The sequence below is a fragment of the Falco biarmicus genome, chromosome 1, assembly GCF_023638135.1.
Source record: "Falco biarmicus isolate bFalBia1 chromosome 1, bFalBia1.pri, whole genome shotgun sequence".
Taxonomy (NCBI): Eukaryota; Metazoa; Chordata; class Aves; order Falconiformes; family Falconidae; genus Falco; species Falco biarmicus.
Genome location: NC_079288.1, coordinates 126893932 through 127010181, shown reverse-complemented (window position 1 = coordinate 127010181; position 116250 = coordinate 126893932). Strand labels below are relative to the sequence as shown.

Here is a 116250-nt window from a genome sequence, read left to right as displayed (position 1 = left end):
TGTCTCTGTAGGTGGCTGGCAGTGAAACATCCCGTGTCTTTATCTTGAACACATCCATCCATATATATATATGTTGTTCTCAGCCATATTAATTAAGAAAGGTGACTGTTCTTATTTGATTATGTAGTAAAATGCCAAGAAGGACATCCGTGGTTTTGAAAGCTGATGTTTACACCTAACACAGGCAACTGTGCTGGAGTAAATAACAGCTTTGTAACAGAGGTGGTTGGCGTGAACACTGTCGCGGCAAAAAGTCTTTCTTTTAAAGGTATGTAAGATGACACACATTTACAGGAGAAAAGGGCAATAAACAAAATTAACCTTAGGGAAATAATCAACTTTCCAATTGCCTGATTTAATTTTGACTCGTTATTCTGCTGCCAAGAGGGGTTGCAAATTTTCTGCATTTGCAGGTGGATGTGCTGGGAAGAGGGTGCAGGACACAATGGCTCATTTGCTTTTCCCTTCATTAGCACCTGCAAAGGGAGATGTCAGCCCAAGTACAGCAGCTGTGGCACACTCTGGATATCCTTCAGCTCCTTTCCCCAGTACCACCCCCCAGACCCACAGAGCCTGGTGTCATCTACTGTGTTCTGCTCGTTGCCTTTCGGGAAGCAGCATTAATGTTGGCCCACTTTATTTACTAGAACAGATGCACTGTAGGTGTACATCTGGCCCACTGAGACACACTCAGGTCTGTGCTTGGATTACATGCATAACAGAACATTAGTGAACTCATTTACAACTAGCATTTTTGTTATTCATAGTCACACATTTGAAATGCCATGCAGACATGCCCTACCAGACAAGTATGATTCCTAATCCTATTGCTTTGCTGAAAAATTATAAACCAAAGAAACGCCCAAACCAATACAAAGTATCCCAAATTCACAGAAAACCAGACAAAATGAAGCAGAATTGATGCTTTTTTCCATTACATGGAAGAAGTATTTCTTAATATGGTTTGAAACACGTTGGGTTTTGAAAATATACTTTCAACCTGATGAAGCTAACCTCTGTCACAATTTCATTAAGATAAATTGGCTAACCTGCGCCCCAGGCCCCTAGCAAACACTGCCAAAGAACACTGTCCAGAAACCTGAGAGGAATCAGAGTTACTGGGTGATAAGGAGATATCAATGTTATGCACTCCCAGACCACACTGTGTGGGGAAAGCTACTTCTGTGACACTAGTACAGGGGTCCTCAAACTACGGCCCGTGGCTGGATATGGCCCCCCAGGGTCCTCAATCCAGCCCCTGGTATTTACAGACCCCCCTGCCGGAGGTTGTGGGGAAACTAAGCAGCCACAGATGACTGCCTGCCACTTCATCTGCGCGCCAGCCCCCTAGTTAAAAAGTTTGAGGACCGGACCGCTGCACTAGTACCACCGCATTGCTGCCTCCCCAGTCTTTGATGTACTCAACCTGACAAGAGCCTGCAATTATTAGATTTGTTTTTAAGATTAGGAAACAAATGAAATGCAGAAAGATTTGTTCTCCTTGCTAGCCATCGTTTGGTCTTGTGTTCAAATTAAAATATCAGCCTCTCCTAGTGTCAGGAGGCTCAATGCGATGGTATGCAGATAGCCTGAATCCCGCCTAGCCCCGTATGCCTCGTGTTTCCTCTTGGCTGATCCCGGGTAGCTGCCCCCACGCATCACTTCAGCCTCCTGCATCTCCCCGCAGTCACCTGTCAGGAACCACTAGCTCCCTCCATTGCCTAGGTGTAGGGATGGGGGTGAAATTAAGGACTGGGACTACAGGCTTTCATTTCAAATAACAAGCCTTACAAGTTAAGAGAAAAATCTGAAAACTGGAAATAAAGGTTGAAAAACACGCAGGGCAAATAAACCTTACTCTCAACATCATGATTTTTTTTTATTTTAATCTTCTTTTTCAAGTTACTGTCTGCTTTTTCTGGAGTCCAAAATTCTTAGTGCAGTGGCTGTAACAATCTATGGGTAAAAGTCTTTGGAGAGAGGGTTCTGATTTTTTTTTTGTATATGTATTGGCAGCGTGTAGTGCAGTGGATCTGGGTCCCCCTGAACACTGGCAATAGGGCAGTGGGTTTGGATGGGACCCAATATAGCTGCAGCACTGCAGGCTCTGTCAGAGGCAGAGGTTTCCCTTCACTTGATTTGGTCTACCCTTCATGTGTTACCTGGGAAGATACCCTGATACTCAAACCGGTGACCCCCAGACATCATCTTCCATAAAAGAGCTCAGTAGAGAGAGCAGAAAAATGAGATCGGCAAGCCTTCCCATAGGAAACACTGTGAATAGGCTGTCTCTCAGAAACTCATAATAGCAGCATCATTTACAGGCTTAAGACAACAATTAAATGTGCTAAGAGGCTGATCCTTCCTATTAAATAGTTTAAAAAGAGTAGGGTACTGACTAATCCAAAGAAAACACTTTGCATGTAAAACCTGAAGGCTGGTGAAAAAAACCCCCACAACAAATAGCATGGCAGAATGACAGAAGGAAAACCACAGTAAATACAACAGGAGCTGCAGTAGCAGAAGAAAAAAGATCTATAAAAACTCCAGCTTTGTGGTTGGACTGTAACAACCATAGTGCCCACATACCTATGGCCATGGGGTGTACATGTACCTGTCCTCAAGCCTGAGGCTGAACTCAGCATTTGACTAAGCCACAGAGAGCTGTGCAGGCTTAAGCAGTCCCCAAGCAGCTGTTCCAGGTCACTCCTTTATCTTGCAGCAGCATCCCTCTGTTCTGCCAACACAAATGTTTCATAAAACTCCTGATGAACCAGGACCGGCAAATGGTCAGACATAGTATGGGGGTTTACTCCCTCTGGAAAAAAGAGATTTTATATCTAGCTGAAAAAAAAATATGTGAATCAATAGGAGGTTTTTGTTTCAAACTGTATGTGTATTTTCATCATGCTTGTTGTCCTTCCTTTCCCGCGTGGCACTGCTTGCCCAGATCAGAAGAGCCCAAGCAGCAGCCCATACAGCAGCATCTGCTCCACAACAGCACATTTCGCAGCAATACAGCTACCTTAACCCCGATTCATTTCACTGCTGGGATCTGGGTGTGCATTGAGGGAGAGTAAAGTAGAGAGGGTTAAAACCGATACTAAATACTTTAGATAGGATTGATATTATTTACAATTAGTCACCTGATTATGTAGACTTTATAGTCAAAGGGACAAACCAGGCACCCCCTAAAAGCAGTTATCCTGCTCTGCACTGGTGAGATAAGACAGCAAGGATGATGTGTGCTCCAACAGAAGCTTCTTCTCTTTCTCTACTGACTATGAAAGTTGTCTAGATGATTAGCTCAAATTTATAAAATTAGCTTCCAAGTGGCTAAATAAAAAGTTTCCCTGCAAGAAACACCCCTAAACAGAAAAGGACATCAAAACACCTTCTTACATAAAGCAGATAAGAGTTTTTTGCAAAACATTTAAAAATTGTGATTTAACAATCCGCTTTCTGAGTACATACAGCCACAGTTCTAAAAATCTGCTGATCATTTCAGGAACTGACTGTTCTTTCAAGCATATCAAATGCAGTCAGTTAGAAAATCTAGTATTCCACTAGAGAAAAAAAATGCTGTTATTAATCTGCTGCATCTATTTCATATGTTTTCTGTTGACTGCCTCCATTTGCAAGACAGACTGCTGCAATTTGTGTCATGTTGGTCAGGAAATAATGCAACACAAACAAACTAGCAAACAGCAGAAAGCTTTACCACTGGTCAGACTCCCCTGTCCATGCTGTTTCTCCATCCTCCAATAACCAGACCACACTCCTCCTCATCTCTACTTTACCCAGAAGCTCATCTCCCACCCTCCTCGGCGCTATTTAACCATTTTGCGGATGAGCTACAGCTGCACATCATCAAAGCAAGGCCACCGCTGCATATTATCAATGTCAATCAACCCCACTACCCTCATTCCCCTACATGAGACCACATTTACTTGCTTTAGGCTTTACTTTTTGTGCATATGCCGTACTTCCTTAGATATTTATTTTTTTTGGCCAGTTTACTTGATAAGCACAGCCAAAATTGCCCAATGCCACCATGACAAAAATCTTAACAGTTTCTTTCCTGTTGCCTAATGGAGTAAAAATGCAACAGGTATAAATCATATTTATATCTTAAAGAGCTTAAAGGGTAGTTTGAATGTTTTTTTTCTCTTACTGAAACTGAAAATCCAGAAATCAGTAAATAAAGGATAGTTACACCAATGGTTTGCACACGACTGGAACAAGCTACAGGGAAAAATATTTTCCCATACCTACTTTTCCTGAAATACTAATAATAAAATCAATGGCACTGTATAGTAATTAGACCTGGGACTTCTGCAGATGAGGTCTGAACCTTAGGAGCTGGAGCAAAAGGTCTGCTGTCTGAGAACATTAGCAAAATTACATTCTCTGTGGGCCAGACACAGTGGGGATGTATAATTTGCTAAACAGTCAGTTGGAAATGCATTGGCATAGATAATAAACTTCTTGACAGTGAGACCTTATGCAGAGTCATATTTTTGTGCTGTAACATGCTACATACAATGTTAGGTGACCAGAAGAAGCCAGCTTTGCTGCCCCTGAAGTTAGACTTTCAACAACATCAGTACGTGGCTGTGTTTGGTTTACAGCAGGAAAACATTAAACAAAGATTAAGAAGTGGTCTAGTCAGAAATAAACAAAATAGTAATATGGATAATAGCTCATTTCTTATACTAAAATAGGGAGCAGGAAGTCAGTGACAGTTTCCACAAATTTTTATCAGAGACCTATAGCTTTCATGAGTAACATCAGACAGTTCTGATATGTGATACATGGGGCAATTTCATATGGCTTGATAAGTGTAAACAAGTCCTGAGGTGCTTGAATATTTTTTTTCATTAATGAACTACTATTTTTTTTTTTTTAAGCTGTAACTGTATTGAATGGACTACGTAGATAGAAATTTATTTCTAGGGCTATAAAGGACTTGCTATGTGACACTGGGCAAACAATTATATCTCTAGATTTGAGATGTCCTGCCTGAATGGGAGGAATGATAAATTCATATTTTAAAATTTTAAGATCATGAGGGTCATCACAACAGCTAAGCTGATCTTATGAATACTACAGCTTTCTAGTTTCATTCTATACCATGCCTCTACTCTGTCCTCAAATTGTGCTTTAGGCTAATGCAGAGAGGCACCAGCCTCATGCTTTCTGATAAGGCAATGAAACATCCACTCTTCCCATCATAAGTTGTTCCAGTAATCACTTATTTATTGTTTTTTTATATTTTACATGTATATAATACTTATTTATATTGATTTATACTTCACCTATATTCAGGTTCTAGCAACTTCTTGTATCCTAAGAACAAAATTAACTCTATCCCAACCAAAATCAGGACAGTGCTAAAGATCTTTTTTCTTGGGGAGAAGTGTAGCTTCTCCTTCTGAAAGGAATTCGTAATCCAGACACTTCTCACTCTCTTTTTTTTTTTTTGTCAATTGAAGAGATTAAACTTTATAAACATTTCAGGATGATACATTTGCTAGAAGCTGTGACTTTTTACTTCACCCACTCCCATTCCTTATTATTTTTGTAGTGCAAAAAGACACCTTACACACCCTGCAGCATGTTGACTATAAGATTAACCTGACATTCAATCCCTGCTTTTATTGTCTTTATCACTGATGAGTCATAGTAAAATGATTACAGAAAGTACTCACAGGTTTGTTGGAACAAAGTCGAGAGGCACATTCTCTACTACTGAAAACCATCTCAGTTGTTACTTCAACCAGCTGAAGTGGGTGAATGTTGTGGTCAAAATACTCAGCTGCTGGGAAGTTTCAGGGAACCTCTTTCAAGTATGTCTTTCATTTAATCTATTTCACACACTGTATTTCATAACATAACATCATTGCATCAATTAACATACTACAGTAGGCAAGATTTTTTTTCAGACTTACACCAAAACACTTTCTTATCATTCTACTATGGTTAATTGATTACAAAATAACCTTTCCCTTTAATTAGTAACCCAAATATCCTAGCTATAACAGAACTCTAACAAGCTGATTTTTCTTTTCTGATCCAGACATTTTGTCACTTTAACTTTCTTGAGAAAAATAATTTCTACTTAACAATATAGCTGCAAATATGAATTATGTGTATCAAGCTTTACTTAGTACATTTCCTGAAAGCCAAAAAAGCTGTCACCAGCATCAACATATCACTATTTCAATTTACCAAGAGAAAAGCAACAATCCTGGCAATGCAAAGACCTCTTCACCAATGTCTGAGTTCTTTCCTAATCTAAATACTACATTGAAGCACAGAAAGTCATAGAAGCGTAACTGTAAACCTGCTGATGCTTTATAGTCCTCCTTAACCCCCCAACCCTGCTGGAGTGCCACACATGTTCCATCTGACCATAATTCTACTAATTTTTCCTGTTTATGCCTAGTTTCTACTCAGTCTTCCTGGAAAACAGAGATGCTTGAAAGTAAACTAGATGGAAGGCACAAGCACATGGGCTGTGGGATATAACTGAACCAAAGCCAAACTGAACTGAAGCCAAAAAGAGATGATTAACATTTCAAAGAAGAGGAGAAAAATCATTTAATATTCGATGTCCTTTTGGTTTGGATTGCTGGTGTTCACAGTCTCACAATATCACCTTAAAATAAGTGGCACAAAGATAATTTACTGGGAGATGACTGATTTTGATCTGGGAATGTACAGCATGACAAATTGCATCAGTGCAAAAGTAATTGCTCTTTAATTACAATGTCAAAAATTATACAGTCCCACGGCAGAAATATACCAGTCTGCATTTCTAAAATTTTCACTCTTTTCATTGACATTATGTTCAGTTATCTCACAAAAGGTTACTGTGGCCAAGGCTTGGCATGATAAAAGTTTGATGTAGTAAATTAAAAATGGATAGGAAATAATTTATATATCTCCTCCTGTACTATTTTCAGCAGCGGATGAGTTGTACTAGATGGCAGCAAAAGTAGGAAGTGCCTGGACTGTCTCCTGAGCTGATAGGCACCGGCCGGTCAATAAACCCATGGCAGAGCCCATTGCAAAATGTCCCTAGCCAGAGATAAGAATGTTGTTATTACTATGACCTGAATTTGGTTAAATCTCTACTTAGTATTGACAAGGATATTCCAGCTGATCATTACTGAGGCAGAACCCAGCCTTTTGCGCTGCTTTGTCCCCAGTTTGGTGCCCACCAGCGAACAGTCCAGCCCCGCTGCGGTGGATGGAGCAGCACCCTCAGTGCAGTAACTGTGCCACAGCAGCCCAGCCCATGGCACACATGCAGCAGGGACACCGTTTCCAAAAGTCGTGCTGGCAGTGCAACACTACCCAGAGAAGGAGAATGTTAGCCATTCCTTGGGCCTCCTCAGACCTGAGAAAGGAAAACCACTGCAGGAAAAAATCCCCTGGGAGCTGGATGGGAGCTCTGTTTCCAGAAAGCCAACATTTCCCAAAAATAAAAAGCTGGAGGAGGAACGAAGAAATATGATGCGTCATGGGCAGTGGTGAAATTTTCTTCCTGGTGTGTGATTAGCAAGATTTTTGGTTACCCCTAAGAATACATAAGCCTTAGAAAAGGTCAGTGCTTGGAAAAAAGTAGGTAATCCCTCGAAGGTTTCACTGTGTATGCTGCAGTCAAAACGGCAGCCAGAGAAGGGTGGGCTTAGCTTCTCTGACTGCTTTCTCATTCAGCACACAGCAATGCTCTCCAAACACCCACATTTTTGTGATGTTCAGCAGATGCAGGGAATTCAAATACAAATCCAGTGTTTAAATGAAATAATACAAATTTATTGGTAATATTCATGTATTACTAATTATGATGCCAGAATAGCATAACAAAAATATAAAGAGCTTGTATTATTGTAATTATAATTTTCCCTGTCTCAGCACAGGCCTCAACAAAACTACGGCTCTTGTTACCAACTGAAACAGAACAAACTGTTCCCTATAGAAAACATTGTTTCTTGGGATGCTTCTGCCTGTAAAATTCACCAGATAGCCCTGGGTAAAGGCTCTTTTCCAGCAAATACTACCAGCTATTTTCTGGCAATACTACTGAGGAAGTAAAGGCTGAGTAATGTTAGATTTTCACCTGTCAGCTTCAGCTTTAACTTTTTAACTTTCTGCAGACGGGATCAACATCAGCAGGTTCTGTGGACAATATGCTGCTTGTAAACCATGGGGTTATTTTATGTGTTTTGGATAAGTCATTTGTGGACATAACACAGGCATAACAGAAACTCAGTCTGTGACCTGCAGGCCCTTGGACAACAGCACACATCAAAGGCATGTGTCTAAGTTGCACGTAGCAGGGGTAAGATCAGCATCAGTGTCACAGATCCCTAGAGCTGGTGCAGACTTGTCACTGCTCTCTCTGTTTCCTCTAATAAAACCACTGTACTTGACTCTGGTTGCAGATGGCATGTGAAATGACATCAGTATGTCCAGAATTTATTAACATACAATGTGTGTGCTGCTTTCTTTTGGCTCTGTGTAAACTACTACATGTCCAGAATCCTAGGTAAATACCTGAAATCCTCAGAGAAGTCCAGGACAACACTTCCTGATGAAAAAAAGAGATGAAGTCCGGCCAAGGCCAAGCACATTGCTCTTAAAGTTTATTTCCCCAGAGGAAAAAATGTGTTGCAAAGCTGCAACACGTTCCTCTTTCCCCCTGGCTTCATAGTACTTATTATAACAGGTTTCTGCTCTGTTACTGGCAAACACGGTCTTCACCATCGCCATGCAGCCCTTGTGGTTGAGAATGACTGTGCAGGGTTGCTGGTGAGCTAAACCCAACCCATACCTTCTGCAACACTGCTCAGCATGACCATTACTGTTGCTCTGCAGCTGCTTATTTCTCACCTTATTCCTGTCCAAGGTCTTGACGCTGCTGATGCACAATGCCAACAGCTTTCCTCATCAGGGTACTCTGCACTGCTGCTTGTAACTAAGCACTGCTGAGATCTGGTTAGTACACTACACGCAGTCAAACACATCCCTTCTGTATCCTGAGGCACTTGACCTTTCTTCATTACCAGATGATATATAATGGATGAATAATGAATAATTGTAGGCTTTTGAATAAACTGAAGTTATAGGCATGACTGTTTGAATATTTCATTCCACATTTGGTCCACCTCTTCATAACAATGGCCATTAAAGAAAATGTCTAGCAGCATTACAGTTATATTATTACTGCCCTTTGAGCTTCCAAAATTTTGGGCAAAGGCTGATTTTTTCCTTTGTGCACCTTTCTGATAACTGTGGAGTATTCCAACAGCATTTTACCTGAGTTCATGTTTTCCCTACAGTGGCAAGCATGAGTGAAGTTCAGCTACAAGGCATATGAGGGGGATTCACCTCCATCTATGGGAGCTTCCTTGGAGCGTGCTCTTTTGTCTCTAAGGCAGGATGGATACTGCAAACCTGCTCAGCTGTCAGCATGGTCTAGAAATCTAAAGCAAAGGTGGGGGCCAAGGAAGTTATTTCTTTAGTGCAACATACAGATTTAAGTGATTTAAACGTGGATGTAGACGACATGAAGACATTAAACTTTTCAAATTGTACAGAAAATGGGAGTCACTGCATGTGCATTTTAAAAGTCTGCACACAATGGTGACTGGGATTGCCAGCTTGTTTCATTTGCTACATCCATTGTTCATAGCTTATGAAATCCTGTCCACAAAAGAGGCACATGGATTTCCTCATGGTTGAAAAAGGATGTTTTTTGAATTCTTTTTCCAAGCTAAATCTCACCTGACAGCTCACCGGTAATGATGCCTTCATCAGACAGACTTCAGTGCATACTAGCATCGCAGTGTGAGGTCTCCTCAAATCTTGGGGAAGCAAGCTGGTTTCTGGAAAGAGCAAAGAAAGCATTGCTTATGTGTGCTGTTTGTTGCCAGACAGATCCATATCCAATGTGTAATAAATCAACTTGGTAGAAGATGAACACTGGTAATTATTTTTCTACAATGATTTTCAAATGAGATTTCTTTAATACCACCAGTCTGGAGCTCCTGAGGCCCCTGAACAGTCTGCACCGCAATGCCCTGCTTAGATTTGGCCCACTATTCACTGTTCCCTGTGCATCAGCAGTATGTGTGTTTGGTGATTTAGTACCACATGACAACATGGCACACAGTAGAAAGAGCACTACACATCCTCCCTCAGAGCTCTGAAGCTTAATTCAGCTACCTCTAACTCATCAGCTGATGGATCAAATCCAAAGACTCCCAGATTCCATGGAAGTATCTTTTCTTACGACATTCAGAGGTCAAGTTTTAGATCCTGTTGATTGACTTCTGAGGACCAGAGGCATTTGGAAACACTTATCATCCCAAATAAAGGACAGAAAATAGGACCATAAGATTGTCTAGTCGCAAAGACATTTCTGACAAAGAGCACTTATTTGTAGTCTCTTGCACACCTGCAATTGGTAGATAAAATCTGAAGTGGTTATTACAAGTGACGATGACATATATGCAAATGTATGGAACATGATTATTTTTTGTTTAGCATGTTCTAAGAAAGTAAATCTTCCTGCGATATGTAGCAGAACCTATTTCAGCTCTAGACAAATCATGAAAGGCAATTAGAACCTCCAAGGACAACACCACATACGTGATGTGATGGCTTCACCTGCTTTCCAGGGTTTTGATCTTGTCCGTTGCTTATATCACATCCTGAAGAGCTTACAACTTTCTCAAAACTTGTAGTTCTGTAATCAGAAGACATTAAAAAGAGGATATTGGTCAGTTCTCTTGAGTCTGCTTTCCTCCCTGCTTCCCCAATGAAAGCTCCCAAATGGTTCCCATTGTCCAAACTTGAGCAATAGGGAAGTTTCTATTGTTCCTGCAGCAATGCCCGTTTTCTCTTTCTCCTCTCATCATGCTATTTGAATTCATAAAGACAGAGCCTCTACCTTTCTCTAAAATTTCCTGGCACAATTATTGCCAGGAAAAGTAAGTGTGCTATTTATCTCAGCAGAACAAAGCTAGCGACTGTACAAATACTATTCTGCATTAATTCCATGAGCTGTCTGGGTGAAGAGCTGAGAGCAACTCCTTGTGTCACACAACTATCTAACAAGACAATGTTAGGAAGTCAGTGCTTTGTGCTGCATGGTTCAGCAATCCTCTTGAACTGGGTATTTCACGTAAATGTAAGGGAGAAAGGTATACTAAAAATCAATCATGATTTGATACCCCGTTATCAAAGTAGATGTACTGCCTAGAAGCACTGCTGAGTATGATGGTAGCCACCATGAGGAGACTTGATCTGCATATTTTTAGAAACTGAAGAACTTTCATATCTGTTAGGTCAGATACATCACCTCTGGCTATCGGAGGGGTCATATTGACTGAAGTGTTTGCTGAACTCGTGCGGCATTTGTGTCTTGTATTCATGAAGAAGCCTAAAAGACGTGGCCTAAAAGACATGACCTAAAGGAGTGTGGAAAGAGAGAGCTGTTGGTAGACATCGCTTGTGCCTTCGCTGCTTTCTCCTTCAGTCTGGTTTTCAGTTGTTCAATTAATTCTATTTGCAAGCAGTTAATTATTTGGCTGCTTCTGACTTACTGGTCAATAGTGAATTACAATAGCTATTTCAAAGAGTAAAATTAATCCTAATAGCAGGGTATAAGCCAAATTTACTTCTGAGTAATACTTACGTGAGTCTAGAGGAGCTCCATTAGTATTGAATAGACATATGTCCCTGAAAACAGTGTTCTTGTGTAAAGGGGTGCATCTCAGGGGGAAACCACTGGGCCTCTCAGGTAATACAAATACAAAGCTTTCAAATGCAGAGAAGCCAAATTCAACATTCATTTGGCAAGAGAGAGGAAAGGTGATATGAAGACTGGTGCTCTGTAGGGAGGTGAGTTAGTTTTCATCTCTAAATAAATCTCGCCCTGCTTCCAAAGACTGCGCCCAATATACTAACAGAAATGTCAGCCATACTCTTGCCAGAACTGTCTCCAGCAGGAAGCATGGGGCAAATTCAGATGAGCCATGCAGGCATGATCTGGTATCATCAGCTCCTAATAACAGCCTAAATTCAGGCATTAAGGTAACCTTTGTGCTGCAATGCTAGAGGGAAAAAAAAAAAAAAAAAAAAAAAAAAGCCTACAATTTTTAAGGGGAAGGGCTCAAACAGCCAACGAGCACCTGCCAGTTCAGGAGTTTGTCATGACTCATCAAACCTCACTAAACCTGCTCTAATACACTTCTGCTTTGGGTTTGGTTTTTTTTTGTTTTTCATTCGTCCCTGACTTGTACTTAATCTGTTCTTCTTGGAGAGGAAGGAGACATAAATTTGTGTGATGTGCTTCTGGAATGATCCTGGTTTGTGTATGTCTTCTTCTGTTCTTTCATCACCACAAAAGCCTGTAAAACAAGTTGGTACTTGAAAATCCACTTGAAGATAAGGGGTAGGCTCACAATGTCAAGGAAGATATATAAAAGGTAGCAAAGGCATCCAGCTAAACATTGCCAGCTTTTGAAAAGGCAAACCCCACCGGAATGCTTGGCAATATACTCCAGCTGGATGAGGAAAACCTACATACTCAGGTTCTGAGAAGAGTTTTTAATACCATGACTGGGCTTTGTTCTACTTTTGGTAGTAAAATTATTGTACATTAAAATAGGTCTTTCCTCTTTTTTCTTCTGCATAACATAGCAACAGTCTATTCTTCAAAGCCTTTTAATTGTGGGGACATAATTTTTTTTAATGAGCCTTCCTTATACTCTGAATAAAATACACTGAAATAAAAGTAGACGTAAATTACCAGTGTCTGTTTTCTGTGAATTATATTTTTAATCATCGCTAAGCATCACAGCTACAGAATTTAATGGGATTATTTCTTAGTATTTCTTTTACGTGTACATTTTCTCTCCTTTCAGTTTGAAAAAGAAGTCAACTTTACAAATGTAATTTCTATTAATGCTGCTCCCATTTCATTGCCTGGAACCTCTCCCTCCTTTTTACCAATTTGAAACACTCCAAAGTTATGGGTCACCCTTATGAGGTTAGGTTAGAATGCAATTAAGGGAGTAAATAAGTAGGGGTCTCTTTGTATTTGGTATTTGGCTTTTGAACTGCTGATGTGGAGGGTTTTTTTAAGCCTTACTCATACTGGGGAGGCCAAGATACTTTTTCATAGGATTCATAGGATTTCATAGGATAGCATAAAAGAAACATCAAGCACAAGGATGTTAAAGATAAAAACGCTGGATGCGAAGACTTTGATTCTAGTTGTTAACATTAACTCTGCCTCTGAAATCAGTGTTTTCCTGCTTTTGTTTTTACAGCCTCACTTCTAATTTTTCTTTCACCTTCTCTCTAAATTACAGTTGGAAATTGCCCTAACAACTGGTCTTCCTTCAGTCTTGGGGGACTTCAGTAAATACTTTTCCAGCCTCCTGCTGAAGTAAAATCCGGCACACTGAAATATCTGTGCGGGCAGAGCACAAAGCGGTTCAAGATGGTGAAGAAAGCTGCATCTGATTGAAATTCTGAGAAGAGTTTGGGCAGCAGAGTGTAATTACCTAGCTGGACATTGGCCAGGACTTCATCAGCTAACATCTTCACTCTTACAATGGTAGTGACCTGAGAGCTCTAATGACCCTGTACAACCAGCAACCTGATCATTAACCCAAGCAGAGTGTTGTTAACCCAAACACCCCATCTGCAGCAGCACATGCAGACCCTAATTCTTTGCATGAGGATTTTTTTGGAGACAAGATTTCATCTAAAATCACACACAAACCAGCATCCTCAATGTCCCAACTTTTCTCTATCCACAAACTGACCTCTTTAGCTCACTTCTGTGTCATTTGCACATGTAAATGAGGAATACAGTCTATGAGATCAACACTTAACTAGAGTCCTCCCTATAGGACAGTAAGGACTATAGGCTGCTGCACATATAGCATAAAAACCATGTTCGTGCCTGCAGGCACAAGAGGCAAGATACAAAATTCCCCGGAAGCTTGCACTGCAGGGAGGAACTGCAGCTATCCTTTGGAGAGCCCTTTGGAACAAGGAGTAGGAACAGAGCTGCCACGGCGCATACATCTGTAGGGATTCAGCTGCTGTGGAGCAGCCCAACAGCAGTCTTAAGATTTTCCAGGGAATCATACCACCTCTAGAGTGACTCTAGAAACCGCAGCACCTTCAGGCAACAGATGTAAAGGTATCTTGCATTATTTAAATAAAATTCTATTATCTAAGCACATTCATTACATATAATTTGTGCATGTATTATGGATATATAGAATACATTCCTGTTACAGTTTATATTGTAATTCCTGGATTTTAAGATTCATTTTAACATCAAACGTTCTGGCTGACTGGAACAACTCTCCTCTTCCTTGGCATACCCAAAGCACCACAGAGTGCTCATATGTGCACACTCGCAGACAGTTTTGAACATGTTGCAGGCTCTCATTACATAACAAAGTCCCTTTGATGTGTCTCTTTGTTGCTTGGAAATCAGTGTGAGACTTCCATGGTCCACTGAAAGCTTCAGATTAATTAAGAATACCCTTTCTACATGGGGCCTGGTATGATTAGTGAGTGAGGCGGTCAGGAAGCAACAACTTGGTGGGAAAGTCCTCACAGTTCTTCCACCTACTCATTATCATTTCTTTGTCTTAGGCCAGCTATTTCCAGTGGGATCAATAAGCAATTTTGAATGAAGTTCTAGCTGTTGAGTAAAACATGTACTTTACATAGATAGGAGCATGTTTCTGGAGAAATCTATAAGAATACTCATTAAAGAGATAAGCTGGGCCCTAATGCATCCTTTTCTGCTAATATTAACTTTATAAGCAGGTAAAAATCTTTGTGACGTGGCCAGTGCCCTCTCTTTATGTGTGACCCTGTAGAGTCTCACTGCAGTAATGTCAATGGAAGGAGCAAGCGAGGCACCTGGATACCCTTTAGAAACCTCTAGGGGTTCGGTGACCGCTAGTTCTAACCCTGCTAGGGTTCTTGCACTCTGCCTTCTCTCTGGCTCTTTGAAGAGAGATGATGACTGCAGCTGGGGTTCAAAGTCCCCCTGCTCTTTCAAGGGAGGGAGCAGAAAGAAGCTCAAAGATGTTAGAACACAGTAATACCTACAGCGGTCTTGAGATCCATAGGATATGTTATACCATTTATGGTGCTGACAAGCAGAAGCCATGCATCCTCCAGCCAGGGATGGGATGATACTACCACCCTAGTGACAAGTTTGCAAGGAACCTCTGCAGGCTGGAACCTGCTGAATTTCTCATATTGAAGCTGGATTTTTCCATTTGATCAATTCCCAGTGTTGTATAACTCTTGGAAATAGCCTAAAGGAACAAAAAATGTACTATATTGAAATGGAATGAAAACCAGGCAAAGGCACAGGTGAGGTGAAGCAGCTCCCAACAAGTATTGAGCTGCCTTGCTCAGGGCAGCATCAGAAAAAAAAATAAGGTAAAGGTGGGTAAGGGAGTGGAATTTATTATCTAGGTTCAGCTACGTCTAAATGGATTGAGCACGGCAGTATAAAATATGTCTTGTCTGAACACTCGCTCTCCACTACGGTTGGCCAAACTCAGGTGAGGTGATATGGGGCGGTAGGTACTCATTGGCCCCCTCGGGGGAGGAGGAGGGTGAGGCACTCCTGGAAGCAGGAAGGTTGAGTCACTCAACTCTATTCTCCTACAAGTAGTCATGCAACAAAGGAGATTAGATAAGTAATCTGGACTGTTGCTAAAGTGGTAAATGAATAAACGAGGTTGCAAAAGGAATGGAAACTCATTCAAAGGAATTTGTGTGTGAAAGTGAGTTGAAAACACACTACAGAAAATGACAGAAGAATAAAACTTCACAGTTAAAGGAGCTGAAATTTTAGAGATTTTTAAAGTAGTACTGCATTAGCAGAGCTATTTGCTGGGTTTTAGCAATGTCGCTCCATTTCCTAGTGAATACAAAGATACATGTAAAATTTTCTAGATAAGACTGTCATATATTAGGAGATAACTAGAAAACCTCTCATCTTCCAAATTTTTCTCTCCTCTTTTTAAAAAAATCCATTTTTTTACTCTCCAAAGTTTGGAGAGTTTGTGGAGTGTGTGAAGGTTGGGTCCATCTAAAAAGATCATCCATAGCCCAAAGCAGTTACCAAATGTATCTTTATTCCATATTGCAAGAGCAGGGAAACTCCCTGAAACTTCTTTATCTCTGAAGCTACAATGAATTTCTTATCTTCAAAAGCCCCATCCTTCTTTCTAAGTAAATATTCAAACTATAATAGCCAGAGTATCTGGAGAAACAAACTGTATTGCCTACAAAGTAAGCTACTTTTTCCCAAGAATATTCCTAATAATTTTAAAATAGCTAGAAGTTAGCTGGATATTTTCAAGAACACACATGTAGTTCTTGTGCAGAATGATCTAATCACAAGGCACAAGAAGGAGACCACTGGAAATTTGAAAATCTCTATTTGGTTCCTGATTCAGATACTGCTTTTTTCTCCATGACTGTCAAGGTCATCTGGTCTTTCTATACCTAATTTCCCCAGGTGTAAAAAGGGGCTGGTTTTTCCATAACTCAGGTTGATGCTAAGAAAGCTGAGATCCTTATGTTTTCAAAATGGTGGGACAGAGGACTTGGGCTGCACAGAAATAATTTGTTATTGTTTCCCTGCACTGTGCTCCTGCTTGCCCTGCTATAGAAAGTGTTAGAAAAGTCACTACCACCATTATTCCAAGTTAAGCCAACGTGACTTTCTGACAACTGGTGCACCTGGGGAAAAGAGGCACAGGACAGACCTCAGCTGTGACCTGTCTCATAATGACCACAGATACTAAGACGAAGAATGCCAGGAAATGTTTTATTTATCCTAACCAGCTTGACTCCAGAAATACCAAAGTTATGCTGACCTAACTGGCTCTGTAAATGCCCAGAAAGAAAAATTGCTGTCAAGTAATTTTTTTGTAGATATAGGACAGAAACACAAGGTTTCATAAATGCAATGACAACTTAGATGCACTTAGCTGTACACATGTAGTCTGTGCAGTTATGGAAAGAGCTGTTAATGAAGTTAGACTCCAGAGGTATTTGCCTCAGACCCTGTATTCTGAAATGTGCCCTTCTGAAGAACAGCCAAAACTATGTACTCATGGAAGTTAAAAATCCCATTGTTTAGCTGAGATAGTTTTGAGATCGGCACTCTCACATTAGTCCACCTTCCAAAAAAAGGCTGCTCAGAGATCTCCACACTGTTCTTGCAGGATACCGGCTCAACGGTGTGCATCGCAGGTGAAATGCACCCAGGAACTGTTGAGATTGAGCATGTTTTCGTCCTGCAAAGAGCCATGCATGAAGAGAAAAGTCAGTGCTGAAAAAAACCCCAAGATGATGAGGCAGCAGAAATATAATGCATCCCTGGAAAGGAGCATGCAGCTCTAACATGTGGATCCAGGTGCTGACAGTCCTGCACATGGAGATGTAACTCCCAACTCTGGAATCCCAGGCTGGAATTTGTTCTGGGATATGTAACTGGTTGGGTGTTCCTGGCTGGCCGGCAGCCACAAGGAGAGCTATGCCCTGTGGCAACTCACACTCCAGGCAACAAAGTACTTAACATAGTACTTGTGAGGGTAACAGCAGCTAAGGGTAGCTAGGATTGGACATTTTCCAAAACATCTGGAGCAACTGAGCCTTTTAAACCAGGCCTGCCCAGTGCTCTGGTTGTGATCTGGGACTACAATACAGGTGTCTGTATACAAGATTAGATACTAATAATTAATTGCTACATTGATTGCTTGAGCCAAATGTGCACTGCTTATCCTTCCTCTGCATCTTTTGACTGTCTTATCTCGGTGACCTCCTAATGCCAAGTGGTATAGGCCAACACAGAAGGTGTCTAGCAGCTGGAACTCACTTGCACTTTCAGTATTTATCTATCTGCCTTAACAGCCGGGAGCTGGCAGCTTGGCACCCTGCTTCCACCCTGCTTGGCATCAGAATGGCTGTGTTTTCCAGCTTCCACAGGAGTTAGTGCTGATGCCCCTTTTTTCTGGAGTGGGCATTAGTCCAACAGAATTTACTCTGTGCAGCCTGGTGACTCCCAGTGTTTCCATAGGGCGTGCAGAGGCTGGAACTTCAGAAAGAAGAATCTCCTTCTTTTTTGCCATTCGGACTTGGTAAAATACAGCTGAATCCTTCTCAAACACAGTTTGCCGGACTAATAGCTACATCCCACACTGAGGATTTTATTAGTCACATAGAGTTCACAATATTGTAAGTAGAAAAAAAAAGTAAACAAATATCATATGAAGTACTTATGAGAGCTGTCAGAATACTATACTCTTTAAAATACTGTGGCTAATGCCTGAGCTGGCACCATACCTTCTTACTGACTCTGCCAAAATAATTTCAACCCTGTGTAAGAAGACTTGACACTTACTAAAAGAAAAAAAAAAAAAAAGCTGTGTGTTTAGTAGCATATGTTCCTCTTATCGAGGACTTCCATCTACATTTAAGCATTTTTGCTAAGTTAATTCTTCATTGCAAATAAAATAATTATATTAAATAATGGCAAGGGCCTTTATTGCTGTACCAACAAGACAGACTAGTATTAAAATGCTCTCCCCAGACATACTCATTTAAATAAAAAGTGAGTATATGTGACAATGAAGGAAAAGAGAAGTGGCAGATGGTGAGTTACTCATAACTACCCATCTTAAGAATATCCTCTCAAATAACCTAACAATGAGATAATTGCAGAAGGGAACAGCCTATATTTTCGCAAGAAACAAGTATTAGTTTAATTTGCTAGAAATGCTCATGAAAGTTCAAGTTGCTCCAAGTGGGCGACTGTGCTAGAAGACCACCCTTCCTAACCCAGAGCCACTGGAAAAATATAACTTGTATATTCTATTTCTTCCAGCTGGAGTTTCAAAAACTATCAAAGGTCAATAGTCATTATTTAGCTTTACATTTTCTAAAATCTCTAGTCTTGTAGATTTTGGATTTTTTTATTTTAAAATACAGATGAAGTTTAATGAATAAAAAAGTATTTATTAGTGTTGTCCATACACAAAATAACAGGCAATAGAACTTCAAAGGAACATACAGGCAGTGGAGCACAAGTGCTTTAGCTGCTTGAGTAAGAGTCCAGTCTTGGGCCTATGTGCGAAATTTTACAAGTGTTTTTATCTCTGCATCTCTGTTTACCTGCCAGAAAATGATTATAATGTGCTTCATACTATAGGAGAAAAGAAAGAATGAAGTCTGCATACTTTTCTGACATCCTTTGATGAAATTGGAAAACTGAAGTTTTGCAAAATTATGGAAAAATCTGAAAATCTTGTTGCCCTTCATTATCACGATGATGAAAAAAATAAAGGTAATGTAATTCCCTGCCGAAATGTTGCTTGCACTGGCTGAGAAACCTGAAGCCTGCAAAGCTGTAGAAGTTTTTTAAAAACTGCTTTCTAAGCAACACTTTGGCTAGATCCTGTGAAAGTGTTAAGACAAAGGCTTAGCACTTACAGAAAAATCTAGTTAAAGAGAGAGAGAGGGAGAGAGATAGATAATATTTTGAATATATTTTGAAGTTTATTTTTCTTAATAATCTTTAGGTCAAAATTATTGTACATAACCAAGAAGTGCATAGTGCTAAATTCATTTTGGCTAGCACAGCTCAAAAAGGGGCGAGGAGACTACTTATACACTTCTCTGTAGAGTATGTAACATCCATTGGTAACATCTGTGTAGCAGTGTATGTGCAAATAAAATCAATAACATCTTCAACTATGTCGAGTGTAGTCTGCTGTGTATATACAAAACCAGAAAAATATATTCCTTTTTTTTCTTATATACACTATATAACATAAGAATAAAATCTGGAATAGCGTGCTTTAACTTGGATGAGACCGGACTTCGATGATACAGAGCTTTAGAAACACTTCCTCAGCATTTTTTGTCTTGGACCATTGTGATAAAAAAGTTGCAGAAAGAAAGCAAGCTTTCTGGACAGTATTCCTCAGCCACCTTTTTCTGATCAATATAATCTATATCTTCAACACAGTCTTGACGACTGTGTTCTAGCTTTTTTTCAGTCACTGAGGCAGCTGCTGGAGTCTGAACAACTTCTTTTGCATGATGAATTGTCCCTTCTGCAGGACCCACTGATGTTAGCAGGCTTGAGTGGGTCAGCTTGAGATGAGCACTTCGTGGGCCTTTCCTACATACTTTAGATTTTAGGACACTTTTGGGGTCTTGACAGATCTGCTTCTGCTTCCCGAGGGATCGGGAGACTTGTTTCCAGTAGGATTTCTGGTTTGCTGCGTACTGTGCACAGGTGGAAGGGTCTCCAGAGAATTCACACCAGAATTTGCTGTCCCCATGCTTGCACTCTATGTGCACAGCAGCAGCATTCGTGTCAGTCACTGCCCAGGTGCACTCAGCATTTTCTTTGGTTTTAAACTTGCCTTTAGGAGATGATTTTCCTCCTTTTGACTTCCGCCCTTTTTCACTGCCTTCGTTAGATTCAGTTTGTTTTTTCCCACTGTCTTCTATGCCTTGTCTTCCCTTTTTTCTTTCCTTCTGTCTTTCACAGTTGGCTAGTAGCATCTGGGCAACCAGAATCAACACACAAAGAAGTCCAAAGCTTTTGATCTTCATGGTCTCTGTTTTGCTTGTTATCTGCCTTCAAAACAAACAAACAAGCAAAAATGTAAAAATATTTTCGTTTAATGCTGGAATCCATTTGACAGTTGCAGTATTTCAGACATGGTACTGCACTGCTCTTTGATACCTTTTAAAATGATGTTGCCAGCCAAATCCTTTGTCCTTTGTGTGAATAATACCTGGTTTCTAGAACCATTATGTATTATCCTTGGGAACGGTAGATGGCTATCAAGTCCTTCTGATCCAATTAATGAACTATGCAATGTGGAACAGAAAAGAGTCACTCCCAGGACATGCTACTGCCCAGTGACTGAGTACCTTAATTAAAATCTCTTCTGCAGTCAAAGAAGGAATTTGAACTTGGGATTTGTCAATCTCAGATGGATATCTGAGTTTATAAGTTTACGAGTTATAAGTTCTAACAAGTAAGCAGTTATTCCCATGGTCTCCCATTTTCTAAATGGCATGTAAGAAATTTTGACTCTAGCCTCCAGCTATTTTTCAGAAATACACCAGACAGAAAGGAAACCATTTGGTTCAAGTTGAGCAAAATTATTTCTTAATTGCCTTAATTCGCTGGTCATGCCAGTATTTCAGTTTTCTGTTGAAAAGAAATATGAGAGTAGTCTTTCCAGAAACCAAAAAGTAACTATTGATGCATTCTTTGCTGCCTTGACTGCTAAACAAACAGAACTACCTTTCTGTTTTTGAAGACACCTGCAGTGTACTGCACTGTGTCTAAAGCTACCAAATTCAAGGGATAAATATGCAACTTCAGTTTTGATGTGTAGCTAGTTAGCAAATTATTGCCAAGCCACTCCCTGTGTCTGCACAGAGCACATTTATTTCAGTAGGTCTTTCTCGTTATGAAGCAGCTTTTAGGATCAGAGCATACCATAATAGTAAAGGGTTTAAAACTAGCATTTAGTTAATTAAATCCCTAAATGTATTTTTCAGATGTTCCCATCACAGCCATTTCTGTAGCCAGGTTTCCATGTTAGAAAGCAGAAATTCATGTGTAGGCACGCTAACAAGGAACCTATTTCAACATTAAACGACCTGCAAATATCTTTAGCTGCATAAACTTAGAATCTAGAATACACAGGTAGCAGGAGATGTGAGCAGGTTCTACTTTTGCATAGTTCTTACTTGACTTGCTTCAAGCCTTACACCATACACAGAGATTTTTATACTTGACTGGCTTCATGCCTTTTGCTCTGCAGAGATTTTTCACTCCATAAAACCCTCTTTAGAGAACATCATGTAGTATCTACAGATCTGTTGCAAATACAGCAACTAATAACACTAAAATGAATAATGATGTAACAGTAACCTGTTGCAAGTGGAACAGCGCGAAAGTAAGATAACTAAAAGACATACCTTGCATAGGGCTTGGGGACACCCAAACGCAACTCCTGCTGCAACTCGTCTCTTTCAAAAGAATCAGAGCCAGTTGTAAAAGCAGCGTGGTATTTATAAAGGCAGAGACACACCTTCAGGTCTCCAGCAAGACTATTACAACACAATAGGGTACTTCAGTGCCATGTTCATTTACACCTCTGACACACCTCCTTGGAAAAGCGCCAGTTCTCATTCTTAGCACAAAAAAACCCCAACCAACCACCCGAAAAACAACCAACCAAAGCCAGCTATGGTGGGGTGACAAGGTGTGTTTGTCTAAATTAGATACTACTTTAGCCAAGTCCTTCCCTCTTCACGAACAGCATTAAGAACTTTATTAGGTCATGAGCTTCTCTAAAAGAGCTTCTCCCAGCCATTGAGGGACATATCCTGCAACACCCTCAACAAGCTGCATTACCATTGTGTTTAGCAAAATTTGGGTAGTAGTATTCAGTGATTCTTTGGGAAACAAAAATAATTCCACAAAGCAATTTAAAGTTACCTTTTGAGCATTTCACTACCTCCTGTCATAAAAATGTATTGGAAAACATTTAAAAATCAAAATAACTAATAATTCTGCATGAAGGACAGCATTCATTCACATGTTTCTGAGCCCAAAGCTCCGACACAAGGTCAGGCTCCCTCAGAATCAGTGGCTGTGTGGGGTCTGAGAGCTCGGATCAGCTGCACAGCACTGCTCTACGCTCCGCCCTCTGCAGCTTTTGCATGCAGCTTTTGTGTATGTAAAGAAGTGGGGTACACTGTGAGATTTCATTACGGGACCACATCTAATGCATATTAACCAGAAAAAGATTATGACAGTGAAAGAACAAGCATTAGACAAATCCAAAAATGTGTTCAGAGTTGGGAATAATTGTCTCTTAAAGAATAGATAGAGCAGCTAGTGCCTTTGTAGCTCGGTTGCTTCAGGTGGTTTTACTGGAGAAAAGTAAGTGGGACATTTGTTATATATGCTTGGGAACTACTTAGAAGAATAAAAGGTGGGATGCAAGCAGAGATAAAGTAGAAAATGGTGTAAGATACAGGCTTTGACTCTTTCACATCAGACATAAATGGAATGAGACAAAGGGACAAAGCTATAGGCAAGGCATTGTCTGGTTTGGTTTGGTGATGACACGACTGCTAACTTTCTGTAAAAAAAGCAGAAGCCAAAAAAGAAAGAAAAAGTGTAATTCTGCAGTGAGTGCAGGACAGAAATGTGGGGAAAGGGATTCATTTACTTGAGATGCTAAGGGTCTGATCTGTGTGCCAGGACTATCTCCCAACCTGTGTATGTTCAGCTCCCTTTGATGCTTTCCAGTTGAGTTCAGCCACCAGATCTGCCTTGTGCACCTTCGATTGGAATGAGTTTGTATGAAGCTGTGTACAACAGTCCATTAAATGTGAAAGATTTTGGTTAGCACTGGCAAGGGCTAATGAATAGAGGTAAGGATGACTCAGGGATCAGAAAACCTTTCACGATGTGTCAGGTTGGATGGGAATGAGAGAAAGAAGACAATGTAAGAGATAATTAAGGGACTCTTGCTCAGGAATCCTAAACTAACACTACATAGTATGCACAGTATCATCTGGAGTATTAGTATTTAGCAAGGATCCTCAAACCTAAGCAGCTGCATTAGTGTGGCTATGTGCCCTACCTAATGAGTCTCTCAGCAGGGCTAATTACTTTGGGGACAGCATCAAGCCAAAGCAGCTACACTACCTCAGGTTCTGGCACTAAGTCAGGTATGGCTTTATCATGCCTCATTGCCTTGTGTACGCATACTATAAATTGGTCTTTGTGTGACAGATTAGGGGGTTCATTCAGGCATGTCACAAAAAACCCCAAACAACCAAAAACCCCAAAGCCACCAAACCACCACTGCACTCCTCCCTACTGTGTCTGAACAACGTCTACAAATAGGGAGGAGAGGAAGATTACAAAGTATGTAAAGAAACATGGGCAGTGGGACCAAGCACAAGGTTTACAGTCAGGAACTAAACATTCCTGTCCCAGCTCTGCCACAGAGTCTCGGAGGTATTCACCAGGAGATGCGAGATGTTCTTTACCTGCAAAGGGAATATCCTTGTAGATTATGTTGCAATGATTTTTTTTTGTTGGTGTTTACCAAATACCATATACTGGTGAAACTAACCACAATGCACTGAAAATATTTAAGCCCCCCACCATCTATCACTTCCAAAATTGCCTATTTTGACAACTTTGTCTAGCAAAATAGGTTTCAGTGCCAGCCTCAGTTCAGCTGCCCCATTGCCAATGGGACATAGCAACTTAGTCTTCCTACTTCATAAAAATGGGGGAGGATGGGGAGAGAAAAGGCTGCCCAAGAGATCTGCCTTTCTGCTGCTTTGATATTCCTTCCCTGAGGTCATGGCAGGCTGGACCCACATTAGCTCTTCCCATCTTGAGCATGCCGAAACTTCCGTAGAGAATTCTGCAGCTGAGTGCTTGTTGGCATGGGCAATTACATCTTTCAGATGATCTGTCTTGAGCCAGCTGGAACTCTTGCTTAACCTGCTTAGATGATTTCAAAATCCAAGTAAATCAAGATGTACTTACTTAGGTACATAAAATATAGTCACAGTCTATGGAAGTTGGCCTGGATACTCTGCAGTTTGTTGCTATGCCCCAAGAATATCTTTCTGTTCTGTTTTGCTTTAAGTAGACATGCACTGACTTTTTATGGATGCCTTTTACCTACCTGGGCATATGGTGCATATTCATACTGTACCCTAATAATCCTGCTGGGAGCTGCCTCATCAAGTGATCAGAACATTGGTTATCATCTTGAAGAGACAGTAAACAAAATTAAAGTAGGACCTCCATTTCTTAGGTGTTTAATTAGTACCTAACTGTCAACAAAAAAATGCTGCAAAAACTTTTAAAAATATAATTTCCAAGAAAGTTGAGGTTTTGGTGGGGTTTTTTTGCTGTTGTTGTTTTTTTATTTTTGTGATGCACATTTTAAAATATACCTTAGTCTTGCCCTTTGCTGAGCGAAAACACTGTTCACTTGTAAACTGCAGGCATAGTTTTGCTGCAGAACAAACAGTGCAAACTAATAATCGAAAGACAATTTGATCTATGCAACATATGGCAAACCTGAACAGCTAATTTGGCAAGGTCAAATTTATGGGGAGCTATTTCGTTATTAAAATAGAAAGGCACAGAAAACATTTGGAAACACTAGCAAATCAAAGTAATCACTGAGAATTACAAACATGGACACCCAAATCTCAATGTGAGTTGTGTATTGAAAATCTTAAGCCTTTTGACTGAAACTTGAGGCAGTTAATCAGCACTTGAAAATTTTCATTAGAACTGTTATAACTAAACCTAGCTGATGTCTTTCTGTTGTTCAAGCAAAGAGAGGAGAAGTTTTATCCTTATTGCTAACTATGATTCATTGATGTGGAAGAAGTGCAGTATTTTCTAAGTTAACACTAATTGCTGCTTATATTATCCACAGATATATATATATATATATATAAAATTATTATCATTTAAACTATTAGTTGCATTGGTGCATTATTTGCAAACTGCAGCTTGCTTGTGGTATCATCTATGTGACATTGTAAGGCTCCTGTTCATTTATAGTTTTTCCCACCCAGAATAAAAAGTTCATTTTATATACAAACAGTAAGAAGTTAATTTAATTTACAAGTAGAAATTCATCAGTTAGTTTCCTTGACCACCTACAAATACAGCTCCATGTAAGAATATCAGCAATTTGTCAGTCATATGCATAGACACCAAAACGATGTTCTCTGTGCAAATGCTCAGGCAGAGCAAATTAAAACAGATCCAGCATCAGTGAACAGCTGCATTTCAAATTAATGTCAATGAGTACCATCCTGACCCATTCAAGCAGTCATGATTATGGGGAGTGACCCACTGCAGCAGGTAATGTTCCAAGGATATAAAAGGAGGACTTGATCTTAATGGGACTCCAGGGACATGTGTAGAATCAGTCCCTCTGTCAAAACATTCCTCTTCGTTTAAACAGTTTGCACATAGGCTTCCTTGAAAACCATGTCACCTGGCACACCATACCTCACCAGTTCTCTGGAGTGAGTTTGCAAACATTGTTAAAGGAACAGGATCAGGTGTATGTACTATAAACCTCACTTTCTACTTTTCTATATACTTTCTACTATACTGTTACTAGAAGTGAATACATATTTGCTGCAAGACCTGAAGAAAGAATGATATTCAGCATTCTACATCTAGAGTTCCTTTAAAAATTACCAGTCTGAATAAATGGATGATGTCAAGCTGCAGGTACTTTCAGGGGCAGGGAGCAGAGGGGTTGTGAGTTTTTTTTTTCATTTGCTTTTAATGTGACTAGCATTCAAACAGGCAGTTTCAGTGCATAGATACACACTGTTAATGTGCAACTCTTACTACAATTAAAACAGACGAGCCTGTTCATGTACTGTTCACTAATGAAATATAATTATGTACAGGCTGTAGGTGTACAACATTTTGCTGAAAATACCTGCTGAAAGACTTAAGTATGTTAACAAATGTGGCAGCTATACCCTCACCTCCAAGTGCAATACTCTTTTTACTGTGGTGATCAGCTGTTCTCTGGCACCTCACTTCCATCCCTAGGTAAAAAAGCTTCAAGCAAGGAACTCATAACTTCATTTCCTTCTTGATTCTTTGAATCTGGTATCTACAAAAGACAATAAGCTGAGAGCCCTAAATGTTCAAGCCCTTTAATGTAACATTTTTAAAGTTGCCACAAGGGCAATGGCATCAATGCCAACTTTTCTGTATTCTAATTGCCTGTGCCAAAGACTTCAGAAGATATCCATAGCCTACTGATGTTTCTCTGGAAGAGGCTAGTTAATTTAAAATGCGCTGATGGTTTCAGTGCAATGAGATCTGTTCACTAACTATTTTACATTGAAACATAATAACTTGAAGAAAGGTTGAAGAAAACCCATCACTTAACAATAATTTTTAGTAACCTCTGACCTGGAATTAAATTCATATTAGTTAAATAAATATTATAAAAAAGCACCAGATTCTTTCTTTATTGAGTCTTTAACGTGTCCAATTATTTCACAAACTGGCCAAAACTGACAACTGAATTTGGCAGAACAGCATCCAAGTGAAAACCAATATCATGAAACCCAAATAAGAAAGCTAATTCAAACAAGTGTTAACTTTAAGTTAATCCCAGAACAACAGAACCCGTATGACTGCTGTACACTAATTATAAGCCAACAAAAAGAAGACCACCTTACAAGACTAAATGGTGAGGTTTCTTTATAGCAAACTGCAGTTCATGTTGAGGTTCCCATTTCCAGATGCTCAGACATTGCCATTAAGAAATAAATTCCTGAAACACTAGTAAATGAAGACTGCTCCTTCACACACCAGTTATCTGTGAGTGAAACTAACAGCTTAAAATTTTATCCATCATTTGTAGCCCTAGTATTACTGAATACCTGCCTCATCTATGAGCTCAGTAGTTTTTACGTGTAGTGTTATTCTTCATTTACTTGCCGCATTATGTTGGCAACATTTTGATTAAAATATCCTGATAATCATTTACTGCCAAGATGTAGTGTCTTTTCAGCAGGGGTTATAACCCTCTTGGCTCCCAGCCAGCCAGCAGCTGTTAATCTGTTACCTGGCTGCTTACTGAACACAAGAGTATTGCTTTATCTTGGTAGGCAAGGACAGCAGTGTTTTTAGAAAAATACAAGTGGTTTTAATTAACCAAAGGAGATCCAAGCCAGTGGTGGAGCATGACCATTAGGAATGTGTTTCTGAAATGATGAGGAAATTCCTCTTATTTCATTAGACAATACACAGGAAAATTCTGTGGACCACTTGTATAGAGGAGACAGAAAACTTTGATGCCAAATGGAGTTTACAGAGTGTTTTGCCTTGGCAGGAGGAGTCCTTTTGAATTCAAACAAGGACAGGAAAATTTGAGATGCCTCCTCTCTCTTAATCTTATTGTGAAAGTATGTTGAACCAACCTTAAAGAAAGTTTGCCTTGATTTTGAAAAAAATCAAGGACAAAGAAGTATAAATAATTGCCGTTGCTAATGAAACATGATTGCCGCCTTCTATACAGGATTGAATGCTGATACCACGATAAAGATAATTGTTACTATACAAGAGTTGGTGGAGATCTGAAGACTTTGCTCCCTACCTATTTGCATTAGATAATGCTACAGGATCACCAAACAAGAGATAGGATTTGATAGATTAAAAAAAAAAAATAAAATTTTTCCCCTTCTTCTTCAGGATTTAGCTCACACAGAATGCAAAGGCTATATTTTAAAAAGAGAAAAATTTCTTCCCAGAAAAAAAACCATGTAAAATAGAGGGATACTACACTGAAACGTGTGTTTCATACTGACTTTTCCAAAGTCAGGAAGAACTTCACCTCAAAATCTGAATTTTACATATTGTCATTTAATTTTGGTTATAATGGGAGTTATCACTTCTCTATCTCAATCACAGCTAAAAATTCTCTAAGCACAATCATTTCGTTGTCCTGTGGTTTTGTTTTAGCAGGCTGGCTGCTTGATCTGTTAGCACAGATTCACTATATTTAGAGCGTACTCAAGTTGTTTTGGCAGCCAGGGAAAACAACTATTAACTAATTGCCATCTTAGTCTGCTAAGACTTTCATAGCTTAGAGCAATTCAAGAGCCTGTCTGTCTGACCAGAAAAGCTTCAGAAATGCAGACAAAAAGATTGCTCTCTTTGGGAAAGATAAAATTATAAAATAATAGAAAGATGCCATTGTAAATTGCCGCCTGCTGTTAGACTGGAGTCTATTCAGGGTAACGGCAAGTCATATCTATGAGGAGGAATAATCTAACACATTACACAAAATCATCAAACACCTATTGCTAGAACACAAGGGACCGTTTTATGGGCACTGCTGTTTGCCATAAGCACTGAACACTCCAATCAAAATATTCTTTTGGCTGTCATGTCTCTTGCTAAAGCATTACAGTAAAAAATTCCCCACATGCTTATTCAGATGAATAGCTTAAAAAAGTCTTTGCATTAAGGCAATACTGGTGGAGTTACTACAGCTGGACGAGGGTAAGAAATGTGGTTCAGCCCTCTTCTAGTTCTAATCCACCTTCTCATAAAGGTAAGATTTTTTTTTCTTGGTGGGAATTCTAGATGACTGAGGCACTTGTATTTTTCTGATGTATACACAGTGGTCTCCACTGAATTACTTCCTTTACAGGCAGCAAAAACACTAATGGATCCTGCGTAAGTGAAGGTAACAAAGATCAGCTGAAGGTTCGGAACATTTCAAATATTGACTAGACTAGTGGTGAAATTCTTTCACACCTTGATGCAGTAGCAGAGTGATACAGGATGAACATGAACGGAGTTGAAGACAGAGTATGTACAGCCAGGATGTGGTGCATTAGAAAGACATTCTTTCCTAGCTGCTGGCCACTTTTTTTGGAGTTGTGTCTGGGCTTCTGTAAAACACATCTAATCTGAACTGATATAATCAACAGTTGTTTTTTTTTACAGAAGGTGCGGCAATTATCTTTTCTGCCTTTTATGTTAAAAAATCAAAGCAAATTACATTTCCTTTCTAGTTCACCTCTGATGTAGCTCTGGTCAGAATAGATGGACTTTCAAAAGTCTGGTTTTGATATCAGTGATATCTCTGGTCTTTGTCTGTTCTCAGGATCCTTTCCAGAAAGCTTAAAGCTGTACCAATAAATATACATGTGCATATATACACAGATTTATATACAATACAGTAAGCATTGAATAGTTTTCTCCCTTCCATTACAGTTCATTAATATTAGTCGGTTTATTTGTATATCTTTTTAAGTAAGGGGTGCATATATATGTGTGGAGAGAGAAGAATATATGTATCTACCCTGACTAAGAAAGTGTATTGTGTAAACTCTTGCGAGTTTATTAGTGCCTGGCAATTTTGTGGGTTTTAGCACTGGTTCCAAGCACAGCAAGACATTTCTAGCATCTGTTTTAGCATTCCATTCTATGGAATAAACATTCATTTCAAGTACGCTTTTTAAATATCGTGGGAAAATGGAAACAGGAACCAAGAAATTGTTCCAGGAAAAAGGAATAATGAACCAGGAATGGAAAACCAGGGACTTCATGGTGTAGGAGACTGGGCTGAGTCTGGCTGGGATGGAATTAATTTTTTATAGCAGCCCATATGGTGCTCTGTTTTAAATTAGTGACTAGAACAGTGCTAATAACACATGGATCTTTTAGCATCAAGGCTTTTTCTCTTTCTCACTCTGCCCCCTCTCCAGCAAGCATGCTGAGGGTGTGTAAGAGATTGGGAAGGGACACAGCCAGGACAGCTGACCCTGGCTGACCAAAGGGACCTAAGGGATATTCCATACCATACGGTGTTGCACACAGCAATAAAACAGGGTAATTTTTCTAAAGTAGCTATTGCTTGGAGACTGGCTGGGCATCAGCCTGCTTGTGAGAGGTGAAGAGTGAATGTCTGCACCACCTGGTGATTTTTCCCCCCCTCTTCCCTTCACTTATTAAGCTGTCTTTATCTCAACCCACTTTTTTTAACTCTTTTGCTCTTCCAGTTCTCTCCTCCATCCCACTGGGGAGGAGGAGCGAGTGGCTGGTGGGTGTTTCATTGCTGTTTGGACTCAGCCTACCACAAAGACTTCAATCCTGCAAATAACTAACAGAAATTTTTATTTCAGTGGATTCTAGTTGGAAAGAAACCAACACAGATTTCAGTCTGTGTGCAGAACTTCCCTTTTGCTAAAAGTACCAGTGGCTAAGCTATGCTGATACCGCCTTGGCTCCATGCTTCTAACCCACAACATTTATCACAGCAAACACAACAAGAACACACAGCCACAGTTGTGACAATTCCTTTGCTGATTTAGGTGACTACATTTGACAAAACTACTTCAGCTACATGGAAAAAGTGGCCTTGGGCCAACACAAGCTACGCCTCCACAAGTCATGTCAGCCACCATAGCCTGACTTACGCACTGCCAGGAAAGGCCACAATCTTGGGGTTATCCTTGAAACATAGTATAAGCATCCTTTAAATGCACTTGGGCTGTAAGGCTCAAGAGCTCACATGTTTCAGCTCACTTGCTGAAAGCTCATCAAGTCAGAAGAATTACTATAAAGGTCAGCATTTCATAGCTACTGTTTGGGCTGGTAGCTCTCAGCATTTTCACACATGACATAAGTCTCTGAAGGCACAGAGAAAGGGCAAAGGGAATGGACAAATCTTATCTGCCGTTTTCATTTTACTGAGATGAGCATGTTTAGGTATACAGTGACTAGAAACCATTAACAAAGAAAAAGGTTTCTTGACCCATCAAGTTGTAGTGCAACTCATTACGGTTGGCAAAAGCTGAAAGGACACACATCCCTCAGCATCTATGACAGATCTGGGGTTTGTTTAGTTAACCAAGAGTTAACCAAGAGTCAGTGTCTCTGACTATAGCGATCTTTCAAAACTTCATGTTTTTCTTGGACCATTTCTAACTCTACAGCTCCTCCATGTGGAGATGATTAACAAACAAGAAATTAATAATCCTAAACACTAGGTATTAATACTTTTTTAATGGGTTTGCAGAAGACAAGCAGTACTCTAAATATTTAGGACATTTTTTGAGATAATCAACACTGTTCAGCCTGAAACTCATTTTCTGAAAATGGGTGAAAAGCATTTCTGAATATGCAGTAATTCCATACATCAGAATGTCACTGCTAATGCTGCAGCATTGCAATTCCTATTCTAATTTTAATTACCCTTTTTCCTCTGTTATCACATGAATTACACTAACTTTTACTCATATTTAATTGTATTTATTCCTGTGTGCCTGTGTAGGAATATCACATCAATGTCCTACTTTATGCTATGAGGGAATTTGGGGATTTTCTTCTGTATGTTGGCAAAGAGGACCTAAATCCTGGTTAACTAACCTGATGGTTGAGAACAGGGCTGAAGGCTGTATCTAGTAAAGAACATCCTTCCCATAACCCCTTCTCATACTGCCTGTCCACAGCCTTCAGAATTGGAGTTCTAGATTATTTAATGCAATATTTAAAACAATTATTTGATAGTGAATATTATCTGCATGTTATGATGACACAATACAAATTATTTCATTAAAGACTAATAAGCACTAGGCTTGAGGAAACTGATAAGATAAGAAAAGAGCACCACCTGATACTCTGCAGGAATTTTGGAGAGTAGTTGCTGGCACTCACCATCCCCTCATACCCCTCCAGAAGGAACAAATGTGGCATGAAGAGAGACTCTCTCTCCTGCCCATTCTCACTGCTGAAATGGAAACGGCCAATGTTCTCAAAGGTTGTTCAGATAGCTTTCAGTCATCACAAGGATATCTGATGTATGCTTGTAATTAACAAAAAGTTCTCTTTTGACACTTTTTATTAAAGGCTTGGGGTTAAATAGGAAGTGGAAGAAAATATGGAAAGAAGAGAGACTTCAGGTGCTATTAGATTTGGCCTGCAAGCCACATTTTTAATGTATGTCCAGTGATCTGAATTCACATCCACTATTGATTAGTACCGGAGTGGTACACGTGGTAAAGCACTCTTTCCTGCTTTCTTTTAAAAAGTGTGTCCTTAAGCCAGGTCTCAGAATAGGTAGGGAGGGTTGTAGGATTCTTTCTGTTAGCTCTGCTCAGGTTTTGACCTCAGATCTAAAATAAATGGAGCTAGCTAATTCCTTTTGAGAACAGTATTTTATATTTTTTGACATATAGTTGAGCTCAGCAAGGAAACCTCAGTCCTTCCTTGTTTCAGCACCGCTAAAAGCCCAAAGCTTCTCTGAACTAGGATAAGCTCGCGACTGAAGTGTTCTCTGTAACCGCAATCTACAGTACAAAAAGGCTCGATTGGCTGCCCCACTGCCATGGTAGGGGGTGAGATGGGGTGCACCAGGCAGGCTTCTTTCACTCCAGCACTAGGTTGAAATCAAGAAGAAAAACAATAACATTTCGACAGCTCTGAAAGAACAAAAAAGATATTTTTGAAGACAAATAAAATTTATTAAATTAGCTCATAAAATAATTTCAAAACTATTATTTTAAAGATGGCAAAAAATTGACTACAAAGGGAAAAAGCAACCTTTTTCATTGCTGTCTCCTTGCCACGTAGACATTTGTAAATTTTAGTTTTGAATAATCAGTGAAATCTTGGCATTCTCAAGGGCCCTTTCCTGTTAACCCATCAATACGTACTGTGTTCCTCCAGCTACCTCAGAGCAGTTTCTTAATATTTGTACAAAGCTTGTTTTTATATAAAAACACAGACTAGGTTTTAAGTATTTTTGTTCCTCCCCTTATCAGCTCTTTCTCCCTTCTCTGAATCATTATATTTAAGGTAATGAACTAGAGAACCCAAGAGGAATGGTTTAAATAAAGTATAAACGTAACGAGACCAGAGGAACACTGTTGCATTCAGATGGGAGATTTACATTAAACTACCTGCCGGCACACGTAGGCAGGTCTGTATTCACTGGGCACACTATAGATATTAATCTGCACTTTGCAGCATGACAGATTTACAGTTGGAACAACTGAAGAGATGCAGACAAACAGATATGCAAGCCGATAAAATGGTAAACAGCAAGACCTGCGAAAGAGATGGAGTTTGCAGTGCAGAATTTCATTGTTGTATCTATATGCATAACCTACCGATTACAGCCGCAGTAAAACTGTGTACCAGGCTGGCTCTGTTTGAGAGCCCTCATTGCGTCTTCAAGGTCCAGAGCTGGGGCACGTGAGGGATAGACTTTGTTCCCATGTGTGTTCTCATCTAGTAGAATTACAAAAACATGTTACATTTTTGTTTCTGCTTAAGAACACATCTAGTACTGTTCAACATACTAGCTTCTGTCGAAACATCTGCTGTCAAAGGCATGACTCTGTTTCCTAATCTTTTAGAGGTGTGTAACAATACTTGTCTGTCAGAGAGATGCAAGAAAGTTACCTTGATATTTCTTTTTCTGGAAACATCCTGAAATCTACAAATAGAAGGCAATGTGGAAACAAAATGTATTACAATTTTAAACAATTTCTACGACTTAGAAACTAACTTCTAGGTGAGTTCAGTACTCTGTTGCATTCAGTTTTCCTTTCCAGGTCTACAGGTCTACTACACACTGGTAAGTGATGCGCTTACACAAAGCTGTTGTAGAAAGCACACTAGCAATTAAATCCTTCTATGTCTCTGTAAACAGCAAGAACTATTTTTGGTTTAGATAATGCAGGAGAAAACATAGACATGATGATGATGTGGAAAATTAATTACCTGAGGATTTCCTTTTCAGATGGATTTCTTCTTCTCCCTCAGGTATTTACAACATGCCTTTCTTCTCACAGATGCTGAAGACAGTTTTCTACATTGCTTTCTAGCCCTTGACAGCAGATTTTCTTTGCTCACATAAATTATGCTGGAGCTGCAAAGTAGTCACATGCAGTTCTTTGCTATTCAAGTTCAACTAATACATAGATATTTAGAAAGGGCCACAATATACCCTGAAGAATAATTTGTCTGGTGGTAAGGATTTAAGGTAAACTTTAATTTTGGATCTTGATTTTTTTGCAAGTCAGAAATACTTCAGACACAATCCTCCACAGAAATATGATTTATAATGAGGAAGAAAAAAAGTTTCCCTGTTCCCTGAAATACTGTGATTGATCTATTGCACTTGAAATGAAATATGTACCTGCCAAAGGACACTGCTGCCACTGCAATGAAATATGTAGTGTTCTATAAAAAGTTTTGTAGTTCCCTAAGCTGAAGGAAAAGTGTTTCTGATTTCTTTCAGTTGTTGACTCACCCTGAGCCAGGAAGATGTCCAGACACAATGTGATCAGCGTGAAGCAAAAGCAAAGGCTATCGAATTAACTCCAGCTATGTAAAAGATTTCAGGCCTGAGAAGGCAGGGGAAGCAGATGGCTACAGATGATGTTCCTCATTAGTACTACCCAGAGGCTCTCACCTCCTGTCTGGTGTATTGTGAAAAGCATCTCCTGTCATCCTGCACAGCTTACCTTCGTGGCAGATGCAATGTGGATTTCTACGGATGGGTTTTAACAACAAGTCTTGGAACATCTTCCTGATGAGAGAAAGTGATGTGAGTGAGTCATGGGTGACAACAGTACTTGAGGCAGGTCTTGTGGAAAGATGAAGATTTTGTCCTGAGGAACCACATCTCCATGGCCTGCTCCAGCATCCTCCCTTTGGGCAAAACCACTACCCCGTGGCCCAAGTTCACTAACATGACATGAAAGATACCGGTGCCTCCGCCGCTCTGGCCTCCAGCCCCCTGCAGGGTCCTGTCAGCCATACCTCTGCCGAGCGCCGCTGCTCCCAGCCAGACCCTGCTGAACAGCCAGGACACCTCCACCTGCCCGCAAACCTCCTCCTCAGCCCTGCCCAGGGCTCGGGAGCCACGGCCCCAGCCCAGCACCGCAACACGGCCCCACAGCCCGACAGCATGCAGCCCCCGGGGCCCGCACAGCTGCTTGCACCTGGTCCACGGGCAGCTCAACCAGGAGACCACCCTGCTCAAGGCCATGCAATTTTTTCCCCACAAAACCAGGCACGGCCCCAATGCTTGAGTTTCAGCTTCACGTGGGCCATCAGAGGCACAGAAGAGCCATGACTGTCTCCGGCAGTGCTTTCTGCCCGATGATGTGGAAACCCTACTCCACGTTTCCCTCCTGCTGCCTTCCCACACTGACCGGCTCTCCCACGTTATCACCAGGGCATTGGAGGCAAGTCTGTGGATTCCCACATTACATTTCTGGAGCACCTCAGTGCCTTGATGACAGCATGCCCACGGCCTGCGCCTGACTTGGAGCGAGGAGAGCGGAGGGGGGAGGCAGCAGGCAGCACTCCTGCCCGCCTGCCCTGGCAGGGTGAGCGGCAAGGCCCCAGTCAGGGCCCAGAGCCCACACGTCACCATTTCCCTCAGCTGGAAGTTTCCAGCCCTCTACAATTCCTAGCCAAATTAATTTCATTACAGCTGCATTTGTGGGGAGCCCTCCCCCCCCATTATATGGGTAAGACAAATAACAGGGCAACCAACTTCACCATTCGCACATTAATTTTTAACAGGCAGCACCAGCGACAGAGTAACGCCATTTTTTCACGTCTGCAGGCAGCTGACCTGAAAGGACACCTCTGTTTCCACTCCTGACTACAAGCATTGTGAGCCCGGAGGCAGCAGGAGCGCAGCACGGGATGGATGGATGGATGTACGGATGTACACCCATGGCAAGCAGCCAGTTATGCAAACAGTGTTATAACCTGCTGAGGAGAGGGAGATGGGGAGGCAAACACGAACTTCCACTCCAGATCAGGCATCAACTTCTTCTTGCTCCGTACAGCCCATAATATAGCTACTCTGGAAATTCAGCAGCTGGCCTCCTGCCTAACATGTAAGCAGTCAACTTTGTGTGCAAGATGTGAAAGAAAGATTCTCAGTATGTCTGTTACGGTGTCCACGAGGTAACACCAATGTCTTGTTGTCAGACTGACTGCATCTCTTCTACTTTGTTTTCTTATTTTTGCTTTTGTATACGTATCACATATTTTTTGTCATTGTAAAATGATCTGCGAATTCTGGGGACAGCAGTTCTGGTTTGTAAGGGGAAAAGCAGAGAGCCAAAAGAAATCTCCTGCGCTGCATCTGACTCCTCTTCAGAGAGGAAAGCAGAGATTAGGAAAATTAATAGCAAGAGAAACAAAAAAAGAAATCAACAACCATAAAGCTCCTGAAAAAGCAGGAATGGCAATGGGCAACTTGGGGAAATTTTAGTTTCCCCCTTGTTTTATTTTTGTGGAAGTTGTCTGTCCCTAAAATCCATGTCACAGCAACTATGACACCTATTGAAAAATCAAGAATGCAAAAAGTAAGACTGCAAGCCATGCCAGAACAACCAGGCAACACAGCTGAACAATTCCCTCAGAAAACACCGGAGTGCACTACTGCATAGCTGAGATGATTTACAGGTAGACAAGCAGCACTGTTTTTGAGGTGTGGATTTGCTCTACTTTAACACAAATAACCTGCACACTGCAAACAGCAATCTTCTTACTTTCAGATACTTCATTTTAAGACAGACAGACTTGATGTTCGGTGTTCCTTAGCACCTGAATCTCTTGTTGATTTTCTCTGCTGTCAAAACCAGACTAAATAGAAGCATGCACTAAAACCCAGGGGCACTAAACGTGAAGTTATCCAAGATGATGCATTCGACATAATGATGGGATCTGCCATCAGGACATACTTAAGAAATTAGTCTCTTTAGTTCGATTTGATACAGTTAGAATGGCCAATTCAAGAGCATTTTTTGCACTTTAAGGAGACACGAATGCAGAGGTGTTCATTATTAAATAACCTGAACTTCTAAGATTTCTTCTGTTTCCACTGTACATCACAGAATCATTCAGGACAGAAGGCACCTTGGGAGGTTTATAGACCAACCTCCTGCTCAAAGAAGGGTCACAGCAAATTCAGACTGTGTTGCATAAACTCTGTCCAGTTGGTCTTGAAAAGCTCCAAAGATGGGAGATTCCAGAGCTGCTCTGGGGAACCTGTTCCTCTTACAGTGAATGTTTTTCCTGACACCAAGTCAGAACCTTACCTGTATCATTTTCTGACCATGATCTATTTTTCTCCTATCAGACAGGTCAGGGAAGGGTCTAGGTCTGCATTCTCTATAGCTTGCTCATACATACTGGGGCGCAGCTATTAGGCCTCCCCTAAAACCTTCTCGAAGCTAAACAAGGCCCATTTCCTTCCTCTTTCCTCACAGGAGTGTGTTCCAGTCCTGACCATCTTGGTGGCTCTCCATCGACTTGCTCCAGCCTTTCTTGGATCTTACCTATGCGTGTTAAATACACGTTGTTTTATACACAGGTTCTCCAAACACATCACGTTGCTTTGCTTGGAAGATTATCTTGTCAAAGTAGCAAATACTCATGATGCTTCTGTGGGAACCTAAAGATGAGGGTCTTGAGGCAGGTGGACTACTTCACATTGCACCGAGTTAGCAGCAGAAGCAATGGGCCTGGATGTCAAGAGTCTCCCTGGCTGTAGGAACAAGACAAACATTTTTGCCGGCTGTTCCTCTGTCAAGAAAATAAAGACCAATTTCATCCCCACTGAAGCAGATTTCCTGAGGTGCTTACATACGTGGGGACTAACCTAAAATGAATGAATCAGCAGATTTCATGCATTCATAAGGTACACGAAAACTGCATTAAACTCACCACAAACACTTCTCCATTCATCCTTTCATTAATGAATAGCACTTCCATATGAACAAGATAACTGAAACATCACAACTGTATGTTTCTAGTCCTGAACACAATTAAACCAGCAACATAGCTGATATAATCACAGTGCTGTTACACTAGGGTGGGCCATTTCAGTTAGCATCCAATTTTTTAAACCTTTTGAAAGCAAGATCATTATAGTTAACTGACTTGTGAAGAGTGCATAGTGCTGCCTAATAAAATGCAATCCATGCCATGCATCACCTTGGTGCCACAATTATGTATTTATTTTTTTTTTTTAGATTTAGTGCTTAACTCTGTATTTTGGATCCTGGGTATTTTACAAAAAGCATTTCATGAAAGAGGGGCCTTTGGTGCAAGACTATTTGATTTCTGGTTTCAACAGTGAAGCTTCAAGTGATGATTCTAGACAACGCAGTCCCAAATACAGAGCCCTGTGCAGCAGAGCTCTGCTCTACTGAAATGAGATACGAGTTCCCTAGGAAACAGGGCACTAGCAAGTATACGTGGCATTTGTCCTCTACTAAGCAGAATCAGTGATAACCATATATATATATATAATATATTTGACTGTATCATCAAGAATTCTACAAAGGGTCAGACAACTGCTGCCTTCTGTGCTCAGTGCATTACATACAAGAGGGCATAAAGGGGAAATTTTTCTTTTGGTGAACTGATGAAATCTCCTCTTTTCTTCTGCTAGCAGTACAGCAGGTGAATGAATCTCCCAGACTCCTCTCAATGCAAGACACTGTCTCATTTTTGAGGTCATTTCTGTTATTGTGGATACTACTGCAAAATATTCACCCTGCAGTGTGGATTTTGGATCATACAGAAGAAGAGTTTCAAAACATTTAAAACACACCTCAAGAAAAATCTTAACATCCCTGTAACATTTCCAAATAGTTCCCAAACATCACTGTGATGCATTTTGCATGTTTGCAAATCAAAAAATTATATTCATTTCTATGACAGAAATAAGTAAATAGGTATTAGAACCATTTAGGTTGGAAGACTTTAAGATCGAGTCCAACTATTACAGCTGTACTACTACATTTTTTTACTCACAGCACAAGAGCACGGCAAGGGTAACAAGTTACAAATGAAGATTAACCACATTATATTTATGGCTGACAAAAATACAGACTTGCTTGAGCTTGCAGCTCATCAGCATTCAAGCTATTTTTCTGCCTTGTACACACAACCTTCTGCACTGATCCATGTTCATTACTTGCCTTTCCTTTCCATGTATTTTAAGAGGTTTGGGGACAGAAAATGATTTCAAGTTCTTTTGGTACAAGGCACAACATTTATCGATACGACAGTCACGGTCTGGAATTATGAAGTAAGAATTACTAATCTGTGAGTAAAGCTGGAGAAGTACTTAAGTGTAACAACACCTTGCAGAAACAAGCAAATACAGAGCACTACTAACTTCTGTGGTGCTAAGTTTTTCCAGTTATATCCCTGCTGCAAAGCTCACTTGGGAACAAAAGGGATAGTTGTTAAAAAATAATCTGAATATAAATGTGTTGTAATCTCTGACAACAGGCTATTAGGTTTTGCTTTGTGTTTTGATGAGACTTCTGCAAGTGCCCAAGTGCAGGTATGAGTGACTTTTCAGAATATTCACAAAACATTAATATTACCACTAACAGATCCTGCCACACTGAACTCTGCAGATGCATCACAGATGAACACTTCTAATCTGCTACGTTTAGAAATGTATTATTACATTACTCTTACTTCTCCCATCTCTTTTTCCCTGCTGGCTGAAACTTATCATTGTAATATAAGTGTAGTAACATAAAAAATATTAATATTAATGAAAACATGTTCACAGTGGGAAAGTAATAACTCAGACCTGTAATTTCTCCTCACATTCTACCAACAATCTCTTAAGAAATAAGTATCAAATACCATGATTTTATACAAGTAACACCATTTAAAGTTTTAAGAAAGCACATTGGGTATGTTTCAAAAAATCTTACTTTTATTGTTTGCACTAACTGCAGCATCATTTACAGTTCTTATCTCTAATAAATTGAAGTAGATCAGCACACAAAGACTTTTTCAAGGTCAGCACTCAAAGTGGAACCTTGGTTACATAAATGCTTACACCCTGGTGTGTAACAGACCTAGGAACAGTTAGTTCATCCTAACACTTTTAAGTATGATCACTCCAGTTTCATGCATTTTTCAGGGCTGTTAAAGTTTCATTTTAGGGGTGCAAAAAGAAAACAGCTGCAAGATTTATAGAGATGACTCATTTTTAAACCAAAATTCTTACATCTAAATTCTTAAACTACAGCGAGGACCCTCTTCAGCTATAAAAATTTTGCTCTGCAAAACAAAAAAGAAAAAAAAAATTAGTGACTTTGCTGTATTAAGCACAGGTAAGATCATTAGCTGCCTAAACACTTGCTGGCTTACAGAGCATATATTCCCATTTCTGTCAAAAGTTTGCCAGGTTTAGTCAGCAGCTCCTGGCTTTCTCACCAAGCCGAAACAGAGGTTGGTATAAAGCCAATCCTTCTGCAAGGGCTTTGCATTTTTAAATCCTGGCTGAAAACCTAAGACTTCCCAGACAACCACCTGCATGCGATCCCCTGTCGCCCCTACAAACCCGCAAACCAAGACAGTGCATTTGGTTTTACGCATTTCTGCCAACTGTTTATGAACTCAGTTTTTAAGTTAAAATGGTTAATTATTAACTAGTAGTTTTAATGAACCAACATTATCCTCTCAATTTCTGAATGTAATTTTAAATTGTTCCAGCTGTTGTATTTGTTATTGGATCTGACGCATTTCTTACTTATCTTACTTCACTGGCTTAAGTCCAGAAGTCAGCACAAAAGGGAAGGAATGACAGGAGGTGGAAAACAAGCCCAATTCAGTTAGAACTGAAACACCATAGGATTAATAACAGGTAGGACAAACACCTCTGTACGTATTAAAGACTTCACAGGAGGCTGTCAGGGAGTTCCAAACCAGCAGCTATCACTGGGAGTTTATGCCGTCCAGCTGCTTGGAAGCCACGGTACAGGCTTTGCCATGTTAGATTTTAGTAAGTGAGCCTAGAACCTCTCAGCCCACACCCCTGAGACCCCAAAGATCAAACTAAACCAAAACTACAACAGGATTACTCTTACATCTATTTTGCTGTGCTTCAGGATGGGAGTTTTACCTGAACCAAATCCTTAACCCCTGAAGAAGCCAATAATGTAGGAGCAGAAACCATGCAGGGATTCCCAGCAATGTTCCCGTGCCAGTTTCATTGCTTCTGTTTCAACTTCAGACCCTTGACCATGTTGGGCTGTTTTTATAAGAGGTAGTATTGGAGGTTTCCCTATTTTCTTAACAGAGCTTATTCCTGCTTCGCTCATAGAAGTGGAAGTTTCCTGGACTGATTTGTCCTGGTTCACTAGATCTTCCAGCTCCATGCCAGCAGCTACTTGCTTCATGAGAGCCTCTGGGTGAGCCTTTTGGCACATGGTGATCTTCAACACTTCCGTGGATTCACAAGCATGCGGGAGCTTTCTAAGTTCCATGGCAATCTGATTCCAGTAGATCTTTGGATTGTTTAGGAAAGCACGGCAGACTGACGGCTTGCCAGTGAATTCACACCAGTAGGACATGCCTTGGCTTTGACATTCAATTCTAAGTTTCATTTCCTCATCCCCACTCATGCTCATTGTGCAAACATCTTTGGTTTTAGTCCGAAAATTGATTTCTTCACCACTGCTTCTTCTGTTTGGCTTCAGCTTCTCTCCCAGTCCTCCCAAGCCACAGATCACTACCACAAAGAGAAGAGCGACACTCTTCATGGTGACAGGAGTTGACCAAGATCCTCGAGCAACACAATCCAAAAGAGTGAAAGCTGTTAAGTGGCTGCTCACAATTTAAAGGCTTGGTGCACAAAGAAGCCTCTTTCCAGTGCAACATGGGATATAAGGGTTTTTCTTAAATAAAAATCATAAATCACACTTCAGTAGGCAAGTGCCCACAATTTATAGCCTGAGACAGCGTCAAATAGCCTGTGAACTCTCAAGAAGGTAACAAGACAACTCTTGTAAACGCAGTTAAATACAGAACGATAGTTGTATAACGAAAAAGTGCATTCCTTTCCAGGATGAACATGTCATATTTGATTTTTAACAGATATTTTCCATTCTCCAGCTGCTTTATAGCTATCTTCATGCCAGAGCTTGTAAGACCATATTGAAGTAAAAAAGGATAGAAGTGCCAAAGCAATCTATGCAGCTACATCTGCATGATTATAAATGTGTCCTACTAATAAAGGCTGATTTGTGGAACATGTCTTCACCGTGAGGATGCAATTTTAATACTTCATTTTGTCAGCACATGACTTGCAGTGGAGACACATGGAAGAATCAACTGCACATTCTGTGAGCCATGAAAGATTTTTAGACTTGCAATATTTAAGCAAGATAAGGAATAAAGCATTAGCCAAATAAAGATATTCCAGGCCTAAACATAAACAAAACATTTGGAAGTTTTATCATCACTGTCATACCATGGAATATTTTCAGCCAACAGAGCAAGACTAGAGAACTAGCTTACCATGGGTCTCAGCAGCAGGGAAATAACTCTAGAGCATGCCAGAGATATCTGTGCTTTATCACCTTTCACTTTTTTTTTTTTAATACATATTTTCCTGTTCATAATAAATGAGCTGTAAAAATGCCATAAAACGAAGGCAAGAGAATAGAAATATTTTAGTGCAGAGTCCTGTACTTGCAGTTTCTGCTGCAGTAACTAAAAGCAGAGCTAAGGAAAATTGTGTTGACTCCCTTGGCATTTAGCGGGTCAGGAGATAAAACCCCTCCCATGCTGTTCCGAGCCATAGGACTTTTCTGGCTAATAAGACTCCACCATGCACTTCCTTCAAAGACCCGTATGCTACACTCAGCCTGACCTGAACAACTTCTGGAAGGCGCATTGTATTATTTAGGGGTATGCTTGAATAACTGCGAGGTGCTAGAAACCCTGGGGTTAAGAATGACCATTTATAATAGGACAGAACACCATTCTGTATGTCTGGCCACTCAACAAGTATCACTACAGAAAATACCAAGGCAAAACACATTCATTCCACACAGACAGTGAAGCTGAACAAACAAACAAACAAAAAAAAAATGCAGAAAATGCTTCTGTAATACTTGACAACAGAGACCCTTAGCTGCTGTGGCATCCCAGCTAGCCTGAGAGCCGCCTGCTTGAAGATGAAGCCACCTGGAATAGCCATTCTGGGTAGCCTGAACCTTGTTCTTCCAGTAAATGTCATGAAATTCCCCAGGACTAAATACCATTTGACAGAGAGAACACCACTGTTTTCTTTTCATCCCCTTGCTAAGGCTGTTTTAATAACATTTTTAGCAGAGGTCTCATTTCTAGCTTCTGCCATTTGTTCCTCCTGACTGTCTCTCTTTCAAAGCATAGTGGTGCGGCTCTCCAGTCAAGTCTTAGGAGAAACACTAATGGTACAAGCCTACTCAAGATTTACAATTCACTCTTCTGTTGTTTTCTGGTGCGTCTTCTCACCCATCATCCAGCCAGCCAGAATCTTGTTGCCCACCTCCTACTTCAATTTCAAGGATTTCAAATCCCTACTGCAAGCACTGAAAGACCTCCTAATATTCGGCAAACAAATGTGTTATTTACACTTGGTTATGCACAAAAGCACTGACAGTCCCTAGATTAGAAACTAAAGGCACTCATCTCTCCTGTTCTAACAATTGCTAAAGAATCCAAAGCTACTTAAAAGTCATTTTATACCAGTTTCAGACTCTTTTTCTGACACTTTTTAAAGTGTAATCGTGAAAACAAATCAGACTACAATGATAAGGACAAATGCCAAAGCTTGGACTCAAGAGCTCTGGTATATTTGTGTATCACAGTTAATATGTTATTGCCAAGCGCCTGTCTCACTTCCACCTGATGTTTGTACTCTGCCTGCCTGCCTATCAGATGAAACAACTCATAGTCTGTTTTATTAGTGGAAAACAATTGTCCTTTTACAAGTTAAGCCAGGATGCCAGCAGTGAACTCTGGGAGCTGAAGAGCTGCCAAGCATTTAATTCTGTTGTCAGTGCTACAAAAGCAGAGGCAAGCAGTGAGTCTTGAGCACTTACAGAGTATGTGGATATCCTCCACAACTCATCAGCTTGAATTCTACCACCTCTGCATAGACCACATTCTTTGTGGAAGTCAGAAGTGCCTCACCCAATATGCTTTCAGTCTCTTCTGCTCTAGTTCTTGGTCTCTTATCTTGCTTAAGTTAAAGTCATCAATAAAAGTCAAATATAGCAGAAATTTTTAATCAAGGTAAAAAAATTCATTTTCGTAAGATTTTAATTCAGTGCAACTCTTCTGAGACAGCTCTACACAACAAAACAATTGAGAATCAAACATCAGGTAGTTAAGCAAGTTCTTTTTTATTTAAATGAACTGGGAACATTTTCTCAAATTAAAAATTGAGACTTAAAAATCTGCAGTTCTGAACATTACATATACACATATGCTACATACTGTCAATTAGAAATGTTTCCATTTATGACCTAAAAATAAAAAAAAATTAAGGTTATTCCAGATTAAATACCGGTATCACTTTTCAGTGTTCCTTTAAAATTATATAAATGATTTACAGGATTGTCCCTACTTCAAGCCAATGAACCTTGTTGGAAACAAAGCTAACAATACTGATACATGAAGAGACACTTGTTTAGATCAATATACCCAGTTACTTTACCTGCTGAAATGTTTTACGCTACTAACAAATACTTTTGGCCTTGTTGATGAATTCTACTGTTAACTAATTCAGCAATGCAACTGTATGCCAAAATTCAAGGCAGTAACTCTAATAGTACAAATGTTAATTTCAATTCCTAAACGCATTTGAATTTCAGTATTGGTAACCATATTTTGGTATTATTTAGCAAAAAATAGTCTCGCTGCCCCCTGAAAGAGACAAAGCTTAATATTGACACTGTTAAGGACATTATAGAATTGAGTGTGAATGAGGAAAAGGAAGTCAGAGAATGTAAAGCATTCTAAAAATCACCAACATATGACACCTTTCATGCTCTTTTTGAGTACTATTGAACTGTAGGAAGCTTAGCTTTTTCACTATATTATGCATTATGCATTATGCACAGTCCCAACCCTCCCACCCAAAGTTTCAAAACAAACTTCTCCAAAAAGTCCCTTTTAGGTCTATACTGCAAAACCCACTAGATATTAAATAATTTAAAAAAAGGGAGAAAACAAAACTGCAACTGAACTTTTCAGACACAAAGAGACACTGTGGATCCCATTACACTTCAAATTTAGTCCAAAGTGGTCATTCAAGAGCACCAGATAGCAACACTGAACATGCTGGTAAATTCATTTGTGAAGAGTATCATACAATATTAAAATCTTAACTAAACACTTAAAAGTTTTAAGAAAAAAGTATATACAAAAGTCTCTGTATACAAAATGTATTTTTATGTAAACGTGTATGTACTTGTATTTAACACAAATCTACAATTTAAGAACTTGACTAACTGTCAGAGGATTGCTAGGGAAAGGCTGTTAATCTAATTAATTTGTATACTGTGATGTAAGGTAGAAAGCCCAGTGTAAAAAAAGTAAAAAACAAAAAACATTTTTATTCAAGCTTTGAACAGTGGTATTTGAGAGGCAGTGCCCTGATCGCAAAATATTCTATGCAGTAGTTTGTGGCATAACATTCGATAGTACATTTGGGATTTACAGTACAGGTGTCATAAAACAAGTGGCTCAGGATTTGGAAGATGAATGCAAATGCCAATACACTTGGAAGAATAACGATATATTCCTGTAGAAGAATCTTGAGCCTCATTTATGTAGCCTGTAAATAATCACACACACACACACACAAAAAAAAAAAAAATCAGGAAAATTTGATGAAGACAGAATTATAATACAATTTAAGCAGAATAAAGTAATAGATTTTCACATGAATATCAATATGGTTCAGTATTTTTTTTTATTTAAAACCTTACAGCACTAATTTTGCAGAAAGCAGAGCAGCCTTCTTCAAAACAGTAAAGTAGTAATATACTAGAACTGGCTTATTACTTACCCCTTAATGTTCCCAGCACGTGTTACCACTGTTCCATAGAGCTATAAAAAAAAAGAAAAAAAAAGGAAAAACAAAAAAACCACACAAACCAAAACAGTCATTTTCTTTTGCCCACAAATGGAACAGAAATATCGTGTCTAACTAAGGCTAGACAAGCTCAGCCGGCGCAAACTATTCTCAAACTTTTACCCATTTATTCAAGAATTTTTCAAAGAAGAGGAAAAAGATTCATGGTTTCCTCCACCAACCTTTCTGGTTATCTTTGTTTTATGATGGAAAGAAACACTTGGATTACCTATTCAACAGCACTTCTTAATGCAGCCTCCAATTTTGCTCTCACAAAAATGGTGGCTGCATTTGAGGTTATTTGTATCTTTGACGTATATATAAAAACATCTGTGTGAGATATTTATACAAATATAACTCACATAGTTCTCATACTTGTATTTATGTATCTTATATTTATAAAGATAGATATCTGCATCTCTTCCCAGCAAAATAACCCAGCTGATTTCAAAGGACAAAAAAGAAATCCCAACAACCCATGGGATTCTTTACACCTGCAAAAGTACAGGCGTACAGAGATCTATTCAAAGTCAGATCTCTCAAAGTATGTCTCAAAATAATTTGTAGGAAATGAGAAACAGCAAAGATAGCATAAAAGCGAAGAGTTTGTGATATGAAAATTAAACCCAAGACTATTGATATGGGAATCCCAGACTGAGAAATTCAATGCATATATAATTAGCAGGTTTTCACATTATTTCAGCACATCAGAAGACAGGATTGCTTCAAACCAAATACTTATATTTTATTATGGAAGCCCACTTTGAGTAACTTAAAACTTGGGAAGTCAGGACTGAACTAATGCACCTTTGTTCAAAAACTTATTTTATATTAGTAATTTTTAGCTTATTCAGGAACATTGTATAAAACTATTTGTCAATCACTGAAATATCAAAGAAAACATGCTATGAACCTCAAGTATTAACATCCGTATTAAAGATTCAAAGATCAGAAAGCAACTTCTAAGGCCTGAGCAATTATTAGTTTCTTCTTATGTGAAGTATCAAAAGTCTTTAAAACTGAGAGTCCTTAGATACACCAGTGGAGAGCACTTTTGAATTGAACGTGTTGTAGGTTAATTTAGGGAGTACCCTTACGCTGAAGAAGGGACCACGACAATCATGATCATAAATATCACTAAAAAAAAAAATCATTATATATAAATACTTCTTCAGAAGGAAATGTGGAGTCAAGATTTGGTCAGTAAATAATATTGTAAAATACAGTTCTAATAAATAATAATATACAAGTGATGCAGCCATAAATTCTGGCCAGACTTCCAAACTTCGGGCTCTCTTGGTATTTACACATTACTGAAAGAATGGTGGTATCTCACTTCTCTGCCAATACTCAACCTATACTTTCAATCATGAAGTTGCAAGTTAGGCACAGTGAGCTACAGATTTCAATCATAAAATAGATCCTTTCCTAAACTCTGATAATTTTTCAAACCCAAATATTGAAATTGTGGGATGTAAACGGGAAGTCTCACGACTATTTACAGCACAGAAATTGTAGAGACAGAAGAACCCAAATCTCCTCCTGTTTAAACTTAACTTGAATTTCTTGTCTTGTGATATTACACTAGTTCTGCCCATGCAGAATCACCCATTTTCTCTGTTCCTGTTTTCTGCTTAGCCTGGATCACCTGCTTTTTGCACAGGAAAAGCTCTTTTCCTCACCATCTAAAAAATAAAACAACTCACGAATGAGAATGGATCCCATTCCACCACTTTCAACTGCTGTCAGGGTATTTTAATATGTTTATCAGTTCAGGACCACCCACTGCACTAGATAAATACCTAATTACCTGGATTTTAAAATCAAATTTAGGGAATTGCTTTGTTAAGTTGCTGGAAATTACTACAATATCTGCTGTTATGCAAAGAATATTTGAGAAATACAAATCATATAGCATTTGCTATAGAGAGTAATCATGCAAAAAACATAAATGGAGAATAAAGTGGTTCACTTTAAGAACGCGTAGAGAATTGGATAGGTGATTAATATAGTAGATTAAGTATGGACACATGAAAGCATGCAGTTTCAGACTTGGTTTACCTTGTAAAAACAGGATTGTGTATACCATATAAATGCTCTTTATGATAACCATTATTACCATTTTCCGTACTGTAATAAAATAAATACACCAAGAAAATCCACGTTAACTATAAGATGCAGTATGTACAGTATGGCTTCTAAGACATGTATGTCGATGATGGTATTATATGCAAAGATAAACTGTGTCTGTACAATAGAATATAACTTTTCCTTTGTAACATTCAGGAGTTCTGACACAATTATAATTATACATTTTAAAATATTTTTTTATATTCTCCAAAAATTAATTATTTTGTTATTCTTGTTGAGTTGGATACTCTAATAGAGTCTGGCGAAACAGAACATGTTACCTCTTTTGAAGTAGCAAGTTACATTAAAAATATAAACCCTCCCTCCCAATATAATAATTTTAATAAATACCAGCAAAAATGTCTTATGTTTTCATGAGTATAGTTTTAACACTAAAAAACACAGAAAAGGAGGAGTAATTAACTGGACACCAATAAGCGAGTCATTTTAGCTGTACATGCCTGTTTCTGCTCTACTGACTTGTGAATGTGTAATGAAAAATGACCAGTGTGAAATTTGAGAAATGCAGTGCACAGGCTAACTAAACAATGAGTAAAACGAAGTAGAAGAGAACAGTAAAAACAAAACTGATTGGAAAATTTGTAAGAACAGTTATCATAAAGTAAAATGCCAAGTCCCTGAGACAGAGGAACTGCAATTGAAAAAGGAAAGACTGGTTAGGAATAACTAAGACAGTAAGAAAGCAAATAATTAATTCAAGGACATTGCAAAAGCAGGCATAGTTCACCTTAACAAGTTATTTAACAAAGCTAATTACTTGCACATTGGAAATGTATTTATATAAATGCTGCATACAAAGCCCTGAAGACCTCATTCTGAAATAAGTTTCTCAAAGTCAGAGCTAGAAATATCTGCACAGTCAGGGCAAGGCAAGGCAATCAAAGCCCCCTTTGCAGGCACCAACCCAAACCTGCAGCATTTCACAATAACATACAGTTCTAATCTGACAGCACAGAAGGTTTAAGGATTATGGTGCTTTCATGTGAGACACTAGAAAAAGCATTTCAATTCATTTGCTAATTGGCTTGCTTAGGACTATATACTTACTCATCATATACATCCTCTGTATCCATTCTACGATAGTATTTGGAGAGTTTCACAGCAAAAATTATGGCAGGAATTAAAAATATTGAAGAGCCTCCCAAACCAAACCAGAATGTATTCTGAAACAAAGCAAAATCCAGGCAAAAAAAGATCATAGAGAAAATGTATCAGAAAAGTGCTGAATCCTTGCTTGATATTCTAAGCATTGTTACTGGAAGAACACAGTAGAAATCAGTGGCTATCTGAGGCTCCTTATACCAGCGCGGAATAGGGCAAATTAAGCATTCTCCACTGTCAATGTGAACTAAATCAAGAACTCCACCGTCTTACAAATTTAACCAAACAGGAATATGTTCACGGTTTCCCAAAGTTACATAGCCCTACGAAGTTATTTCAATGTAGTCAGCCTTATGCTAGAAAGTGATTTGGTGTCTCAGCATTTAATTTACTAGCCGCATTATTTCTTTTTCCTTTCTTGATATTTTGAAGTATTTGGCAAGAACCACAAGAAAGACAAAATCTGAGTTTCCAGCACTTTCTCGAAGTACTTTTTAACTTACTAACTGCAGCCTGTTTGTGTAATTAATTTCATTATTGTACAGTTGAACTGAGTTATCACCAGATGTTAAAATGATGATTTTTCAAATTTGATTTGTATTGGCTGGAGGCATTTTGACTTATAAGTGACTCAGCTAAGTTCTATCATCAGGAAAACTATGGTACATCTGCCACCAGATGGTTAGTGGCTACACACAGGAGAACAGAAGCTGTGTAACATACCAGATAATCTGTAAGTACAACATGATTCTAGCAGATTAAGAGGTTTTCATGGTTAAGCATTACGAAGGTTAAGCATTTCATGGTCAAGCATTTTCAAGGTTAGAGTGCTTTGGCTTTGATTGTTACATGCATTTACTGTTGGTATGCTTAGGACCTGGATAAATGTATCACGAAGCTAAACAATAGCTAGAGGTTTTAGGGGGGTTCCAGGCACATGGTTTCTTATTCTATTTTTAACACATGCTGTCCTCTTTCCAAGCTACTCTGGCAAGATGAAAAAGCCAATTTTATGAAAAAAATGATGAAAAAGCCCTTATATACTGCTACCAGTCATGCTCGAGCCTCCACTGTACAGGAATGAATCAACATCTGTCACAAGTGATAAAACCTCATCTGGGTTTTCTAGATACCAGATAAATCTAGATATCCAGAAAGATACTTGAGATTTCCTTGGTATTTCTCACTCACTTTCTGCCCCCACCCTATTCCCATAAATTAGAAATGAGTACAGCTCAAACTTCAGTTCTTTATGCTTTTCCATTTTAAGGTGATTCAGAATCAAGCAAACCAAACCCCACCTTTTCCAAAATTTTTATTCCAAAGCAGTCGTACTGCATTTACTTTGCAATTCAAGTTGGAAGAAATTTACTAAGGAAACAATTTTACAGATTTCTTGCTAATAGAAGCCTAAGTTCAATGGGAACCTAAAAGAAGTCCAGCATTGTTGGACTTGATCCAGAATAGTTTTTCCTTGCGTAAGTCTGGACGTGATACTTTACTATCATACTCCATAATAATTAAAAGCAGATTAATGTTCAAAGATTGCCCCAATTTTGAATAACAGAAAATATTTCTTACCACAGAATCAGTTATATAGCTGCATAAAAAAATATCCACTGCTGTATCTATCACATTGGCAATAGGCTTGCATGCTGCTACCTCCATGGCAATCTGAAAGACAAATTAAAAAAAAAACAAAACCAAGAAACAGTTTAAGTACTTAACAGAATAAAATAAGAATCTCAAAACTTGCTTAGTTACAGATACTGTTACTAAATTGTTAACTCTCACCCTATCAAAATTAAAAATAAATTCCAGTGTTATCAACTGAACATCTTTACAAGATCAGCTTATGTTCTCAAAGACTGCAGCTGAACAGAGAAAAATAAACCAAGAAGTTAATGACATCAATTTGAACTAAGCAGGGTCAGGCTCAGTGCAGTATTAGCACAAATTATTTCAGGCTAGCCCTGGAAAAAACGGTACTATGTTCAATTTGCATTTTATCCCAATCACCACAATTCATCATTTCCATTCTACTTCAATCACAACAAAACTATTTCTAGAAGACAAGTTTCCTCTTCATAGTAAGTACAAATACCTTACAAACTGAAACTATAAAATATACCATCGAAGTAACATTTTTATTTTCGTTATTATTTAGCTTTTTTACATGTTTTTAAATGCAGCTTCTCCCAATGAAGTAAATGCACCTTACCGACTCCTTGACCCACTCAACGTATTGCTCAAAGTAGCCAACTATGGTATCCATGTACTTTTTTGTCTCCTAGGAACAGACAAAATAAGTGAACAAAAGTAAGTGAACCTCTATCTCCATGACATTATAAATTAATGTACTTTAATCAAATAAAGCTTACCTGGACAATAACTAGAGAAGCATTGTTATTTATGAGAAGCTGGGCAGCATTAACGGCACTAATGACATTTTTCACCTTAACCTGGAGAGGAAGAAATGGCGTTTAACACAAATAAATCCCTTCCAAGCTGTTACAATGGCTCTGCAGCCATTATTAGAAACTTATTCTCTTGATAAACCAGCGTCACTAACCTGAAAAAATACACAATTCCAGACAGAACGTGAGCCTGCCTAAGGATTCATGATCATTTGACTAAAATTCTCTCACTACTACGAAAGGAAGGTATCAGTGGCTACAAACAGCACCTTTTCCTGAAACCTTTGTAACTATACACTAGATCAGCTTTCTCTTCCATTCTCTTTCCTTTCCTGAAACGTAGAAATAGTTTCCATCCATGTATTTATATAAACTACAGACCCCCACAGTGCACAGGAAGGAAACAGTGGGCTATAAACTATCACAGCTCTTGATTACTAGAGTATGATTCTATACAGCTAGAATATGCTGCTAATCCATATCCCAAAGGATCAAGACACTTCTTCCATAAATGTACAACCCCATAAAGTCTCAGAAAGAATGCACACAAAGGAAAATGTAACATGCAGCCTCAAACTTTAGAGACATTTCTTAAACATACTAATGGGTCAAATATCATCCTCTTCTTACCAACACCTTATTTCATGACTTCTTACCTCCCCATCCAGATTCAAATCACAGATTTTTAGAAGAAATCTAGCCGGTCTGCTGCTGTGGATGGGTGAAAGCCATAATGGGAGAAACTGAGGTAGGTAGGGCCCACCAAGCTGTTTTTATTAATGACCAAGTGGTAGCTAGTGCGGCTGGATCCCTGCTGCCGGAGCCAAGGCAGGCCGATGGCACCAGGAAGCTTTGCTGCCACAAAAGTAACCAACCTAGTGCTTACTCTCCTGAGTCCAGCAAAGCACGGAGGCAGCTGGGCTCACAGTGGTGCCCGCACTACCTGCTGCTTCAGAGGTGAAACATGGGCTGCCCTGGGGAAGCCTCCACACAGCGAGGCCAATGCTGCGGAACCAGGGAGGTACAGAGCACAGTGCTAACAACACGGGCCCTGCTGGGAGCTGGACATTGGGCAAGAGGAGGTTAATGCTGTGAATCACCAAGCTCTCTCTTCTCCATTGTATTTTTGCATTTTGTTTCTTGATTGTCCCCCCTGAAGTTTTGCATTCAAGGAGTCTAGAAAAAACAACTATATTTTTAGGAAAATAAATAACACAGTATATGGAACTGTACTGAAGTCTATTTATCATGTGACAATTAAGTTTACAATTTATACTTCAAAAAATTTCCCAAACTTTTTTTTTTTTTTTTGCCTTTTTTTCCCCACCTCCTCTACAAAGAAAGGAAAACCAGGGTAGAAAAATCTGTGCAGAAGAGATATCTAAATCCCTGTTACTACCTCAAAACATTACAATCTCTTCCAATAACAGAACCGCAAGAACCAGAAAAAGCTGTACTGAAAATATATGCCCTGCATATGTGGCAGATGGATTTAAAATGCATAAAAATATTCCTGTTGCCAGAAAGAAAAGCTTACCGTAAGTTCAGATGATGTCCTCTTCAATAACCTGATGCTCTGATTTAAAGTGCTCTATTAAAAGGGGGGGGGGGGGGGGGGGAGAAGATTCAAGTCATCACTACAGGTAAAAGCCCACCTGTTTTAACATTATATGCATGATTCGTTCATCTATAAATTATTTTGCTTCTAATACAACATAGCACATTATATATAGTAACAACAGTTCTATTAAAACAAATTTATTGTGGTTTTAATAGCTGAATCAGTATTTCACTGACAGCACTTAGTCATGAATTGTGTACTGGAAGACTTCAGATTTAACTAAAGTTAGTAGCAATAAACTGAGCAGGATTTATTTAGAGGGAAGAGGGAACAGTTAAAATCAGAAGCAAGTGTTCAGAGAATTCTGTATTATGCAATTTCAGAAGGGAAAAAGCACTTACCCTAGCTTTAACATATTTCTTGACAGTCAGTTTTGTAAAAGAAAAAAAGATATGAGAATAATTAGGAGTTAATTAGGGAAGAACAGCATAGAATCAGAGTGGAAGAGAAGACTTACTGCTTTTCTACAAGAGGACTTTGATAGGGGCAGAAATACTGTACCAGATGCTAGGATAAAGTAAAGTCTTCATGTTACGAAGAGCAAAAAGCAACACCTAGCATGTATGAGATTCACAGCTCCATACTACACAGATTGGTGCCTGGCAAAATCAGGCAGAAGCACCCCTTTCACGTCTTCTATAGCATCAATAAAAGAGATTTTTCTTTGGCCCTAAATACTACTGCCAGGAGTTTCCAGTTCCAATACTGTTAGGTGATTGCTAACTCCCAAGAAATAGTGTGAAACTGGCAAATGCTCTTGTTACTGAAGACAAATGGGAAAAAAATAAAAACCAAAAAGGGATTTAGGACTAGAATTTTGCAAAGTTCTCCCCTGCTTCCTCTCTTATCCATATATAATCACAAATAGATACATAAAAAAATGGGAAAGAAAAGGGTCAATATTTTAGACAGTATTATATAGCAGTAGTATTACAAGGAGTAAAACTATTTATTACACACATACTTTAACCAGATTACTCTTCAGTGACAATGCAAATGCAACCTGTGCTTATATAATATTGAAAGTCCAGCTTTCTAAATTGTATTTAAGAGATTTAGAGATTCATACTTCTACAAATATGTTTTAACATTGCTTTAATATTTTACCATAGCTTGCTCTAGTGGAATGACTTGCTGGTTATGAATCATTCGAATGCTGTTTGCGTGTCCTTTTAAGGCATTTTCCAGTGCTCCTTTCGGCTGCAAAAAATGCAATTATGCAGTATTGTTCAGTAGTCTCAAAAGCCTTCCAACAAAGCAACAAACCAATGAAAGCTGTATATTATACTCATCCACTGCAGAACAGCTGATGCTAACAATGGGATATGGCAAATTGAATTTCTCAACACAAGGAGGGGAAAAATAGCCATATCAATAATTCAAACCTCAGCAACCAAGAGACAGATGTATTACACCGCTTTTCAGGCTATGACATTATCAGCACAGATTTCACCGAAGAGAGTTTTCACATGGTGCAATAAGTCATTTTAAATACAGAAGAGCAAGCACATTCACCTCTCGCTCATCACTTCTGCCAGTGGATCAACAGCCAGACTTCATCACAAGAACCGTGCAGCATGGTTCCCAGCTGGGATGAGCATCTCCCAGTCGTGGATGCTTGCTTTTGTTTTGGCCACTGCCAACACCACCCTGAAGCACCCTCTGCTTTGAGGGGCACAAAAGTTTAAATATTTTCAGCCAGTAACTTGGAAAGGCATCTAGGAAGGGTATTTGTCATTTTGGGGGCTCCTGCCCTTCAGTCAGAAGATATGAGTTTGTGCCCCAATTTCCATGCCTGAGTGCCTGTCTGGAGCTCATACTTGTTCCAAAATACTACAAAATTTGGTTTTACTCTCAACAATACATTCCTTTTCCATTTCCTTTTGGTGGCAAAATCACTTGGTTCCCTGCATACACACTGAATACACACTGCTAACTGCACTTTGGAAGTGTAATAACAACACACTTCAATGCTCAGAGATGTGCTTGCTTCCTGTGAAGTGTTCATGTAAGCAGTCAGCTGTGGGCACTAAGCGTCTTCAAGACATCTCCTGTACTGACAAGTTTAATTCACTTACCTAATGACACTTGGGGTTGGTATTGCACCCTCCTCCATACCCTGACCCCTTGGGTTGATGCGAGTTTTATTACACTCGCTACTTCCAGTGTAAAAACATAGGCTCCATTTTATGTAAGGTGCCAGAAAATGTAAACTATACACCCAAAGTTAGTTAATTCCAGAAGCTGTTAGTTTATTTCTTAATTGATTAGCCTTGTAAACTGCAAAAGCTATCACTAATAACAGGGTGGGATTATAAAATATCCTTGGAAACCACTATAAATTATGAAACAATCTAACTTTTGCAGTATGTCATATTCTTGTGGGTTGGACTTTTTTTTTTAGACATTTCATAGATTACACTAAATACCATCACAAAGAAGAAATAAACATGTACCCTTTGTGTTTGTGACAGCAAACACATTTAATATTGTATTTATCTTTGTCTTTTATATGGAGAAATTACTTTGCCTGATCTATTCTCAATTCTAATGCTTGCTTTAGATTCTATTACAAAAAATAATGAATAAAACAATCTATCAGCACAATATATTTTCCTTTGTGGAACTACATGGAATATACCTTTAAGAAGACATCTCAGAAGCAATTCTACGTAAGATGCGACACGTTTGAAGAACCTCAGCTTTCACTTAGAAAATAGCCCCAAAACAGCAGCAAAACACTCCCCCACCTGTATAGCCTTCAAAATAGCACAGTAAAAATTGAGAATGGAAGTGAAGCTACTGGTGTCTGTCCAAGTTAGCAGACAGCCTACACGAGTAAAGAGGAAATGTGCAGCTCACTCACAGTGCCTGGAGAAGATGTTAACTACAATACAAAAAAAAAAAAAAAAAATCATGAGCAGCCTAACCTTGACATGAATGCATGTGTGGCAGGAAAAAAACAACCCAAAACAACAAAACCCAACAGATGTAATCAAATTACGCAATAAGCTGCAGTAAACACATTAGGAGTCTCTGTTGGTGCCCTCCTCTCCCTGGAGTAGGGATGGATATCTGATAAATTCCAAACAGCATGGTCTCACTCTGCTGTCTGTGTCCCTTAGTGATCCAAGCAATTGTAGTACGTGTGCAGCATAACTCCTTCTCCTACATCACAATGCAGGGATCTGTCTTGAGCCAGTGCTCAATCTAGTATCCAAACGATGACTCATTTTGAAAAATAAACATAAAGTGACCTTGACATGCATTACAAACGTATCAACTGAATATTCACTATCTGTTACCACAGCTGTGTCATTCTGCAGATTCATTCGCAGGCAGTGTTGTAGCTATATCCTCCGACCATTGTCCATGTGTCCGCATTCAAAACGCTTTTCAGAGCAGACAGGATCTCTTTTGTGCACTCTCCCTCCACAATGGAGCCCCACTTCTCATTAGAGCCTTTATGCTGCCACAGTATTAATTTTATTGCTAATTGTCAAATCTGCTCACTAACTGAAAGAAAATTCATTCAAATAGTCTTTCCCATCATAATCTAACCAACTTTTCTTCCAATTGGGACCCTAAAATGTAGACAGCATAACAAGAAATACTCTAACAGAGTATTCCCCTCTTTTCTTAAGCAAACAGTGGAATTTTAAGAAATTACACTTCCAAAGAAAAATTGTAGAACAGTTAGCGTACAAAAATAAATAATTAGCAATATTTAAAATACAGCTCACACACAAGATTGTTCTTTAAAGTTTTTCGTTATGTGACAATCCATCTTGTATATAAGTACATATATAAGTACAAGAATTCTCTCATAGGAAGTCTAAATACTTGTCCATTTATTTATACTTATATAGTATATACAATAATACATAAAATGTATTGTTTATTAGTGAATTAAACTTACCAGCTGGTCTGCCCTTGCTTCTAAGTCATTAGCAAATGACAGAAGATCAACCTTGGTAACGCTTTTATTGATCTGAAACAAGATGTGAACAGTAGGGAAAGAAAAAGAGTATGTTGTTATTGTGTATACAATTTGCACTTAACCACACCACCTACTTTTTCAATCCTTTATTTCTTTAAATGTTTATTGACCTTAACTTCTGAAGTGCTTTTACTCCAAGTTTTGTGATTCTTCTGCCCTATCACACAAAAGCAGATTTTTTTCCATTTTGCCCGTTGTTAAAGAAACATTTCATTTTATGCTTTCTTCTGACTGTGTCTCTAGTTTATTAGTCTCACCTCTGTCAAATATGCTGCAAAGTTTATCCCTTCTATTCCTGAAGAGCTAAAATTCAGAAGATTCTCCTTTCCAATTTCATCCAGTAGAATGATTTTGCTGAGGTTAATCTGAATATGTTCAATTTTAAGTGCTACATCTTCTGTATACTGAGGGAAACAAAATAAAACACAAAAGTAGTTTGCACCCAGTGAATATTCTTCTATAGGTGTCCCCCCCCACTGCCAAAAATCTAGATTTTGCTGGCTCTTCACTTCCATGAAGAAGCAGGCATTCATTTTTGCTCACATCAGTTTAATTCAATTAACTTTAACAGAACCCACCAGGTAATGTTCCTACCTTCCCTGCAGTATCCACACAGTCTAGCCATGCCATGTTATAACCTACCTATGCATCTTTCATACCAATTAATTATTTGCCTGCCATTAAATTTTAAGCAGGCTACTCCAAATAGATGTTAGTCCCTCCTAAGAAGAGGCTGAGATAAAACAGAATTCTCTTTCCCCTCCAGGAAACGGTACCCTTACAAATTTTAAGTTGTACCCCTGGCCCTAATCAAGGAAACATAAAGAATTCAGTACCTTAGCTGTGGCCAGGACAGATGCTATCTGCTGTATTGGCTACAGGACTGGATGAGATTCCTCTAAGATGTCTAGTGACGACCAAAGATGACTTGCTTATTGTTACCCAAAGTACTCCTGCACCGCACCCAAATCTAAAATGTTACCTGTCCTGTAGAGGCCGCAAAACAATGGATGAGGAATCTGGAAACCCAACTTGCCTCCCAGCCTCCACCATTAGTCTGTTACTGAAACTCAGTTTTCCCCTCTTAATGAATCTTCCCTGTTAATTTCGTACATTATTTGGGACAGGAACCGTATCTATTAAATGTGGGTACACTGCCTGGCAGAAGAGAACACAGATCCCCTAGGGGCTGCTGTAATGAAGACCACTATTACAGGCAACCCCACAATTAGTACAGGCATGTAATAAAAATGCAGTCGTGTACTACTACAGCTTAATTGAAAAGATTTTATTTTATCCCAACACCTTCCCACTGAAACCAGAACCATTCTTAGGAGCATGGTGTATCATATCCTGGATCAACATAAATCTGACTGCAGGAAGAAGAGGTCACACCAAGAAAGGCATTTATATAAAAAACAAGACTCTCCATAAACACCACAAGCAGCCTTTGCAAGATGCTAGACTTGAACCTTCTATGCAATTTTCAAAATTAAAACCAACATTATTATCAGCACCCACAAAAAAAAAAGCACATCAGAAAATGTCCCATGGCCCACCAAGACTGGTAAAGAACACCATATTCGTAAATAGATTTCTTTCTTTCAAATTAGCTTGGAGAGTTCTTCCCTCCTTGCAGGGTATATTGTATATAAAAACAAAAATCCCCTAAAACAGAGACATGGTATACTGTGTTTAAGAGCAAACCCCTCTCCAGCCTTCAAAAATAATCATGCACTCATTCAAACTTTCTTTACTTACCATACTAACATTTAAAAATTCATTGATATTGAACAGTTGTTCTAGGTGAAGTGAAGTATAAATTCCTTTGTTTTCCTTGCAATCACTATAAAAATAAAAATACATATATTAGCCTAAAAACGACCTTAAGGACCAAGTATTATGAAAATGGTTAACAACATTTTCATATTCTAAGAAAATCAGCACTTTAAAAAATGTTCTGGCTATATTTTTTGATCATTCTACAAGAAAGCAAGTAATTAACAACTTCTGCTGGTCTCAAAGATGCAAAATGTTCTCTCAAGTAGTATTATTGCACCAAGACCACCTCTAATAACCCATATATAGGAGCAGAAAAATCAGAACATCTTCTGCAATGTGATTTTTGCATGTGCTTCAAATGAAGCACGGAGATACCACAAAAACAAAATGTATAAATTGAATTAAATCTTGAGCATTAACTTTAATACCTGTACACTTTTTCAAAAGTCAAGTTAATATTTGGATTTTTAAACAGGATGCCAGAAAGATAGTTTTTCCAGTGTTGATTTAGTAAGTAGGGAGTATCCAAAACCTAGGAGACAAAATTCCGTAACGTTACTATGATTCTGAGTTTTCAATTAATGAATTTATTCACATGCAAACTTTTGACACATACCTACATCTAAGCTTATTACCCACTAATGGAAATACAAGCAAAACAGTGAATTCAACTCTCCGGTGCAGAAGGCAAATATTAAAGCTCCATGTCACCAAGAAATGCTGAATCACAGAAATACTTATCTCCAAAGGAAGACAGACATGCAGTATTTACATCACAAAGGAAATTCAACCAATAAAGGATAAATGTCTCTATTTGGTGTATAAGGGCAAAGCAAACCCAGATCCAAACTCACTTGAAGTGTCCCATAAAATAAATATGCCACACAACTGACAAAACCATGGGGACTCATGGGGATTCTACTCATTATTTAATAGCTTGAATAACTTCACCTTGAATAAAGTTTTATCTTCAAAGGGCTCACAGACCAGTTTTTCTACATTTCCACCTGTGACAAAGGTGAGCACCACGACAATCATCAGCACCCAGGAGAAAAGAAAACTGAATCCAACACCACTGAAAAAGAAATAAGCTGAATAAGTTTTTGCTTTTTAAGAACAAAGTATATATACATGGGGCAAAAGTGAAGCCAACAGTTAGCAGTTGTAACAGAGATAAGAAAAACATAAAAAAATGGTTGAAAAACTTCTGTTTTCAAGGTACGTTCTTGCCCTCTGAAACATCTTACATGTTTCAGCCCTGTAGTCTTCAGCTAAAATGAATATAAAATGCTCACATTTGCATTATGCATGCAAACTCTTTTAAGCATTAAGTTTAAGAGCCACAAAAGCCTACAATTTTCTTTTTTAAATTCAACTCTCTAGCCTTGTGCTCTCAAATGAGTTTTAGACAGATTTCAGATGCAATTTTCTCTTGCACCCAGCAGAAATTATATTAAACCACTACTGGGAACTTCCAAGAGCATCCCCAAACCTGAAGTGCCAAACCAAAGGGCTCTGAGAAAATCAAGTGTTTCTTGTCCCTTGCATGTTTTTTTTTTTCTTTTCAGCAAATGCTCAAGTATACTAAAAAGCTATGAATTTCCTTTGTATTTGCAATTATCTGTTCCCAGTTTTTGCAGTTTCCAAATGGCCTTACTAAGAAATTCACTAGCTGTAATTTACTCACCTTAAAACAGCAGATTCAGAGGTTTTATCCTTCAGCTATGATACTTAACGAAAGAGCAACCAAAAATCCCCAAGTCCCTCAGCAGAAGTACATAAGAACAATACTTATTTTTGTTCTTTTTTTCAGCACATATACATAGGTAACAAACTAAATTCTTTCCATATCTATCCATCTATATGTCCTTCAAAATCAATAAAACCAACCTTCTACAGACACCAATAAGTGAAACTTACGCCATAAGAAAGTTTCCCCCAGTGTTGGAGATGCAGCCTCTGGTGGTTGGAGAAGCGTGTTTATCATAACCACAGGTGCCACACAGCAATCCAAGATAGTAAAAGACCAGAATGAGGACCACCATGCAGCACAGGATGAGACAACCCAGCCACCTAAAGAATAAAAACCAAAGTGCTTTGTTAATAGAATGTAAAGAACACACCAGAGACCTGCAGATTACTTCAGGCAATACCATATTCCCAACTGGCCCACTTGTGGTTTTGTTTGAGCAACACATGCTAGCAACGAAAAAATGCTTTTCCTACACTAGCATGTATTTTGGGCCGAACATGATCACTGTTGGATTATAAACAGCTGCTGCTGAAGAGCTGGGGAACAAACATCACAAGAACAAGGTGTTTCCAACCTCAGTTACTCCAGGTTGCTCCAAGCAAACTGACACAGAGGAGGCAGATGGTCAAACAGTAATTTATTCAAGAAGCAACTGAGAAATTTATGAATGTGGATTGGTCATGTAATTGTAATTAACTGTATATAAGGCTATTAAAACCTAAGGCTTTGCTTGTCTGCACTGGAATGCTTTCAATGTACGGAGCAGATAACAGAACTCCATCATGGGAAAGATCTTGGATAGGAATTGAACTTTCATTTTTATTAATTAAATCACATTTAATTATTTGTTACACAAGTACCAGTTCTATCTGCCCACGTATTTGGAGCACATCCATTTATTCATGTTTTATATCTCATTCTAGCCTTTCATCCTCTACCAATTCCCTCTGCTCTTCCTTTTCCCCTGTTATCACTTCTCCCAGCTTATATTTCTTAAGTTCCCTTTTCTTCTCTCTATACCTTTGTAGAGAGAAAGCAGGAACAAGAAAAATCAGAAAAGGGAATACCGTAATGAATACGCACAGCCAATAAAGAAAAACATTAATGCTGACAGGTACATTCATAAAAGAATACTTAGTAAGAACCACAGAAAATGCACCTGTAATCATGAAAGGGATGAACAGAAAGTAATTTGGACAGCCACAAGCTACTTGGTTTCATTTGTACTTGAAGTACTACTAGTTTAGGTTTGACAAGAATGGGTATTTCAGTGTCATGCAGATAAGATATTTTGCCACTTTTTTGAACCTAAATAAAAGATTAACATATACACACTGTAGCAGAATGAAGCAATATATTTATTTGACTAAATGCAATCTGAGCTTCAAAGAAAACATTGCTAAATTTGTCAAATTAGGCTCACTACAAAAAGTGCCAGATAAGGAATGGCCTAAAGGTAACATTAAAAGTAAGGTTCTTAAAGTTCAGACTTCTGCTTACTTTTATTAACCACTGTATTAAAGCCATTACCGCAGTTATTCTGTAACAGAGAAACTGATTATGACACAAAGATAGAAACAATTATCAAATTATAGGATCAATTGAAATGTCAAAATGTAGGGAGAGCATAGGATGAGCTTGAGGACTGAAATGACTAAATGTGGACAAAGTTAAATGGTATGAAAAGAAAAGCCTTATGCTTCAAAATATGAGATTATTGATCAATTATAGGCATCACACAAGCCCCAAATAGGAAGAATATGGTTACTTCAAGGTACATTCAACCCATGCATTCACAAGGAGAAGTAATACACCAGTAGGAACAAGCAAGGGTGCGCAAGGATTTACAAGGTGCAAAGCAGAATCCCTGCTACTCCTCCTCCGCGGTAGGAAGGGGGCAATAAAAAGGGATTCACTTCAAAGTCTCTCCAGTCACATGCTCTCAGCCACTTACCCTGCAACTCAGCAAAACCAAGACCTAAATAAGAAGTCACTCAGACACTGTGAAACAATCCATTCCTTTACACATTACGTCTTCAATGTCCACCTAGGTATATCCTTCCTGAAAAAGACCTGAAGACCTAGTGGAAACTACCTCTTGCTCTGAAGTGGAACAGCACCCAGTTGTTGATTAGCTGCAGTTTTGGCTTTTACCAAAACACCAGTAACAAACAATTGCCTTACAGCATATTTGTTTCACTGTGTTTATCATTAATAGTTTAATTACCTTTACAGAACATTAAAATATTAAAGTATTAACAACAGGTAGCACCTCACTACTGCCTTATTTCCTGTACATACCTGTAGAAATCATACTGCTCCACTACTGGAAAATAATCTTGAACATATGCTTCACTCTGTGTAAGATATATTGTCAAATCTGCTAAAATCTTCTGAACAGGGAGTGTTTTTGTGAAGGTAGTGATATTTGAACCAATTGATTCCAGCAAATTTTTGATATCTAAAAGAAAAAAAAACCATATTGCACCATTACAGATTCATAGAAGAAATTTATATTCCACATATGCATTATAAAATGGTAATAAGCCATTTGCCACATGTAACAAGCAAGCCATGAAGACAAGCGTGAGGAAGAGACAAGCAGGCAACGAAAACTTCAAAGTAACACAATGGCATTTTAAAACACACACTTTTAGCATTCAGTTTAATGATGAAAGATGTAGATGTCAAGCCAGAATTCTCTTTCCTTTTGTTATAAGGAATGTGTCACTTTCTATCTAGCCAGCTTATATGTTGCTTTTCATGCAATATTGCAAAAGGTAACACTAAGCAAGATAATTAGCCACTAAGTTTAAGAAGGAGAAGATGAATATCTATTTAAAACTCCATCCCTTGGGAATACAACACTGTGGAAGAAATTAGACTGCTTATATTGAGAATCTATACCAGTTATTTTCAATCTTATTAAAAAAGATCACTTAAATTCATTCCGATGAGTTAGCAACACTCTTCAGATAATGACCACTTAAAGCCATTTTTCCCCTCAAATTATGTACAAACATGCTATCTTATACTTACACACTACTTAGATACACGAAGACATGATTAGTTCACTTATTACACATCACCTATTTGTAAAATGCAGTTTCTGTTCACTCTTGCCCTTCTTTCAACTTGGAATATAGTTGAAACAGCAGGATGTATAACTATAGGCTGCTATTTGGTAGTAGGCAACACCTTCCTCTTTCTCAAACAAGAACTGAGCAAGTTTCTGGATGTTTGTTTTGTTGTTTACTTTTCTAAATTCAACCAGGTACCAAAACACTCGTCTTTTAAAAGTTTACAAATAAATGCATTTTTTTTTGCTGTAAACCTATTTTTTCATTTGCTTTGTAACTCAAACTCAGTTTTTATAAAAAAAAACCACCTTGACAACTTATAAATAGATTAATTAAGATGGCTTGTCTGTGTTCAGGCATATCAGCAGATACTGAAAATTGAGTAAATCTGCACTAGATATCCTAATGAAATGCATAACATCAATTTTAGAACACTGGCTCATTTTAGGGAAGTTCACACAGCATGCTATGCTTGTATACATACTGTGTTTCAATTTGCCTGGGAGGGAAAAAAAAAAAAAAAAAAAAAGAAAAACTTACAAGGAACAGCTGTTAATATAATGCAGAACGGGTCCACAGTGCAAGAACAAAAGTTAAAACAGGTTAGTATACATACACTATACTACATTTTATTCAAATGTCAGGTGTCCAGGTATTGTCAAAGAATAACAGTGTAAAGCCCAAGTAACAAAACAACTAAGATAGACGTTTAAATTATCCTTCAGGTGTATTTTTACCTCCCCTTTGCCATTCACTACATTTTAACACAGCAGCAGGCAGGTTCAGTTTTTAACATCACACTACTAAACACATCATAGGCACGTTGGTCAAGGAAAATTAGCTTTTCAACCAAATAAAGATAAAGTGTGCAGTTGTGATCCCAAAATTTCTCATTACTTGAGCAGTAAACCCCCTATCAAATAAAACTCCTCCATAAAATACCATATGGCCTATTTTTAGATTTAATTTTGTGTCTTCACTACTACACGGTTGCTTTCTATGAGTTTTTTTGTGGCACCAAATTAAAAAAAAATTGTTAACTTCTACATTGCCATTTTTAATTATCTTTAGCCCAGAAAATATACTATCAATAAAAGAAAACAAGATCATCAGTAAGTGATACAAAACCATCAATATTAAACAATCAAAGTGAAAACATCGTTTGTCCTCACCTGATAAAATGTTCCTGGTTTGATTCACCACTAAATCTGGAGTATCATTAAATGCTGCATAACCCTAAGAATAAAAGTTGAAAAAATTATAAGAAATTTCTATTGTCAAATTACTTGCATTTTTTTTCTTTTATAGAAGGAGTAACAGTATACACATGCTAAAATGTATGTGTCAATACTATGAAAAATATATTTTTATCACTGCACATTAGAAAAGGTCAAAGCAAAACAGGAACTCAAGTATATTTCAGATTCAGTTTGCTCTCTGGGATATTCCTTGAAAAAAAAATTTAGAAAATCTAGATTGAAATATACATGCATCAGTCACAATAATCTCAAACTTTATAGTACTGTTACCTGTCAGATCTAACTCACGTAAAACTGAGAATACACACGTGAAGACTCACTAAGTAGAAGGACTTACCGCATACTGAACACCTCCTCTCTGCAAGCCTGTGCCTTCCTAACCTGAAATGCATGTCACACAACCATGGAATCCAACTGCCACTAAAGACACTGCAACGCTTTCTTCAGTGAGAAGGGGAAAGCAAGGGTCTAAACCAGGGGAACCAAGCTCAGTAGCTCAACCGGACTGAAAGCAGCAGCCACTGCAGCAGGTGCTTGAAGTCTTACTTCTTGCAGGCATGGTCACTTCAGAAGCAGGCAGAGGTCTAACCTACACACAGCCTATGGTTTCAGAAAGCGCCTTCCATTCCTCACGAACATTTTCTGATTGCTAGATTTTTAAACTGCTCAAGCTAAGCCATTTTTTTTCTAGATGAAAATCATTGTGTTTTGTGGATAGTCTTGCAAGAATACTATTAGTAATTCCATTAGGTCCATTGCACCAGATTTAATAACAAATATACACATAAAGAATTTGAAAGGCATATTTCAAAATAGCTGGAATACAATAAAATTAATTAGGACAGCATGGATTTTTTCTTTAATTTGAACCAAAAGATATAGAACATGCTAGTGGATCCATATTTCTGCTTTTTTGTTTTTTAATGATTGTCTTTTCAGGCAGACAATTAGCAATACTTCTTAATCTGTAGTATCCTGGAGACAAAAAGCACTACATTCATACTTTCAAATATTAAATCTTGGCCAAACAATGGAATAAGGAGAGATACCCGCCATGAGGCAGGATGAGGTGGGAAAAAGACAATTCTGCTTGAAAAAGTCAAAGGAAAAAAACAAGTGATACACAAGTACCCCAGTTTAATTAACAGTTTACAAGCCTGCCAAGAAACATACCTTTTGAACCAGACTAGAAAGGTCTGTTTTTAGAACATCATTGACCTTCGCAAGCTGTGAACTCACTCCTGGCAACTAGGAAGCAAAAAGCATTCTTGAGTCACATCGAAGTAGTAGTCTTGCTAATTTACTAAATATTTCAAAGGCAGGAGAGAGGGTAAATAAACTGGAAAGATGTTTTGTAGTAGATTCTTTCTAGCAAACTTGTACAAAAGCAAAGCTTAATCTCAGCATTTTTGCAAGGGCAGATTACTTCACTGCCTGGGCACTGCAAGCACTTTAATGTAGCTGCTTGACACACATTTTATTCTTTCCTACACAGATGAAAACAGTGACTGGAATTACCCAGAAACACAATAAGGAAAGGTGACTTATCTCACAAGTGACAGCACTCACTGAGCCATTAAGTTGCAGAGATACTGCTGGGCTTATTCAAGGCAATCACACTGTAAGAATCTGAAAAATATTCTCTTACCCCACTAAAATTGGCATTGATGTTCAACTGATGTAATGAATTCCTGATGATATTGCAAGTGGAGGCAGCCTGAGCTGCAGAGCATGCAGAATCATTGAGGGTGTTGCTTAGATGCATTTTAACGTCTGTCAAGTTTGCATGAAGCCTCTCTGTTCCCTCCTGCAAAACCTCTACAGAGACACTCACATTTTCTAGTGCTTCCTTTGTTTCTCTGATGGCTGCAAAGATGTGAAGTTTAAAAAAAAAAAACAAAACACTTTAATTAGAAACCAGTCTATAGATACAGTTATGAAGAGAAAGAGCACATGTAAATGCTATGACATTCTCAACAACACTGATTTAAATAACCCTGCTTCCCCTCCAGAAAAACCCTCTAGCACAGAATATGTATTTATGGCGCACAAAAATACACAAGTTATGCCTTCCTACAAACAAATTAATGTGCTCAGGCTACTTTTATTGAGATTCTATCCATCTCCCAGATTATTCTTTTCTACCCTTTCCCTACCTCTCCTTACTCAAGTGGTTTCAGTAAAGAACTTTAACACTTGGTCATTAGGTATCAAAAGAAAGCCCATGTCCACAAAACTGTATTTTCAGTATTTTTTTATAATCCAACTCACAAATTATGTAGCTGCAAGAAAGGGAAAGAGACTATGTTGCATCAGTCAAGCATCATGAGTGCGCAATGCTGTCTGGCTTTAGGTTTCATCCCAATCACACCAAACAAACCACTGATCAGATGTTTAATAGACAAAAAACCCACACAGATACAACTAAAAATACACAAGTCACAAAAATAAAGTGCACTTCACACAACACAAGGTTTTATCATGTTTTTTTACCTTTGATAGCCCTTTCCACTTTGACTTCAAGACAAGTAAGAGAAATAAAGCAAAAAAGGAGAATGATGACGAGTGAATGAAAAAGAATTCATGGATAGAAAAACCAGAGTGACTCAAGTTCATGGGTGTCTTTCACTTTGTGCTATTAGCTGTACCTGATTTTCTCTATAAACAGTACCTAATTCCTTATACAGAAAATGTAATAAAAGAGTACTTTCTTTAAATGGAGACAGAACTAGGCATGAGCAATGCTTAACTCAAAGAGACTGAAGAAATGATGGTTAGCAAAGCTTGGGAGTGTACAGGATGAGGCCATTGTATGTCTAAGACTAACCTGCAAAGACCTATGGACAGCTCTTAAAGCACAGCTTTCCTAATCTCCCTTATATTCAATGGAAAGGAACAACAAGCTGGAGCAGGGAATTTGGATTTCATCTCTCTTCAATGATGCTGAAACTAGGTATCAACAATACCACATAAATCTTGGTTTAGTTTATAAATGTATTTATACATTTTAAAATATCTGAAGTCTTCAGTTTAAAAGAAACATTGAGGCACGTAGAAAAATGGTAAGTTGAACCATGTTACTGCATAAAGCCATCCCATACTGCGCACTAGAAAGATGATGCCTGTTTTACCACAGCAACAGAACATTAATACAATGATATGTACATCTTTACCTCCTGCCATTGTCAGAGCTGCATCAAGTGCAGGGCGTACTTCTTTTCCCAGCTGTTCTTGAACTCTATTTCCAAGCAAGGGTCCTACATCTATATGTGTGGACAGATAAAAATACCCATTACACACTAGTTCAATTTAAACAACCTCTTAGTATAGGCGCTGTCAGACTCTTAAGTTAAAGTATACCTATAAGATTAAAATTTCTCTAAGTCCTGACAGCGAGAACTTAATGACAGAAGATAACGCAGGTACACAGTTCTCCTTTAGCTAGCTATAGGCCTGTAAATTAAAGCAGTGAATCAAAATGTGACTGAGAACATTCACTAGCACATAACTATATAGGTAAAGACACAACACTTCTCCAAAATATGTGGTTTATTGCATTTACTACTTTTTTGGAAACAGGTATTTTTTTTCACCATCTATCTCAAAAGAGGTCTGGACAGCAATGTTGTGTCATACTCTTTCACTACACACTGTTTTCATAGTGCAAGAGAATCTAGAAAATGGATTATTTTCCTTTCTCCTGTTCCTCATGTACCCAGCAATGTCAAGGTCACCCACAGCCCAGACCTGTCAGCCATCTCCGCTGAAATCCCGTAAGCGTGTCAGGCACCTGTCTCTGGTCCCTGACCCCTCGTGCAGTGCACCTGGCACCCCTGCTCAGGGCTGGTTTCGCGCTTACCCTACAGCTATCCCCACCTCCAAACAGACAGACGCTGAGCAGAGTTCGGTGAAGCATTTTAATGTAACATATCCTTTAGGTAGTTTCTGGGTCCCCTCCATTTGCAGATCACGGTAAACAGCTTTTTGAGTGTTTTGTTCTTGATGAGATGGGAATACTGCATGCTACAGAAGCATCCATTACTGTCAACACTGCCAGGTCTGGCTTGGGATGAGAATTTTTATCAAGCAGAAAACACTTCTCAGCATTTCCTTAGGGTGGGCAAACTGAACTCATCTACACTTCTCTCCAAATTTATGGTACTGATTCCCTTAGAATGAATTTTTTTGCCCCCAGGTGTCACATACTTAATTCTGGTATTTCAAGAAAATAAAAGCTATCTTTATTTATTGATGAGCACTCTCATCACAAATCCAGTTCGTTTTCTGTTAACATATTAAATTAGCATTGAGAACAAGTAAATATTTAATTTGAAATTTCAGTTTGGAGCGCCTGGTAAGCTACAAGCTAGCACTTGAAATGCAGGTGTCAATTCATTATTATTATAGACTTAAAGATGACACACACCTTTTAGACAAGAGTGTTTCTGCCCAGAATTAAGTTGCAAGACTATTGTTGCTCCTTGTTTCACAAGAACATTCAATGTGCATTAGTAGCCTCACAGAGACAAGACATACTGACCCTGGGTCATGCCAAGCTGGCTGCATTGAGGACTACCTTAAAAATACATTTTAAACCTAGACAGAAGCATGGATTCTGGGTAAAATAAATCAGTTTAGGATAAGTGGCATGCTGCCACATTTGCATAGTTTGATCCCAGCAACAATCCTTGGTTTTTTGGTATTTCTGTATTTCACTTCAGTCTGAAATGCAGATCTGAACACATTTATCAACACCTGCTAAGAAGACATCTTGAATTATAATCTGCACTGTATTTGGTCAGCCCTTTCTGTTATCTGTTTTGGAAAGCAATGCTTAAATTAAAAACAAAAGTCAGTCATTTGGTTGTTTCTGTTTACTGAGATCTTTAAAAGGTAACGCCTCGCACTTTAACTGTGCTGAAGGGGAAAGGGCAGCTGTTGTATTTCAATTTTATCTCCTGCTCTTCAACTGCTCATTCTGAAATGGCAAATACGTTAAGCAGCTTTAGAAAGAAGATAAGCTTATACCTCAACTTCTAGCTGAGTAGAGGACAAAGGTGTAACAACAAAAATAAATACAGAGCTCTCTCACTCACTGGAACCATCAAAACAGCTAGCAGCTCTGTTCCTTGACATTTGGCTCCACATTAAAAACCAGGGAACAATATTCTGAAAAAGCCTTGAATATTAGTGGTTATTGAACTATAAAAAGGAAAATAAAATACTAGCCTGACTTATGGTATACAGTATTTAAGAAAATACTTCTATTTCAGGAAATAATATGCATTATACCAGCTCCAAGACATTTTATGTGAAATTAATTTCAGGTTTTAGTCTCATTTACCACTGACAACAGCACTTGTTTGAAAACCATATTCTCATAAAGAAAATTTCATTTTGCATTATGAGCTATTGACATCATCTTATTCAAGTCTTTAAATACACATTGCTAACCCTCTTTAAATCAAAGTACTTACTATTTAGGTCAGAGAGTGCTTTATCCTTAGTTGTGTTGTACTGGCTCACCAAGTAGTCAATTTGCTGAAAAGAAGATGATAAAATAACTATTAAAACAACTGGAAAAAAGTTATGCTTTTAAATAATGAGTCAAACTGCCTCTTTGAAGCAATCAAAACACTTGTGCAAACCCCCAAAATCCTGGCACTCTACTCAGTTAACTAAGTATTTAAAAAACTTCCTTGGCAGAACTGCATGTAATAAAAGATGTGTTTATTTGGGAAAACTACTTAACTAGAACATCACTGGAGTAAATGATTCCACTGAAAAGTGTTAAGTAGCAGGAACTCTGGCCTTATGAAGGCCTCAAGTCAGTCAGGCCAATAAGGTTTTGCACATCATCATCTCTGTTATTTGATTTTCTAGTGGCATTAGCTCCTCCTTCGTGAAGAGACATGCGCAAGACGACAGGGTGGTAATTTGGAAACGATTGACCACCAGACTGGCTTGTACCTGGGCAGCCCCTCAGAGCTTCTCTTTCGGAAAGGAGCTGGCTGCTCTCACTTAATGCAAATGGTTTTCCTTAACCCCAGGTAGGTTTGGCCCAGTCACAACCTGAGCTCTACCAAGACACCATTAAAACCTGGTTACCAGTGGATGCGGAGTTTGGACAAAAGGCTACCAAAGAGCCATCCCAAGTGGAAATCTTACCATACTAGTTTTGAAAAGACATTAACCACCTTTACTGATTTCTGCACATTTAAAATGGTGCATTACGAATCCTACCCCAACTGAGCTTAAGTAATGTAAAAGTTAACACACTTGACAAATGGGTTTCCGAGTTTAAATGTGACTCAAATGTGTACCAAAGCGTATCTGGCTTGCAGTCTCAAACTTTCTGTTGAGTAACGAAAAAAACCCGAACAGACAAAAAACCACCCTCAAACCAACATATTGATCATACAGCACTGGATGTAATTAAATGATAAAGTATGAGGCAGAGCTCATTTTTCTAAAAAAAAAAAAAGTGGAAAAAAAACCCCAAAACAACAAACCTGAGAATCGCTTACTAAAGGCAGCTGCAGGTATATTTTTTGTTTATTTCTTTTGTCTTCCTAGGCTAACCTAAGGACTAAAATGTTGCAGAGCTACAGGTTTTGCATTGTCTCCAGCAATGTCACAGACAAAAGGCGATTCTGTGTAACTAACAGTGTTATCGCTCAATACTCGGTCTGCAAATCTTCTATGACATGGACACTTAACATGTGACTTCTTTTTATAAATCCTCTTATATGCTGTATACCTCATACTGATGAGTCAAGGACACCAGTTAGGATTTCAGAGCTTTATAGCCAAATAGTTGTATTCTACAACTTTTTCAAGAAGCTGACATCCTTCTCCTATCCTCAAGAAATTCTTACAAACATGTGTGTATACATGATACGTACCTTCTCTGACAAAATTACTTAAAAGATATAACTGGTGACTGCATCATTAAGTAGCAAGTGTAAAAAGAAAAATAATGCTGCCTAGAAACTAAAAACCTGCTACCTAAGTGAGACTTTGAGGAACCCCTGGCACAAGTGTTCAAATCCTGACACTTAAATTCAGTAATTCAGGTGTTTATTAACTTTTTTAGCTAGTGTCTGTGGTTTTTTTATCTATTAAGATAGTTAGTTCTACATAACAGATTTTCTGTTCCGACATTTCTTGTCATCGCTCAATGTACTGCGAAGGGGAGTCTAGTGGTTTCTGAATGCAACTGGATTGCATCTTTCTGTGCCTGAGTCAGTTCCAAACTGACAAAAAGGCACTCTGCTTCAAGAAAGAAATTGTTGGCATGGTGTCCACTTCCTGCCACATATGTTCATCACTAGACTGTCACAACACCATGAGCAAATGACTAATTCTATAGGGAACAACTCCAGCTAGGGAAACATTTAAAGGCACCACCCAGATGTCTCCTGTTTGAGAACAGCCCAGAGTTACTGTGACTGTGATGCTACCACACTCACGGATCCCTCCTGTTTCCAATTTATCAGTCACATGGAAGTAAAACAGATTAATTAAATGTAATTAATTAAAATTAATGAAAGCCAAGGTAACAGGACTGTCGGGCTTTTTTTTCCCTCCTAATCCATTAAGAATTGACATTTGTACATGGCAAAGTTTAAAATCTTCCTTACTAGCACTTCCCCCCCCATGCAAAAAAGATACGTAGAGGGCTCCTTTCCAGACTCTAAGGAAAGCTTGAGAGTGGAAAGAAAAGAATCTTTCCTGTTTATTATGGCACAGTATGACCCTGGTTTAAAGAAAAAACAGTAAAAATACTTGTGGAAAAGAAGTTACTGTAGCTCAGTCCCAGAGCACATAACAAGTCCAAAATACAAGGAAACAGGAAAGAGAAACACAGAATCCACATTCTCATGAAAAACCTTCTTTCCCTTTTTTGTATGTATTCCTTTTAAAAACATATTTTTTCCAAATGATTCACCTTCTGCTAGCAACCTGCAGTAGTTCTGCAGAAGGAAGAGGGCCTACAAGCACCATCGCACCATACTCCAGGAGTACAGCTCAGAAGTTGCTCAAAGAATACTGATCCATCAGGATAACTCCCAAACGTTTACTGCTGTCTTACCTTGCATCATTTGTTCTACTTTGTGAGACTGACATATAAAGAATAAACAAAATACAAAAAAGTAATTTATGCCAAACAAACAACTATGTTCTGCAATATTTCTTTCTTACACTTCTTCCCTCCCACTCCCCATAAAGATAAAAATTCTTTACCGCTGGAGTGTCGTTAAGGAAAATTTTCAGATCTTTAAAGTTACTGTTAACCAGTTTCTTTGCTCCTCGGACTTGGTTAGTTAAATGCTGGTTGGCAGCATAAGCACAGAGCACTCCAACACTATAAAAAATACAGGTAATTATTATTGTAAACGACCATTCTGACATAAAATAGATACAAAAAATTACAGCTAAAAAAGGTCAACTTTATCACAATAAACACTTCCATAAATTCACACATTCTCTTTTTCTTTCTGCAAGTTCTCACTACTCATTCAAAAAACAGAAAGGAGAAAGCAATGTTAACCTGAAGTCTTCAGAAGTTACTAAAGCACAACTACTTATCCATTTGCATTGATACTGTCAGAAGATGTATATAGCCCAGGTAAATTGTACCAGACTTAGAAACGTTAGGCTTTTTTACAAGTATTATTAACCTTGACACAGCTACCAGCAAACGTGCATAAGTTAACAGTGAAAAGAAATATTTTACATTTGAAAATGTCAGCAACATTTACTGCTAATGGCCCAATTTATTTACATAATTACAAGGATCTTTTAAAAGCACACGAATAGTCCCTGTTAACACTAAAATAATATATAGGCATTTCCTGATACTAAGCCAAAAGGTAGCGAGTTAGACTTCCAGTCAGCACTGCTGCTGATTTTCTATTTGATCATACCCCACTGTAAAATTCTAATTACAATATGACAGATCTGCACAAACAGTAAGTAAAAAGGCAATTAGAAGTCCCGTGAGAGGCTTCAAAAGCTCTCTTAGCATATATCACCCTTACGTTTCTTTGTTTAGTTTAGATGTAAAATAGACTTAAACAGAAGGATGACAAGCACTTGACAAGCAGACTCCAATGACTAACTCTTCAATACAGTTTCTTGATGATGCTTATAGAAAGTGGTGGAAACTTCAGTAGATGACCTGATAAGAGAAACTGGTGAAGAAACTAGAACTGATAGGAGAATTAGACAACATGTACATTTTCACACAGACAATGGCTTCCACACTGGCCAGTTTTCTTTGCCAACAGACAAATGGCAACTTGCATCCATAACTGTGTGGCCAGCAGGACTAGGGAAGTGACTGTCCCTCTGTACTCAGCACTGGTGAGGCCGCACCTCGAATACTGTGTTCAGTTGTGGGCCCCTCACTGCAAGACAGACATGGAGGTGCTGGAAGGCGTCCAGAGGTGGGCAATGAAGCTGGTGAAGGGTCTAGAGAACAAGTCTTATGAGGAGCAGCTGAGGGAACTGGCGTCATTTAGCCTGAAGAAAAGGAGGCTCAGGGGGGACCTTCTCACTGTCTACAACCACCCAAAAGGAGGCTGTAGCAAGGTGGGGGTCAGTCTCTTCTCCCAAGTAACAAGTAATAGGATAAGAGAAAATGGCCTCAAGTTGTGCCAGGGGAGGTTTCGATTGGATATTAGGAAAAAATTCTTCCCTAAAAGGGCTGTGAAGCACTGGAACAGGCAGCCCAGGGAAGTGGTGGAGTCACCATCCTTGGAGGTATCTAAAAGACACGTAGACATGACACTTGGGGACGTGGTTTAGTGGTGGACTTGGTAAACGTTGGGTTTACGGTAGGACTGTATGATCTTAAAGGTCTTTCCCAATATAAACGATTCTATGATTCACTTTTTTTTGTAAACATCTCTTGGTCACAACAGCTAACCTTTCAGACAAATACCAGAAAAATCAAGTAAGCATTAGAGTGGTAGTAGCCTCAAAGGCAGCTCACTACAAACCCACTTGATGGGCTAAGCTAAGCACTAACCTTCCGCAGGTTTAACTGGCGGACAGCACAGATCCACTCAACACCGGCTCAATACAGCCTCAAAGGGCAAGCACCGCCCAGGGGCTGCAGCTGGGTGCATCACAAGCAGTTGCTGGATGGCACATTGGGTCAGTCCTGTACTGCGCATTACAGCACATCAGCTCAACACTGGAGAGGCAGGCAGTACCCTGAAAGGTCACTGTGGACATCCGCACAAAAGGGAGTCACTAACACCAATGGTATTGCGCTCCACCCAGACTGTCAAACTTCCTGAGTTGGGGTGTCAAGACAGCCTAAATACTATTTTTAAGTAAGACTTAGAGAAATACTGTAACGGGGTTCTGATGGGGCAAAATATACAGGGTAAGAATAATTCTTACTGCAAAAAAACGTGTGTTCAAAGGAAGCCATAATACAACCAGATAAATGAGAAATGGGATGGTGGAGAGCAAATGGGTACTTAAACCAACATGATTTGCATATCCTAGCAAGACAGAAGCGAACACCCTGATGATGCATGTCTCCTCTTATCAGTGATCCAAAACCAAACCTTCAACTTTATTTTGCTTTTCCTATTTTAGCCTTCCCAAACAACGTAAAGGCTTGTTCTCCTGGTAAAACTAGTCTCAAGTACAAGAATCTCTTCTGCCCTGACAAATACTCTCAGTAGGAAAATTCTGATTTCAGAGCATGATACAGAGAGATGGCAAGACTATATGCTACAGGTGCTGGTCTACTACAAATGCTTCAATAACATTTTTCTCAACATCCAAGAATATTCATAACAGGATAACAGAGTCTGACAAAGCGGTTGCTTCCCTAGCCAAAATTTCACAGCTATGTCTTCAAAACTGGCAATTAACTATCTTCCCAGAAGTCATTAATGAATGAAGGGACACCAAAATTTATCTTGCTATTTACTTAACTAACAGCAAATGACATAGTTGTATTTCCACTACAAAAAACATTTGAGCAGCCATTACCATCAGCTACCCCCCATGGGTAGCTCAGAATGCATAAAAATCCCAAACCATTTGATGATTCTAAAATGAAACCAGTTACTTTGCTTATCATAGACACATGCAATGTATTACTTCTTTTCACTCTACAGTGATGGTAATTGTGTTTTTTTTTAAATCAGAAGATGAACTATCTCAATTTTTCCTGATAAACAAGCATTTATATGTCACTATGAGGTTTGGAGTTTATCACGTCCTTGTTCTTTGGACAGCCAGCGTTTTTATGTCTTTTCAATATTATGCTTCCAGAGCAGAAAGGTCAACTGGAAGCTAACAAAACAGTACTTTGTAAGATATGAGCATGATAGTTTTTCTCTTCATCTCCTAAAGGGAAGGAGTGGGAGGAAACAAGATAGCAGAGATGCTGTAAGCAGACAAGGCACTCAGAACAATTGTGACTACATTCTGAATGTAACTAAACAAACACACAACATGAGAGAGGATAAAAATAAATCTATTTAACATGTAACTGAGGCTGGAGTCAACATTCAATAAAAGGCTACAAGGAGAAAGTCATAAAGCAGGAATGAAAAGGACATGCCTTTTCTACATTCTCTAACAGATTAGAGAATTGTTTAAACAGTCTCTTCAGGAATCAGATATTCCACCCTCAATTTCTTATCGGGTTTCACAGATATAAATGTTACTAATCCAGCTGCAGTGGGGGACCGAAGCTTCTCCTTTAGCTGTGTTTGCAAAAAATCCCAAGTCACAGAATAGAAAACTTGAACAGATTTACATATTGTAAGAATCTTACCTTCCTCACTACTAACTAACAAATTTAAGAAAATAACAGGCTAGAAACTTCTGTAACAACTTTTTCACCAGATGCCAAGTACCATTCCCTTCCTTCGGACTTGGCTTTCCCTAGCCTCATACATAACGACATCCACAACTTCACAAAACTTACAACACAACCTCTCTTGGAAGGACAGAAAACTGACTATGTGTTTTTCTATCCAATAGCCAGGACACCTTCTATCACCAGTATTAAATTTGGTACTGTGATGTATCAGGATATTTTTCTAAAGAAATCAAGTGTCCCTTCCTTGACTTTACAATTTAGAACTTAATGAAATCACATTTCTTTCCCAAAGAAAACATATGTTTGCCTAAGCTTGCAGATGACTAGGAAATCAGATTTAATAGCAGGTCTCTGATCCTGAATTCGAGTTAACCTTTGCAGAAAAGCACATAATTTTTTGATGATAAATTTGGAATATCAAAAAATCAAATTACTCAGCTATATATTTGATAGATTATTTCTACATCCTATGCCCTTTAGCAACAGAATCCTACTTTGTAGGACAACATTCATACAGAAAAACTGCAAATTACCAAAAACACCACATGTGTTCTTGGTTCAATCTACCAAAAGAAGTATTTCAAATGCATCAAACAAATGCACGTACTGGAAAATTACACACTGAAGGCCTATTTAAGATAAACAACAGTGTATGTAATCACAAGTCTTCTGAATGGTCTCTTGTACCTTTCCTTGAGGAAAGCATACTTCCCACATGCACCCCACCTTCAGAGAGCAGATCTAGGTAGAGTGGTTTGTGGTTTTTTTTTTTAATTAAAAAAAAAAAAAATCTGTCATCTTTAATTCCTTTACACATGATTCCAGTAAGCTTAGTATTGACTTCATCCTAATTACCAGAGGACCCTATCAATGGAAAAGTGAGAAGAAATGTTCCTTGAGATTAAAATCTACTAGCTGAAATCTTCTAAAATCTGTATTAACTGCATATATATGTCAGTGTGAACTTGCATGCTGACACACAGAAAAGCCATTCCCCACCCTTTACTAGAGTTTTCAAGAGATGTCACCTATATACACAATCTACTGCAACCTCCACATTCAGAGTCTTTCCCCTACTAATACTCTCTACTATGCATTTGACCTGTCCTGCCCAGCCAAGGAAATACAGTTTGAACCCATCTTTCCATACCAAGGACTGGAAAAAATAAAAAGTTTAATGAAAAAGAAATAATTCTCATGCTTCCTACTTTCAAAGTTCTGATCATTTGACTGTGTGAATCCCATAATGTCTGGCATTGCAAGGGAAAGGGACAGGAGGATGCAGAATGTACACTTAAATAGTAATCCTGAAGAAGTCCATCACCTAGAAAACCTTCCCATTCCCCCCATCAGCTGTCTGCATGTACCTTCCACTGGACAGCCTTAATTTAAAGCAAAGCTCCACTGGCAGAGGTGCAGGTTCGAGGCACTCTGACGGATGCGTGTCTTGCTAAATGCATCTCCTGAAGCAGCACACTAGTTGGGGTGAAGAAGTCTACAGCATTCCAGTCACCTGGCAAGGGTTTGGGGGGGACACTCCCAAAGGAGGCCCCTGATGCTCCACGACCTTTACCCAAAAAATGAGAGGATCCACCTTAACAATTTAATGTTGCATCTTGATGTAATCCTGTATTAGCAGAGATCATTCAAGTTTTTGTTCTTTTGGCTCTGTTTGCAAGTAGCCATAAGCATTTTACTTGAACAGGATGAACCTTTTGATTATTGTCATAGCATATGTATTCAGCTGTGGCACATTCCTTGAGAAGTGTGATTTTGGAAGAACAACTACAGGTAAATCTTCCACCTAATATGAAATTCTATGGCAACTTGGGGGAAAAAGTAGAGAATAGTCCACAAGGAGACAGCCTGCATACAATACAAGAAATAAACAGTTTTAAGTAAATCTCAGGCTTTCTCGGGGGGTTCTTTTGGGTTTTTTTGGGGGGTGGGTTGGGTTTTTTTTTTGTTTTTTGGGTTTTTTTTTGTTGGGGCAATGGCTACCTGTCCTTTTGTGTTTCAGCACAGCAGCAAGCAAGTTGACATAGGCTTAAATAGATCCAGGGCACATCATCTTCTCTTCTCTTGTGAAAGAACATCCAGGAAGGGCAGCAGAATCTGCTTTGTACGGAGACCCAAGCACTCAAGCCAAGCTGGCCTAAGTAATATTTGTCTCATAAAGTCCTATCTTGCCTTGCACAGCACTCACAGCGTTAGAGACTTAGCCAGCAAGTCATAGGAGATTATCTCCACCTGTGCAAACCTGCAGACAGAGCTCACGCCAACACCTCCCTTAAATTAAGCATCTGATACTCCTGATGTCTTACAAAAAAAGGATGAGTCCGAGGCAGACTCCCTAGGCATGGAAAGCATGTCAGTAGGGATCACTGACTTCCCAGTCATGATCTGCAAAGAATCATTTGCCAGTGCTGGGTATGCTTAATACCACAAGAATAGCTCGCAGCAAACGCGCAAGATAAAGAGACCAACTGGGCAGATGATCTCCCAGTTTCTCTGCTGACAGGCAACATTCCTCAGTCATTATTACCAGAACACAGCATCCTGCAACGTGGTGTAAAGATAGCTGGCAAGGTCTGTGAGCTACCTTCAGTTTTGGCATGCTGAGAGATAATTTAATAACTTACTTTCTTTAAGGCACCATTGTACTATGGAGAACTTTTGTCCTGTCATCATGGCAGGGATGCACCTACCACCTGCAGTACCATTTAACTTTCTGGTCTTCAGGATACTGAAGTGTCACATTTGTTAGTGATGCCTGGGAGAAAAGAGCATGTTCCCACACCAGATATCAGTGTGGCCCACATTTGAGCATAGGCAAGGTCTCAATTTGTCATGAAAAGCAGTAGTAAAAAGAAAAAAAAATATTCTAGGTTATAGTGAAGTGACAAAGTAAGTCCCACCTGACTGACACAGTATAGATCAAAAGACTTGATCTATAATCACAAAATAAGGATAGTAGGCAGGTGAAAATACGAAAAGGTTGAAGGAAAATAAAAAGCCTGAAAGCAATGTATTTTGAGAGCATCTACAGGGAAAAGTCTTGACAGTAGTCCTTTATCATCTGTTACACACCCAGCAGAGAACAAGAGTGTGCTCCTAACACCAGTAGCACCGAAGTGTCTCCAGACTCCAGGATTTCACAGTGAGTGCATGCAGGCTGTAAACAACACAGTGCCCACAAGAAAACCCATTATTCTGAACTAATATGAAAATCAGGGGGACAGCAAATACTGAAGGAGGTCACACAACTATTTTTCTCACTGCCGCTACACTATCAAGAACAAACTAGCATTTTGTACCTCAGGTTCTCTTATGGGACGGTAACTGAACATAGGACACTATATCCTATATTCCTAAGGCTAACAAAACCTTCTGCAGCTGCCATTTTGAGACTGGTGAAAACTTCATTTGCCAAAATCGAGCTTATTTTTTTTTTTGTTTCACACCTACATTCCTCTCAAGCAAGTACATAATGACCTGTGGATAGCAATGGTAGCAGCCTTTTTACAATGTAGTCACATTTTCTTTAATAATTCTGCACCTGTAGGCTAATACAGTAACATTATTTGTCACATGATACTGCAAAATTAGTGCTATACCAAGCTTCATATTGTTCTCTTTATTACACTTGCCTTATTATTAAAGAAGCAACAAAAAGAAATGTTGCAAAACAGCTCCTCTGACAGTCAGCATTTTTCTTCTGTCTTTGATGCATTTCCCCACCACAGTTGTCACAGCAACGACACATACAGAAGCAAAGTCCCACAAGAGGCAGTAACAAAATAAATAGCAATCCCAAGGCTGCGGAGACTATAAAACCGATTTCATAGTAGATAGCCTGTAATTCAGACAAAAACAGTGGTAATAGCAGATATCACACAGTAACTGCAATCAATATAGAGCAAATAATATTAATAAAAAAAAAAAACCCAAAAAACAAACTACAGACTAAACCATCTACAAAGTTCCCAAGGTTAAGGACGTTCTGTATTTTGTCAATAGCTGACAACTTTTGATACAACAAAAAGATACATAACATTGTAAATACTGATAGCTAATAATTATTTACGTAGAGTATTAGCTAGGTAAACTACAGGAATGAGTGCTAAGAGAAATATGCTCACAAGGAACAAATGTGAATCAATGCAATTGAAACAGGTTAAAAATGAACACATTTGATTTCCTGGACCACAAATTTACTGTTTCTCACATCTGCTTCCAAAAAGACTCCACAAATTATCTGCAAGGCTAACTAGATCAACACTTCATTGGGGGCGGGAGGCTTGCCTTGTTCTCCTTTTTAATCAGTAATGGGCAGAAAGGTTCATATGAACCGCAAAGGGAAGCACTTCAACGGATGATCAATTGCAAATGCTTCTCCAAACTGCTGATGCTAAAACTGCTTAGGGACTGGAAAACACAAAGAAGTGGATTTTAAGCTCTCTCAGGTAAAGACATTTATTCTGCTGCTGAACAGCAGAGCACCAGCAACTAAAAGGACACTTTCAGAAGCTGGAAAGAGTGAAAGGGAACGATGCAATGCAAGAGCCTAATTAGCTTTTACTGCGGAAGCTGTGCAAGTGCCCCAGGACCAAGAAGCAGGGCCAGGCAGCCCTGGGGCCAGGCAGCCCTGGCATAGCCCCTACACAAGGCGCTGTGGCTTCAGGGGATAAGCTGGGAGCTGGCCACACTGCTTCCCACTGCTGCAAACACAAGCCAACACATTCAAAACTGGATTGGGCGGGTGTCTGTGCACAGAGCTAGACAGCACGGCGTGGGCACCCCCCCACCCCGTTTACCTTCCCTGATACATCTCTCTTCTCCTTTCCTTTCCCAATTTTAGGAGAACTAATTCTCACGCTAGTACTTTAAGCCCTCTTCTGTTTTACAAATCAGCCAGCACAAGGGCAACTTGGCAGCAAACGGATGAAATTGAGGCTGGATATAGTCCTGCAAAATAAGTTACAATTTCTCACAAGCTATCACTCATGCTCCAGTTCCAGCTTTGCTGATGCCCTTCCTCACAATCCCTAATTACCAACTGATCCAAATACGGCAATCATCACCATTAGCAGAGTTGCAAATTTCTGACCTAATTACCCATTCTAGGATAAAGCCTATTTTTTAATTTATTATTGTTATTAACTGCTGGTTAAAAGCTGTTAGCCCTTCTGAAGAATACAAACTAGATGCTTGGAAGAAGAACTTGGCTAGATTTTGCAAAAGGATTACTGTTCTCCTTTCTAATTAGCTGAACACTTCAAAAACTATTTGACAACATAAACGATCTTAAAATAGGTTAGATGGAAAAACACTATTAAAAAAAACCATTAAAAATAGTTATGGATGTTTTAATAGTAGTAGTGCATACAGATGTGGTTAGTGTCTTTTGAAAGCTGTACATCTACCATAAAACATTACCTGAAGAGTCAGGACAACATTTTCTGGCTGTGGAAGTCAAAACAAATGAAGAATGTGTGTAATACACAGGCAGCATGCACAAAAACAAATCACGTGAATAATGAATAATTAACCATGACCAAAACAATTAACAACACAGAAACAATAACAAGAAGCAACTAAAGTAAAATAATGCACAGAAGCACCATTAAATAATTATGCAAAAAATATTTACAGTAAAATACATAGCAGATAATTTCTGGTTTCCTTGGTAAGTGAAAGGAATCTAGTATTTGTCCAAAAAATATTCCCATATTAAAACAACAACAGACCAGTTATTTTCGCACTGAGCATCTGTTTTGTATCATTCCCAACACATCTCACAGAAGAGAAGGACAGGGCTTGCATTATACTTCGTGGTTTAGTGATGTCTTCATGAATTCCACCTGTCATAACTGCTATAATATTCCTGACTTTTTCTTTTCAATGCTTATTTCATTTTTGCAGCTTCAAAAGCAGTTTTGGGACCTTAACACATCACATGCAAAATTCACCTTCACTTCTAACTAATTATGTACAGGTTTATTTTAAATCATTCCAAAGTATAACAGAAAAGGCATTCAAGAAAGACTGAAGAAGTCTATTTAACAGTTTCTTCACTGTCTTCTTATCCATAATTTCAAAACAACACTGAAAACTAAACATTCAATTAGAGGAATTTGAGAAGAATTCGATTTGCACAATGGAAACAGAATTTCTTGTATTTTTCCCCTTCATCTCCATATGACAAGTTCACAGCTGATAACTCTTTTCCCCTTTCTTGTAAGTGGAAAAGGGAAGCAGAGAAGCTAAAGATGGCAAGACTCCTCAGACCCGAGTCTGACGTGTGAGAATCAGAAATGTTCTCAAGGTTTAGGAAATTTTTTTTCAGCATCACACATATCTTTATGAAACTTCTACTGTACAACATACTTAAAATGTTCAAAATCATATTTGGAACTATATTTTTAATGGGAGGAAAACAAATGCTTACCCACCCTTATAAATCTGGTACCAAGTACGATTTTGAACATTTCAAGCAAGCCCATCTCCCAGCAGAAGTAAAACAACGGCAGCAGCGAGCTGGCTCGCCTTGAGCAGGCACAGCAGCTGCGCTCAACTGCTGGGCTGTCCTGACAGATTGCTGCCCCTGACAGGGGACCAGGAGATGTCGACAGTAAGAGTCCAACTGGGAACACTGGGACACACAGCACAGAAGTGGAAAAAGCCTCCTGGGTCACTAAACACATCCCACAAATAGGATTAAAAAAAACAAAACAACCAAACAAACAAAAAACCAGCAGAGGAATGGCAGCAGATATTTAGCAGGATAAACGAGAAGCAGATTTCCTGTTCTTGCTACTGAAGGCCTGTTCCCAGCGCTTGGTCAACAACTCGTCTTTCTCACATGGATTTATACATGGCCCATTTCTGCCCTTTGCTTCTGTGAAAGCGTCATCGTTCTCCCAAACAGCAGTGTTTTCTTCCTGGTGTTTCCTCTCCAGGTATATATTTAAAAAGGGTAATTGCACCCCTTATCCATTCTTTTCCTAAGCAAAGCAAACTCTCTAGTCCCCTCTGAAGACCTCTGTGTTTCCCAGGTGACCCTAAGAGACACTTTCTGAACTCATCCTAGCCGGAGTTCATTCTCCTAGAATTTGAGTGATCAAAACCATAGGCAACATTTCTAACTACTTACTCACACCCTTCTGTGACATTCACACCTCCCTATCCTCACTGGAAATTCTTCCAGGGGCACTTCTACAGCCACACTGGCCTCTTCACAGCTACCTCTCACTGATGCTTCTGTCTTCGAGGGGATTCTCTACTTGTCCTGATATATTTTCCTTTTCCAAATTTGTTTTACAGTTTTGCATGGTATTCAGATCATAATTAGGACCTATAAACAGCCTCTGTTTTGCTTCTTAAGCACACCTAATATTGTATTTGCCTCCCTATAATCTCACAGTATTTTAACAAGCGCCTCCACTATGCAGGATTACAGCTGTCATTAGTCTCAAATTTCCCATGATTTTCGCACTAGTTACTAAATACTAGTGATCATGTATACCACCTATGGTCTAATGGTTTTGTCCAAAGCCTCTACCGAGCAAACCCACCCTACACTCCTCCCAGGTGTACAGGCACAGCCTACGGCACACCGCTGTCACAAAGCCCCACAAACAAGCCTATCGGACTGGCAAGAGTCACTTGATACAGCATGACAATACCCACGCACTTGGATGTCATGCAGAGGTTATCAAGCTACTGGAGCAATAGGCTTGTTGTCAGGAGGCCATGGAAGCACAAGGCTTTCCCCCTTCTAATCACAAGCTCATCCCGGTCATCCTGATTCAAAGCGATAGCTCAGTGCCTGCATGCCAAGCGCCATACTCATCTTCCTGACAGGTACACCATACTGCAGGGACTACAAGCAAGGAGCTCACATGAGGTAACGTGCCCATTGCATGGTCGCGGTTAAGGTTCCTGCTGCAGAACTCAACCAGCGATACTGCTTCAACAGTGGGCCACTATATTTGAGAACAACCTAAAATCAGAGCACGTTACATTCAAACTTCTCATGCTACCAGACTTAAGAATTTCAACTGTTACAAGATGATTACCAACCTAAAGAGAGAATGGAAAATACCCTTGACATGATTAGCACGCTACATAAACTAAAATACATTTTATATGTAGGCTGCGGAAACTTTATTTTACAAAGGCACCAGACCCAGCATAAAAACGCAGCTTTTTGAGGACAATAGCTTTAGCTAGAATGAGAGCTGAGCAGTAATGGTTCTCTCTAAGCATTTTTAAATAAAAGCAAAATTTTTCAATACAGAGTCTCCAATCTTTGTGCAACACACACCACAATCACATTACAGCTGGAATTTGTAAGTGAGCCTTAACCACGCATAGCTTCTTTACAGTGGCTTATGAAATTTTCTTCACAATATTTTTGGAAAGGTTTTGGTCCCACTTTTTGTATGAAGCCATCAGACTTGTTATTCACAAACTTCATTCTTTCATCCTGTTGTTAATAGCTTTAAAACACTTATCTCCTGTTTTAGAAACAAAACTTAATTTCAAAGTCATTGTTTCCTTTATTTTATGCAGATACACATAGACAATTTACCTTTTGATAATCGCCCTGTGTATTTCCAAACTTCTGCTGTGCTAGTTTTCTGATGAGATCTGAAAATAAGCAAGAATATTCCAGAGTTTTAAACAACAAATTATAAAAATGGGGGTAAGAGGATGGTATGAATCAGTTCAGTAGGCAAGATGAAATTAAGAACAGACATCAACAGGACAGGCAAGCACATAAGTGTTTCCATAAACCTGTCTAGTAGCAACTTTTTTAATCAACTGTGTGTTTTATGAGCTCACAGGAAGATAACCAGGCTATCTATCAATCAATCAATTCCCCCTAAAATACAGTGAAGGTTTTTCTGAGGTCATCCTCTGTACCATAAAATCATTATTAAAAGTTAATCACAAACTTATCAATTACTTGGACAATGTTCTGGCTATCCCTTTTGCTTCAAATTTATGCCAACTATATACATGCATATAGACATAGATACATACACACACAGAGCATAAGAAACATAACATGCAGCTCCATCTAACACACTCATTCCTCATTTATTCACAATATAGACAGAATACAGTAACCACCAAAAAAAAAGAAAGTAGGAATGTAACATTAGAAGTGTCATTTTATTACACCAGTTTCTTTCAGTAAACCCCAGTAGCTGCAATGAATGGATCCCCTTTCTGGGACAACACCAGCCTATCTTTATCAAGGTTTTGCCATCCCTATGGGAACTCTGCAGGGAATTATGGCCCCCAGCCATTTCTGTGACACCCTGCACTTGAAGGGGGGGCACCAGCAGCTCTGCAAACCCTCTGCCTCAGATGGGCATCAGCAACTCTGGGCATGCTCTATGCCAAGTTGTGTAAAAGCAGCATCGTTCGAATGTTTGGGAAGAAATAACTGATGAACTTCTGGTCTCCTCCAATGAAGAGGAAACACATTAGGAAGGAGCACCCTACACCTCAAGGAGGAGCACTCTACCCCCCATGTTCATACAGAGGTGGACTTCATGGTACTATTGCCCTGTCCTTAGTCTCCCCATATGCAAATGAACGTACTTGATAAAAACCTCCAGTAAGTTACCTATCCTGGGGACCAATACAGGGCCTGACAGCTCAAAACGGACTGTTCATCTCCCACAAATCCAAGCCCCCTCAGAATTCACTGTAGCACTCATTAAATATGTTCAGTGAGTTCACAGGGGCTGTGATCTCATTCCTTTCTAATCCTGCACATGGCTCAGGAAAACAAATCCCTAAGTAAACCCACAGTCCTCCCTCCCCAGCACCCTACAGCGGGAACACAGACTGGGCTGATCTGCAAGGTGAAGAGATCCTCCAGAGCTCCTCACAGAAAACTGCATCCCAGGAAAGAAAACACACAACAGTGAGGTGACAACTGCTGTCCTAGAGAAGGTACTCCCTGCGAGGAAGCTGCAGCCAGCAAGGCTGCCGGCTACAAAACAAGAATCTGTTAACGTATCACAGGAGTGTCAAGCCACGAATCACCCACAGACTGGAAGTATATTCTGTAACGCAGAAAGAGTGCTAGCAGCAGATGATCAAGGACTCTGTGGTGAGGCAACCTCATTTCGGAAAGACCATACATAAGGCAGAAGATAAGGCTGAATCCCACAATAACAGAAGTAAAGCCAGAACTTATGTAAATAAGCACCTGGGACAAACAAAATGCTTTCAGGCTCTGCAGCTTAAGAGTCAGGAGACCGCTGAAGGAAAGGGCATACACCACCGCATGGGTAACACACAACTGATACACCACTGACACATCTCACAGACTGGGACCAGCAGAGTCCTCCCTGTATTAAGACCGTTCTAAGCAGAAACGGTGTTTCTCTGGGAGTTTGAGCGGCAAGGACATACAAAGCAAAATGAGGCAGGACTGCACAAACCCCAAAGATGTAACTCACAATAGTTGTTAGACATTTTTTTCTTCTTCAGCAGAGATAACATTCCTTTCTTTTTGTTTATATACCTACCACATAAACAAATTTAGGAAATATTGGTTCATAAACTATCATGCAATGAATTTTCTCTACAGCTAGGTGCCTTTTAACAAGCAGGAAAAGAAAAGGGCTAAACCAACTCTTGTTTACACATTTATTCAACCATTTGACATTATGTGACAACACACTGCAGAACAGCAGCTAAAGAAAAACTTCTACCAACTTAAATGAGAACGTGATGGGAAAGAAGAAAGGAATAGCTCCTGTGATCCTCAGTGGCACAAAGCAGTACAGACTGTACGGACTGTGTGCGGGCAGCCAAACGTGGCAGCTGACCATCCAGGATGCTGTGGCATCACCCTCCTTGGTGCCACTCCAAAGCAGAGAGGAGAGCCCCCGGCAACCTGCCTTTGCTTCCAGGCTGCTCCTAACTCAGAGGTTCATCGTGCTTTGGAAGAGGGTTGGACCTGATGACTTCCAGAGGTTCCTTCCAATCTGAAGTATTCCAAAGTTATCCTACAATCATTATGACTTTGTCTTATAAATTACTTAATGAAGGAGTGAAAGCACTGCTAGGAAGCGTGTATGAAAACTAGATTTTATTATTGACAAAAACTTCCTTTGATACATTTCCTGTTGTTGGGAATTGGTACAAAGTCAAATTTTAGAAAATTAGCCTTTCCTGTTAAATAAAAGTTGGAAGTTTTCCCCCATTCTTCTAGTTGAGTCTGTCCCCATCATACATTAAAATTAAAAAATGACAAACAAAACCCAACAACAAAACATTTTACATGAACTTTTACATACACGCATATATATTTATGGACATCTGTATGCACAAGCATACACACATGTTACACTACTCAAAAGAAACAGGATGGTTGAGGCTGGAAAGGGACCTTCCAAGATCATCCAGTTCAAGCCCCCAGTGCAGTACAAAGTCACCCACCACAGGTCATCCAGGGCGACATCCAGTCAGGTTTTCAATATCTCTAAGGAGAATATTTAATACTTAAAAAAACCCAACCAATCACCCCCCTCCCAAAAAAAACCACACATAAAAAACCCAAACAAAAACCCCCAAACCACTCATTACTTGCAATATGCTTAAATTGCTCAGAAAGTTCCCGATTCACCATTTATTTATACTGTTTCTGTAATTTATAGCCTGCCAGTCAAAACAATGACAGAAATCAACCTGAATACACTCTTAACAAACTGATGCAGAAAACAGCATTTTCAACGTGGGTTTGAATTTCAGAGGCTCTAAAGCCTTTTCATCTGAAATGAAAACACCTTCATATTTATAATAAACAAGAAAGCCTGAAAACAGGTACAAAAAGTTCCAACATGGATTGAGTAAGTTAAATAGTGAGAACAATACAGGTTTTATACATAGTGCAATGCCCACCATTACACTGCCCATTTTCTCCCCTTAGTTTTCCAGAGTGTGAGACATTCCTGCTGAATAAAGATTTACTACTTGTATTACTTTGCAATGATTTTTCATAAGTAACATGATGCTTCAGGGTGTTTTCCTCACCAGTGACTGACCAGTCTTTGCCATCAACTTGCTATTTCAATAGCCTTACTATCAACTGCATTAGACATATTCCCAGTTAATTAATTACCCGCAGTTACTAACCCACACATCTGTAAGCAGAAACATGCCTCAGTGGTTTTGCAGCATCAAGAATCTCCCTGCACATTGCAGGGGGGTTGGACTAGATGATCTTTAAAGGTCCCTTCCAACCCAAACAATTCTACGATTCTATTAGGTTTTACATTGATAGTAATCACAATTCCTACTGCAGCGTTTAAGGGTTAAGCAGGCAAACACCCTGTGCCAGGTACTGTGTAAACATAAGCATCCTATTTTTACATATGGCTACACTGCTTACTGTAGCACAGTGAAGAGACACCTCAGCTCACATTTAATCCAGTCTGTGCTTTTGGTTTGCTTTTATGAAGCATCTTTCCTCCCTATCTAGAACATCTCATTTCTAGCATTCAAGTAAGTTTTTATGAAAATTTAACTAAGGTAACTCCATGACTTTCTCCTACATTACTGGTAGAGTACCACCTTGAGGCTGATTTCTGTTTCAAACACAAAAGTGCCAGGAAGGTGTGATAAAAAGCAGTGCCCTCTATTTTCTGATTAACAGGATTACTTCTGAAATCTCAGCTTGACCAGCTGCACACATTGTTTCACAGGACCAGTAATCCACGGCTTTAGTACAGAACACATTTTATCACTGGGGTTAAAGAGCTTTACCTTGTGAGGCTCATTTACATGGCTAATTACATTACTGCTTTGCTCTGTCTCTTTCCTGCTCTCATCACACATGCAAAATGCCATCTGCCCTAGTAAATCTAACTAGCCAGATGAACTGTTAATTCACCAATGCAATTTGTGATGAAATATTAAGCACCTCTGAGGAGCTCCAGTTCAGAAAACATAATCACCAACTCCTGCATTGCATAAGTATTGTGTACATACACTCGCTATCTCATTACCCAGGCAAGAAAATGAGGTTATCACTAGGCTGGCTTAGAACTGCTCTACAGAAAGGAATAGCAAAAATAATAGAGATTTAAAATAAAGCTGTCTGGCTATTAAGTACCAACATAAATTAGTTACAAATTCATCCACCAAGAAAGCTTTTCAAATCTAGGTGACAGGAAAACAGTTGGAGTAAAACCTTTGGGAATGCTATGCTTTCTCCTCACTCAAACAATTCCATTGAGCCAGTTCAGCTATAGTGCAACTCCAGCATTAATCAAATTATGCCAGAAATTAATTTATCTTTTTATTCATAATATACCATATTAGGCTCCTATTCTGAAAAGGACTTCAAACAAAACAGTAAGAGCCATGACTGAAACATTCATGTCACACTGAATGGAGATTTTTCAGAATAACAGGGGAGAATTAGATAGATAAAATACATGATAAGTTAATAACTGCTTTAATGCCACCTGATTGTAATGCATTAAACTGTATTTCATCCCATTCCTCTTCACACATAGTAGATAAGAGTCAGCAGACTACAGACATGCTGAATAGTTCAGCATCTCTCTGAATATGGGCCAGTTTGACCACACTTAGTGTCATAAATAAGATTAGTCTGAAATTAATTAATGAAAATAACTTCAAGCTTGTTTTTTTCCTCTCTAATTATGACTCAGAGTAATGAATAACTCTTGCAAGTCCAAGAAAACCAGGAAAGCCCTATTAGCCTTTCAGACTTACCAGAGATAAAAGCCTTTCTGGTATCTTACAGCAAGTTTTACTGTGAGTTCAGTTTATTGACATTTTAAAATACTTGCTTTCACTTGAGTGGGGCTTTGGATGCTTCCCCAAAGTTAGAAAGCCTCTGGCCATTAGCCTTTACTATGGTCAGACTCAGCTCCCACTGAAGAGGTGTCCTTCAGCAGCTAACCCAAGGTTACTTTTGGTTCCCTTTACCACCTCTACCTGCTTAAGGACTCTGCTCATTCTTACTGTCCCTCATCCTGCAATCATCACTTGGCTCTGATCCCACCACAGAGCAAGCTGACAGTTCAGTAATGTTGATGGCCAAAGAATCCACCATGCACTTTGGTGCAGCGACTGCAGAGAGGGTCCTGCCGCATTCCTCACCCCCTGCAGCCTGTCCTCTTTCCACAGAGCAAGAAGAAAACTCACTCTGTAGGCCAAGTGGGGAAGTCTCAAAGATGAGGAGATCTTCCCACTTCCCACACAGTAAGAGACCACTTTATAGTCCGCAGATGAGGAGTCTAATCCATGCATTCACTCAAATAGTCTAGTCCATTCCTTTCCAACTCCAGACTCGAAAGGTTCACTCCCCTTTTCACAACGTCTACCTCAGACAGTCTTGGGCCATAACCCTTGCCCCTAAACTAAGGAAAAAAGCAGCCTTCTCAGATAAATTCTCCCCACAACTTTCAGGCAAGTCATCTCTCTATACAATTTCCAGGTTTTTTTCTTAGAGTTACTGGGAACATGAAGTTGGTTCAGCTTTCACCTCCTGCTCCTCATGAGAGGCCATTCTGGCTCCCTTCACTTCAAGCACAACTGAGCAACACCCACCTTCCCCCCCTTGCTTCTGAAGCCTCCACACAAGACCACCTACTTACACTACAGAGATGGTAAAAGGGAATTACCTGTTCAATCACCTGTTTATTCATCTGCATTAAAGAAATAAGGTGCAAAACCTAATCTTAAACCATCAGCCATGCCTTTGGACAAGAAAAAAAGACAAGAAAGGAACCTTGCTATTGTACCTCACCAATGACATCCAAAATGAAGCCCTAGAACCTGTTGTTCCACAATGGCTAGAAGAAGTCATTTTAATGGAGGTAAAAACCAGCAAATTCATACTAAATTGCTGAACTATGTTAACATCTAATCTCATCTGCTATGGGCTGTCTGTCTTCTCACCCTCTTCTGCGTTCAGTAAGCCATTTCCTCTCATCAACACGATCATTGTCCATTCCCTGACCCTGCACTCTTTAATTATGTGCTGATTAAAAGCAAGAGAAATACTCTTATCCTACAGCACACACTCATTCTCAAAATCCAGGAACACACAATACAACACAAGCAAAAACACAGTAAATGCATTTTTAAGGCCTCAGCAGACTTGTAAAGCACATACTGCTTTATTCATCGTTGAAAGGACAAGCTACTAGACCACCTAGAAATGAGTCCTAGCTTACACTGGATGCAGTAAGGGACGACGTGAGAGCGGGTAAAGCTGCAATGTGAAGTAGGTAATGAAGAGATGAACAGCTATGAGCAGGAGCAAAGCGGTAGGAATGGTCTAAACAGGGTGAGCTTTAACCAGAGGGCAGATAGGACTAAGCATGGTGCAACTGCTGAAGATAAGGAATTGCAGGGCAGCAACAGCTGCTGAAGGAACCAGGATGTGAAACTAAGGAGACCCTCTCTGCACCCTTCCTGACAAAAAAATATCATTGATCCACTGAAGAAATTATACAGCAGTGGATCAGATAATCCACTAACAGTCGATGAGCTTCCTTCGTGCACACAAGAAGTTCACACAACACTTCACAAAAATGTGGATGAAACAATGAAGTTTTATAAAATCAGCTTCCTCAAGGCTGTTATTAGTCAGGAAGACCAACTGGGTAATGGAAGTCTTCTACAGAAAATCCTCATATCTTAGAGCAGCCCCAAACTTGAGGTTATTCCTTTAGTGCAGTTCTGCTTTCTGTTTAGGCACATTCTGCTTTCCATCAACATGCACAATGTTAAAGAGCCTGCTCAGGAAAAGGTTTGGAAAAAAAAGTAAATAACCACAGTATTGACTGTTACAGGATGCTTTGAATAAAGATTTCTCCTTTGAAAATAACCTTTGCAGGGCTTTCTAGTTGTTCTTCGCTACAAAGAAAGTTCTGTTCTTGCTGAAGTTTTGGAAAAAGAACAAAAAGAGAGAAGCCTTTAGAAAAATCTTTGCTTAGGAGGCTGTAATAAATTTGCATGTATCACACAGACACAAAGTCAAGTACAAAGCTTTGAAGAAGTACTGCAGACAGAAACTGCATACTCTCATTTTCTGAAGGCAACAAAACTTCTGCAGCACATTGTTTCTGCCATGGCAGCTATTTTTTGCCACTTACTTTGCAGCAGCTACCTCAAGTTCTCCCTAGGCCACCATCTGGTAAAGATTTACAACAGATTACAGGCGAAGATTTAACTTGGTGCACTGTATGTGCTTGTCTGTTTTAGCACACTGCAGAGACTGAGCAACTTCTCGATAGTGTGGGTTGTGCAGACATATTGGACTTGCAACTTTGATCAAAGCAGTAAATATTTAGACTGGATGAACAAAAGCATTTTTCCTACTCCTTTCTCTTCTCAGAAGTTGCTGTAAACCAAGGAAAGCACAGAAAATCTTCTCATATCATTGAATTATTGGAAATATGAACACAGATAATTGGGGATTACATGCTGGAGCCCTGCCAGTACCAGCTTTTTATTACTTCAGTGACTGGCATTCTGGCAGCTCCAGTGAGATTCCTCAGAATTCTTTCTCTCTGTTTTCCCACTTCTGCAAGGGCCACAATTTTCCACACACGTAGGCTAACTGTGGCACGCGTATTAGTTTGAAGTACTACAGAAATCACTACTTCACTGAAAGAATCAAAGCAAAAGTAATGGTTGCTACTCTGAAGGAAGTTAATTAGGCCTCAAGTTTGTATTTCGTCTATACAGGTACACCCAGGCATCTTTCAGCTCAGTTAAACAGCCAAACCAATACTTAGTAGTATTAAGAATATTCATACTTACCATTGTAATCACTGTTTAAAGTTCACAAAAATTAAATGATTTGGTATATTTTCAGAGAAAATAAGTATCTTGACTATGTTATAATGCAATACAGGTCACAATTTAAACACAGAACTCTCTTTAGATAAGAAGAAATATATCTGCATATTGCCAAAAAGTGTCAAAACAGGTTTGGGGGGGGGGGGGGGGGGTTTGTAACAGGTAGGCTTAGACTAAGATATATACACTGATTCATTGCTCAGCTGAAACTACAATAGCTGACATTCATGGCAGCTGGTTTCCTTTCTAACAATGAGATAATCTGGTTGCAGAAAAGGAAGAAGTGTACTCAAAAAGTTTAATAGCAATATGAAAAGATTTAATACTGTTAAAAGGATGACAAACCCCACTAAAATTAATACACATATATTTTGCTCCAGCAACTTTTGAATAACACATATTAACTTTAAAAAAGCATCACTTTTGTTCAGATCTAGAAGTTACACAAAGCATCTTGAGAAGAAAAAAACAGTGAGAAAAAGGAGAGGAAAAAATTCTAATTGTCGTATCTTTTGATGTAATTAAACATTGAAGATGAGGACCGTGGGAAGAAGATTTGTTGCAAACATTTATCAAATTCTTATTACTTTGGCTGACATCATTGAAGAAAAAGCCATCATTTAACGGGACCTAGGAGTTTGTTGCTTTGTTAAATGACAACCTAAGAAAATTGTCAGACAAAAAAATGAGAGGGCTAGGCTAATGTTATCTAATGATGGTCTGTACCAAAGAAAAGAAAAAGTCAAATGACTGCTTTTCCAATGACAGGCAGTATCCATACAGTATCTCACATGATTAACTCAAAATGCTTTGTAACAGCCAAGATGACGAAGGAACTGAGAGGTCCCTTAGAGGCTTGTGAAAACATTATTCCTGTAAGTCCAGTGACATCCCCCACCTCTCCCTGTCAGTTCCATGAACTACAAGTTAGAAAAGAGAACAAGGTTGGATACTATGCAGATAGATGAGCTTGTAAAAACTAAATGGAGGGGGAGAACGGACAGCCATCGTTAAGCTAGGAAAATCACGGAGCCTCAGCAGAGTGGCCTGAAAACCTGTAAGATGTCTGCAGTCACAGATACGTTTTCAGAGGTTCACACGTGAAACATGTTACCAGAGAATGTGGCTGACCCAAAACCTATTTCATCCTACTTCTTACCATACAAGACGCTGCAGGTATGCTCTGGAAGTCTCAAATAAGCTTTCATGCTTTTAGCGGTTTAGATTTCCTATTAACAGCAGAAGTGACACAAAGAACTGCCTTCTTCACATGGTATACTCTGACTGTGATTGTGCACTGGCAGCTGAAAGGTGAACCTTAGGCTTTGACCAAGGTGATGCCCAAGGTACTTATCTCTTTGCTACGAGATACTAAATGGGACAAGCAATCTTTTAGAGAAGAAAAATTAATGCACCCAGAGCTTAATTCAAATTGTGGTTTACTGTTATTGGTAGCACACAGACACCATGCTATATTCAACTTATCTAACGTTACCACACCCAATACACACACCACACAGTAATCTAGATGCAAAGGTACTGTGTCCTAAAATTGCATGTTTTTTTAAAAATAAATACACAAACCCTACCAATGAAGCTACTTTACCTAGGACGATAAACAAACAATAAGGCTACTCTCTGTCACAATACCATCCTGTAGCTCCCACCCTTCCCTTCCCTGTAGCCAGCACCCCTGGATTTAGCTGCGCCCAGAAGTCATCCCCTGCGCACCAAGGCACAGAACACTGCTGATCACCTCTTTGGTTATATGTTGTGTCTCCCATTGATATCCACAGACAAACAGAACAGGGTCAGGACACTTTCAGCACTGGTCTGGCACTGCCCATGCTGTGACTATCAGCAGGTCTCCTGAGCCAGGTCAGTACCTTGCCCAGAAAATGCCCAACCCATTTGCTATGAAATGTTCCCAACAGACACGACTGACACAGCTGTCTAATTTGGAAGGGATAGAAGGCAATTTAGGTTTGGGGAACATGAGCGAGTCTCAATACCACACAACTGTAGGCCCATTTTATTTATTATTATAATCTAGCTTCCAAAAGGCACTGCTGCTTCAGGTGCCCTCCAGCCTATCACCATAGCCACCTGTGGTGATGCCACTTCTGAACATTCTCCCCACAGAAAGTAACTCAGCTCCCTCAGACTCTGCTTGAGGTTCACTTTCATTAGTTTTTCCCTTCTGTCCTGGTAATATTGAAGTTGTGAAGCTGGATTGTCATTTTCCAATTGCTGTCAAGGCATGTTTTTCTCCCAGGCACAGCAGGCAGGCGGTATTAAACCAGACCAGGGCACGCACTGAGGATGCTGTACAAAAAGGATTCCACATGTGCGTATAGTGCAAGACGTTCAGATGATCAGCCATGCTACACTTTAAAAAAAAAAAAAATAAATAACGGAAAACCTGTCTGCAAGAGAGATTCCTTGTTTACATCACCCAAAAGAAGTGGGCAGGAAGACATTAAAGAAAAGTTAATGTCTGCAACTACAGTTCTCTGCAGTAGCCTCTAGCAGATAATCTGTATAAGCCTTCCCTCCCTGTCCACCAAAAATCCTTTTGGCGAGCAATCTGTTAGATAGTCTGCAGTCTGCAATAGTTCAGTGAAAAAGGAATTACTCTTCTGACACCTAGGAAAATAAAAAATAAAAAAATCAGGCCTTAAATCTACTTCAGAAACATTCCAAGTGTTCCTTGTTTACACGGGTATGTCATCAAGTAAAGCATCTCTTAACTTCCCAGCATGAAATGAACAATGATCTTTTTAAACACACTTTCCTTAAATGTATATGAGTGGGCAGAGAAGAGGCTAATTTATCTTGTATCTTCCTGCTGCTCCATCTTCCCCAGTATTTCCAACATTAAACACAAAAAATTTCTTTCAATGCATACACATTACCAAGTAAAGAAGCACTGCAAGTCCCCCTTCTTACCCCAGTTCTACACAAATGACACCACCACTACTTGCTATATATAACCTCTGTCACTAAACCTGTATTTTTGATATGCACACTTCAACTACTACTCTAAAGTCATATCACAGCTCTAGCCACAGTGCTGGGGAAAAACAAACACCAGCAACCAACCAACCAACAGTTAGAAGGTTGTGGTGAAGGCACTGACTCTACAGCTTACTGAAATTGGCTAAGCGCTATTGTGAAAAAAACAATCTAACAGGTAACCTGGACGGCGAGTCTTGCTCTTCTTCCCTTCTTCTCAGTTATTGCACCCCCCAACCCAGCTCCAGGACGTAATAAGCTTTAAGAAAACCAATCCACATACACAGGGGGGTAGCTGTCAAACACTAGCTCAAAAAAGCAGTCTCTTGCATCAGTGCAGTTTCACACCCAAACTAAAACTGAGACTTCGTACAACTGGACAAAAAGATACTGTAATTTAAGTTTTTACAAGAGGTCATAACTGTTTTGGGTACCTGCGCAGTATCTTACATTGCTTGACTGCAGCATCTGTGTATGTCAGAACTCACATCCCTTCACCACCTGCCTGTGGCAGACATGGCCAACACTCCTGGGAAAGTCTCAAGTTTAAAAAAAAAAAAAAAAAAAAAAAAAAAAGAAAGGGCATTGCCAGCTACATGTAACTGAGTTTGGTTCCAATGCCACAACATCCCGACGTGCTTTTTTTTTTGGTAGGAGCGTTGTGGAAGATTTATTACTATCAGGAAGCAAAACTGCAGTAGAAACAGGCAACCAAGAACTAGTTACAAAAGGCAAAGTTAGTCTTGCACAAAAAGAAAAATAAATCTGAGTGAGTTTTTAACTGAGGGGGTGATAAAGCATTTTTATTATTTCCTTTTGAACCTCATAGCCAACATAGCTAATGTATATTTAAAAGAAGAATTAATATCCTAGAAGCTCAAACCTACCTACAATAGGGTTTTGCATATACATTTTGTTACAGCTATACTAGGTACAGATACACTGTTTATTTTCACATTATTATGCAATTTTGTAAAAAAATGTTACAATGTTTTAATTGCTGAATACACTAATGTGAGAGATTAATTGAAGAGATTTCACACAAGACTAACTTGCTGAACTCTGCAATCTGCAGCTGCTTTAAAGGCTGACCAGGTAAGGAGAAAGGAAGACCAAAAGGGGTCAGAGGCAGGACTTTGCATTAAAATAGTCAAGTCCTGATCCTCAAGTCTTATGCTCAAACTGTTCAACAAGTGAAACTCCACATACAGAATTGAGAGGTGTACTCCAGGTCTAAAACCTAGCTTGCCCTTGCTCCCCACAGGCAAACAGTACATTTACCTCTCCATACTATGTTTTGCCCAGGAAGTACCTGCATTCAACAGCTGATTTTTATGATAAAGTTTTATTCCTGCTTCAGCAGAAACAGGCTTACCCAAAACAAAAAACAGAAGCTGGAACAAGGCAGCTGTAACTTAACAGAAGTGGCACAGCTGTCCTGCAATACATTCAGGTACAGCGGAGTAAGGTAAACAGGCCTGTAAGTTTTTGTCTTATTTCACCTAAAAATAGGTACAGGAGCTTTATTCCCAGCTTATTTCCTTTGTGAACTCTTCACATTCTCCTGACAAGACACAAGCTGTGAAGCTGAAGATTTGTGTACATCCTGCTGGCAAATGGAATCTCAGATTAACATTGTCTTACTGCAACTAACAACTGGTTTCCATGGGAACAAAGACAAAACCATAGTAAGATAATTCATAGCAGCCAGAGGATCATACTGACCAGGCCGTGTCTACACCAGGTTCACATCTGAAGGTCTGTGGCAGAACAGATGACATGCAACATGTCACAACCATGAACTAACCTAACTTTACTAATAAATTAATGCTTCGGTTTATGACATACAAGAAAGGAGAACTGACAATGTTTTGTTAGACATCCTCTTAGCTGAGTGATAGAAACAACTTGTAATTTTCCTGTTATCATCTATTTATTGTAAGTGGTGCTATTAACAGCAAAGAATAATGATGGTCTATACTACACAGTCGACAAAAGCAGCAGTGGCACCTTCATTTCCATTTTACAAATGGAGAAACCAAGGTAAAGCAAGATTCAAGTGACCTGCTGAGCTTCAGGCAGCAAGCCAGTGACCAGTCTTTTCCATTCCAGTGTTACCATTAACTCAAAATGGGGGCTGCTCTCCTGCGTAACATTTTATGCTTAGAGGAGTAAATTCACTCCCACTTACACCTGCACACCATCTGGTGAGGACAAAACCATTTGACTGCTGGAGCTGAAAGCAGAATCTGTTTACACTCACTGAACCACTGCAATCAGATAACCTAGTTCACTTTTGTTAAATTAGTTTCTTGCCACAGCTAAAGAGCACAGTGCTGGTCTTAAATGTTCAGCAATTTAAAAAAAACTTCAGGAGTTACAGATCCTTGACTAGGTTCTGTTATCGTACTTTACGCAGCACTGTATTTAATCACATTAATAATTTACCTATTAAATCTAAACTTAGATTTAAGTTGTATGTCCACAAACCTGATGGCATGCACAAATTTGGAAGTGAATAAATAGTTAGATTTAACCAAAAAAACCCCTTACAAAATATTTGACTGATTTTTCTTTACATGAAGTGATCTCTTTCAACTTAAGTAACATAAGAACATTTATTTAAATGTTAAGGCTTAGCAGCATGCAAATACTTTAAGAACATTTTCCAAAGACTCTGATGTACTTCATATTTTGCTTTATTGTAACAGTATGAAGCTCATTTAAGCTTTCTTCCTAAAAGGCACACTTGGGACTGAAGGAATATGAATGTTGTACTGTAACATATTCAGCTCCATCAGAGCACTACTGAAAGGACAAAAATTACAAAGGCAGGAATATCTAAATGCAATTAGACAATCCTGTCACTTTTTTCCTCTCAGCTAAGAGGACTTACAGTAGATTGGAAAACCAAACAGCAAGTACTTCCAAGTACTAAGAAAAAAAAAAGCCTACGAAGATCAAAGGTCTAAATGATTGATGTCAAGTTCTGCACACAAATCACACTTCTCCACTGTTATGGTTATACGCAATACACTGGGGCATCAACCTGGAGCTAACTCTTCTGAAGCACCAGCCCAATTGGAATGATGAAGTTTTGAGTTAGAAACATCAAAAGGCTTGCCTTCTGTGCCCATTTGTGATTATGTTTATTTTCATCTCTGAATCAGAATTAACTCTACTTCAAGTTGGCAGTTTAAAAAAATAAAAGAAGCATTTCAAGTATGTAGCTACACCACTAATACACCGAATGTGAAAATAGAACAGCATATGGCAAAAGAGATTATGGGGATTAACCAATTAAATGGTATGACTCAAACTGTCATGATCTGTCAAATCTGTATTTTGTAGTGAGGTATGTGGGGGCATGGGAAAAGGACTTCACCTAATGCAAGTAATGAAAGCCAAACTTCAAAAATAACCGATTTGGCAAAAAGTATCCACAAGGAAGGAAGAGTTATGAGATGTGCAAAACTTGTAAGTTAAGAATAAGTGATTTACTTCTGGATGTCTCCTTTCTCTTTAATGATGGATTTCACAACACCTACTTGATACAGAACTTACTACAAGCAGTCATGCAGGGCTATAATCTCGATCATAAACTCTATACTCAATTATTTATATGCTTAGGGTGCATAATAGTAAGTTTGACATACAAGGATACATACAAAACAGGACTAAATTCCTGTTAAAATAAAGACACAGTAAACATCTCACTGAAATCAAGTTTCCACAATCACAAGAGAATAAAATACTCAAGCAGGACTTCGGGCAGAACAAAGTTCTGAGAGCTGAATGCAGATGATTCTACTGCATCACACAGTAACCCTAACACACCAGGTCACACAGAGAGGCAAATAGTTCATCTGCGTATTTAATGGAAGGAAAGAGGCCACGAAAGCAGAGGTATCTGGAAACAGTTCCTCTAAAAGGTGACATTACTTCATGCAATTGCCCTCATTTACATCTTGTGCAAGACCTGCTCAGGCTCCCCTGCAGGGAACAGGCCAGGATTTTGCTCTCCTGGTTAACACCTGGGATTCTGGGCACCTGTCTAAATAGAATTCATTCACTCCTGTTCATTTGAGCTCATTCTTCTATAGCTATTGAAGAAGTGTCAAAAATACAAGCAAATAATAGTTCACCGGTATCACACAGGTACATGACCACAGAATTTATTTAAGACTTTAAATTACTAACAGTTTTAATATATAAATTGAAAGATGTACTACAAAACAACACAGATGCCTTTTATACACAGATACAGCTAAACCACCAAAAGACACTAATAACAAAACAAAGCCATTCTTAGATTTTATTAGCGCTTCACCTCAATATAATTTTATATGCCTGTATTATACAAACACATTAGCATTTTCTTTTAAGAGCTAAAAGAAAGAGAAATGTTGGAAAGTGGATACAACCACCATACCCACAAACACACAGAGTTCACAAAAGCACCTTTTAATCAATACAACCTCAGTAAGCACACACTTCTCTGATATCTTAACTCTTCCTTTAGAAGAAGAGACAACTTAGTAAGAAAGGAATGGAAAAAAAAAAACCCCACACAATAAAACATCAAGTCTTAAAATGACAGCTCACAAAGGAATGTGTAATGGAACTGCCCTTACATAAAACCATACACTGTGGATGCACAGGTATGAAACAAATGAAATTTATTTCAAGTTGCTAAACTTCCATTTCCTAAGCAAAATCTTGTAATACCGAAACCACCTGACTGTTTATCATATGCAATTCTAAGAGAGTTGTCTCTTATAGATTTACTACTAAATATAAAGCAGTTCATGCTTTACACCTACCTCATGCTTCTAAGCATACTTAAGAAAAAGTCTCAGATTCATCAGTGACAGCTTTGAGATCTGTAAGCATGTATGAAATTTCACCAGTATTTCATTTTCATTAACAACCTCCTCCCCACTATGCTTAGCAGAAAAATGTTATTTATATGGAACTGTACACATTTCCAAGCCGTAACACATGCTACTAACAAAACCCTTTGTATCATTTACTTCCAGATTATGGTCTTGATAACTACAACAGGATGAACACATCAGTAACAAATCTTTATTTAAAAAAAAGAAAAAAATATAGTTTATTGCTTACCTTGAGGAAAATAATTTGGCTGCACTAAGTACAGGAATGCATGTACTATTTTGAACAAAATTCCTATTGGCCCAGGTTCATGGTATGCACCTGTATCATAGGTCTTGGCTGGTACAAATCCAAAATCCAAAGTCCCAGGAGGTGGTTTGTATATAGGCTGTACCTCTGAAATGGTACTTCCACAAAACAGCAGCAGCAGCAAACAAAGTTCCACAGCCATAGCTAGCGGTATTCATAAAATTGGAGGTAGAGATATCTGTCCCACCAAGCCTAGAAGTCTTCAAACATTCACTTGGGGGTTAGCTTTCTAACCGGGAAAATGCAGGTGCGCCCTCACACCTTTTATCTATCCTTCAATGTATTCTTTCTTCAGAGTAGTACAGAAGCCTCTTGTGGAAATGACTCAGCGCACCATCTCTGGCAAAATCAAGAAAGAGCTTGTTAAGGTGTGTGGAAGCAAATTAGAAAGTGCAAGATAACCTGCAGTCTTCTGTGAAAATTGATCAATAGTTATAAAAGCAAGCCAGATAGGATAGAAAAGAAAAAAAACAAAAAAAAGATTGAGGCTTGTCAGTAATACAGTCTATAACATACTGTACTTGGGGGGGGGGGGGGGGGGGGGGGGGGGGGCGGAAACGAACAGTTATGCATAGTTCCAGGTCAGTGAGTTTTCAAAAACAAATAAAGCAGAGTACTGGGACAGCTCCAAGGGAAACAAAACTAAAGGAACAATGTATGAATTGCACTTCTGACTGAGTACAATATGTCATGTCACAACAGTTACACAATGCATTTAATCAGCCACCTGATGTTACCATAGTTGATGGCAATTATTACTAGTCATATCCTGTAGCTTCTTTAATCTCAACCTTTCAGTAAAACGTTCCAGATGCCAACTACTCTTAATTGTCTTCCAAGACAGAGGAAAGAAATTATTCATCGCTGAAAAGTTAACAAAACAAAAAAAACAGAACAAGAACTTCACTCTCCTGACAGGTGACAATGGGTGTCAGTCATTACCTTCTATTAACTCAAACTATCTCAAGGCTCTCCTTCGGAACTGGAAAAGTCAACTCAACAATTTTTATTCATAGCTTGCTAAAGCTGAGTGTCATTAAGATGACTTTGGGTGCTTACACATGTTTTAAGAACATTCTGAATCTACAGAAATGACAGCAGTTTAATCAACCACCACTTAAGAAATGCAAACAGAACCCCCAACAAAGTTTCCTGCAAAACAACTGATCACATCATCTATCTGGGGCTAAGTAAGGCTCCTTCACTTCAGCATGGGCTGTGGTGGCCTCCAAGGAAACAGACCAGAAGAAAATCAAAAAACAACCAACCAGCAACAGAAACATTTTCTGACTTTGGAAACAGACAAAAAAAACTAACAACAAAAGTTAACAGAAACATTTTCAGCTTCCGAAGCCTCCTGTACTTGGCAAGTGTGCCAGCAATCACTGCGCTGACCTTCCCACCCATCAGACTGGCTTACCTTTGAAATGTCTTTGGTGATCTACCAAAGTGCCATTGGTGGGGACATCTGGGGACACTGCGCCCAACAAACTGCACACTTCAAATCAGAGAGCACCCAGCACAAACTGCCTTTGCTTAGCATAGTTATCCCTCTGTTGCCTTTTTCAGCAGCACTACCCAATAGAAATATTTTTAATCTCCACCTTGGTGTTCAGACCATTCATGTGGTGCTGACATGTGACAAATGACAGCAAAATAACACAGACACCTCATGGCCTCAGTCAGTCCAAGCCTACACCAATACTTTTTCTTCCAAGGTGCTTCCAGGTCAAGGTGATGCTGAAGACAGAAGACTTAAAATTGGTAGTGAGTCTTAAGTCTCTCCCATGCTTTACAGTGTCTGGCAAAACCAGGCTACCCTTCCAAAAACCAGCACTGACTTGCAAGAAACCACGTTGCAGTCTTGTTTAATAGTCTGTGCTACATTCAAAGGATAGATCAAGACAAATACGGAACAAAAGGAATACAAGACCAGATCAAAGAACCAGAGGTAGTTTTGCTTCCCTGAAGTCCAATCGAGTTAAGAAGAAAAACAAATCTACTTTTCCCCCTCATGGCTACTGAAAACCAAGAATGAATAGTAATAATGCTATGAATAGTAGAATTATCCAAGCCTTATTCAAAAAGGTGATGTTAGCGACCACTCTGAAATATGATGCTCAACACAGAAACATAAGAACTTAAACCACAAACCGTAAGTATTTTTCCTATCTGGAAAAGAATATTTTGTTAAAGAATAATGAAAGAAAAAAACCAGTGCAGCTCCAAATTATTATTTTTCCTCCTTTAAATTTTCTTAAGACTAGTTTTCTTCAACATAAAAGATCTTTTTCAGTGGAATTTTAAGTTAGGTTGGTCACAGAAATCGTCAGAACCCAAAACTTTCTTAGGCTGCAGTCATTTATTATCTAATCTACAGAAACTCTCCAGGACAAAATATCACAAGACCAGAACTAAGTGAAAAAAAATTATTTTGCCTTAATGACAGAACAGCGAAGATTGTACAAATTTGATACAGTACAGTAAAACTTGGTTTTCTTAAAGTTTGAACACTTCCTCTAAGTTTAGTTTAGTTTTCTGGAGATTTCTCAAGTACAGCTGCAACACTTCAGGAGAAGAGTCAGGAGAAAAAGCTCACACATGGTGACTGAGCCACGATTCCAAGAGTTAAGGAAACAGATACAAAAGTGTACAGTACTGAGAAATTTTAGGTGTGTTTGTGAAGAATGAAATTGAGAGGAAGATGACCTACCTAACTGGTGGCTTAAGGCAAATCCAGAAGACTGAGTGCATTCTGTTATACTAGACAAAGGGCAGAAGTACACACAAGTTGCTCGGGGGTTTTTGTTGCTGTTAAGATTTTAGGTTAGGAACAATTTAAAGTGTATCTAATTGCACAAGCAGGCAAATAAAGCACTGTCAAAACATCCTCCCAATATAAGAAAATAATCACTACAACTGCTAGAAACATGAAGTCATGTATTAACCAAGACAAAAGGGTGGCAGTTTTAAGACAAGGACACTACTGAAATTCCAAGGACACTACCTGTACTGCAGATACAAACAATATCCTGCTAAGCGGAGACACATAACCAGCTTTCAACTCCAAAGACATTACTGCAGTCTCCAACTCTACCTAACTTTCAGTTAAACTTTTATAAAGTTCAGAATCTTTCAAAGCAGGTGGGTTTCTTGCGTATCACAAAATCTGCAGAATTCTGACCATAGTCTCTTCTTCTCCCTTTTTTGACAAATGTATCACGATAAATGTGGTATATATAGTCTTACTGGGCGATTCCTCCACACTGACACCAGATCCGCTCCATACTACAGAAAACACTAATGTATTCTCAAGGTTACATTAATAATGATCAGGAACTCACAGAAACACTATTAAACCTGTAACTCAGGATACATCTGAGCATTCAATATGTATTCAACCTACCTAAAAATAACCCAGATATAAAAAAGCTCCCAGCAGTTATCCTTATCTTGGTATCTAAAGGAAACTTAGCTGGGAGCATATCAGTTGTTAAATATGCAAGACATATAGCACCAAAGAGCAAAAATCTATCCATGAAATTTGTAATTGAGAACTGCAAGAACGACTCACACAAAAGTGACACATGTAAAGAGAATTACATAGCAGTTCATAGCACTCTTCATTGCAGCATACAGCCATCCCATTTCCTCAGAAACAGTGTGGCATCCCTGCAGTCAGTGAGCTACAGTAACTGCCAGTACAACTCTCCCCAAGTTCAAGCAAATAGAGAATGAAAAGAAGTTGTGTGAACCTTTCAAGTGCTTATGTTAATTATCAAATAAGATATCCATTTCATTATGTTTTGATTAAAAACAAACAAACAAAACACAAACCCTGTTAAGTACTTCAGATATGTAATAACGAAAGAGTTTATTTTCTGTGTGGTTTACAAGTGTCCATCTTTAAAAGACTAGAGCTTCACTGTCTGTGGAGAACACCCTCATCCTTTTACCAAGCATGCTTCAGTATTATCATATCTCTGATATATCCTACCTGTTATTAAAAATATTGCAGTATTTTCCAAAACCAATAAAGCTTCAGCAACCCCACTGTAAGTCTGAGAGGAGGAGAGGAGACAGAGCAAGAGATGCATTAGTTCAGAACTGCTTCCACAATACATCAACTCTAAATAACAGAGCTCTGAAAGAGCATGATGCCCAGCTCTTTGTTTCAACAGGAGTGGTCTCCCTCTGTTTAACACTGCAATCCATGCAAATACAACGCTGCAGTGCAGTGATGCAACAATGATTAACCCTGCAAACTGAAATTAAATCAACCAGAGGCTAGACTGCTAAAGCTTGATGAGGGAGCCAGCTGGCCATGAACCACTATGGGATGGGATGGTGGAAGGATGCAGTTGTCCGTAAGAAGCCCCCACAAAGTATCTGGCTATGTTTGTTACATTTTTTAGTTAGTCATTTGAAAATCCAAGTCCATAATCCCCTTGACTGAGGTTGCTCCAGTGAGAGCAACCACCAGAAGAGCAGAATTAATTAAAACAGCCACAAAACAGATAGTTACAGGTAGACTAAAACTCTCAAGTATAAAAAAAAAACCAAAACCAAACAACAACAACCACCTTCCCATTCAAGAGACATAACCCGGTAAGCCACGTTAGATGTTGGCAAGTTAGAAAGGTACAGTTTTCCATTATAAAATCTGTGCTAAGTCTACCAACAATTACAACCTGTTGCTATAGAAGGAGTAAGAAGCAAACAAACCTAATAAGCACTAGGGCCTGCAAAATAGAGTCTGGCAGCACTGACAAAAAACAAGTAAAATGTTCCACACGAGGTAGCCTCAATATGCACCTGACATGCTTGCTATATCCTCAAAATGATTAAGTGCTCAACTCAGGAAAAACTGGATATTCAGAACCCAGTTTGCTTTGAGCAGCTACTTAATAATGTGAAAATAAATAGTTTTTTTAAAAGCAACACAAAAAATCCTTTCATTGTACATGTCACAACCGTTTGCAAGCAACAGAGACAGACCTGTAAAAATTGTTAAGTGATGTATCTTCACCAGAACACCATCAGCAACTCTCTAAATGTTTAAAGTATATTTTCACTAACTGGACAAACAAAAAACAATTAACTTGATTTTACCCTAGTATACATACATAGAGCATTCCTTGTGAGAGGACTTTTGAGCATCACATAGAAAATTCTAAACCACAGTAAAGCCAACCCACAAACTGGCAGTTTTCTGGCAAACCTGAACCGACAAGGGCTGAGTACACATCCCACTACCGAGATGCTGCCACACGTACTCCCGATGGCAGCTGAGGCCAAGCCTTCCCTTCGTCTTCTTTCCAGTTACTACAACTGTAGAGACCTCCAGCACGCTGCTTACTCCTCGATCTGCAAACTGCAACACCAGCACGGTACCGCAGCTCTGCCCCTGCGGGAACACCGACCCATTCGGTAGTTTCCCCAGCCGCTCCCCCGCATGTGTGGCAGAGGACGGCACTGCCCAGGGTTACCGCCGCGCCTGCCCTCCCCCCCCGCCCTCGGCCCCAGCCCCCAGCCCCCCCTGCCGAGAGCAAGGCCTGACCGCCGGGGGCCGGCGCGCTCTGCCAGGTGCGCGCTGCGCGACCAGCCACCGCCGGCACCGCCTGCTTAACTCCCGCGCGGCGGCGTTCGCCGCAGCACCGACCGCCAGCCCCTGGCGGCAGCGGACGGGCCCCCTCCCCGCTCGCATCCGCGGTGTCACTGCAGCGCCCAGGCGGGGTTTCGACACCCGGCGGGCCGATTCCGTGGCCAGCACGGTGTCCCCTCACCGCTCCGCCTCGCCGGCGCCACTCAGGCCACACCACCCGCTTACCCCCGGGCAGGTGCGCGCAGCGGGCGCCCTCCTCCCCGCGGAGCGGCTCCCCCGCTCCCCGCAGATGGCCGGGGCTCTCCCCGCCCCGCTCCCGCCACCCCTCTCTCTCCAGCGGCCGGGCACTCACGGCCGGGCCCCGACCCCTCCTCAGCCGGGCCCGCCACACGCGGCCCTCCGGGGAGGAAACCCGCCTCGCTCGCCGCGGCCGCGCCCGCCGCCCCGCTCCCCTCAGCGGGCGGATCCTCCCTCGCTCCCCGCGGACCCGCACACACCGCCGTGCCGTGCCGCAGCCCCTGCCCCGCGGCCGAACCCGTCCCTCCCGCACAGCCCCTGCCAGCAAAACCCGCCTCGCCCGCCCCCCTCAGCGCAGACCTGCCCGCCGGCCGGCCCCTCTGCCTCCGCCCGCCCTTCCAGGGCCGGGGCTACCCCCGCTGCCAGCGCCGCCCCCCGCCGCCCCCCGCCCCCACAGCTCGCTCTCCCAGCCCCGACTGAGCCCCTCCCGGCAGCGCCGCGGACCCCTCCCCGCAGGCAGCCCCGCTCCCTCGGGCACCCGCCTCCCTCGACGGCCACGCGTCCCCTCCGCACCCGGCTTCCCGCAGCGGCCCCCAGCCCGCCGACACCGCTCCTCCCGCGGGGGAAGGGGCCCTCTGCCCCCGCCGCACTCTCCCGGCCAGGACCTTCTGCCGCCCGCAGCGGGAGCGGCCGGGGAAGGCGGCGGAGACCCACCCCCACCTGCTGCCTCCCGCGGACAGAGCGGCGGCGGGGGAGCTCTACCCCGGCAGCACTCACCGGCCAGGCGGGGAAAGCGAGACGGAGGTGGCGGGGCACGGCACGGCACGGCCCGCTCAGCCTGCCGCCTCAGAGCGCCGCGGCGGTCGCGGTGCCGCCCGCGCATGGATTACGGAGGGCGGGCTCTGCCCCGGGCCGGGGCTGCGGGACCACCCCAGCAGGCTGGGGCTGGGGCTGGCGGGGGGAGGAAGAGGAGGAGCGTGAGGGGTTTAACCCCGGGCCGAGCGGGAGCTGGAAGGGGGGAGGGCTTCGTGCCGCGGCTGCTGGAACGTGGCCGAGGGGGCCAGGCTGAACCTGTGCCCGGGCGGGCGGGAGCGCGCAGCCACTCGGCGACCTGTTGCGGGCCGGGCCGGGCCGGCTCCGAGGCGAGAGGTGACCCCGCGCTCGCCCGCCGGTAAGGCGCCCCGGAGCCAGGGGCCAGCTTCTCCTTGCTGCCCCGAGCCTGGCCGTGCCGCCCCCCCCCCCCCTCGGTGATTTCGCCGAGGGCTAGCTTTGAGTTCGGGCGGGCTTGCTTGCCCATCAAGGTGACTTATCCGTTAGCTTGTGGAAAAAAACATCTTGGTTTACCCTTCTCACGGGCTGTCCTTATTTCCTGATGGGGTTATTGTTTCTTTTAGGGCTGGTATCCATGTTCCTGAGTGGGTTTTGTTTCCGAGGGGCAGTGATTTTACTGGTAAAAAGAGACGTGCTTTTCCTACAGGTTGCAATACAGGAACACGGACTTTCAAAGGCTCCCGCACATTCCTCCTCTGTCCTTTGTGACTTTTATTTGCAGCTTTGGTATTTTAATATGGTTTCCCTGTTGCAATATATGAAACATAGACATGATTCTTGCCTCTTAGTAGACCCACCATTACTCAGCATCACAAATCAAGGCAAAGAAAGAATTTGCACTGGAGATCCAAGGTCATGCTGGTATGAGTGATGGAGAAGCAAGTTAGTCTCCCTTTTGGCAGGCAGAAAGAAATCAAGGCTACGGCTGTGGCAGCAAACTGCATTGCTAATGCAGGTTTGGCCAAACATTGAAAGGTTTTCCCACATGTACCCACAATACCTCCAAATGGTATTTGGTGTTGCTGAACTCTACCTGTATTTCAGCTCAGGGCATTTACCAGCAATGCACATCAAAGAACAAGTTGTTACATTGGCTGAACCTAGCCAGAACTATTATTCTGACTACAGCTAATTGTGGACTTCTTCAGCAGGAGGATGTGTAGTGATACAACCAAAAACGGAGTGGCAACGAGCTCAAAGAAAGGCTCTTGACCTAGTTCTTGTTATAGTTCTCATATGCACCCTAAGCCCTGTGACAAAGAGGACAATGCTGTAGTCATGGGGAAAACACAGAACATCCTGACAAAGGGACAAATATGTTATATTAGCCGGATAGTCCTCAAATCCAGAAGTACAGCTCCTGTCTTAAGCTTTGGATGATAATGGTTCTAAATACAAGAGAACATTCCTTCCACATAGTGGGCTGTGAATGCCAAACACTGTTAATGAGATGATCTGGTGGATTTGATTGCCTTGCTTCCATACAGGGTTAAAACAGAAAGGCCAAATCTCACTGCAAGGGTGGAACAGAACTTGAGGAGAATGTGGAAATGTGGAAGAGAACAGCATGGAATGAAGTTTCAGAAAATCTTGCCTTGCTGGAGCCAAAGACGCTAAGATTTTCTTTTGGATTACTAATTTATACATTATAGGTTTACTACCATTTATAGTAGGCTACCACAGGACTTCTGGGTGAGAAATGTCTGCAGTTTGCATACACAAGGACATGCAACTAGAGTTACAGGAAAAAGATAATAGCTTTCAGAGAAGAACTGAAATTAAATCAATACTAACACTGTTAATGAAGGCATTTCTTCAGCAAACTAAACCAACACCTATTTTCTGATTAGTGTTATCCATGTGTAACAGCTTTCCTGCTTTTTATGCATGATGCAATTAATATAAGAAAGCTCTCCAGTCGCGTCTGAGTTTCTTCATACTATTGGTATCTAGCCCGATACAAGGAGTCTGCCTAAGGTCTCTGGAAGTGACTGAACTGAGTTAAGATAATTTATATCGCATTCGGTCCTGAAAATGTGTTCTCTGAGTAGCACCTAGTTAAAACATCAGAGCTTATCACTGTGGGATGGTAAATGGAAGCATGAGCTCTTCAGCTGCCTCCCATTACATTGCTGGCAACCCCAAGTATATGTCTGACCTGAAAGCGCTCCGAGGAGCTGTTGACCTTTCCTTGATGTTTCCTCTCTGCTAACTGCATGGCCAGTAGAGGCAAACAGCTGTGAAGTGGGAAATACTGCAGCATTTTGTAGCCCTTTCCTTCACTCCGTGTCTCCCTGCGATCCAAATCGCAACTGTGTCTGGGCTTGCTTAGCTGCACACCTGCCTGTTTGATGTTTGGCTGTTGGCACTGCAAAAGATGTGCAGGTATGTGCTTTGTGTGGATGGTGTAATGCAGTCACAGTAGAGAAGCCAAACTTGTGAAAATGATGTTTAGTCTTAGCAGGCTCAGAAAGCATCAAGAAAACTTGTTCTCCAAGGACTACACCATCTTTTGATCTGTGGTCCTTCATGCCTTGGGGCGATTGGGCTAAAATTAATTAAGATGCCTTCTAGCTTTATTCTTTGTGGCCAAAACTTTTAAATGGTCTGCAGTCAGATTCTCAGGACAGGTAAGCCCCTAATTACTCAAATAAATGAGGAAGTGGTCTTTCAAACCACAGAGCAATAGGTGCTAAGGCCTTTGAAAAGCTGCTTTATAAGCATCCAAAACAGAAACAGCTGGATGAAGAAACCTGGCGTGTACTCTATGGTGAACCTTTGAAAATCTGGCTGCATATCAATCATCTCTGTTATCTCAGAGGAAAATCCTCAGATAACAGGAAGATATGTGAGATTTAGAGCTTAACTATAATAGTTGTATCATGTAATTGATTTTTAAGTAGAGCTTGTGATTAAAGGTCTATTAGACAAATAGCCTTTTTCATTAGTTGGAGTTAAGCTAGGCATAGTATTGCCTGAAGAGATCTAAAATCGTAACTCCAACCTTTCCACCTCCCAAAGGGAAAAGGTAGAGGTAGAAAACCGCTCACATTGCATTTAGTCTTCCTCTGGCTGTTCCCTGAGCATGTGTTCAGGGAGAGAAGGGTGCATGGAAGTGGGGAAGAGGAGCAGTGTGCCTTCCCTGCACCAGGGCTATGGAGAAAAGTGATTTACACCCTTTGCCAAGAACACGCTGAAGAGTGAATTCTGCCAACATGCCAAAATCCAACCAGTCTACATATCCCTCTTGTCAGCTCTACCCTTTATCCTGATGCCTGCGCGCTTTGCCTAGGTTTCTGTGGGTTATAACCTGCGAGTCCTTCCGTGCCCCCTACCACTGTGCACTCTGCCTAGCTCTGCCCTCCCTCCTGCCACCCAATGCCCTCTTCCCTTTGGGTCTGCTTAGCCCCTCGGATTCTGCCAACCCTCCCAATTAGCTAATGCTGCCCAGCAGCACCCACCAGCTACCCACATACAACGTGCCTCTCTTCTGCTCAGCTCCCCATCGGCACTGTTTCTCCCTTCTCTGACATCCACAGCTGCATCCCTGCTCATCGTTAATTCTCCTGTGGGATGTGAGGTTTAAGGGATTATGGGCTGTGTGAGTTCACAGCTCAGATTTCGGGCTGTGAACTCTCCCAGGGTGGAGCCAGGCTAGCTCAGGCTCTGCAGGCTCCGAACTGGATTTGCAGCAGGCAGGAGGAATGTGTTGCTGTATTAGAAGCAAAGCATGTAAAATTTGAAAAAATGATTAAGACGCATAAAAATGGTGTGAAACAGCACAATAGCTGTGTGCTATAGCCTGCCATGTATTTGCTTAATTTCTTACTCCTGAGGGAAAATAAAAAAGGGAAATGGACAATCTTACTCACGTTCATTCTCAAACTTAGAAAACAACATGACATTTCATTGTAGACCTTTGATTCTTGCCAGTTTATGATATTATTTCAGTGAGGTTTGCCTTCATTTGAACAGAAGATTTATCCTGCTGTATATCGCTTTAGGGTGCCTTCAGAGAGCTGATGTTTTGTCAGCTACACGTCTTGCCACTGCTCTGCTGTGCCCTCTTCTCACAACTGTGATAGAGCTGCGTGACAACTCGTCAAGGAACTTAGAAATTATATTCATTGCTTTTCATCTGAGGAATCGAGTTTTCACTGCTAAACGAAGATACAAACTGACAGGGATTACATGATGCATGTGCTGGGAGTTTGTAGCTTCTTTCATGAGCTCCCCACCCCGCCCCGTTTTTCCATCATCTCTGTGTTTTAGTTCTGCTCGCAAGCTTTGGTGCTTGACATCCTGATAAATTACCATGTCAGGAATGCTTGAAATTAAAATGGGAACGGCACATGTCTCTTTGACACTGGAACAAAAGGAGCATGACTTGGTTCTGATGCTGTTTGATAACAGATTGTGGAGCAATGGCTAACTACCACCGCCGATTTTGGTTCTAGCTCCAGCACCTTGCGTTTCTCTGGTGACATAAAGATCCTGAACAACAGCTCCCAGGTTCTCTTTGTGGGAACTGTAGCATGACCTTTCTGACAGAGGACATGACCATGCCAGCAAGGGCATTTCAGTTTGTTAGAAAGCAACTTCTGGCCTTAAATAAATGCTTTCAAATGAAGTCCTGAAAACCTTCTGCACCTTATTTCCCTTAATTTGATCTTTTAGGAAAAAAAAAATTTAAAGAAGGATGTTCCTGTTTACCAAACTTGCACACACAGTTTGGTGCCTTTCCCCTTAGAAATGAGGGTATGGCCATGGGGCACGTGTGTTCTCAACTACTGGTAATTCCTTGCTTGTGACCAGATAATCTCTTACTACCACTACGGTGGTATCTTGTGGCACACCAGTATCTTGTGGAGGTACATACAGGCTTCAGCCACACAGTCACAAAGTTGAGTCCTGGCTAATGAAGCCCCCTGTGTGTATGGTGCAAGCGGCCAGCAGCTGTATGTGATCCAGCACCAAGCCCAGCATGCTGCCTCACCTTGGGCTACAGACACGGACGCCTGGAGATTAGGACTGATAGAGTCTTTGTTCTTCCTTGTGGCTTATTTATTTGATTTGGTTTTGTTTTAATTAGTGCATTTATTCATCTATTCTGAAAGCCAGGACCTGAGCTGGACTGCTTAGACAGAGGCAAGAGAGACTGTAATATACAGCTTAAACATAATGTGCATCTAATAAAAGTATCTGTATGTCAGTAAGAACAAAACACTACAGAGGTAATTAATCAAGCCAAACCAAGTACACTCAGGAAAGCTAGCACAGCAGCAAAGTAATTCATGTCAGTAGTCAGTTGTCAGGAAAAAAAAAAAGATCGGTTTTCATCTCTGTTTGTGACCCTATGATAAGCAGAAGTACCCTCAGCGCAGACTAACTATCCCATGCTTCCCACAAAATGTAATCCTACCTTAGGAGCTTAGCTGCTGCAGTGACCTTCTTTTGTCTGCTTGCTCCGGAGTAAATTCTGTCTGATGTGAGTAAAGAAGATTGGAAGAAGGTTATTTTTAATATCAATATAAAATAATCTGTAGCACAACAAAATACAAGAAAGGAAGGCGTCCGTTCATTATGTTTTCAGGGAGAATGGCATCACCACCTACAACATCTTGCAGGAAGCGCATAAACAACACACATCACAGGATTAACCTGACAGGGTCCCTTCGCTCTAGTTTCTATTATTAACTTTACACCTAGTGCAAGTCTCCTCAAATGAACTATATGCAGTATAACGATTTATCTTACACAGACTGTACCTCAGCTGAAAAGTTATTACCAGGATAGTAAGGGGCCTGGGTTTTATAAGCCTTTCACAGAGGTGTGCTGAGTATCTGATCCCTGAGTTTCTTATAGCATGGGTAGAGAAATTATTACTTTGTCCAGGCTTTTGGTCTAGTTAGTGAACTTTTTCCTCCGTTTCCTCGTGTTAAACTGCACACTTAAAAAAACCCCCACATTTCTGACCCTCCCCATCCCAAACCCACACTCGCTGATGCTGTTCGGACAGCAGCCAACAGCTATCTACAAGCTGTTGTCTTGCAAAAAAAGTGCAGCTTCACCCCTCTACCACCTGACATCTCCAGCTCCCTCCTTCATCTTCTCAGGTGTGGTACAAAATTATTCCCTATGGCTGAGCAAAACACTGCAGCCACAATGATAACATGGACCAAGCAAAATGTCATTTTCTCCTCGATAATACAATTCTGTTCTTTTCTTTTTTTTTTTTTTTTTTTTTTTAAGGAAGGTGTTTTCAGAATTTTATGGAGGAGATTGTTTTTTTCTTTCCCTAATGTTCTCATTAATTTATTATTTCCTGTATTCTACCTCTCTGCTGATTAAACTATGAGAGACCAAGCAAGGGAAAAGTATTTCTGCTGTTGAAGCATGCACAACATAAAAAAGAAAAGGTGACCTTTAACTCTGCTCCTCTGTCTTTTTGCCCATCAGAATGTCAAATGATTTTCCATATTGTAAGTACTTCATGACAACACCAAGCATTTGAGAACTGGGAACATTTGTATTGTTGGAGGACACCTGAGGTTTGTTGCCTTAAAGTTAATCTGTAGCCTTAAATTCTAGCCTGAGTAAGAGGTAGAGTATAACTGTATTTGTGCAGCCAGCAGAGCACAAATCAGCCTCATGCTCCAAGAGCCACAGTGTGCCTCTTGGTTCTGCCCTGCTGCAGGCTACAGCTTCCATCTCTCTGTGCTAGAGTTCACAGTCGAGCTGGTGAGTACAGCAGGGACGCATCCATGTTGTCATGCTTGTTTGCTCTTTGCTCAGGTTTCCAGTCTCTG

At 39.8% G+C, this 116250-nt stretch overlaps 3 protein-coding genes across 18 annotated transcripts; all 3 read right to left on the bottom strand.

Moving 5' to 3' along the window:
* Positions 1–19610: 19610 nt before the first annotated feature.
* On the bottom strand, positions 19611–20943 carry FGFBP1 (fibroblast growth factor binding protein 1). Its single transcript, XM_056356252.1, has one exon. The coding sequence runs from the start codon at positions 20701–20703 to the stop codon at positions 19990–19992; it is 714 nt and encodes a 237-aa protein (XP_056212227.1). The 5' UTR covers positions 20704–20943; the 3' UTR covers positions 19611–19989.
* Positions 20944–40456: 19513 nt separating this feature from the next.
* Positions 40457–44733, bottom strand: FGFBP2 (fibroblast growth factor binding protein 2). The gene has a single exon (XM_056326503.1). It carries the CDS (start codon positions 42277–42279, stop codon positions 41653–41655), a length of 627 nt encoding a protein of 208 aa, XP_056182478.1. The 5' UTR covers positions 42280–44733; the 3' UTR covers positions 40457–41652.
* A 157-nt stretch (positions 44734–44890) lies between these two features.
* Positions 44891–115057, bottom strand: PROM1 (prominin 1). 16 transcript variants are annotated; one of them, XM_056326489.1, is made up of 30 exons: positions 114864–115057; positions 106766–106829; positions 102691–103107; positions 86267–86325; positions 83110–83136; positions 81321–81526; positions 74058–74178; positions 71288–71351; positions 68984–69073; positions 68304–68327; positions 67459–67676; positions 66984–67058; positions 65724–65787; positions 63773–63932; positions 61639–61791; positions 60670–60793; positions 60147–60250; positions 59698–59782; positions 58194–58340; positions 57856–57927; positions 55044–55136; positions 54278–54295; positions 53853–53906; positions 52280–52360; positions 52120–52188; positions 51480–51572; positions 49845–49960; positions 48708–48776; positions 46581–46621; positions 45650–46346 (listed from the first exon to the last, which is right to left on the bottom strand). In XM_056326489.1, exons 3-29 carry the CDS (start codon positions 102908–102910, stop codon positions 46603–46605), a joined length of 2625 nt encoding a protein of 874 aa, XP_056182464.1. In that variant the 5' UTR covers positions 102911–103107; positions 106766–106829; positions 114864–115057; the 3' UTR covers positions 45650–46346; positions 46581–46602. The 16 variants fall into 16 exon arrangements, with proteins under 16 accessions (XP_056182474.1, XP_056182476.1, XP_056182477.1 ...); XM_056326486.1 differs by lacking the exon at positions 114864–115057 and adding an exon at positions 109388–109562; XM_056326488.1 differs by lacking the exon at positions 114864–115057 and adding an exon at positions 109184–109318.
* Positions 115058–116250: the final 1193 nt, after the last annotated feature.

What these genes read in the sequence shown, in the direction of transcription:
- FGFBP1 (XM_056356252.1), bottom strand. Translation starts at nt 20,703, where the DNA reads ATGAAGATCAAAAGCTTTGGACTTCTTTGTGTGTTGATTCTGGTTGCC.
- FGFBP2 (XM_056326503.1), bottom strand. Translation starts at nt 42,279, where the DNA reads ATGAAGAGTGTCGCTCTTCTCTTTGTGGTAGTGATCTGTGGCTTGGGA.
- PROM1 (XM_056326489.1), bottom strand. Translation starts at nt 102,910, where the DNA reads ATGGCTGTGGAACTTTGTTTGCTGCTGCTGCTGTTTTGTGGAAGTACC. An exon ending in AAGATAAAACTTTATTCAAG is followed by an intron (nt 60,251 to 60,669) that starts GTGAAGTTATTC and finishes TTTGTCTCCTAG; the next exon opens with GTTTTGGATACTCCCTACTT. An exon ending in ACTTTTGAAAAAGTGTACAG is followed by an intron (nt 59,783 to 60,146) that starts GTATTAAAGTTA and finishes TTATTTTTATAG; the next exon opens with TGATTGCAAGGAAAACAAAG.